Source organism: Dendrobates tinctorius, unplaced genomic scaffold, assembly GCF_039654945.1.
Source record: "Dendrobates tinctorius isolate UK_male_01 unplaced genomic scaffold, ASM3965494v1 ptg000032l, whole genome shotgun sequence".
NCBI classification, from domain to species: Eukaryota; Metazoa; Chordata; class Amphibia; order Anura; family Dendrobatidae; genus Dendrobates; species Dendrobates tinctorius.
In genome coordinates this window covers 41,175,043-41,319,221 of record NW_027361700.1, presented here as the reverse complement: position 1 = coordinate 41,319,221, position 144,179 = coordinate 41,175,043, and the positions used below count along the sequence as shown (strand labels likewise).

Sequence of the window (144,179 nt, the reverse complement as noted above, 5' to 3'; positions counted from 1 at the left end):
GTCCCCAATGGGACTATTCCCAACCTGCACAAACTCCTGCTGATACCCCAATGCTGAGCCACTGCTGCTGTATATGTCCCTATTACTGTACCTGATACCCCAATGCTGAGCCACTGCTGCTGTATGTGTCCCTATTAATGCTCCTGATACCCCAAAGCTGAGCCACTGCTGCTGTATATGTCCCTATTACTGTACCTGATACCCCAATGCTGAGCCACTGCTGCTGTATGTGTCCCTATTACTGCACCTACTGTGTGCCCTCTAAATTCTAAAGCAACCCTCTAGAATATAGTAATGCCGGGTGCAAGTGTCTCAGAAAACAGTGCCCACATTTTGTCCCATAGAAAGTAATAATGCCCTCTGTGTGCCCCTTTGCCAGTCACAGTAACCCAAGTTCCCCTATAACAATAAGAGCCCACTTTACATTAATAATAGCAATAATAATCTTTATTTTTATATAGTGCTAACATATTCCGCAGCGCTTTACAGTTTGCACACATTATCATAGCTGTCACTGATGGGGCTCACAATCTAAATTCCATATTAGTATGTCTTTACATTTAATAATGTCCCGAGTCTCCCCCCTGTACATCTCCCCTATACACAGCATGATATTCTCTTATACACAGTATAATGCCCCCTCACTTTATAGTATCACCCACACAGTATACTGATACCTTAGTAGCCCCCAAACTGTTTGATAGCTCCAACACTGTATGATGGCCTCCTCACTGTAATCTCTACACTGTATGATGGCCCCCTCCTAGATAGTTCTCAATATAGTATAATGCACTCACCATAGGCCTTCATATAGTATAATGTACTCCTCATAGGCCTCCATATAATTTAATGCACTCCTTATAGGCCTCTATAGTATAATGCACCCCCCATAGGCAATTTATATAGTGTTATGCACCCCCATAGGCAGACTCCATAGTACAATGCACTCCCCATAGGCAGACTCTATAGAATAATGCACTCCTTATAGGCCTCTATAGTATAATGCACTCCCCATAGGCAGACTATACAGTATAATGCACCCCCCATAGGCAGACTCTATATAGTATAATGAACCCCAAAGGCACACTCTATAGTATAGTGCACCCCCATAGGCAGATTCTATAGTATAGTGCACCCCCCATAGGCAGACTTTATAGTATAATACACCCACATAGGCAGACTCTATATAGTATAATGTACCCCCCTCAGGCAGACTCTATAGGATAATGCACCCCCCATAGGCAGACTCTCTAGTATAATGCACCCCCATAGGAAGACTCTCTAGTATAATGCACCCCCCATAGGCAGACTCTCTGTATAATGCACCCCCATGGGAGGACTCTATAGTATAATGCACCCCCATAGGCAGACTCTATAGTATAATAGACCCACATAGGCAGACTCTATATAGTATAATGCACCCCCCATAGGTATAATCTATATCACAATGCATCCCCTATAGTGATACTCTATAATATAATGCACCACTCATAGGCAGACTCTCTAGTATAACACACCCCCATAGGGAGACTTTATAGTATAATGCACCCCCATAGGCAGACTCTCTAGTAGAATGCACCACCCATAGGGAGACTCTATAGTATAATGCATCCCCATAGGCAGACGCTATAGTATAATGCAGCCTCATTGACAGACTCTCTAGTATAATGCATTCCCAATAGGCAGTCTCAATATAACATAAAGCACCTCCATAAAAAGAAAAAAAATATAGTACTCACCTCTCCTCCTCGTTCCTCCACTGCTCCGACCGCCTGCACATCTCCGGACAGCAGGCGCCGGGTAGGGACATCATCACGCCCGCTGTCAGTGTTTGCATCAGTGACGTCAGACGCTGAGAGGGGGATGATGGCAGATGGAGCATAACACTCCCTCTCTTATGAATGTGGTCAACTGTATCAGCATCTAGCCGATACAGTTGCACTTGAATGACTGACAGGGGGGCCCCACTGCTGGCACCGAGGCCCCCTCCTGCTCCGGTGCTCCATAGCAGCTGGGTGGCAGAGTTGAGAGATCGATTCTCCCTGCTCTGCTGCAGAATGTAACTGTATCAGCGTGCTGTGCATGCTGATACAGTTACAGTAGCATAGCTCCGGGTGGGCCCCTCAGAGCACAAGGCCTAGGGTAAATGCCCCCTCTGCCCCCCTTGTAGCTACACTACTGACTGGAGCTCCTGATGGTGGAGTCAGACTTGAGTTGCAGGTAGCTGCCAGGTACCACTTCTAAACAGTCCCTGGTACTAAAGATGCTGGCCGCAGCCTTGCAAACATAGACTGGTTTTGGAGTAACTGTGAGGAGAGGGTTTCGGAATCTGTTCAGACTACACAGGTTCTGGATCCTAGCACAGAACGGATACTGAAACACAGAGTCACAGACAGGACTGGATTCGGATACTGGAACAAACTCCAACAGTACAGACTCTGGAACACTAACCAGGACTGACACAGGTGCAGGTTCTAGTAATGACAGAACGGTTACAGGGTTCAGATACCACCACTTCTGCTTCAAGGATCAGGTAACGTCGGTGTGGCTTCAAGATTCAGATACCACCGATGCGGCCTCTCGGTTCAGGTACCATCAGATGCAACTTCAGGCTACAGGGACCTCTAGGTGCAGCTTCAGATTCAAGGGACCGAAAGGTGCGGATTCAGTCTACTGGGACTACAAGGTGCTGTGTCAGGGTTCACGGACCGCCGTTGATGTTAAAGGATGAAGGTTCAGGCCCTGGCCACACAAGGGCCAGAGGTTTGGGTTTAGGCCATGGCCACACAAGGACCAGGGTTTTGGGTTTCGGTTCTGTCCACACAAGGACCAGGAATTCAGGGATAGAGACCTTGCAACTCACTAGTTGCACAAAAACTAGCAAGGGAGAATGCTGCTCAGGCATCTCCCCACTAGGGAGAGAGCCTTTTATAAAATATGCCTCCCAGCTATTAGCTGGGCGCATTTTCAAATTACACATGCTGACCCTTAAAGAACAGGGGAGCATACGCACACTAGGTGTGCTGCTGTTAAGCCTGTGCTGCGTGCACAGGAAGCAGGAGACATGGAGGTCACTGCGTGGCTGGGGCAGTGGGTATGTAGGTATTCCTGCATGGAGGGGGAGAGGAACCATGCAGGGGTGTCAGCATTGGTGTTACAGCAACCCGACATTACACCCCTTCTTTTTCATGGCCATGAGGACTTTTTGTAGAAGAAGTAGAACCTGGCTTTTCTTCATGGCCTTGCACAACTTCTCTTCAGGACCACGTTCTTACCAGTGCACTAGAAAAAAGGTTATTTTTCTCACCTTCTTCATGATTAGGAGGCTTTTCACCTTCAAGACATCCTCAGAGCAGAACAAAGCAGGCGTAGTACCTGGAACCTTGAATTTGTGAAATCTCTCTCTGGCTGGCGACACCAGCTACCGCCTTGGAAGATTCAAAGACAAACGAGTTGTTCCTCCTGGTCGGTGGATGGTAAAGACTTGGAAGATGCCTTGACATTATCATCTGACCACTTGACAACTGGAGACACCTTCACTGGGTCCGTCTTCAAACTGGTGTCCAAAAAAATATGTCCTAGAGGCAAGGAGGCTCCTGGGAAAAGGTCATTTGAACAATTGTCGGGACTGTGTGGAGATAATGCCTCCACTTCTCTTCTTTTGGAGACATCAGCACACATCAAGCCAGCGAATAGCAGACCTGGTTGAGAAGATGGCGACACTAGTGGCCGAAAGGGATGTACAGGGACCAGAAACCTCTCGTGACATGACTATCCCCAGTGAAGTACTTCACCAGACCTCGAGACTAGAACGGGCACTTGATTTCTCAGTCAAGTAAGATCAAAGAGAAGTGGAAGAAATAAACCAAACAGCACGTGGAAGGTGATCTTCTTCGTATGCAATGCTCCTACAGTATGTGGAGCTTTACTTGCTCAGAAATGACCTGGCTGTTTTTGGATAGGGCTTTTTCTTCTCCAAATAATACCCTCATTAGATTCTGGAGATGTTGGATGGGAATCTGATACCGATCCTCCACGACTTGCAGCAGGACATTTCCAGTTGAACCAGAGTCTCCACAGAGTCACAGACATACAGTGGGGAAAAAAAGTATTTAGTCAGCAATAGTGCAAGTTCCACCACTTAAAAAGATGAGATGCGTCTGTAATTTACATCATAGGTAGACCTCAACTATGGGAGACAAACTGAGAAAAAAAATCCAGAAAATCACATTGTCTGTTTTTTTTTTTTCATTTTATTTGCATATTATGGTGGAAAATAAGTATTTGGTCAGAAACAAAATTTCATCTCAATACTTTGTGATATATCCTTTGTTGGCAATGACAGAGGTCAAACGTTTTCTGTAAGTCTTCACAAGGTTGCCACACACTGTTGTTGGTATGTTGGCCCATTCCTCCATGCAGATCTCCTCTAGAGCAGTGATGTTTTTGGCTTTTCGCTTGGCAACACGGACTTTCAACTCCCTCCAAAGGTTTTCTATAGGGTTGAGATCTGGAGACTGGCTAGGCCACTCCAGGACCTTGAAATGCTTCTTACGAAGCCACTCCTTCGTTGCCCTGGTGGTGTGCTTTGGATCATTGTCATGTTGAAAGACCCAGCCACGTTTCATCTTCAATGCCCTTGCTGATGGAGCACTCAAAATCTCACGATACATGGCCCCATTCATTCTTTCATGTACCCGGATCAGTCGTCCTGGCCCCTTTGCAGAGAAACAGCCCCAAAGCATGATGTTTCCACCACCATGCTTTACAGTAGGTATGGTGTTTGATGGATGCAACTCAGTATTCTTTTTCCTCCAAACACGACAAGTTGTGTTTCTACCAAACAGTTCCAGTTTGGTTTCATCAGACCATAGGACATTCTCCCAAAACTCCTCTGGATCATCCAAATGCTCTCTAGCAAACTTCAGACGGGCCCGGACATGAACAGGCTTAAGCAGTGGGACACGTCTGGCACTGCAGGATCTGAGTCCATGGTGGCGTAGTGTGTTACTTATGGTAGGCCTTGTTACATTGGTCCCAGCTCTCTGCAGTTCATTCACTAGGTCCCCCCGCGTGGTTCTGGGATTTTTGCTCACCGTTCTTATGATCATTCTGACCCCACGGGGTGGGATTTTGCGTGGAGCACCAGATCGAGGGAGATTATCAGTGGTCTTGTATGTCTTTCATTTTCTAATTATTGCTCCCACAGTTGATTTCTTCACTCCAAGCTGGTTGGCTATTGCAGATTCAGTCTTCCCAGCCTGGTGCAGGGCTACAATTTTGTTTCTGGTGTCCTTTGACAGCTCTTTGGTCTTCACCATAGTGGAGTTTGGAGTCAGACTGTTTGAGGGTGTGCACAGGTGTCTTTTTATACTGATAACAAGTTTAAACAGGTGCCATTACTACAGGTAATGAGTGGAGGAAATAGGAGACTCTTAAAGAAGAAGTTACAGGTCTGTGAGAGCCAGAAATCTTGATTGCTTGTTTCTGACCAAATACTTATTTTCCACCATAATATGCAAATAAAATGAAAAAAAAACAGACAATGTGATTTTCTGGTATTTTTTTTCTCAGTTTGTCTCCCATAGTTGAGGTCTACCTATGATGTAAATTACAGACGCCTCTCATCTTTTTAAGTGGTGGAACTTGCACTATTGCTGACTGACTAAATACTTTTTTTCCCCACTGTAGGTGAAGAGGGAATACTCTTGCCAAGGGTAGCCTCTCCTACAGACTCAAGGCTTTGGAGTTTTTTCAGATTTCTCAGATTAAAGACAGATGGGATGCTCTACATAACCGCAGTAATAGCGCAATCCCTTATCACGACTGAGTTACGGCTGTTGTTCAGCCAGCCCATCACTGTCGATTTGCATTCAGTACAGACATAGGGGTCTCTGAAAGGATGGAGCCAAATTTGACAGTTTCATCACGTATCACATCTCTGTTCTGCTCCTGGAAGTTGGGAAGGGAAGATGTAGCAGAAGATTCAAGACTTCGTTCATCAAAGAGCTTTTGAAAGCCACCAGGAAGACCTGCAGGTCTGAGGTCACAGGATCCCCTCTCTCCCACAAGGGGTTGAGCCACGCTAGAGCCTCTCCTGCTAAGTAAGACATAAAGTATCCTATTTTAACCCAATCAGAGGGAAACTGATGGCTCTGTAAGGGTCGGGAAGAACCGTAGTCATGGCTGGAGACACCAGGGCACTTGTGTTCTGGCCTTCCCTCACAGAGAAATACTGTTCACTAGTCAGCATACCTGTGTCCTTCGATCCAACTTCTTCTGGATCTCCTCTGCACTGCGGGAGACCCTTTTAGACCGATTTGCATAAATTGATGCACAGTCCATTTCAACTTCAACAAGAATAACTTTACTGGGTTCATTACACAGTACATCCAAAGTCTTCACAGCTTTTACAACAGGCTTCTCAAAATATTGTCCCTTTTCTTTCCCTGCGCTACTCTCATGATTACAGAGCGCGGGCCCGGGTCGGACAATCCCTGATGATTCCTCAGCATCCTCTCTACACAGCTCTGCCACGGTTATGTGTCCCTTGGTCTGTTTCACCCCAGATGCAAGATCACTATTTCCCGGAGTCAGAAGCCATTGGGAGAGCGACCTGCCCTTCTGGGCTGTTCCTGCACGTGCACCACATGCTTTCTGTCCAAACTCACTGCATCTGTAGGTTCATCCAGCTGTTTGGCCCCGGCCATGAGGGTATCTACCCATGCGATGAGTTGCCACATACTGGAACCACTATTGATCTCTCAACTGTATCTGTCCGCTGCTGTGAAGTTCTGATGTTGTGGCTGACTTGGCTTTACTCCTTCAACATTGCGTGGCTGCTGCGGTGTCCGGGGCCTATAGCCCTTGTGGACAGTTCGGGCGTCCCTCGCCCTCTGCCTTAACCTAACACCTACCCTGGCTAACCAAACAGCAGCCCCTCCTACTGTTAACCATGTACTTACTCTATACACTATCTAAGAACTGTGGGCACTGAAATGCCCCCCATCTAGTGGTCAATCCTACAAACTGCACTTTCCCTAACTTCTTACATTGCAGCACATGAATACAGTTAGGTCCATTTATATTTGGACAGAGACAACAGTTTTCTAATTTTGGTTCTAGACAATGAATTTTAAACAAAAAATTCAGATGCAGTTGAAGTTTAGACTTTCAGCTTTCATTTGAGGGTATCCACACTAAAATTGGATGAAGGGTTTAGGAGTTTCAGTTCCTTAACATGTGCCACCCTGTTTTTAAAGGGACCAAAAGTAATTGGACAATTGACTCCAAGGCTATTTCATGGACAGGTGTGGGCAATCCCTTTGTTATGTCATTCTCAATTAAGCTTATAAAAGGCCTGGAGTTGATTTGAGGTATGGTGCTTGCATTTGGAAGGTTTTGCTGTGAAGGAAACAAGCAGTTAAAGGAGCTCTCCGTGCAGGTGAAACAAGCCATCCTTAAGCTGCAAAAACAGAAAAAACCCATTCAAGAAATTGCTACAACATTAGGAGTGGCAAAATCTACAGTTTGGTACATCCTGAGAAAGAAAGAAAGCACTGGTGAACTCATCAATGCAAAAAGACCTGGGCGCCCACGGAAGACAACAGTGGTGGATGATCGCAGAATAGTCTCCATGGTGAAGAGAAACCCCTTCACAACAGCCAACCAGGTGAACAACACTCTCCAGGAGGTAGGCGTATCAATATCCAAATCTACCATAAAGAGAAGACTGCATGAAAGTAAATACAGAGGGTTCACTGCAGGGTGCAAGCCACTCATAAGCATCAAGAATAAAAAGGCTAGACTGGACTTTGCTAAAAAAAACATCTAAAAAAGCCAGCACAGTTCTGGAAGAGCATTCTTTGGACAGATGAAACCAAGATCAACCTCTACCAGAATGATGGAAAGAGAAAAGTATGGTGAAGGCGTGGTACAGTTTATGATCCAAAGCATACCACATCATCTGTAAAACACGGCGGAGGCAGTGTGATGGCTTGGGCATGCATGGCTGCCAGTGGCACTGGGTCACTAGTGTTTATTGATGATGTGACACAAGACAGAAGCAGCCGAATGAATTCTGTGGTATTCAGAGCCATACTGTGCGCCCAGATCCAGCCAAATGCAGCCAAACTGGTCGTCGTTTCATACTACAGATGGACAATGACCCAAAACATAAAGCCAAAGCAACCCAGGAGTTTATTAAAGAAGTGGAATATTCTTGAATGGCCAAGTCAGTCACCTGATCTCAACCCAATTGAGCATGCATTTCACTTGTTAAAGACTAAACTTCAGACAGAAAGGCCCACAAACAAACAGCAACTGAAAACCACCGCAGTGAAGGCCTGGCAGAGCATCAAAAAGGAGGAAACACAGCGTCTGGTGATATCCATGAGTTCAAGACTTCAGGCAGTCATTGCCAACAAAGGGTTTTCAACCAAGTACTAGAAATGAACATTTTATTTACAATTATTTAATCTGTCCAATTACTTTTGGTCCCTTTAAAAACAGGGTGGCACATGTTAAGGAGCTGAAACTCCTAAGCCCTTCATCCAATTTTAATGTGGATACCCTCAAATGAAAGCTGAAAGTCTGAACTTCAACTGCATCTGAATTGTTTTGTTTAAAATTCATTGTGGTAATGTATAGAACCAAAATTAGAAAAATGTTGTCTCTGTCCAAATATATATGGACCTAACTGTATATATTACACTTTTATCCCTTTCGCTAATACAAATAGTTAAATCCCATTACTCTTGATTCTGGCATAGAATGTCAGATAATCCAGCTTTTGGTAAAGAACTTCAATATAATTTGAAATTTAACAAATATATCTGTATATTAGGGTACAGGAAAGTAGAACAAAACATTTAAAGGAATTCACTCCAGGATTGGATCTGAGCATCAGTTGATTAGTTGAGATCATTCTCTGGGCCCTTTTGACTACATACATTCACCATTTAGATTGTTTGAGCCATACTACTGTTATTTAAGTTTCTCTTCTCATCTAACAATGACCTTTGCAGGTCCATAATAAAATTATAAGGAAGAGACGATAGTGGCAAATGATTGGTTCCAAAGTCAACTACAAATGGGCTTGTGTTCTGCTGGACATCAAGTGGCCATTATTGTGTCAGAGCTTGGATCACCCAGAGAATGCTGTGGCACTCTGATATTTTAGTCTGACCACAGGTTGGGGCATTGCACTATGCATTATAATGAGGTTGAATGTTTTTTTACATCTAAAAGCTACAAATGTCAAAATATTTTCATTATTATTCATTACTGGATTGTGTCCTTTAAAAATAGTCCAAGCGAAATACCTTGGGTCCCATAATAAGTTATTCCAGACCTTGTTATACTATGCACCTGCTTCATAGAGACCTACAACAGAGTGATCCCGTGACAATCCACTGAAACGTCAATGGGCAAAGTATGAGTTCCTACCTAGGGAATATTAAGAAGATCAATCATCCATCTGAAGACTTTACTGAGATCAATAAAGCCTAAACTTGGACTGGAGATAAACACATGTTCAGATGTCCCTTGGCTAGATTGAACATAGTCACACTCTTGAAGGCCAAAAGGCTTCATCTCCAAACCCTCAGTACTGAACTCTATGTCTGTGCATCCATGTGCGGAAATATCCACCTCCTGGGCGAAATTCAGGAATGTAATTAATACATTCAGACTCATTCCTGTAGTCACCTCAGGGATGAAATAAATTTTCTGTATTCCACTGATGTTGTCAGATCTGTAACCGCATCACTTCTAAATCCAACTCTTTGAATAACAATATAACATCTGCTGTTCTCTCATCCTCTGAGAGAGAAGATTTGGCAGACGAATTCTGAATAATATCTCGCACCAAACCTCTCCCCCCGGCCCCCACAGCTCCCATCCATCTGGAGCCAAAGACTATTTATCTCAAGATCCCCCTCCCCAGGTAAATTTTTTTTTTATCGCTGCTTCTGTTGTTGTACAAATATTTTCAGAGTGAATTTTGGTTCCAATTTTGTGTTTTTCGCCAGCCTCATATGCTAATATCTTGAATTTATTCCACTCAGCTTCCAGATTGCATACTAAACAGATTTGTTTTTAGCTACCAGTGAAGCCGTGTCAAGGCAATAGTCTCTCTAGATTTCATATTCACACATTTAATTAGCTCCAGAACATTGCCGCCAGACAAACGCAGTAGCCCTGGTGACTGTCATTAGAAAGCAAAAGAGAGACAGTTTATAAAAGTAGATATGCGCAGAGCCATTTGTTATGAAAAATGCCTTACAAAATGGAATTGTCACATATTATTCTAGATATCACGTCAATGTGTGAAGATCGTGGGATAGTTCTGGATTGCCTCTGGGGGCAAAATACTGTTTGTTGGAGCAGGGTTTCACCAACAAGTGGTGATAACAAGAGAATTACACTAGAGGGCAGCAAATCCACACAGTGTAGATAGGATACTGTAGGGACTCCTGAGTAAATACTGTTACATGCAGAAGACAATGAGGGTGCTTAGATGTCACAGCTGGTCGAAGAAGAAGCCTGTAAGCCCTATGATCCACTCTATACTTCTGTTGCAATTATTATTAGAGGTACGTGACAGTGCTGCTGCATATGGTGTTTACTTGGTATTACTGAAGGGGGCAACACTGCTCCTTATATTATGAGATGGAGTCTCAGTAGAGTGTACTGCATAGTGCATCAACCCACCTAAGACTCTTTTTACATATATTGTGGGTCCCAGCTCAGGCTAACCTGTCTCCCTTCCTGCGAATTTGTAGATCTTCCCATATTCGCAACCTGAGCAAAGTTAGTGACCAACTTAGGGGTAAATGATCCAAGGGATATACCCTCTTCAAATTGTGGGAAGTGGTTGAGGACAGTTACCCGTGTCATAGATGAGTGGTTGGTACAGTAAACTAGCAACAAAAGGGAAAACATTTTGGTATGGTAGGTAGTATTAATATTAATTAATATCTTCATCATCCAATTTAAGATTCTCAGATTTCCTTTTTTTTCCTACATATCACCAGAATTTGGTCTTTCCTGCTTTCTTCTAATAACAAAAGTATGCTAAATCTGGACGGGAAAGAATCAAGACAGAAGTAGAATCTACCCCTTCGAACTGTAGTGCTGGAGAAGGATGTTATCAATACCTTGGATGGCAAGAAGAACAAATAAATCAAGGCGGACATGTCACTTGATGCAAGGATCACCAAGCTACTTCTTGCCTACTGTGATGCTAGTCACTGCTTACAGACCCACCGTGAGATGGGGAAGTCAGGGAGTCAGAGGTCAAAAGCCAGGAGGATGCGTCATAAACAGAGTGGTGACCCAAAGGTGTAGTCAGGTCACAGTCAGAAATCCAAGAAGATAGTGGATCAAGTCAGAGGGGTTAGGCAAACGGATGGTCAAAGGCAAATTTCAAGGTCAGTCAACAAAAGATCAAAATGCAGAGCTCGCAGAATCATTCCAAAAAGGAGACACCTGTAGGAAGCCCGTCAAGTCCTGACCCTGATTGGGCAGCTGGATTGTCACTTATCACATTGACAGCTCAGCACCCCCAAGCGTCAGATTGAAAACTCAACCATGACTGTATATTACACAGTTGGTTATTTTCATGTGTTCTGTTGATTTATGTAATGATAAGAGTGGTGGGCTGTACTGTTGTGTTCTTCTCTCTGAAGACCACAATTGCATTTTGCAAGTGATGTTATGCATTTTATATATATATATATATATATATATAGTGTCATGTGAAGTGCGAACTGTGTACGGTTTTAGGTATATACTTTGGTATGGTAATGTTTAATGCATAAGTAATAGGGTAAAACATAGGTTAGGTAATAAGGTAGTGACTATAGGGTAAGATAGACTTTGGTAAGCATTATAGGTGTAACCTGAGTAATGTATCGTATTACTAGTATAATAGGCATAAGGTGCAGTAGGAATATAGGGAATGTGAAGTATAATATAAATTATATATAATACATAGTGTTGTGTTTGTGAGCTGCCCAGTTACATATTGTAGGGACAGACATAGTTAAAGTTGGGACTAGCCCATAGTGGTAAGGGAAAACCCCAGTAAAGGGGACTGCTTCCTGATAGTAGATCAGTTAGAGAAGTACAGTAACCACGGTTCAAGTTCAAGTTTCAGTGGGCAAGCATCTAACATTTTTGGGCAGTGGGAGGCCCTATTGGGATCCTTTATGGACATTACTACAGCATCTGAAGCTCAAGGCTCGATAGAGGTACTACGAAGAGTGCCTTATTATCTGCCGAACAGGGGACAATGGACATGGAACCGCATGAAGAGAAGGTAACGGATCCTGGATTTACTGCTGGACTGGACAGGAAATCCCTTAGGCTGACAGAGCCAATAAACATAGGGATAGTCCAGGAGGAACGAATAGTAATGCTGGAAATGTACTGTATTAAAGAAACAAGGAATAAGTGTTGTAGTGTCACAATCTGATGAACTTGAACTGTCCAGTAAACTTCTGTTGGTTGGAAAGAAATGCATGTCCCTGAGTTATGTGCGGTGTCTTCTGAAGATGAAGGCATGGAGACAGCAGAGGCCTGTGGCCTACAAGTGAGTGTGATGCACCCCACATCTGACAGGTGGGACTGGGACACGATTTTCCTGTAAAGTGTCAGGGTGCTATGGAGCAGTAGTTCATCTTCCATTATCGCCCTCGGTTACTTTATATAACAACATTTAAAACGACTGTTACTCTTTAATTAAGAATGTGGTAGTCATCAGCCATAGGTTCTAGGCCATCTGTCTCACCCTTTTCAGGAAAGAAATGTTTTGTGTTCGTGGCAACTGCAGGATACCAAAACTACTTTTCCTATAATGAATGCCAGTAATCAGAATTATTACCACTGTCGAAGGTCAAACGCTAAAGGGAAACGACCAGTGCCCTAGAGTTTGCTGTATGATATGTAACCATAGGTTTGTTACCAATGGCATTGCTAGGGTTACATGGTGCCAGCAGGCTGCCCGGATGCATCTTCTTCTTTTCCCATGGAGCTTGACTTCCTTTATATAGACACTGTTAAAATTTCCGAAACAAAAATCCATTGATGTTAATCTGACCTGACAGTTGATCAGTTAATAAAAATCCCCGTGTACTCACTTGTCGCTATTGTCAGGAAATTTCTTTTAAAGATCATCTGTCATGATCATAGTAGACCCCATTAACTTTGATTGGGGGTCCCCAATCTGCAGCAGTCCATCTGCTAAGACCCTACAACTCCCAGCTTCCCTGACAGCCAGTCTTCATCCACCAGAGGCAGCATTATGGGGATATGACTGTGTTTTGACTTTGTCTTGAAAGTTATGGTCAATGGAGTCAGTTATTGGTTAAAGGGAACCTGTCAGCAGGATTGTGCACAGTAACCCACACACAGTATCAGGTCGGCGCCGTTATACTGATTAAAATTATACCTTGGGTGATGAAATCTGTCTGTGGTGGTTTAATCTTTATTTTCAGTTTTGAGTTAATGATATGCTCGTGCTCCGGGCGGCTTGTGGGGGGTCTTCATGTGGTGCTCTGATTAGGTATTCATAATGCAGACTGCTGACTGGTCACTAATCCCTCACGGACCTGAATACCTGTACATACTGAAGAAAAAAAAACCTTCTGCAGACGTGGCAGCCATGGTGAGGTGAGGTTCCAAAACTGTACACAGTACTCCATGTGCGGTCCAACCAGGGATTTGTACAGAGGCAGTATAATGCTCTCATCATGTGTATCAAGACCTCTTTTAATGCCCCCCATGATCCTGTTTGCCTTGGCAGCCGCTGCCTGGCACTGGCTGCCCAAGGTAAGTATATCCTTAACTAGGTGTTGGGTTCCTGTCACTGCACAGCAGGAATCCCGAGCCTTGCATCCGGCAGTCTCCCATTCCTCTTCGCCGCAGAGGAGTCTGCTCAGCAGACTCGTCAATCCCGGCGCTCTGCTCAAACAGTTCTGTGGGTTTGGTTGCTGCTGCCACCTCTGGCCCAGATATAGCAATGCATTCTGGTTGGCGGCGAGCTACTCCAGGGACTAAGTCTTCCTTTTGGTCCACTGAGCATGCCCGTGGGACGATCTCTCATAGGAGATCAGAGGTCACATGCTCAGGTCCTTCTCCAGCTCGGATTGGACCATCAGAAAGGTCAGGAAGGTCCCGGAAAGACGCGGCTATAAAAGGTTTGCATGGCCGCTCAGCCATGCGCTAGTATAGACTGCATTATCAGACTATGAGGAGTGAGTGTCGTATGCATGTATGAATGTCTCTGGTGAATGACTCATTTAGAAACCCCTACCCTTGGCACGCATGTGTTGTGCAGCCTAGCCTGTTAAGCGCCCAGGCTTAGGTGTAGGTAGGACAGAGTCTGAGACAGGCATCAGTGTCCATGGTGCACATGCTCAACACTCCATAGTCAGCGTCTATTGTGGCATCCGCAGCTGCGACGCCACACGCTCAGAAGGTCTAGAGGGACTCTGACCCTGTGTCCTTGGGGCAGAGTTCTGTGACCGCTTTCTGTGCGCTACAGTGGCCAGGCTCTGTGAGCTAAACAGGCATCGGCATTTATGTTCTGCGGTAGCGCGGCTCTGTGAGTTAACAGAGTTAGCTTCTGTTCACACTGGGTGACGTTAACCCACGTGTGACCTTTTGTACACCGCTTTATAATTCCGCCATTACTAAGTAGCAGTTTACCACCCCTGCACGGTGGACCCCGGGCTGCGAACGCACCTTACTATTATTTTATTATTTGGTGTGTTCCGCTAGCCCTAACACTAGGATCCCCAAGTCCTTCTCCATGTCAGATTTACCCAGTGGTTTCCCGTTCAGTGTGTAATGGTGTTATTGATTCTTTCTTCCCATGTGTACAACCTTACATTTATCATTGTTAAACCGCATCTGCCACCATTTGGCTCAAGTTTCCAACTTATCCAGCTCCATCTGTAGCAGAATACTATCTTCTCTTGTATTGCCTGCTTTGCATAGCTTTGCATCATCTGCAAATATCAATATTTTACTGTGTAAACATTCTACCAGATCATTAATAAATATGTTGAAAAGAATAGGTCTCAACACCGACCCCTGCGGTACCCCACTGGTCACAGCGATCCAGTTAGATAATATACCATTTATAACCACCCTCTGCTTTCTATCACTAAGCCAGTTACTTACCGATTTACGCACATTTTCCTCCAGACCTAGCATTCTCATTTTGTGTACCAACCTCTTGTGTGGCACGGCATTAAACGCTTTGGAAAAATCAAGATATACCATGTCCAATGACTCACCTTGGTCCAGTCTATAGCTTACCTCTTCATAAAAGCTGATTAGATTGGTTTGACAGGAGCGATTCCTCATAAACCCATGCTGATATGGCGTTACATAGTAAAGGTACCGTTACATTAAGCAATGCACCAGCAATTCCGACCACGATACGACCCGGTCAGGATCGCTGGTGCATCGCTAAATGGTCGCTAGTGAGCTGACAAACAGGCAGATCCCACAGCGACATAGCAGCGGTCGGCGGTCATTACTTACCTGTCAGACGCGGCGATGAAGACGTCCTCCCGCCAGCGTCAACGCGTCGCTCGTCGGCGCCAGCAGGAAGCCCAGCAGGAAGTGGCCGACGAGAAATGGTCCAGGACGTTCTCGCACGAACAGCGATAACCAGCGGGGGAGCCGGTCGTTGGTAAGTATCACACATAGCGATATCGCTAGCAATATCGCTGCTGCGTCACAAAATCGGTGACGCTTTAGCGATATCGCTAGCGATCTCGCTGTGTGTAACGGGGGCTTTATTCTCATTGAGATAATCCAGAATAACATTCCTCAGAAACCCTTCAAATATTTGAACAACAATAGAGGTTACACGACTTACTGGCCTATAATTTCCAGGTTCACTTTTAGAGCCCTTTTGGAATATTGGTACCACATTTGCTATGCGCCAGTCCTGTAGAACAGACATAAACATCTTAAATGTGGTTTTGAGGACTTTGAGGGGTGCAGTTTTTAGAATTGTGTCACTTTTGGGTACACTTTTGGGTATTTTCTCACATATAGGCCCCCAAGGTGACTGCAAACTTGATGTGGTCTCTAAGAAAATGGTTTTGTAAATTTTGTTGGAAAAAAAACATTGCTGATCAACTTTGAACACTTCTAACTTCCTAACAAAATAAATTAGGTGTCAAAAATGATTCAGATGTAGAGTATGGGAAAGGTTATTTATTAATTATTTTGTGGAGTATAGCTAAAGTTTTAAATTGCAAAATTTTCAATTTTATGTCAAATCTTTTCATAAATATACGCAAATCATATCAACCAAAATTTACCACTAATATATGATGTACAATATTTCATAAAAAACAAACTCAGAATCACTGGGATTCGTTGAAACGTTCTAGAGTTATTACCACATAAGGTGACACTGGTCAGATTTCAATAATTTGACCTTGTCACTAGAGTTGAGCGAAACGGGTCGAAAAAATTCAAAAGTCACCGACTTTTGGCAAAGTCGGGTTTCATGAAACGAAACCCGACCCTAGGATGAGGTCGGCCACGAGGTCGGCGACTTACGCGCCAAAGTCGCGTTTCAAACGTTTGTTTTGCGCTCTTTTTCAGCCAATCAGGATCCACGGACACTGTGGGCAACGTGATGACATAGCCACGGGTCACCACCATCTTTCAGAAGGGCATGCAAGTGATTGGCTTGCTTTGGTGGGCGTCACAGGGGGTATAAAAGGGCGTGCACGCCGACCGCCATCTTACTTCTGCCGATCTTAGGATAGGGAGAGGTTGCTGCTGATTCTGTAGGGAGAGCGTTAGGCAGGGAAGAAGACAAAAAAACTGCTTCTGCTGCTAGCGATTTGGCCTGCACAACACACCAGTCACTGTGTGTGCAGTGCAAGGGGAGGCTATATAGTGGTGTATCAGTGGTGTTGGTTGTTGGGCTGCCTTCTAAGGCTTCCTGACAGGCTGGCATTGCTGTTTACCCACTGCTCCGCAAACTGCTTTTTTAAAAGCAATCCAATCTCCCTTATCCTCTAGTCACTTTTGTCACAGCTGTGCCATCGAGCCTGTCACATAGCGCTCAGATATTCATTGGGCCTCACACAATCCAAAAGTGTCCAGTGTCCAAAAGTGTGTGCAGAGATTCAAAATCTCCCTTATCCTCTAGTCACTTTTGTCACAGCTGTGCCATCGAGCCTGTCACATAGCGCTCAGATATCAGTGGGCCTCACACAATCCAAAAGTGTCCACTGTCCACAAGTGTGTGCAGAAATTCAAAATCTACCTTATCCTCTAGTCACTTTTGTCACAGCTGTGCCATCGAGCCTGTCACATAGCGCTCACATATCAGTGGGCCTCACACAATCCAAAAGTGTCCACTGTCCACAAGTGTGTGCAGAAATTCAAAATCTCCCTTATCCTCTAGTCACTTTTGTCACAGCTGTGCCATCGAGCCTGACGCATAGCGCTCAGATATCAGTGGGCCTCACACAATCCAAAAGTGTCCACTGTCCACAAGTGTGTGCAGAAATTCAAAATCTCCGTTATCCTCTAGTCAATTATGTCACAGCAGTGCCATCGAGCCTGTCACATAGCGCTGAGATATCAGTGGGCCTCACACAATCCAAAAGTGTCCAGTGTCCAAAAGTGTGTGCAGATATTCAAAATCTCCCTTATCCTCTAGTCACTTTTGTCACAGCAGTTCCATCGAGCCTGTCACATAGCGCTCAGATATCAGTGGGCCTCACACAATCCAAAAGTGTCCAGTGTCCAAAAGTGTGTGCAGATATTCAAAATCTCCCTTATCCTCTAGTCACTTTTGTCACAGCAGTGCCATCGAGCCTGTCACATAGCGCTCAGATATCAGTGGGCCTCACACAATCCAAAAGTGTCCACTGTCCACAAGTGTGTGCAGAAATTCAAAATCTCCCTTATCCTCTAGTCACTTTTGTCACAGCAGTGCCATCGAGCCTGTCACATAGCGCTGAGATATCAGTGGGCCTCACACAATCCAAAAGTGTCCAGTGTCCACAAGTGTGTGCAGAAATTCAAAATCTCCCTTATCCTCTAGTCACTTTTGTCACAGCAGTGCCATCGAGCCTGTCACATAGCGCTCAGATATCAGTGGGCCTCACACAATCCAAAAGTGTCCACTGTCCACAAGTGTGTGCAGAAATTCAAAATCTCCCTTATCCTCCAGTCACTTTTGTCACAGCAGTGCCATCGAGCCTGTCACATAGCGCTCAGATATCAGTGGGCCTCACACAATCCAAAAGTGTCCACTGTCCACAAGTGTGTGCAGAAATTCAAAATCTCCCTTATCCTCTAGTCACTTTTGTCACAGCAGTGCCATCGAGCCTGTCACATAGCGCTGAGATATCAGTGGGCCTCACACAATCCAAAAGTGTCCAGTGTCCAAAAGTGTGTGCAGAAATTCAAAATCTCCCTTATCCTCTAGTCACTTTTGTCACAGCTGTGCCATCGAGCCTGTCACATAGCGCTCAGATATCAGTGGGCCTCACACAATCCAAAAGTGTCCACTGTCCACAAGTGTGTGCAGAAATTCAAAATCTCCCTTATCCTCTAGTCACTTTTGTCACAGCAGTGCCATCGAGCCTGTCACATAGCGCTGAGATATCAGTGGGCCTCACACAATCCAAAAGTGTCCAGTGTCCAAAAGTGTGTGCAGATATTCAAAATCTCCCTTATCCTCTAGTCACTTTTGTCACAGCAGTGCCATCGAGCCTGTCACATAGCGCTCAGATATCAGTGGGCCTCACACAATCCAAAAGTGTCCAGTGTCCAAAAGTGTGTGCAGATATTCAAAATCTCCCTTATCCTCTAGTCACTTTTGTCACAGCAGTGCCATCGAGCCTGTCACATAGCGCTCAGATATCAGTGGGCCTCACACAATCCAAATGTGTCCACTGTCGACAAGTGTGTGCAGAAATTCAAAGTCTCCCTTATCCTCTAGTCACTTTTGTCACAGCAGTGCCATTGAGCCTGTCACATAGCGCTGAGATATCAGTGGGCCTCACACAATCCAAAAGTGTCCAGTGTCCAAAAGTGTGTACAGAAATTCAAAATCTCCCTTATCCTCTAGTCACTTTTGTCACAGCAGTGCCATCGAGCCTGTCACATAGCGCTCAGATATCAGTGGGCCTCACACAATCCAAAAGTGTCCAGTGTCCAAAAGTGTGTGCAGATATTCAAAATCTCCCTTATCCTCTAGTCACTTTTGTCACAGCTGTGCCATCGAGCCTGTCACATAGCGCTCAGATATCAGTGGGCCTCACACAATCCAAAAGTGTCCACTGTCCACAAGTGTGTGCAGAAATTCAAAATCTCCCTTATCCTCTAGTCACTTTTGTCACAGCAATGCCATCAAGCCTGTCACATAGCGCTCAGATATCAGTGGGCCTCACACAATCCAAAAGTGTCCACTGTCCACAAGTGTGTGCAGAAATTCAAAATCTCCCTTATCCTCTAGTCACTTTTGTCACAGAAGTGCCATCGAGCCTGTCACATAGCGCTGAGATATCAGTGGGCCTCACACAATCCAAAAGTGTCCAGTGTCCAAAAGTGTGTGCAGATATTCAAAATCTCCCTTATCCTCTAGTCACTTTTGTCACAGCAGTGCCATCGAGCCTGTCACATAGCGCTCAGATATCAGTGGGCCTCACACAATCCAAAAGTGTCCAGTGTCCAAAAGTGTGTGCAGATATTCAAAATCTCCCTTATCCTCTAGTCACTTTTGTCACAGCAGTGCCATCGAGCCTGTCACATAGCGCTCAGATATCAGTGGGCCTCACACAATCCAAAAGTGTCCACTGTCCACAAGTGTGTGCAGAAATTCAAAATCTCCCTTATCCTCTAGTCACTTTTGTCACAGCAGTGCCATCGAGCCTGTCACATAGCGCTGAGATATCAGTGGGCCTCACACAATCCAAAAGTGTCCAGTGTCCAAAAGTGTGTGCAGAAATTCAAAATCTCCCTTATCCTCTAGTCACTTTTGTCACAGCAGTGCCATCGAGCCTGTCACATAGCGCTCAGATATCAGTGGGCCTCACACAATCCAAAAGTGTCCACTGTCCACAAGTGTGTGCAGAAATTCAAAATCTCCCTTATCCTCTAGTCACTTTTGTCACAGCTGTGCCATCGAGCCTGTCACATAGCGCTCAGATATCAGTGGGCCTCACACAATCCAAAAGTGTCCACTGTCCACAAGTGTGTGCAGAAATTCAAAATCTCCCTTATCCTCTAGTCACTTTTGTCACAGCAGTGCCATCGAGCCTGTCACATAGCGCTGAGATATCAGTGGGCCTCACACAATCCAAAAGTGTCCAGTGTCCAAAAGTGTGTGCAGATATTCAAAATCTCCCTTATCCTCTTGTCACTTTTGTCACAGCAGTGCCATCGAGCCTGTCACATAGCGCTCAGATATCAGTGGGCCTCACACAATCCAAAAGTGTCCACTGTCCACAAGTGTGTGCAGAAATTCAAAATCTACCTTATCCTCTAGTCACTTTTGTCACAGCTGTGCCATCGAGCCTGTCACATAGCGCTCACATATCAGTGGGCCTCACACAATCCAAAAGTGTCCACTGTCCACAAGTGTGTGCAGAAATTCAAAATCTCCCTTATCCTCTAGTCACTTTTGTCACAGCTGTGCCATCGAGCCTGACGCATAGCGCTCAGATATCAGTGGGCCTCACACAATCCAAAAGTGTCCACTGTCCACAAGTGTGTGCAGAAATTCAAAATCTCCCTTATCCTCTAGTCAATTATGTCACAGCAGTGCCATCGAGCCTGTCACATAGCGCTGAGATATCAGTGGGCCTCACACAATCCAAAAGTGTCCAGTGTCCAAAAGTGTGTGCAGATATTCAAAATCTCCCTTATCCTCTAGTCACTTTTGTCACAGTAGTGCCATCGAGCCTGTCACATAGCGCTCAGATATCAGTGGGCCTCACACAATCCAAAAGTGTCCAGTGTCCAAAAGTGTGTGCAGATATTCAAAATCTCCCTTATCCTCTAGTCACTTTTGTCACAGCAGTGCCATCGAGCCTGTCACATAGCGCTCAGATATCAGTGGGCCTCACACAATCCAAAAGTGTCCACTGTCCACAAGTGTGTGCAGAAATTCAAAATCTCCCTTATCCTCTAGTCACTTTTGTCACAGCAGTGCCATCGAGCCTGTCACATAGCGCTGAGATATCAGTGGGCCTCACACAATCCAAAAGTGTCCAGTGTCCAAAAGTGTGTGCAGAAATTCAAAATCTCCCTTATCCTCTAGTCACTTTTGTCACAGCAGTGCCATCGAGCCTGTCACATAGCGCTCAGATATCAGTGGGCCTCACACAATCCAAAAGTGTCCACTGTCCACAAGTGTGTGCAGAAATTCAAAATCTCCCTTATCCTCTAGTCACTTTTGTCACAGCTGTGCCATCGAGCCTGTCACATAGCGCTCAGATATCAGTGGGCCTCACACAATCCAAAAGTGTCCACTGTCCACAAGTGTGTGCAGAAATTCAAAATCTCCCTTATCCTCTAGTCACTTTTGTCACAGCAGTGCCATAGAGCCTGTCACATAGCGCTGAGATATCAGTGGGCCTCACACAATCCAAAAGTGTCCAGTGTCCAAAAGTGTGTGCAGATATTCAAAATCTCCCTTATCCCCTAGTCACTTTTGTCACAGCAGTGCCATCGAGCCTGTCACATAGCGCTCAGATATCAGTGGGCCTCACACAATCCAAAAGTGTCCACTGTCCACAAGTGTGTGCAGAAATTCAAAATCTCCCTTATCCTCTAGTCACTTTTGTCACAGCAGTGCCATCGAGCCTGTCACATAGCGCTGAGATATCAGTGGGCCTCACACAATCCAAAAGTGTCCAGTGTCCAAAAGTGTGTGCAGAAATTCAAAATCTCCCTTATCCTCTAGTCACTTTTGTCACAGCAGTGCCATCGAGCCTGTCACATAGCGCTCAGATATCAGTGGGCCTCACACAATCCAAAAGTGTCCACTGTCCACAAGTGTGTGCAGAAATTCAAAATCTCCCTTATCCTCTAGTCACTTTTGTCACAGCTGTGCCATCGAGCCTGTCACATAGCGCTCAGATATGAGTGGGCCTCACACAATCCAAAAGTGTCCACTGTCCACAAGTGTGTGCAGAAATTCAAAATCTCCCTTATCCTCTAGTCACTTTTGTCACAGCAGTGCCATCGAGCCTGTCACATAGCGCTCAGATATCAGTGGGCCTCACACAATCCAAAAGTGTCCACTGTCCACAAGTGTGTGCAGAAATTCAAAATCTCCCTTATCCTCTAGTCACTTTTGTCACAGCAGTGCCATCGAGCCTGTCACATAGCGCTGAGATATCAGTGGGCCGCACACAATCCAAAAGTGTCCAGTGTCCAAAAGTGTGTGCAGAAATTCAAAATCTCCCTTATCCTCTAGTCACTTTTGTCACAGCAGTGCCATCGAGCCTGTCACATAGCGCTCAGATATCAGTGGGCCTCACACAATCCAAAAGTGTCCACTGTCCACAAGTGTGTGCAGAAATTCAAAATCTCCCTTATCCTCTAGTCACTTTTGTCACAGCTGTGCCATCGAGCCTGTCACATAGCGCTCAGATATCAGTGGGCCTCACACAATCCAAAAGTGTCCACTGTCCACAAGTGTGTGCAGAAATTCAAAATCTCCCTTATCCTCTAGTCACTTTTGTCACAGCAGTGCCATCGAGCCTGTCACATAGCGCTGAGATATCAGTGGGCCTCACACAATCCAAAAGTGTCCAGTGTCCAAAAGTGTGTGCAGATATTCAAAATCTCCCTTATCCTCTAGTCACTTTTGTCACAGCAGTGCCATCGAGCCTGTCACATAGCGCTGAGATATCAGTGGGCCTCACACAATCCAAAAGTGTCCACTGTCCACAAGTGTGTGCAGAAATTCAAAATCTCCCTTATCCTCTAGTCACTTTTGTCACAGCAGTGCCATCGAGCCTGTCACATAGCGTTGAGATATCAGTGGGCCTCACACAATCCAAAAGTGTCCAGTGTCCACAAGTGTGTGCAGAAATTCAAAATCTCCCTTATCCTCTAGTCACTTTTGTCACAGCAGTGCCATCGAGCCTGTCACATAGCGCTGAGATATCAGTGGGCCTCACACAATCCAAAAGTGTCCAGTGTCCAAAAGTGTGTGCAGATATTCAAAATCTCCCTTATCCTCTAGTCACTTTTGTCACAGCAGTGCCATCGAGCCTGTCACTTAGCGCTCAGATATCAGTGGGCCTCACACAATCCAAAAGTGTCCACTGTCCAAAAGTGTGTGCAGATATTCAAAATCTCCCTTATCCTCTCGTCACTTTGGTCACAGCTGTGCCATCGAGCCTGTCACATAGCGCTCAGATATCAGTGGGCCTCACACAATCCAAAAGTGTCCAGTGTCCAAAAGTGTGTGCAGAAATTCAAAATCTCCCCTGTCCTATAGACACCTTGTACCTTGTTTTACATTACTATATAGTTTGTTGGATTTTGTCTACATTTCTACCAAAAATGAGGAAGGCTGGTGGAAGAGGCCATGGAATTGGGCGGGGGTTGGCAGCTGGTAATGATGGTGTTGGTGGTGGATCTGATGGTAGTGGCAAGAGCAAAATAGGAACGAATGCAGGAGGTGCTGACCCTGCGTCATCGTCTGGCTTCATAAGGCCTCGAACGCTTAGTTTTCTAGGAGTTGGCAAACCGCTTTTAAAGCCAGAGCATCAGGAAAAAGTTTTGTCTTACATTGCTGACTCAGCCTCCAGCTCTATCGCCTCCTCTTCTTCAGTTGTAAAAAGTAAAAGCACTGAGTCGTCATTGGAGGCTCATGTTCATGAACCACACCTTTCCTTATGTCCTTCACCCCAACCAAGATTGAAGGATGACGCAGGCCATACTACTGATTACTCCATGGAGCTGTTTTCACATACCATGCCTGGATTATCAAGTCAAATGGTGAATTACCCAGGCCAAAATGAATCTGACATGGAGTGCACTGATGCACAGCCGCTGATGGATGATTCTGCTGGTACATTCACTCAGAGCACTACATTGTCCTCGCAGTGTACAGAGCCAGATTCTGACCCTGATGAGACTCAGGTGCCCCTTCCCGCACACTATACCACCATACACGGTGACACAGAGGAAGGTGCACATGACATAGAAGAGGAGGTGATGGATGACCCAGTTGTTGACCCAGATTGGCATCCATTGGGGGAAGAGGGTGCTGCTTCCAATAGCTCAGATGAGGAGCATCCACAGCAGACATCGACATCGCAACAGCTGTTATCTGGCAGGCCCGGAGCACTCCAAAGACAGGTTCCAAACATCAAAAGAGTTGCTGGACAGCTTGTCCAGAGGGTCAAAAGATCACAGCGTGCTAGGCCGCAAAATGTCTGCCAAAGTAGGAAGAGTGCAGTGTGGCACTTTTTTGAACAAAATCCTCATGGTCAGGCCAAGGTTATCTGTAAGAAGTGCGCAAAGACCTTTAGTCGAGGGAAAAATCTGAAAAATTTGAATACCAGTTGCATGCTTAGACGTTTAACCAGCATGCACTTGCAAGCGTGGACACAACACCAAACCTCAAGTGCCACATGTGCAACTGATCACAACGAAGGTAGTCAGCAACGCTACATTGTTTCCCCCACTGTAAGCCCACCGGTTAGCACAGCAGCAAATGTTGAGGTGTCGTTGCAAGACCACAGCAGTCAGGGAATCCCACTGTTATATCAACGAAAGACTGATTCTAGGCCATCAGAAAGAACACCAACTCCATCACCATCATCAACCCTCTCTCAGTCCACCCTGTCCACCGCTACTTCCACCATATGCAGCTCTCAAGTCCAGCTCACCCTCCCAGACACTATGAGTAGGTCAAGAAAGTACTCAGTCTCTCATCCGCGTACACTGGGTTTGAACGCCCACATTGCCAAACTAATCTCGTTTGAGATGATGCCCTTTCGGTTGGTGGAAAGCACAGCTTTCCGCGAACTCATGGCCTATGCAGTACCACGCTATGACCTACCCAGTCGCCACTTCTTCTCTCGCAAAGCCATCCCAGCCCTCCACCATCATGTGAAAGACCGCATTGTCCATGCACTCAAGCAGTCAGTGAGCGGAAAGGTGCACCTCACAACTGATGCATGGTCCAGTCGGCATGGCCAGGGCCATTACGTGTCCATCACTGCGCACTGGGTTAATGTGGTGGATGCAGGGTCCACAGGGGACAGCGGTGGTGGGACAGTGCTGCCTAGCCCACGGTATAGGAAACAGTTGGCTGTAGGCGTTCGACCCTCCTCCTCCTCCTCCTCCAGAAGCGAAAGCTCGTCCACAGAGCGCAGTCGTACGAGCACTCCATCTGCAGCTGCCACTGTTGCACACGATGTGTCCCCCTATCGAGCAGCTAGTTGAAAGCGTCAGCAGGTTGTGTTGCAGATGATGTGTTTGGGCGACAGACACACCGCCGAGGTGCTGGCCGAGTACTTGAAGCGACAAACTGAGTCATGGCTGGGCAGTGTACATCTTGAGGCAGGCAAGGTAGTTAGTGATAACGGCCGTAATTTTGTGGCAGCCATAGCCCTTTCAAAACTCAGCCACATACCTTGCTTGGCTCACACCTTGAACCTGGTGGTGCAGTGCTTCCTCAAAAATTATCCGGAGTTAACAGCCCTGCTCCAGAAGGTGCGAAGACTGTGCGCGCACATCCGCCGGTCGCCTGTACACTCCGTTCGTATGCAGAAGCTGCAGCGATTGCTCCACCTTCCCAACCACCGCCTCATTATCGACATTGCAACAAGGTGGAACTCCACCCTGCACATGGTGGAGCGGCTGTGCGAGCAGAGGCAGGCCATAATGCATTTGTGGGAGGATACACGGCCAGGCACTTTGAGAGCAGACATGGAGTTGACAGGTGTGCAGTGGTCGAAGCTGAAAGACCTTTGTAAAGTCCTTCAGTGTTTTGAGGAATGCACACGGCTGGTAAGCGCAGACGATGCCATCCTAAGCATGAGCATCCCACTTATGCGTCTGCTCATGCAAACTTTGACGCACCTTAAGGAGCAGGCGTCTGCAGCCAATGTTGATGAGGAGGAAGAGGAGGAGGGAATCCTTGATGACATTCAGCCATTGTCTGCTCAGGGACCTCTCCTGGACGAGGTGGAGGAAGAAGAGGAGGAGGAGGATGATGATGGGGATGATTACTTAGGGGAGGAGGATGCATCTCGTGGGGCAAGTGAAAATGTTGGCGTGGCAAGGTCTGGTACAGGGTTTGTGCGTGACTGGAGGGATGTGGATTTGCCAGAAAGTGCTCCTCACCCAGCACTCGCAGTGCATCATTGACACCGGGAACATTGGCCCACATGTCAGATTATGCCTTGCGGATCCTAAAAAGGGACCCCCGCATTGCCAAAATGATGAACGATGACGACTACTGGTTGGCCAGCATCCTGGATCCACGCTATAAAGGCAAATTACAAAACATCATGCCACAGGAGAACCTTGACCTAATATTGGCTAATAAACAAGCAACTCTGGTAAATCGGTTGCTTGAGGCATTCCCAGCACACAGCAGCGGTGATGGTTCTCACACGAGCCGTACGGGCCGGGGGCAGCTTGGCAGAGGTGTTCGTGGTGCACACAGCAGAAGTGGCGTTGGAAACAGGGGTTTCATGACAATGTTGTGGACTGATTTTTCAAATACCGCTCACACAACTGGTAATACTGCATCGATGGAAAGTGACAGGAGACAGCAGTTGTCAACTATGGTTACAAACTACTTTTCCTCCCATATCGATGTTCTCCCACACAGGTCATTCCCCTTTGACTATTGGGCCGCTAAACTGGACACCTGGCCTGAATTGGCCCAATATGCCTTACAGGAGCTCGCTTGCCCAGCTGCAAGTGTGCTATCGGAAAGAGTCTTCAGTGCAGCTGGATCAATCCTGACAGAAAAAAGGACCCGTCTGTCAACCCAAAATGTGGATGATCTAACCTTCATTAAAATGAACCACGCATGGGTTTCCAAGGATTTTGTCCCACCTTCCCCTGATGACACATAGGGTGACAGAAAAATGGCTTGCTTTGGTCCACCTCTTCCTGGTACTTCACCTATTTCGCCTTTTGCATCAGCTGAATGTCCAACATCAACATATGCCACTTTCTAAAACTCCCTAACTGTGCTGCATCCCCCCCCATGGCCGGGGTCACCACCTAGCGCACGACACCGTGCGAGTGCCGTTGCCCTGGACAGGTGGGTAGGCCGACTCTTGGGCGCGGGCACTGGCACAGGGTCCCTCATAGTGCAATAAAGTGTCTCTGACGGTGGTGGTGCACACCCGCCGTCAGACACACCGCTGTACTATGAGGGGCCCAGTGCCAGTACCGACGCCCACGCGAGGGCCCCCCTTGCTTGGGCAGGGCCCCAGCATTTGCAATCTTTACCTCTCCCTGCTCCTCCGCTGTGTAATCTGGGCCGTCAAATCCATACTGTGCCTGACACCGTCTGAGCCTGCCTCCTGAGACATATATTTTGAATGTGTACACTATCCATACATGTTATCCAGGGATACGGTACCCTTTCTAACCTTTGTGCAATCACGTGCAATCCATACTGGGCCTAACACCGTCTGAGCCTGCCTCATGCTGTATAGACATATATTTTGAATGTGTACGCTATCCATACATGTTATCCGGTGATACGGTACCCTTTCTAACCTTTGTGCAATCACGTGCAATCCATACTGGGCCTAACACCGTCTGAGCCTGCCTCATGCTGTATAGATATATATTTTGAATGTGTACGCTATCCATACATGTTATCCAGGGATACGGTACCCTTTCTAACCTTTGTGCAATCACGTGCAATCCATACTGGGCCTAACACCGTCTGAGCCTGCCTCATGCTGTATAGACATATATTTTGAATGTGTACGCTATCCATACATGTTATCCGGTGATACGGTACCCTTTCTAACCTTTGTGCAATCACGTGCAATCCATACTGGGCCTAACACCGTCTGAGCCTGCCTCATGCTGTATAGACATATATTTTGAATGTGTACGCTATCCATACATGTTATCCAGGGATACGGTACCCTTTCTAACCTTTGTGCAATCACGTGCAATCCATACTGGGCCTAACACCGTCTGAGCCTGCCTCATGCTGTATAGACATATATTTTGAATGTGTACGCTATCCATACATGTTATCCGGTGATACGGTACCCTTTCTAACCTTTGTGCAATCACGTGCAATCCATACTGGGCCTAACACCGTCTGAGCCTGCCTCATGCTGTATAGACATATATTTTGAATGTGTACGCTATCCATACATGTTATCCAGGGATACGGTACCCTTTCTAACCTTTGTGCAATCACGTGCAATCCATACTGGGCCTAACACCGTCTGACCCTGCCTCATGCTGTATAGACATATATTTTGAATGTGTACGCTATCCATACATGTTATCCGGTGATACGGTACCCTTTCTAACCTTTGTGCAATCACGTGCAATCCATACTGGGCCTAACACCGTCTGAGCCTGCCTCATGCTGTATAGACATATATTTTGAATGTGTACGCTATCCATACATGTTATCCAGGGATACGGTACCCTTTCTAACCTTTGTGCAATCACGTGCAATCCATACTGGGCCTAACACCGTCTGAGCCTGCCTCATGCTGTATAGACATATATTTTGAATGTGTACGCTATCCATACATGTTATCCGGGGATACGGTACCCTTTCTAACCTTTGTGCAATCACGTGCAATCCATACTGGGCCTAACACCGTCTGAGCCTGCCTCCTGAGACATATATTTTGAATGTGTACGCTATCCATACATGTTATCCAGGGATACGGTACCCTTTCTAACCTTTGTGCAATCACGTGCAATCCATACTGGGCCTAACACCGTCTGAGCCTGCCTCATGCTGTATAGACATATATTTTGAATGTGTACGCTATCCATACATGTTATCCAGGGATACGGTACCCTTTCTAACCTTTGTGCAATCACGTGCAATCCATACTGGGCCTAACACCGTCTGAGCCTGCCTCATGCTGTATAGACATATATTTTGTATGTGTACGCTATCCATACATGTTATCCAGGGATACGGTACCCTTTCTAACCTTTGTGCAATCACGTGCAGTCCATACTGGGCCTAACACCGTCTGAGCCTGCCTCCTGAGACATATATTTTGAATGTGTACGCTATCCATACATGTTATCCAGGGATACGGTACCCTTTCTAACCTTTGTGCAATCACGTGCAATCCATACTGGGCCTAACACCGTCTGAGCCTGCCTCCTGAGACATATATTTTGAATGTGTACGCTATCCATACATGTTATCCAGGGATACGGTACCCTTTCTAACCTTTGTGCAATCACGTGCAATCCATACTGGGCCTAACACCGTCTGAGCCTGCCTCATGCTGTATAGACATATATTTTGAATGTGTACGCTATCCATACATGTTATCCGGGGATACGGTACCCTTTCTAACCTTTGTGCAATCACGTGCAATCCATACTGGGCCTAACACCGTCTGAGCCTGCCTCCTGAGACATATATTTTGAATGTGTACGCTATCCATACATGTTATCCAGGGATACGGTACCCTTTCTAACCTTTGTGCAATCACGTGCAATCCATACTGGGCCTAACACCGTCTGAGCCTGCCTCATGCTGTATAGACATATATTTTGAATGTGTACGCTATCCATACATGTTATCCGGTACCTACACCTTCCTTCTGTCGTAGTGACATTCCTTGTGGCTCTTTCACTGGGACTGCCCTAGGCCTATCAACCGCCAGCGCTTCACCAGTCCGAGGTCATCGTCAATTTGGTACCCCCGGGGGCCTCGTCTGTTCTGCAGTTCTTTGTGTTGGGGCCACCCCCCTGACTTCTTTTCTCCTCAGTCCCCTGGTCGAGCTCTCCTCTACTGTTCGCTCTCCTTTACTGTCTCTTCTCCTCCTGAGCTCCTACCAGGAGTGGAACCCTTTCCTGTCCTATTTATCTCCCTCCTCTGGAATTTCCCTCCTTGGCTCCTATCTCCCCGCCCATGACTAAGCGTTTTCGTAGCCCTAAGCTGCTGTAAAGTCCTGTTCTCACGCTCCCCCCTGCTATCTTGTGGTCAAACTTAGGTACTGCACTCCTATTCCATTTTCCCCAGCTGTTTCCCTTCTACTATTACTATCCCCATCTTCAGTGCACCAACCATCCCTTCTCTCCCTACAGGCAAGTCCATCCATCAGGTCACCTTCCCTACATCACTATTGTCAAAATGAGCTCAGACACTAAAGGGTTAAGAAAGTTTATAATACATCTTATCATAGAAATATGCCTTTTTCTGCACTCACACCTTTTCCTTCTCTGCTTCCTTCTTTACGTTTCACTCTGAAAAAAAATGGTAAAATTCACATTGTTCAAAACAAGATGGAATCACCAGCTCACTGAGGGATCAGATCACAGCTGTCTAATCAAGTCTTTACAGGAGGGGAAAGAAAAGATGAGAGTGATGAGAATCAAAGAGGGAGAGAGACATAGAGATTGTACTGCTGCTTTCAAGTTGGTGTATATCTTACCACATAATTGGATTCACAGCCACACAGCTCAGTACTGCTATATAATGTCCTCCATGCTGCTATTTTTGAGGCTGTGTTATAGAGAGACAGGAGAGCAAGGATCAATAATGTGTTTGGGTACTCAGTTTTGGGGCAGTAAGCCTTCATCCACTATATGAGAGATAACTGAAAATTGAAGAAACAACCTGAAAATGGGAAAACTGGTGAAAAATACTGGAAGTCATTTAATGGTCAAAATAGAGCTATACCTCACATGGACATATGACAATTTATTATTAAAAGTCACCTAAAGTTACATATTAGCATGGAGCAATCTCTCACCACATTCATATTTCAACATAAATTTGAGCTAAAGCCACATCAGATTTCCACACAAGTCCTAAAAGTGAATGGAGGGAACCAAATTAAATGAATGAATTACAAATATTTGACTTTGTAATTTTTATAATTGAGTAAAATGATTTCTTATCACAGGTCTGTGACTGGCAAAAGCATGTGATCCTTTGCTCTCAGTATCTGGTCCCACAACCTTGTTCAGCAATAATTGCACAAACGTTTCCGGTAATTGTTGATTGGTCCTGCACGTTGGCTTGGAGAAATTTTAGGCCATTCCTCCCTATAAAACAGCTTCAACTCTATTATGTTGGTGGGTTTTCACCCATGAACTGCTCAATTCAGGTCATTAACAATATTTATATAAGATTAAGTACATGACTTTCACTTTGGCCATTCCAGAACGTTATTCTTCTTTAACTTACCTTTTGTAGACTTGCATGCTAATGGATGTTGTGCTGCTGCACGACCAACATTCTCTTGAGATTCAGATCATGGACAGATGTCCTGAAACGTTCCCTTAGAATTTTAATGCTAAAATTCATTGTTATATCAATGATAGCAATCCGTCTTGGCCCAGATGCAGCAAAACAGACCCCAACTATAATATTACCATCACTATGTTTCATAGATGGTATGAGGATTTTATTCTGTAATTCAGCGTTTTTCTTGGTTGGTAAACATCCAACATGTTCTTTTGCTGCATTTGTTCTGATTGGTACTGGCCTTAACCAGCATATAGTGCAGATTGTTCTCTGCTTCTCAGCAGGACATGTGTTTTTAAAAATCAGAATTAAATTGGACTGGAGGGGATTAACATTAGCTCATTTGAAAGATGCCTTTAGTTGCTTAGAGGAAACCTTAGGTTCCTTTGTGTCCTCATGGACTATTATCAATTTTTTTCTTGGAATGATACTTGTTGGTCCATAACTTCTGGAAAGAGTAAAAATGATCTTGAGTTTATTTAATTTGTGCACTATTGATCTGACTGTAGATTGGTGGAATCCAAACATTTTAGAGATGGATTTTTAACCTTTTCTAGTCTGATGACCATTAACAATTCTTCTCATGAGGTCCTCAGATATTTACCTTGTTGGTGGCATAATATATTTCCACAAATGTGTTGCGAATATCAAGCTTTGATAATTCCCTCTTTATTTAAAACAGGTCACCAACTCATAGATGATTGTCATCCTATTGATTTAAAACACCAGACTCCGATATTATCTTCAAATGATCTACTAATCCTAAAGGTTCACATACTTTTGCCACTCACAGACATGTGATACTGTATAATTTTTTGCAATAAAAAAATGACAAAGTCTAATTTTTTTGTGCGATTTGGTTGTCTTTGCCTAGTTTCTGGACTTGTGTAAAAATCTAAAGTAGTTTTTGGTCAAACATATGAAGAAATATGGAAAATGTGAAGGGTTCACAAGCTTTCAAGTACCTGTAGTGTGAATATAAAAATAGCTATTTTGAGTCCATATTGAAATATGCAGAATGCATTCAGACCATGACAGAGCAGCACTGCTGATCATACATTTACAGACAGACAATGCTCAAAGTGGCACAATCTTGAGAACTGTTTACTTATTGTCTGAAAGTCTTCACCTCACAAACAGTTCTATGTTTGTTTCTTTATGTTGTTTGTTTTTTTAAAACATGAAGGTTTAACATATAGTGCAAATCATTATATAAGGCCAGAGATAAATGACTAAGATAGAAGCAGGAACTTGGCTACCTGTACGTGTTGTTATACCTGCATAAGTGGGGACACCCGTGCAGTGTTGTGAATTTCCCAGGGGTTCTCTGTCTTGATGGTTGCTTCTCTGATATTCCAGACGGATGATGTTTAAAAGCCCCTTGGTGATGATGGATGATGTGAGTATATGTACTTAATCATTTTATTTATTTGATATTTATATGCACATACCCTTTATATGTTAAAGTATATGTTAAAATATACAAAAGTGTGCGCAATCATACTATCCCTTTAATTTTGTACTTTAAAATAAAATTGCGTTATATCGCAAGTAGTCTCCCCTGCTTTGATGAGGACTCCGGCACTAAGCCCGCATCAAAGCCAGCACATGTCAGCTGTTTTGGACAGCTGACATGTGCCCACAATAGGCGCAGGTGGAATCACGATCCACCTGCGCCTATTAACCGGTGGTCAGCGCTCATAGCAATGCAGTAATTCTGCTAAAAATAGGCGATCTGCTCATAGCCTTTATGTAGCAGAGCCAATCAAGTATGGGATGCTTCTAGCCTCCCATGGAGGCTGTTGAAGCATGCCAAAATTTAAAAAAAATGTTTTAAAAAATATGAAAAAAATAAAAAAATATAAAAGTTCAAATCACCCCCCTTTCGCCCCATTCAAAATATAACAATTAAAAAAAATCGCACATACACATATTAGGTATTGCCGCATTCAGAATTGCCCGATCTATCAATAAAAAAAGGATTAACCCGATCGCTAAACAGCGTAGCGAGAAAAAAAATTAAAACCCCAGAATTACTTTTTTTGGTCACTGTGACATTGCATTAAAATGCAATAACGGGTGATTAAAAGAACGTATCTGCACAAAAGTGGTATCATTAAAAACGTCAGCTTGGCACGCAAAAAATAAGCCCCCACCCAACCCCAGATCACGAAAAATGGAGATTGTACGGGTCTTGAAAACTGGCGGTTTTTGTTTTTTTTATCCAAATTTTGGAATTATTTTTCACCACTTAGATAAAAAAGAGCCTAGACATGTTTGATGTCTATGAGCTCGTAATAACCTGGAGAATCATAATGGCAGATCAGTTTTAGCATTTAGTGAACCTAACAAAAAAGCCAAAACAAAAAACAAGTGTGGGATTGCATTTTTTTTTGCAATTTCACCGCACTTGGAATTTTTTTCCCGTTTTGTAGTACACGACATTGTAAAACCAATGGTGTCGTTCAAAAGTACAACTCGTCCCACCAAAAAAAAAAACAAGCCCTCACACGGCCATATTGTGACGGAAAAATAAAAATGTTTATGGCTCTGGAAAGAAGGGGAGCGAAAAACGAAAACGCAAAAACGAAAATACCTCCGGCCCTTAAGGCCTCTTTCACACTTCAGTTTTTTGTGTCAGTTAAAAAAGGCGGAAAAGCGGATCCGTTCCTAACTGATGTGAACGGATGCCACAGGATCCGTTTTTTAACGGATCCGCAGAATGAAGAATTTTAAAGGAACCGCTGGCCGGGGAGAGAGAGTGAGAGAGTTTTTTTCGTCCGCCAGAAATGATTTCAGGGTTAATTTTCTCCCTGACTTCCTTTCTCAGGGCATGCGCACTGGAAAATGCGGATCCAACAACAAAAAAAACGTTGCAAGGTCCGTCCAGGCATGCCAGCGGACGCAAAAAATTTGGCGGATCCTCACAAAAACGGATCCAACGGATGGCCATCCATCAAGATCCGCCAGTAATGCAACTCAATGGGGGTAAAAACGGATCCGCAAAAATAATGGCGGATGCGTTTTTTTCAAAACCTGGCGTATTTTGACTGATGGTCAAAAACGGAGTGTGAAAGAGGCCTAAGAGGTTAAAGTGTTAAAAATTGGCAATAGAGTACCACTGTAGCTACTTATAAGGAGATACCGTTGACTATCCATCAGACGCTAGTTTGAAGTATTGCACTTTTTCACACTCATAAATATGCCTGATTCCGTGGAATAGATATCAGTATATTGTTGTAGAGTGGAAACACAGTTTCTGCCTTAATTGTGGTGAATCCCATTTCTGTTTCAGCCACTATTACTTCTAGTAGGAACATATTCCATGCAATTTACCCTTTCAATAAGCCGCCACATCCAGGCATTATCTGTCACCCGCTATCTTCAGTGCGTGACCTTTCGTTCAGAAACCTCTTGATGAGATATGCTCCTCTCCTCCATTAAATACCTTAGTGGTAGTTTGTAGCATCTCTTTAAAATGAGCAGTTAAAGTTACTTGTATATCAAGAATAGATTAAAGTGCCGAGCTCGATCAAGGTTTACAAATGTAGGTGCCGAGTTTGTTTATGGCACTTAATATGGATATTTTGCAGAGCGATGTAAGGCACTGATGGGTGGTAAACGCACTTTGCGTATGTAGGTAACAATGTTGGGCACTTGGGTAATATAAGATCTGCAATTAAAAAAAATTACCAGCTGTGTTTAAAGGGAAAATCTTGTCCTTCAGGATGGAAGCTGAATAAACTTTGAAAGTTCTGTGAGTGTTGGTGTCATTTTCTAATGCGCTGCCCAACAGATGTCTATACTCTAATATAGATCAAGTAGTGTCAATGACTATAATACAGAAGTGCTAGTTATGAATAATGATGATATAAGCTTTTCTGAGAAGAAGCGTTGAGCTGGTAAATCTTTATTAAAGCAATACAGACCATATATATTATTTCATAGCTCTTAGACTTGATGTGGCTGGTGTATTTACTCTCATTATCAATGTCAGAATGGCTAAATAATCCTGATGATAAAATGAACATTTTATGAATCCTGCTATAGAATTAAATAGTTCATGAGTTGAAGTGTATTCAGTCTCTGCTCACCTAGCCTGACTGACAACTGCAGCTTGTCCTGAGGCAGGAGCAGGGATGAGGGACACTGAAGAGCTCTTAATGGATGGAGATTGTTTCAAACTTTCATAATGGATTATGTCAGCATGCTGACAAGTTTTTTCAGTGTAAATACAGCTGCTTTATCAGGTCAAAGAGATCTATTTAGTAATGCATGCTTATTGTATTCTGGATTTTGGTGACAGATCTGCTATCCGAATAGTTGGCATTATGAAAACTTCTGAGTGGCTGCTATCAGAAAGTCCAGTCACCTAGAAGAATCGCTGGAGGTACCTTTGGTCGAACCCAGGCTGATCAGTATTTATGACCTGTGGTATGATGGCAAAATCTTATTTATTAAAGTCATTTATAAACCTTGCAGAAAGTAACTACAGTGTTCTCCATGCCAAATATACAAAACCTCCACAATATAGAAATATTTGTGCCTATATAATTTACAAGGATGCAGTACTATCTGAGCCTATATTATTTACAGTGAAAGACAGGGATGCAGAACTATCTGTGCCTACATAATTTACAAGGAGAAAGTGTGGCACCGGCGTCCCTGCACGCTTTCTCCCTCCCCTGACATGAATGCCAACTTATTCACCGCCTTGGCACTGTCCCGCACTCCCTTCTCCTTCTGCCCGGGCTCTGCGCACGGCTTTCAGATCCACTGGCACTGTGCTTAGGATGCTCCTACCCTCTTAAAGGGACAGCGCGCACCATCCTAAAGTGTCCCGAGCCAATGGCTGGGAGACAGTTATTATTTAAGGAACCTCCACCTGATGGGAGATGCCTGAGGTACGTGGTTAGTCCGTTAGTCTGCATGTTTGCTAGTTCTCAGGTCCCCTGTTTGTGCGTAACCGCCAGTACCCACTAGTACCTGCCTGAATCCACTTGCTCTGCTCGTTCCTGCTTGTGCCTTCCAGTTACTTGCTTGCACCTGCAATTGCTCATCTGTATACCAGCCATACCTGCCTGCATCTGCCTGTGCCCATCTGTATAACAGCTGTGCTTGCCTGCACATGCCTGTGCCCATCTGTATACCAGCCGTACCTGCCAGCAGCTGCCTATGCCACCTGAGCCTTCCCTACTTGGCCGTTCCAGCTTCCTGTTCCTGGGGGGTCAGCTGCCGTGCGTCCAAGGTCCATCCTGGTGTAGCACCTGGAGCCAAATCTAACCTCACAATCAGGGGCTTTAGCATAGTCAGGTGTTCACCTAGTTATGCCCCTTCAGGGGCTCCTCGTACAGCGACACAGTGGTTCCACCACTCCTGTTACAGAAAGTAGACAATAACATCTGTGACTACATTATTTACAGTAAAAGACAGGAATGCACAACTATTGGTGTCTATATCATTTACAGAGACAGGAAGGCAGATCTATCTGTGACTTCATAATTTGCACAGAGAGACACAGAGACAACAATATATGTGTTTTTGGTCAGATTCAGGGAAAAGAGTACTATCTGTGAATCCATCATGTCTATATATTTTACAGAGAAAAACAGAGGTAACAGTATCTGTGAATGTAACATTTGAAAAGGAAAACTGTCTAACTCATTTATAGAGTGAGACTTTGAGGCAGTATTATCTGTGTCCATTGAACATTTAAGGAAAGAACGGAGACCAGTTTCATCAGTGGCATAGAGGAGAAGGGAGGCAATATAAATCATGTACAAGAATAGACAACGAAGTTGAACTATGTATGTGTGAGCAGGTTGCGGGATGCAGTGATGGACGGGAGGCAGAGCAAGGGTTAACAATTTTTAATGAACAGGGAATACTCCATTCAGTGAGGTAATGGGTTAAACAGGGGAATAAACAGTCTACTGTAATTGCAAAAGGATATGCAGAGTTCAAGAATAAAGGATCAGGTAACGGTGATTCCGGTGAATACGGTTAAGAAGTCGGTAGACCCTCAGACTACGAAGTCAATAGCGCCGACAACGGCAGATACGGGGTCTTTTCTATATAGAGACCTTCATTGTTTCCAAGCATGACATCACCCTCCCTAGGAGGAAGGTAATGCCACTGTGGCGACCATACTCCTGGGGGCACCACATTCCCCTCTAGTGCAATTCAGTACTCCCGGACTGAAGAAAACATGCAAAACATATTAACAAATGAACAATTGTAACTGTTACAAGATTTCAAAAATGAAAATTTACAAAAACCAAAGCTCAAAAATAGTCCTTGCGACGATTGGTCCATGCGTCAATGTCCATGGTCCATTTCCTGAGCAGTTGGTAACTATATACAAGATAGTTTTGGCCACACATAGTCCTGTAGCCCAATTGTCCATCAAAACAAACTGATATTGCTCAAAAGATTCTTACAGAGTCTCTGTAGGCACGTAAGCTTGAAAAGTTGCATATTTACAGTTTACAATTCACATAACTTATTTATATACGAAACCTTAGGGGTGGTATACCTTGGGTACTGCAGACAGACCTACGTAGCACTGGTGTTGTTGGGTACCTTACTGGATGCCTTGTGTTAACTACTACTGGTGTAGTGTGTGTTGTACTGGCTACACTACTGGTGGTTCTGCGTAGCACAGGAATACTAGATTTCCTAGGACCACTTCTACTCACCATGGGCATGATAGATTCACCACTGGCAGGGCAAGGATTCTCTTGCTCCACTGCTGATGTGGCATCCGCTGCCTGTTCTTACTGGTTTTCAGGGTGGTCTTGAGTCACTTCTTCTTGCATTACCAGTTGGTGAAAGGTCAAAACTGGTACCACTATGGCCTGATTCGCTCTCCAATTTGCAGGGAGTTCTCCGAGTACAGTGCTGACCTTTTCTTCTTCTTCTTCCTCTATGGACTGAAGGTTGTTTTGCTCTTCCATCCTGTCCTTTAGTTGGTCAGGGCTCAGTTTCAGATGATCCCTTGATACTGCAGATAAGGTTTCTCCTCCATCCTTACTGATAAGATACACTTTGGTGCTGTCAAAGTTTGATGGTAAGACGGTGTAGGGTTCAGCTTCCCGTTGGTCATCCAAATTATGCATCCTCCCTTTCCTCTTTAGGACTTGTTCTCCTGGTGACAGGGGAACTGCAGGTGCATGTTGATTGTAGTTCTTTTTCTGCTTTTGTCTTGCCTGTGCTGGACTCTTCTCTGCGCACTCTTGTACTCTTCGGTATTGCTGCTGCCGCTCTGTATCCCATTCAGCATCTGGTGATGTCACCTCAAGTGTAAGGACTCCCATATCCAAATCAATAGGCAACTTGCAGGACTCGCTCTCATTAAGTAGGCTGGAGTGCAGTGGGTGTGGGTCGCCCTCCCTGGGCCGTGGGGTACTCGGTACCGGGCCGGTGGTTCTCCAAGAGGGGGTTTTGTCACGGCAGCTTTGACCCAGTCCGTGGCCCTGGGCGCCCATTGTAAATAGCAGAAATGTTCATTGAATGATTCGTGATGCCACCTGTGGTGTTCAGCAAGAAAGGTGTTAAGCTGACGCTGCAGACAGATCCTCTGGGACAGATGTTGTAGTGCAGCAATGATGTTGTGTCCCTCCACAGGTAGGGCAGTAGTCCCAGGGCAGTGTAGGTGAAGAGATAGGGGAGAGACGTAGATGGTGCAGTGTCAGGCGCAGAGATGTAGCAGTGCTGAGGGTGGTGTCGCAGGAATAAGCGGAGGACACCAGGGCATGTAGTTCCAAAGCTTTACTCACAGTCTGTTGACCATACAGGTGCCCGCATCCGTGCCGTGTCCTATCGGTTAGAAGGTCAGCCAACTTCCAGGCAAGATGAAGTACTCCGTTCCAACACTCCGCCAACATATGTGCCTTTTCTGAACGTCTCCCTTTTGCGCCTGTAGTGAAGTAATCTCAGTACTGAGTTACACTGGAGTTCCTCCTGTCAGATGTTCCTATGAACTCTACTTGTACGGCAGACAGCTGTAGCCTGCTTCGGGGACTCCTTGCTACCATGTCCCGGCTCACTCACATCGCTGTTGTGCCCCCAAGTCTTGTGTGGGAATAAAGTGGTGACAACTTCTATTCCTCCGGTGTCTGCTGCAGGACCATTAGTATCCATACAACCTCAGGGACCGGACCCCGACCTTGCGCTGTGAACTTGGGAAGGGTTCTACTCTAACCCTAATCATCAGTCCTCCTTTTCTCCTTATGTTCTGTTCAAATCTATCTTTCTTATGAAGAGTTAGGCTTTCCATCAATGTCTCTTTCCTGTGCCAGCAGACCCAGGTCACTGAGGTCCGCTGCAGCACTTTCCTCGTCCATCTCTCTCCGGGGATCTTCTCTCTCCTTCTGACCCCGTCAGACTGACTAAATCCTAAACTTTTTCCAATCTTTTGGTGCAGACTAAGCTCTACCCACCTCCCAGCACTCTTCGTGTTCCAAGCAGGGATCCACCAAAGGGTGCTTTGCTACACTAATATGGTGTATGGGGTTCAGGTGTTGGAGCGTGGTCAGGTGTCTCCACCTTACCTGAATTAGTGGGGCACCACACCTCAGGAGGAGGTGCAGTACCTCTGTGGCGACTGAACCCTCAGGGGCGCCACAGGTGGAATTCACAGGAATGTGATTGTAGAGGTCTACCAGATCTGGCAACTTCTCTGGCCACAGATTCCTCTCTTCCAAAGGCAAGGTCTTCAGTAGATCGATCACCACCTGATTCATCTTTTCTCACATGCCATTGGTCTGTGGATGGTACGGTGTTGTCCTGATCTTCTTGCAACCGTACAAGTTACATAATTCCTGGAACACTTCTGCCTCAAAGGCTGGACCTTGATCTGTAAGCACTCGCTCTGGATATCTGTGTGGTCAACAAAAGTGCTGTTGGAATGCTCTGGCTGCTGTCCTGGCTGTTTGATCCTTGACAGGCACGACTACCAGGAATCTTGAGTAGTGGTCAACGATGGTAAGAGCATAAACGTAGCCTGAACGGCTTGGGACCAGCTTCACATGGTCCAGGGCTACCAACTCGAGTGGCTGTTTAGTTATTATTGGCTGCAATGGAGCTCGCTGGCTGTTACGGTCCTTCCTGCGCAGGTTACATTGTCCACACTCCCGGCACCAATTTTCAATGGCCTTCCTCATACCAGCCCAATAAAATCTCTCCCGGAGCAAGGCCTCCAACTTCTTCCATCCGAAGTGTCCAGCTCCATTGTGGTATGCTTCCAAGACCATTGATGCCTCCCTCTTTTGGACTACCACCTGCCAGACCAACTCATGAGTGCGGGCATTGATACTCCTCCGACACAGCCTTCCCTCATAGATGAACAGCCTGCCTCTTTCCTACCACAACTGCTGGGTTTCTTCAGGAGCATCTGGACCTGGGCGTGAGTCAGCTTGTGACAGTAGCTCCTTTACCAGGCAGACTGCGGGGTCGCTATCCTGCATTTCTGCCCAGTCTTGATGAGGCAATGGATTTAGGGTAGCCTCTTTCACGATAGATCATCTGTTTCTCACTCCTTGGGCACGTTGGGCTGCAATTGGCCGGTGGAAGGCAGGTAACTCTATTTCTTCAAGTGCCTCAGGGTCTTCTCCCCATCTGGAAAATTGGGCATCCTGGACAGCGCATCAGCATTGGCATTCTTGTGCCCTGCTCGGTACTTGATGGTAAATTCATAGTTAGACAGCCGGGTTATCCATCGCTGCTCCAGTGCACCTAGCTTTGCAGTTTCCAAGTGAATCAGCGGGTTGTTGTCCTTGAAGATGTTAAACTTGGCTGAAGCTAGGTAATGGTTGAATTGTTCAGTTACAGCCCAGACTATGGCAAGGAACTCCAGTTTGAAGGAACTGTAGTTGTCAGGGTTCCTTTCAGTGGGACGAAGCTTCCTCCTGGCAGAGGAGATCACTCTTTCTTTGCCATTCTGTACCTGTGACAGTACTGTTCCCAGTCCCACGTTGCTGGCATCAGTATACAGAACAAATGGTTGGTCGTAATCTGAGTAGGCCAGAACTTCATCTCCTGTGAGAGACATCTTCAGTCGAGTGAAGGACCTCTCCAGTTCCTCATTTCATTCAAATGTAGGACTCTTCTTCCTGGCTTTCTTGGGCTGGCCCACCAGAAGATTTTGCATAGGCGTGGCTATCTCAGTGAAGCCTTTGATGAACCTTCGGTAGTAGCCTACCAACCTGAGGAATTGACGTACCTCATGAAGGTTGTTGGGCTTCTGCCAGTTCCGGATGACAGTGACTTTGTCAGGATCCGGTGCCACACCTTCTGCACTCACTATATGACCGAGGTACTGCACCTTGTGCTTCAGGAGGTGGCATTTGGATGGCTTCACTTTCAGGCCAAAGTTGGACAAGGCTTCAAACATCTCAGCCAGGTGCTCCAAATGATCTTCATAAGTCTTGGAGAAATCAATGACATCATCAAGGTACAACAGAACCGTCTCAAAGTTCTTGTGTCCAAGACAGCACTCCATTAGCCGTTCAAATGTCCCTGGGGCAGTGCAGAGCCCGAACGGCATGTAGTTGAACTCACAGAGACCCATTGGTGTAGTAAATGCTGTTTTCTCCTTGTCTGCCTCTGCCACGGGAACCAGCCAATACCCACTAGTGATATCTAAGGTGGAAAAATAGTTAGCAGTTTTAAGTGCAGCTAATGACTCTTCAATTCTGGGTAATGGGTAGGCATTCTTATGTGTAATGCTGTTAATTTTTCTGTAATCAACACACATTCTCATGGTACCATCTTTCTTTTTCACAAAGACTATTGGGGCTGCCCAGGGGCTACAACTATCTATGATCACCCCAGCTTCCTTCATTTTCCGCAACATACTTTTGGCACATTGATATTGTGTTGGGGTATAGGTCGGTACCTTTCTTTAATGGGTGGATGATCTCCAGTGGGGATATGGTGTTGAACCCCTTTTGCCTTCCCAAAGTCTAGAGGGTGTTTGCTGAATTCCCGCTCATACTCCTGAGCCACTCGGTACACCCCATTCTTTTGGTATGAAAGGGTGGAGTCAGTTCCCACATGCAGCTGCTGACACCACTCCTCCAGCTGCTTTACAGAGCCATTGTCCCCTGCCTGGTTGGATGAGACCAAGAGCTCTGCTGCCTGTATTGTGTTGTTACTGACAGTAAACAGCTTAGCAACTGTGGCATACTGAGGTATTGTGGCCTCCTCCTCCACACAATTCAAGAGGCGTACAGGTACTCTCCCTTTGCGAACAACAACTACCCCTCTGGCTGTCAGGCCGGCAGAGTACACTGGCTCTACCAATGCTTGGTAATCTTTTCCTCTGAGGCCTATGGCTGCCCGACACCAAATTAGCATTTCACATCTGGGGGTATCGCAATGGGGAAAGAATCACTCACTCTGACGCTGCCAATTTCTCCGCCAGACAGTTCTACCTGCTGTCTTTGCATTAGGGCCTTGATCTCCTTCTGCAGGACTCGTTGTTCACTGGAACCAGCAGTCTCGGCTACTTGTTTCAACAAAACAATAACCTCAGCAAGACAATTTTCAATCACATTAGTACCTAAGGTCATCATTGGGTTACATTCTCGTCGATCAATGTCTACAACTATCAGACCTTGAGATTTTAACTCCACTCGCCCCACCTTAATGGTAATCTCTTTACATCCTACTTGCGGCAAAGACTGACCATTGCTGGCAACTACTGTCAGCTCATCACTTGGGCCGCGAGTAAGTTCAGAGTCAGCCCAATGTAAAGGATATATGGCATAGTTGTCACCTGAGAGCCAGTGTCCAGCAAAGCGTTCATGAAGATGCCGTCAATCACCACTGGGAGGACCGGTCGCCCTCCAACATACTTGGTTTGCCAGTTCTTTGGGCCTTGTGGTCCTACTCCTGGGGGTTGGCCCTCTGCCCCAGGGGTTGCTCGTTTAAATAACAGAATCTTGCGATGTGGCCTGCCTTGCGGCAGTGACGACAGATGGGACGTCCGTCCTGATCATAGCGATCGTTGTCTCTCCCTCAGAGTGGCGGGATCCTCTTCTTCCGTAGCCATGGGACATCCTCTGGACTGGAGGCCAGCTGTATCTTTTCCTTTAAGGACACCTGCATGGACTGCATAGTTTTGGCAAGTGCAGCCATATTTTTGGTCAGCTCTTGGACCTGAAGACGCAATTCTGTAATTGATCATTATCCAGAGTCTGTGCATCAGCAGCCACAGGACTTGGGGAGGGGGAGATGCTGCTTCTTGGTGGTATGTGGTCGCTGGACGCCTAGGAGGCGCTGGACGGCTCACATTTGGTTCATGCAGCACCCGGATAGCCCTGTCTTTAAAGTCTGCAAAGTCTAGATCAAGGTTCTGTGGGGCTATGATGCGCAGCTGTGCTCTGTGGGTACAGGATAGGAGTCCCTCAATAAATTGCTCCTTTAACAGTCTGCCTCCATCTTTCACACTGTCTGGGTCAATCTGCTTTATGGCTCGCAGCGCCTCCTGCAGGTTAAGAGCATAGTCCCTTATACTGTCCTTCACTCTTTGCTTACACCCAAAGAATCACATTTTTATTTCAGCTGCAGTGCCGGTGTCAAAGGTGCTTTTTAGCTTAGCCAGAATCTTTTTAACAGTCTCTTTATCAGTGTCCTGCCAGGACTTTACTTCTCTTTGTGCTGTACCAGTTAGCTGTCCAATAAGGATGTTCACTTTTTGGCTTTCAGACAGAGGATACACCTCAATCAAACTGCACAGTCTCTCTTTGAATTCATTCAGGGTATGTGACTCCCCTGAGTACTGCGGTAACCAGGCCGCTCCCGGTATATAGGGCATGGACAGCGGCATTATAGGGACTGCTGCAGTGGGCGCTGGTTCTTGCGGTGCCATTGGAGCCGCAGCTGCGCTTGCCCCTGCATCTTGCGGCGCTGTGGGGGGTGCGGTGGCATTCACCGCTGCATCTTCTCTTGCTTCAGACATTCTCTTCCCCCCTAGTTAACGTTGGCCAGGCTCTGTGTCTCACTGGCTTACCGGTCGCCACTCCGCAGGCTGGATTATCGGGGGGATGCCGGGACTGCAGGCCTCTGCTCCTCACTTCCCGCCTGCTGGTCTCTTGCCGCACAGCACCTCACTTTTTGCGCTTTCTGGCAGGCTCCGCCTATGATGGCGCGCCCCTTTGGCTTCCCGTGCGCACCAAGTGGCGGGGTAATGGCGGCAAATGCACAATAAGTCCACAGCACACAACACAGTCTCTGGCACACAGGACCCGGTGGCACCGGGCTTCATAAATCCTGTTTGTGATGCCAAAATTGACCCGCCCCAGAGGCAGTAGGGTACTTGGTGCCGGGCCTGTTGATTTCAATGGGAGATGTCACAGTGGCAGTGACCCGGTCCGTGGCCTCAGGCTGTCAATGTAAAAGGGGTAGAGTGATGGGAATAAAGTTATTGAGATGATTCGTGACGCCACCTGTGGCTTCTGGTCAGTTTGACCAGCGCTGCAGGGTAGCTTCTCTAGGACAGATGGTGTGGTGCAGCAATGATGTTGGAGCTCCCCACAGGTGGAGCTGTAGTCTGAGGGCAGTAGTAATAGGTGTTGAGGGAGAGGGTGCAGTGTTAGGCACAGAGATGTAGCAGTGCTGAAGGGGTTGTAGGAATAAGGCAATGACACAACAGGGTGCACTTTCCTTTACCTTTACTGTGCTTTGTCAGTGCAGTCTAGGATCCAGATCACAGATGGAACAGGAGTTGATTAGCCTGGTAGCAACTTAGGAATGCCTCCATGCAGATGGGTAGTGTAGTCTCCTTACTAGCACTTATCTGAGGTACTTGCAGTATTGAGTTACACTGAAGTCCCCCTTGCTTGCTCTCTTTAGAACGCCCCTCGTATGGCAGGCAGCCGTAGCCTTCTATCTCTTCTGTCTCACACACGTTACTGCTGTGCCTCCGAGTCTTAGTTCTGAACAGAGCATTTATAGCCTTCTGTTCCTCCGCTTTCTGCTGCAGGACCATCAGCATCCATACAACTTCGGATACCGGATTCCGAACCATGCGCTTGAAGCCAGAAGTGAGCCTGAATTCTCCTCAATCCTCCAGCTCCTCTTTTCCACATCCACACACTTTGCCCTCCTCACAGAACTGACTAACTTCCCCTTCCTGGACCCCAGAGAGCAGCTCCTCCCCCAGTTTGGTACGGAGCTCCCTCTGCTGGCCTGGAGTGGGAAGTGTGCTGTGCGTTGCATTTACTTGATAGAGAGACCCTTCATTGCTTCCAAGCATGACATCACCCTCCCTAGGAGGAAGGTAATGCCACTGTGGCCACCATACTCCTGGGGGCGCCACACCTACAAATAGCAAAATCAACAAAGAGAAAGGCTGAGAAAAGACACACTTTCCAGAAGCTCCATTTTAATTTTGAAGCAACCTGTAGAATATTTGTATTAATTCCGTCTTCCAAAAGCCATTTTCAAAGACAATTCCCCACAGTTTACAATGTCTTGAAATAATTAGGAAAGCATAACAAGATGAAGAGGGACCAGGACAATGAGAAAACCATAGAATGGGTCCCCCGTATACTTAATGCAGAAGGGACAGCCATGGATACATCCATGGCACCGTGCTCAGTACTTTGAGGGTAAGGTTATGTGCTTGTAAACTATCACTCGACAATTATACAGAGTCATTGCTGGGGAGCTAGGGAAAGAAGGACATTGCTTCCCACTGTGCGAGGTGATGTCTGTCCTAGCGGCACAGTGTGCATTGGATAATGTGTGACGTGTTTTATGGGTGATGTGGGTTTTTGGCTGACATTAAACAGATGACAGTTTGCTGTAGCTCAGATTAATACCATAATTAGTTCAGACATTGATGTGTGCAGAGTAGAAAAGGGTACAATGAGTACGATGTCTTAAAGGCAGAGGAAAAGAATGATGAGAATATGCCAGGCTGAAGTAGATTATGAATAACTGGTGTTATTACCCGGACGTATCAGAATGACCTCGGCATGACGGAATGGGAATGAATGGACAATAATCTCTCGCTTTCCTTTGTTTTATCCTTATGTCGCTGTCATTATAACCAATGCATTTTGTTAATTATGGGATGAAAATGAATCACACTGATACATTGTGACACCAAAGAGAAAGTAAATGATGTCATATCAGTACATTTCATGGGGATTGTTCATGGCATTTCCACGCGTCCTGAGTCTTCATTCCATGCGGAAGCATATATAGGGTAGATATGACCCCATGCTTAACATGACAATAGGACCCAATTTGGTGATGGTGCATCTGAAACATGAGCGACCAAGTACTTGATTGCTCCAATGGCATCTCCTATGTTAGAAATAGACAAATGACCATCCAGTTGGTCTTCTACTACAGTGGGGCAAAAAAGTATTTAGTCAGTCAGCAATAGTGCAAGTTCCACCACTTAAAAAGATGAGAGGCGTCTGTAATTTACATCATAGGTAGACCTCAACTATGGGAGACAAACTGAGAAAAAAAATCCAGAAAATCACATTGTCTGTTTTTTTTTCATTTTATTTGCATATTATGGTGGAAAATAAGTATTTGGTCAGAAACAAGCAATCAAGATTTCTGGCTCTCACAGACCTGTAACTTCTTCTTTAATAGTCTCCTCTTTCCTCCACTCATTACCTGTAGTAATGGCACCTGTTTAAACTTGTTATCAGTATAAAAAGACACCTGTGCACACCCTCAAACAGTCTGACTCCAAACTCCACTATGGTGAAGACCAAAGAGCTGTCAAGGGACACCAGAAACAAAATTGTAGCCCTGCACCAGGCTGGGAAGACTGAATCTGCAATAGCCAACCAGCTTGGAGTGAAGAAATCAACTGTGGGAGCAATAATTAGAAAATGGAAGACATACAAGACCACTGATAATCTCCCTCGATCTGGTGCTCCACGCAAAATCCCACCCCGTGGGGTCAGAATGATCACAAGAACGGTGAGCAAAAATCCCAGAACCACGCGGGGGGACCTAGTGAATGAACTGCAGAGAGCTGGGACCAATGTAACAAGGCCTACCATAAGTAACACACTACGCCACCATGGACTCAGATCCTGCAGTGCCAGACGTGTCCCACTGCTTAAGCCTGTTCATGTCCGGGCCCGTCTGAAGTTTGCTAGAGAGCATTTGGATGATCCAGAGGAGTTTTGGGAGAATGTCCTATGGTCTGATGAAACCAAACTGGAACTGTTTGGTAGAAACACAACTTGTCGTGTTTGGAGGAAAAAGAATACTGAGTTGCATCCATCAAACACCATACCTACTGTAAAGCATGGTGGTGGAAACATCATGCTTTGGGGCTGTTTCTCTGCAAAGGGGCCAGGACGACTGATCCGGGTACATGAAAGAATGAATGGGGCCATGTATCATGAGATTTTGAGTGAAAACCTCCTTCCATCAGCAAGGGCATTGAAGATGAAACGTGGCTGGGTCTTTCAACATGACAATGATCCAAAGCACACTGCCAGGGCAACGAAGGAGTGGCTTCGTAAGAAGCATTTCAAGGTCCTGGAGTGGCCTAGCCAGTCTCCAGATCTCAACCCTATAGAAAACCTTTGGAGGGAGTTGAAAGTCCGTGTTGCCAAGCGAAAAGCCAAAAACATCACTGCTCTAGAGGAGATCTGCATGGAGGAATGGGCCAACATACCAACAACAGTGTGTGGCAACCTAGTGAAGACTTACAGAAAACGTTTGACCTCTGTCATTGCCAACAAAGGATATATCACAAAGTATTGAGATGAAATTTTGTTTCTGACCAAATACTTATTTTCCACCATAATATGCAAATAAAATGAGAAAAAAAACAGACAATGTGATTTTCTGGATTTTTTTTTCTCAGTTTGTCTCCCATAGTTGAGGTCTACCTATGATGTAAATTACAGACGCCTCTCATCTTTTTAAGTGGTGGAACTTGCACTATTGCTGACTGACTAAATACTTTTTTGCCCCACTGTATATTTGTTAATATTTTGGAGTCCATGGAGAGCCGACATCTTGCATATATTTTTGAGAGATAGCTCATTTTGAGCTTGGTCTTCTCTCCATCAGTCCCATAGTGGCTACATCATCTGCCTTTATGATAGGCATGTGACTATGCCATTGCTTCTATGCGTAGTTGCTATATAGAGTTAATTTAAAGGAGTAATGTCAGTTCTGTATCTGGAAGTGAGTGATGGCAAGTGATGGAATATGTTTGGTGCAACAACTCCATTCCTGTCTATGAGTGTCAGTTGCTAGATTTGCATTCTGGTTATAAAGTTAAAAAAAAGCTCCCAGAGGCTCACACAGGGAAAGCATGTGACTGTATTTCCTGTTTTTCCTGTGTCTTTGTATGAGAAAAGCAGCCTGCTGTAGATGATGCACAGAGACACACAAATGATTTAGTCCTGATCTATTAAGCTTATCATATATTATTCCTCTTTGTTCCTGAATAAAGAAGCTCTGTTGTCACACGCTTGGAGAGTATCCTGAATAATCTGCTGCCAACAGGTTATGGGCCCAGAGTGGCACAGAACCCCAGAGTAACACAGCAACAGAAGCCCAGAGCAAAGGCAGCACAGAGCAACAGAGATGATGTCCACTAGCAGTAATCCTGACAAGTTCTCAGTGCCAAGCCTCACTAGCCAGAACTACCAGTCCTTGAAATTCAAGGTGAAGATGCTGCTCATAAGAGAAGGTACATGGAAATATACTCAGGAACAAGTGCCTCATCCATTACCAGATGATTGGCTAGAGAATGATCAGAAAGCACAAAGCACAATCTCCCTCACTGTAGATGATAATCAGATTGTGCAAAGTGTGCAACTGCAAAGGAGATGTGGGATAAGTTACAGAAAGTGCATGAAAGATCAAATCTCAGCAATAAGCTTTATCTCATGAGAAAGCTGTACCACTCTAAGCTAAGTGATGGACAGAATATGCAGGACTATATAAGAAACACCCTAGTTATTGTGGAGCATCTCAGGGGTATTGGAGAAGAAATGAAAGGCCCCAGATCCTGCCCCGCAGTGTTTGTGTTATGTATTCACACTGGGGGGCAGGATCTGGGGCCTCCACAACACGCAGGCGTGATCGCCTGATGTCAGTTCATGGGCAGCGCGTACTGCGCATGCCCGAGAACTGTTTTCACAGAGCAGGTACCGACATAGGAGATAGAAGGAGGCCGGGCACAGACGGCAGCACAGGAGCATAATGAACGGCTATGAGAAGTGGGGCACAGACGGCAGCAGAGGAGCATGATGGACGGCTATGGGAGGCGGGGTCCAGACGCTACAGAGACATGATTGACGGCGGGGAGGCAGCTGCTTCAGGGGGACACACCATTCCTATGGGACGCGATACAGGTATGAGGACCTATTTATAAAAGTTAATATTTCTGTGTTACTGGGGGTCAGAAATGGAAGAGTCACCTTCACAGAATGCAGCCTTAGTGCTGCTGAAGGTGGCTCTTTTAGTTAAAAACGCCCAGGGGGGGGTGACAGGTTCCCTTTAATAAACTATCTTGGGGGTCAGGGTCTCCTTAGTTTTTAGGAGTGGTCTATGTCTAGTAATAGGGGTCCCCTTATTCACCTATCTTGAAATGGGAACTCTTTAGTGGCTGTAGGGCATATCTAGGGACCCTAGGGGCAGTTATCATTGGGCGGGGACGCCAATACGCTTTCCCCTAGTGTGCCAACCTCCACAGTCAGGAAGGTGAAAGCATAGGCACCATACTAGGGATTCCTTAGGATTCTCCAAGTGGTTGTGATTTTTCACAGTGTTTTTGATTTTTTTGTAGTGTGAACCACTAGAGTTGAGCGACTTTTGGTTTTTTAGGGTCGCGTTTCGTTTCGTGAAACCCGACTTTTCCAAAAGTCGGGTCGAGCAAGATCGTCCGATTATAGGGAAAAGTCGGGGTCGTCCCAAAACACGAAACCCAATGTAAGTCAATGGGGAATAAAAGTCGGCAGTGAGAGGAGGACAGGAAACACACCAACAGTGCCCATTTGAATGCCAAAAGCATCAATTCTTCTTACTTAAGCTTGTCGACCTTAATTAACTTCATAATACAAGTTACGCACTGAAAAATGGGGGTTATTTGGCTACAGACTGTGGGGGGGAGGGCTGGCTCCAGGTTTTCATGTGCCCTGGGTGAAAGAGCGCCCCTTTAACACATACCACAACTCATCATGCTCCGATACGGCAGAGAAATAGCGGTATAGTACAATGAAAAATACCTCACTTTTTACATCTCATGACGAGGCCCATCTATTTCTCCATACAGAATCATTGGTTCCATATAATGTTTGAAACAGTATATGATGAGCTCCACTTAATGCTACAGTATATGTTGGTCCCCATGGATGAAGCGCTACTGTCTTATGGGCCCAAATAATGCTCCAAACATAATGGGCCCCATTTCTAATGCTCTAGTGTATAATGGGCCCTGTAAATGCTGCTCCAGTGTCTGATGTCCACCTTTGGAATGTTCCAGTGTATGGTGGGCCCCATCTATCATTCTCAGACGGTGTTAGGCCCAGTATGGATAGCACGTGATTGCACAAAGGTTAGAAAGGGTACCATATCCCCGGATAACATGTATGGATAGCGTACACATTCAAAATATATGTCTCAGGAGGCAGGCTCAGACGGTGTTAGGCCCAGTATGGATTGCACGTGATTGCACAAAGGTTAGAAAGGGTACCGTATCCCCAGATAACATGTATGGATAGCGTACACATTCAAAATATATGTCTCAGGAGGCAGGCTCAGACGGTGTTAGGCCCAGTATGGATTGCACGTGATTGCACAAAGGTTAGAAAGGGTACCGTATCCCCAGATAACATGTATAGATAGCGTACACATTCAAAATATATGTCTCAGGAGGCAGGCTCAGACGGTGTTAGGCCCAGTATGGATTGCACGTGATTGCACAAAGGTTAGAAAGGGTACCGTATCCCCATATAACATGTATGGATAGCGTACACATTCAAAATATATGTCTCAGGAGGCAGGCTCAGACGGTGTTAGGCCCAGTATGGATTGCACGTGATTGCACAAAGGTTAGAAAGGGTACCGTATCCCCAGATAACATGTATGGATAGCGTACACATTCAATATATATGTCTCAGGAGGCAGGCTCAGACGGTGTTAGGCCCAGTATGGATTGCACGTGATTGCACAAAGGTTAGAAAGGGTACCGTATCCCCGGATAACATGTATGGATAGCGTACACATTCAAAATATATGTCTATACATCAGGAGGCAGGCTCAGACGGTGTCAGGCACAGTATGGATTTGACGGCCCAGATTACACAGCGGAGGAGCAGGGAGAGGTAAAGATTGCAAATGCTGGGGCCCTGCCCAAGCAAGGGGGGCCCACTCGTGGGCGTCGGTACTGGCACTGGGCCCCTCATAGTACAGCAGTGTGTCTGACGGCGGGTGTGCACCACCACCGTCAGAGACACTTGATTGCACTATGAGGGACCCTGTGCCAGTGCCTGCGCCCAAGAGTCGGCCTACCCACCTGTCCAGGGCAATGGCTCTCGCACGGTGTCGTGCGCTAGGTGGTGACCCCGGCCATGGGGGGGGAGGCAGCACAGTTAGGGAGTTTTAGAAAGTGGCATATGTTGATGTTGGATATTCAGCTGATGCAAAAGGCGAAATAGGTGAAGTACCAGGAAGAGGTGGACCAAAGCAAGCCATTTTTCTGTCACCCTATGTGTCATCAGGGGAAGGTGGGACAAAATCCTTGGAAACCCATGCGTGGTTCATTTTAATGAAGGTTAGATCATCCACATTTTGGGTTGACAGACGGGTCCTTTTTTCTGTCAGGATTGATCCAGCTGCACTGAAGACTCTTTCCGATAGCACACTTGCAGCTGGGCAAGCAAGCTCCTGTAAGGCATATTGGGCCAATTCAGGCCAGGTGTCCAGTTTAGCGGCCCAATAGTCAAAGGGGAATGACCTGTGTGGGAGAACATCGATATGGGAGGAAAAGTAGTTTGTAACCATAGTTGACAACTGCTGTCTCCTGTCACTTTCCATCGATGCAGTATTACCAGTTGTGTGAGCGGTATTTGAAAAATCAGTCCACAACATTGTCATGAAACCCCTGTCTCCAACGCCACTTCTGCTGTGTGCACCACGAACACCTCTGCCAAGCTGCCCCCGGCCCGTACGGCTCGTGTGAGAACCATCACCGCTGCTGTGTGCTGGGAATGCCTCAAGCAACCGATTTACCAGAGTTGCTTGTTTATTAGCCAATATTAGGTCAAGGTTCTCCTGTGGCATGATGTTTTGTAATTTGCCTTTATAGCGTGGATCCAGGATGCTGGCCAACCAGTAGTCGTCATCGTTCATCATTTTGGCAATGCGGGGGTCCCTTTTTAGGATCCGCAAGGCATAATCTGACATGTGGGCCAATGTTCCCGGTGTCAATGATGCACTGCGAGTGCTGGGTGGAGGAGCACTTTCTGGCAAATCCACATCCCTCCAGTCACGCACAAACCCTGTACCAGACCTTGCCCCGCCAACATTTTCACTTGCCCCACGAGATGCATCCTCCTCCCCTAAGTAATCATCCCCATCATCATCCTCCTCCTCCTCTTCTTCCTCCACCTCGTCCAGGAGAGGTCCCTGAGCAGACAATGGCTGAATGTCATCAAGGATTCCCTCCTCCTCTTCCTCCTCATCAACATTGGCTGCAGACGCCTGCTCCTTAAGGTGCGTCAAAGTTTGCATGAGCAGACGCATAAGTGAGATGCTCATGCTTAGGATGGCGTCGTCTGCGCTTACCAGCCGTGTGCATTCCTCAAAACACTGAAGGACTTTAAAAAGGTCTTTCAGCTTCGACCACTGCACACCTGTCAACTCCATGTCTGCTCTCAAAGTGCCTGGCCGTGTATCCTCCCACAAATGCATTATGGCCTGCCTCTGCTCGCACAGCCGCTCCACCATGTGCAGGGTGGAGTTCCACCTTGTTGCTATGTCGATAATGAGGCGGTGGTTGGGAAGGTGGAGCAATCGCTGCAGCTTCTGCATAAGAACGGAGTGTACAGGCGACCGGCGGGTGTGCGCGCACAGTCTTCGCACCTTCTGGAGCAGGGCTGTTAACTCCGGATAATTTTTGAGGAAGCACTGCACCACCAGGTTCAAGGTGTGAGCCAAGCAAGATATGTGGCTGAGTTTTGAAAGGGCTATGGCTGCCACAAAATTACGGCCGTTATCACTAACTACCTTGCCTGCCTCAAGATGTACACTGCCCAGCCATGAGTTTGTCGCTTCAAGTACTCGGCCAGCACCTCGGCGGTGTGTCTGTCGCCCAAACACATCATCTGCAACACAGCCTGCTGACGCTTTCCACTAGCTGCTCAATAGGGGGACACATCGTGTGCAACAGTGGCAGCTGCAGATGGAGTGCTCGTACGACTGCGCTCTGTGGACGAGCTTTCGCTTCTGGCGGAGGAGGAGGAGGGTCGAACGCCTACAGCCAACTGTTTCCTATACCGTGGGCTAGGCAGCACTGTCCCACCACCGCTGTCCCCTGTGGACCCTGCATCCACCACATTAACCCAGTGCGCAGTGATGGACACGTAACGGCCCTGGCCATGCCGACTGGACCATGTATCAGTTGTGAGGTGCACCTTTCCGCTCACTGACTGCTTGAGTGCATGGACAATGCGGTCTTTCACATGATGGTGGAGGGCTGGGATGGCTTTGCGAGAGAAGAAGTGGCGACTGGGTACGTCATAGCGTGGTACTGCATAGGCCATGAGTTCGCGGAAAGCTGTGCTTTCCACCAACCGAAAGGGCATCATCTCAAACGAGATTAGTTTGGCAATGTGGGCGTTCAAACCCAGTGTACGCGGATGAGAGACTGAGTACTTTCTTGACCTACTCATAGTGTCTGGGAGGGTGAGCTGGACTTGAGAGCTGCATATGGTGGAAGTAGCGGTGGACAGGGCGGACTGAGAGAGGGTTGATGATGGTGATGGAGTTGGTGTTCTTTCTGATGGCCTAGAATCAGTCTTTCGTTGATATAACAGTGGGATTCCCTGACTGCTGTGGTCTTGCAACGACACCTCAACATTTGCTGCTGTGCTAACCGGTGGGCTTACAGTGGGGGAAACAATGTAGCGTTGCTGACTACCTTCGTTGTGATCAGTTGCACATGTGGCACTTGAGGTTTGGTGTTGTGTCCACGCTTGCAAGTGCATGCTGGTTAAATGTCTAAGCATGCAACTGGTATTCAAATTTTTCAGATTTTTCCCTCGGCTAAAGGTCTTTGCGCACTTCTTACAGATAACCTTGGCCTGATCATGAGGATTTTGTTCAAAAAAGTGCCACACTGCACTCTTCCTACTTTGGCAGACATTTTGCGGCCTAGCACGCTGTGATCTTTTGACCCTCTGGACAAGCTGTCCAGCAACTCTTTTGATGTTTGGAACCTGTCTTTGGAGTGCTCCGGGCCTGCCAGATAACAGCTGTTGCGATGTCGATGTCTGCTGTGGATGCTCCTCATCTGAGCTATTGGAAGCAGCACCCTCTTCCCCCAATGGATGCCAATCTGGGTCAACAACTGGGTCATCCATCACTTCCTCTTCTATGTCATGTGCACCTTCCTCTGTGTCACCGTGTATGGTGGTATAGTGTGCGGGAAGGGGCACCTGAGTCTCATCAGGGTCAGAATCTGGCTCTGTACACTGCGAGGACAATGTAGTGCTCTGAGTGAATGTACCAGCAGAATCATCCATCAGCGGCTGTGCATCAGTGCACTCCATGTCAGATTCATCTTGGCCTGGGTAATTCACCATTTGACTTGATAATCCAGGCATGGTATGTGAAAACAGCTCCATGGAGTAATCAGTAGTATGGCCTGCGTCATCCTTCAATCTTGGTTGGGGTGAAGGACACAAGGAAAGGTGTGGTTCATGAACATGAGCCTCCAATGACGACTCAGTGCTTTTACTTTTTACAACTGAAGAAGAGGAGGCGATAGAGCTGGAGGCTGAGTCAGCAATGTAAGACAAAACTTTTTCCTGATGCTCTGGCTTTAAAAGCGGTTTGCCAACTCCTAGAAAACTAAGCGTTCGAGGCCTTATGTAGCCAGACGATGACGCAGGGTCAGCACCTCCTGCATTCGGTCCTATTTTGCTCTTGCCACTACCATCAGATCCACCACCAACACCATCATTACCAGCTGCCAACCCCCGCCCAATTCCACGGCCTCTTCCACCAGCCTTCCTCATTTTTGGTAGAAATGTAGACAAAATCCAACAAACTATATAGTAATGTAAAACAAGGTACAAGGTGTCTATAGGACAGGGGAGATTTTGAATTTCTGCAGACACTTGTGGACACTGGACACTTTTGGATTGTGTGAGGCCCACTGATATCTGAGCGCTATGTGACAGGCTCGATGGCACAGCTGTGACCAAAGTGACTAGAGGATAAGGGAGATTTTGAATCTCTGCACACACTTTTGGACACTGGATGGACACTTTTGGATTGTGTGAGGCCCACTGAAATCTGAGCGCTATGTGACAGGCTCGATGGCACAGCTGTGACCAAAGTGACTAGAGGATAAGGGAGATTTTGAATCTCTGCACACACTTTTGGACACTGGACACTTTTGGATTGTGTGAGGCCCACTGATATCTGAGCGCTATGTGACAGGCTCGATGGCACAGCTGTGACCAAAGTGACTAGAGGATAAGGGAGATTTTGAATCTCTGCACACACTTTTAGACACTGGACACTTTTGGATTGTGTGAGGCCCAATGAATATCTGAGCGCTATGTGACAGGCTCGATGGCACAGCTGTGACAAATGTGACTAGAGGATAAGGGAGATTTTGAATCTCTGCACACACTTTTGGACACTGGATGGACACTTTTGGATTGTGTGAGGCCCACTGATATCTGAGCGCTATGTGACAGGCTCGATGGCACAGCTGTGACCAAAGTGACTAGAGGATAAGGGAGATATTGAATCTCTGCACACACTTTTGGACACTGGATGGACACTTTTGGATTGTGTGAGGCCCACTGATATCTGAGCGCTATGTGACAGGCTCGATGGCACAGCTGTGACCAAAGTGACTACAGGATAAGGGAGATTTTGAATCTCTGCACACACTTTTGGACACTGGACACTTTTGGATTGTGTGAGGCCCACTGATATCTGAGCGCTATGTGACAGGCTCGATGGCACAGCTGTGACCAAAGTGACTAGAGGATAAGGGAGATTTTGAATCTCTGCACACACTTTTGGACACTGGATGGACACTTTTGGATTGTGTGAGGCCCACTGATATCTGAGCGCTATGTGACAGGCTCGATGGCACAGCTGTGACCAAAGTGACTAGAGGATAAGGGAGATTTTGAATCTCTGCACACACTTTTGGACACTGGATGGACACTTTTGGATTGTGTGAGGCCCACTGATATCTGAGCGCTATGTGACAGGCTCGATGGCACAGCTGTGACCAAAGTGACTAGAGGATAAGGGAGATTTTGAATCTCTGCACACACTTTTGGACACTGGACACTTTTGGATTGTGTGAGGCCCAATGAATATCTGAGCGCTATGTGACAGGCTCGATGGCACAGCTGTGACAAAAGTGACTAGAGTATAAGGGAGATTGGATTGCTTTTAAAAAAGCAGTTTGCGGAGCAGTGGGTAAACAGCAATGCAGGAATGTCAGGAAGCCTTAGAAGGCAGCCCAACAACCAACACCACTGATACACCACTATATAGCCTCCCCTTGCACTGCACACACAGTGACTGGTGTGTTGTGCAGGCCAAATCGCTAGCAGCAGAAGCAGTTTTTTTGTCTTCTTCCCTGCCTAACGCTCTCCCTACAGAATCAGCAGCAACCTCTCCCTATACTAAGATCGGCAGAAGTAAGATGGCGGTCGGCGTGCACGCCCTTTTATACCCCCTGTGACGCCCACCAAAGCAAGCCAATCACTTGCATGCCCTTCTGAAAGATGGTGGTGACCCGTGCCTATGTCATCACGTTGCCCACAGTGTCCGTTGATCCTGATTGGCTGAAAAAGAGCGCAAAACAAACTTTGGAAACGCGACTTTGGCGCGTAAGTCGCCGACCTCGTGGCCGACCTCATCCTAGGGTCGGGTTTCGTTTCATGAAACCCGACTTTGCCAAAAGTCGGCGACTTTTGAATATTTTCGACTCGTTTCGCTCAACTCTATGAACCACTAGTTTTGTGGTGTTTTAAAGGTTTAATAATAAAATGTATATCTTTTATGGGGTTTCATTACGATTTTTGTACTTGATTTGATACCCTGGATTGTTATATTTGATGAAACGCCTAAAATGTTGACAAAATAAATATAACACTTTATAAATTGTGCTGACTTAAAGCAGTATATAAGAGAAGTGTTATTTATTAATGTTTTGCTATGGTGTGACTATCTGGATTAAAGGGATAATCATTCAAAGTTTGAAAATTGCATTTTTTTTTTACATCTTTGTCAAATTTCTGGTATTTATTAAAAATAAATAAAACATAATAACCTAAATTTACCATTATTATAACGTGTCATGAAAAAATAATCTCCAAACCAATGGGATATGTCGGAGGGTTCTAGAGTTATTATCACATAAAGTGATACTGGTCGGAATTCAAAAATTTGGCCCGGTCACTCAGAGGCTACACTAATAAATAGGAAATGATGACACTGGCCCTGCTCACCTCGTAATACTGAAGTAAACGGAGTCAGATTTCCCCTTTAATGGCCTCACTAGTGTGTGAGGACCCAGTGGTAAAAATAAATATGTCCCCCGTTATGGTGCTGGGTCTTGCCTTTTAATATAGGAGATTCCTATGCTTGTTTCCATCTCCAGCCATTTCCCTTGACCTTTGGGTCCATTCTTCACCCTCTTGTGTCCAAAAATTAATCTCAGCTATAGAGGAAAGTGTTGCAAATGTCCACATCATCCTATAGATTAAAGGGTAAGAGCAAACAGAGTACAAATTCTTTCCAAGGACATTACGGGAGTTGCCTGGTCTGCCTGTATGGTTGACACGCTCTTCTTTGCAGCAAAAGTTCCCGGGAAAGGAATTGTCCAGGTTTAAGACAACAGTCTATAGTCACTTTATTTGATTGCAGACTACCAAATCATGATGGAGTGCGGTGCGAGGCGGTGGTCACATGACCGCATGCATGCGATATGCTTGCTTGCAGTCACGTGCAGATTAGTCTTATCTGGCACCTTTCCATAAACGTGAATGGAGAGAATCCATGCGTGTGTAATACAAGAAATTTGCGCGAGTCTCTCGCATCAATACCTGGCACTGCAGCTTCACACTCCGGTCCCGAGTACCGGGTATTGATGCAAGAGACTCGCGTGAGTTTCTCGCATCACACTCACAAGTGTAAAGCGTAGTATTTTTGTCCCAAGCTTGGACAACCTGTTTAGACCTTTTGCCTGCTTCTTTAGAGCATTAGAAAAGGGCTTCTCTAAACTAGAAATTCACCTTTACTATCAGAAACCTCTAGATAACGTTTTATGGGAGAGTAATAATGTATACAAAGCTGGCAATTCTTCTACAGATTATACTGCTAATATACATTAATCAGTCAAAGTATGAAGTGCAGCTCTGAAGCACAAATTGGTACTCTAAGAAATGAAATACCATGCAATACAATAGAGAAATTCATGAATCTATCAAACTTTATATAACTATACAGTCTCTGCAGAATGCAGTGTAAGAACATTTACAGCTATGTAATTAATTATAGGTAACATTTAAACATTTAGTATATTTTTTTGTTTTTGCTGCATGAAAAAAAGCGTTCACAGCCTACTGCATTTGGTCAGTCCATACAGGGTATATGAAAAAAATAGTCAAGTGTAGGAGGGTGGACTAGTCTGGTTGCAAATAGTTAAAATGTACATATGCTATATGACATGTATCTCTGTAACTATCACATGTATATATTTATGTTTGGTGTACAATGTGCAGCTAGGGACAGTGGAGTTCAGAAAGTGGTCACTAGGGGGAGACATAGTACAAGGAAAGGCTAAGTCTGAGAACAGTCTGGATGGTGGGCGGAGTTAGTGGGACAACAAGAAGGGGATTTCCAGGTCTGGAAGATAAAAGGAAGAGATTTCCAGACTAGACAGGACAGTTGGGGGGGAAGACAGCTGCAGGAGAGAAGAGCCTGGGGTACCAGACAGTTGGGGAGCTGTGCACTGAGAGGAAGTAGGTGTGGCAGCGGGTGGACGAGCTTGATGAGTTGACCGCTGTGGCCTAGAGCCTATGGCAGGCGCAGTACCGAAGAGCCGTCGCACGAGGAAAGTGGAAGGAGTTCAGGAGAAAGGAGGAGACATGTTACAGGTACCCAGGCAGGTGTGCAGGAGCTGTCTGATTATGGTTGCGCTGGAGAAGAGACCTCATAAAAGGAATCTGTTTGAAGTTCTACGGGCTCCAGTCTCCAGTCATTGGGAACAACGGGAAACACTTCGGCTGTTGCAGAGGTGCGGAGTGTGCGGAAGGGACCACCCCCCTGATCAGCACACGTTCTACACAAGGACAATATAACTGATACTGTTAGGGTACATCTCCACGGTCTGGATTGTCGGTGGGTCGCCCTCCCAGGGCAATGGGGTACTCGGTACCGGGCCGGTCTCTCAGAGGGGATTGTCACAGCAGCGGTGACCCGGTCCGTGGCCCTGGGCACCCATGTAAAAGGGGTTGAGTTGGGAATAAAGTTTATAAGTGATTCGTGATGCCACCTGTGGTGTGCAGCAAGGGAGGTGTTAAGCCGACGCTGCAGACAGATCCTCTGGGACAGATGGTGTAGTGCAGCAATGATGTTGTAGCCCTCCACAGGTAGGGCTGTTGGTCCCAGGGCAGTGTAGCGGAATGTTTAGGAAGAGGGTGCAGTGTTTTGCACAGAGATGTAGCAGTGCTGAGGATGTTGCAGGAAGGAGGCAAGGACACAACAGGGTGCAGTTTCTTTACCTTTACTTGGCAAACGCAGTCCAGGGTCCTGGTTACAGATGGCACAGGAGCAGGCTAGCCTGGAAGCAACTCTGGGATCTCTCTATCAGATGGGTTGTGTAGTCTCCTTCCTAGCGCTGGCTTAAGGTACATCCAGTACAGTGTTACACTGAAGTTCCTCCTTCTTATCTTCTCTTAGAACTACCTCGTACGGCAGACACCTGTAGCCCTCTATCTCTCTTGGCTCACCCGTTGCTGATGTGCCTCCGAGTCTTAGTTGGGAATAGAGCATTTACAGCTTCCCATTCCTCTGGTTTCTGTTGCAGGACCTTCAGTATCCATACAACCGTGGAGACCAGGCTCCAGATCATGCGCTATCACTGGGAGGGAGCTCTCTGTCCTCAGCTCAACCTCCAGCTTCTCTCCACATGTCTACACTTGTTGCCCTCCTCACACTAACTAACTATTTCCCTTCCTGGCCCTTAGAGCGTGCTCCTCCCCCAATCCTGGTTCAGAGCTCCCTCTGGTGGTCTGGAGTGGGAACGTGCTGCATGTAAATGATTAACTGTCAGAGAGACCCTTCCTTGCTTCCAAGCATGACATCACCCTCCCTGGAGGAAGGCAATGCCATTGTGATGACCATACTCCTGGGGGCGCCACATTGGTGCTTGGGACGGAGCGGAAACTCCACTCCGCCCAAAGCGCCGCCCCCTTCAGTATGCGCGGTGGTCCGGATGTGTTCATTGAACACATCCAGAATCGCCGCACCCTATACATAGGACTGTGTTATTTACCTTGCGGAGACGGAGCGTCGCCACAAGGTAAACAGACATGCTGCGTTCTAAAAAGATGTTCTGCATGTCCACTGTATGTAGCATTCAATCTGCAGCTAATCCGGATGTAATCCAGCCCATGGAAATATACCCTAAGCCCTCCACAACCTCAGCCACCCACTCCGCCCAATAACAACGTAATAACAACGTTATAGGGCTCCATAGTATAAACCCCTTTATCTCCCGGGCCATTTTCCTCCCCTTGGTCCAAAAGCCATGTCTTTTTTTATTTTTCTGTCAATAGAGCCATATGAAATCTTATTTTTTGTGCCCTGAGCATACATTTTTACTGATACTATTTTGTGGTCGATACAATGCTTTTATCGCCTCTCATAAGTCTTTGGCTTTACCCAGAAACAAACGAGATAAGAAGATGAAACGTTACATTTATTCCACATACTCTCCACTGATGTCAATGTAGGAGGATGGTCCAGGCTAGGGCAGCTTGCGTGCCCGGGCTGGAAATATCGGGGCTGTCACCAGTGTTGCCAGAGGAAGAGCTACCTGTGGGACCAACGCAGACCTTTGCACCTGACTGTAGGGGGCTGGTTGTAAATACAGTCATGGCCAAAAGTATTGACACCCCTGCAATTCTGTCAGATAATATTCAGTTTCTTCCTGAAAATGATTGCAAACACAAATTCTTTGGTATTATTATCTTCATTTAATTTGTTTTAAATGAAAAAACACAAAAGAGAATGAAGCAAAAAGCAAAACATTGATCATTTCACACAAAACTCCAAAAATGGGCCGGACAAAAGTATTGGCACCCTCAGCCTAATACTTGGTTGCACAACCTTTAGCCAAAATAACTGCGACCAACCGCTTCCGGTAACCATCAATGAGTTTCTTACAATGCTCTGCTGGAATTTTAGATCATTCTTCTTTGGCAAACTACTCCAGGTCCCTGATATTTGAAGGGTGCCTTCTCCAAACTGCCATTTTTAGATCTCTCCACAGGTGTTCTATGGGATTCAGGTCTGGACTCATTGCTGGCCACCTTAGAAGTCTCCAGTGCTTTCTCTCAAACCATTTTCTAGTGCTTTTTGAAGTGTGTTTTGGGTTATTGTCCTGCTGGAAGACCCATGACCTCTGAGGTAGACCCAGCTTTCTCACACTGGGCCCTAAATTATGCTGCAAAATTTGTTGGTAGTCTTCTGACTTCATAATGCCATGCATACGGTCAAGCAGTCCAGTGCCAGAGGCAGCAAAGCAACCCCAAAACATCAGGGAACCTCCTCCATGTTTGACTGTAGGGACCATGTACTTTTCTTTGAATGCCTCTTTTTTCTCCTGTAAACTCTATGTTGATGCTTTTGCCCTAAAAGTTCTACTTTTGTCTCATCTGACTAAAGAACATTCTTCCAAAATGTTTTAGGCTTTTTCAGGTAAGTTTTGGCAAACTCCAGCCTGGCTTTTTTATGTCTCGGGGTAAGAAGTGGAGTCTTCCTGGGTCTCCTACCATACAGTCCCTTTTCATTCAGATGCCGACGGATAGTACGGGTTGACACCGTTGTACCCTCGGACTGCAGGGCAGCTTGAACTTGTTTGGATGTTAGTGGAGGTTCTTTATCCAACATCCGCACAATCTTGCGTTGAAATCTCTTGTCAATTTTTCTTTTCCGGCCACATCTAGGGAGGTTAGCCACAGTGCCATGGGCTTTAAGCTTCTTGATGACACTGCGCACGGTAGACACAGGAACATTCAGGTCTTTGGAGATGGACTTGTAGCCTTGAGATTGCTCATGCTTCCTCACAATTTGGTTTCTCAAGTCCTCAGACAGTTCTTTGGTCTTCTTTCTTTTCTCCATGCTCAATGTGGTACACACAAGGACACAAGACAGAGGTTGAGTCAACTTTAATCCATGTCAACTGGCTGCAAGTGTGATTTAGTTATTGCCAACACCTGTTAGGTGCCACTGGTAAGTTATAGGTGCTGTTAATTACACAAATTAGAGAAGCATCACATGATTTTTCGAAAGGTGCCAATACTTTTGTCCACCCTCTTTGTTATGTTTGGTGTGGAATTATATCCAATTTGGCTTTAGGAATTAGGACAATTCTTTTTGTGTTTTTTCATTTAAGACAAATTAAATGAAGATAATAATACCAAAGAATTTGTGTTTGCAATCATTTTCAGGAAGAAACTGAGTATTATCTGACAGAATTGCAGGGGTGTCAATACTTTTGGCCATGACTGTAAAAGGAGCGGAGCATGTGAAAACGGGGCTTCTGGTGGGAAGACAGGGCGCACGCAAGGAGGTTGACTCTGTCTCCGCTGCTTCTGACCGACCAGCTAGCTCACTCTGCAGTCTGTCTGCTTCTGCGTGCACAACTCGTGCACACTCAAAGCTGAATACCCCACTAGCTCCGTTCCCCGAGAGCCCTGACTGGTCAGCACCCCTGACAGTAACTGACGATCTGGACCGTGTTGACCGTACAGGGCACGTGGCCTTCACCCCGGGACTTTGTATCACACTTGCTGAGCCGACTCCTACCTGCCGCATAACACCGTGTTCCAGGACCGAGGGATTATGCCGGGACAAGCCGGGCTCCACCGTTTCAGTACAGAGACAGTGCATAAACTTCATCCAGGACTGCTTCAGGGACATCTTGCAGCACTTGTGCCAGCATCGTGGGATTTTTCAACCTTGTCCGACCAGAAGCTTCAGACTGAAAAGTTGAATTGTTCTGTGCTATTTGTTGTTAACATTTTTGTCTTCACTGTTCCCCTCTCCTGCATCTGTTTTCAATCATTTCTGCAGTCTCCCTGTGTGGAGTACTAACTGTGTCATTACTTTGCATAAAATGCCCATTAACTCTTGCTCTGCCTCCTGCTCGTCACTGCATTCCGCGTTCCTGCTAGTACCTTACATCAACACACTTTTTACATCGATATTCCAAGTTCTGTAAGCCTGGCAAAAAAGAAGGATTTTGGTTGCGCCTCAAACCAGGCATCCTTAACAGCCATGGCATCAGAAATGGTGTGAAATTTGGTACCCTTGAGGTGTTTTTTCAGGTTTGTAAACAGATGATAGTCGGAAGGAGCTAGATCTGGTGAATAAGGTGGATGGTCAACCAGCTGGAAGCCCAGCTCCGCCAGTTTTGCCTTGGTCACTTGTGCAGTGTGAGCAAAGGCGCTGTCTGAAGGAACAAGATTCCTTTGGACAGCTTGCCACACCTTTTGGCCTTAAGAGCTGCCTTCAATTGGTCCAAAAGTTCAGTGTAATACCTTGCATTGATGATGGAACCATTTTGAAGGTAGTCCGCTAGCAGCACGCCCTCCTTATCCCAGAACACAGACGCCATCACCTTAGAGGCTGATTTTTGCACACTGAACTTTGGACGAGGAGAACCACTGTGCCTCCACTCTTTTGACTGCTCCTTAGTTTCACGGTCATGCAAATAAATCTAGATCTTGCCCATAGTGACCAGTCAATGCAGGAAGTTCTTATCAGTCTGGAAATGCTGGCAAATAGACTGAGAAGTTTTCACTTGCATGCTTTTCTGTTGTCAAACATTTGGGGACCCATTTTGCAGATAGCGTCTTCATGTCCAAGTGTTCATGGATAATTACACAAACATGTTCACGGGAAATCCCCATGATGTCTGCTATTGCTTTAGCTGAAATTCGGCGATTGTATGAGGTTGTGCACAGCAATGACGATCTCCGAAACAACAACCACTCTCAGTCATCCAGGATGTTCCTCATCGTTGGTGCTGAAGTGGCCCGTTTTGATTTTGGCAACACAGTTATTAACTGTAGTATATGAAGGGCATTGATCCCCCAATGTCTGCAACATATCACCATGAATATCCTTTGCTGATTTTCCTTGCAGAAACAAGAATGTTATCACTCCTCTGCTCTCATTTGCTGTGAATATCACATTAGACTCCGCCATTTTGTTTTCCCACATGCGTAGAACACTGTTGCCATAAGCTAAAAACACAAAATTTTGAAAACATATATTAAACACATAAGGCTATCATGTGATGCAACATTCGTTACCACAGAAAGAAAAAAATATTAAATCAGCCATCATTTGCCCGGAAAGATGCAGACTCTGTGTGCGAGCCCATATCGAAGTCAAGGAGACTGCTTACGACATACCAGTACATCATGTCAGTAAGGGGTTAAATAGGATCTGTCACTAGGTCAAAAGTGGTACATTCTTGCTCCTAATTTATTCCTGCTGCTCCCCTGAGTATTCAGATTTCTTCTTTTTTAAAATCCGCCCTATGGTTCTAAGAGATATGGTTCGTTTTGCTTGGTGCTAATTTTTTGTGGTCTTTACAAAGGGGCATGGCTCACATGATTATCTGAGGACGTCTTTAGCTTCATTTGCATGAATTACTCTGTAAACCACGCCTTCTTAATAAAAAAACATAAAAATTAGCACAAAATAAAAAGGCCTATATCTCTGGAATCGTAAGGTGGATCCTAAAAAAGAAAAAAAAATCAGGACTCAGGGGAATAATAGGAATAAAATAAGAGTATATGGATCGCCCTCTGGTCAGGGCCGTGAAGTACTCGGTACCGGGCCCGTAGATTTCAATGGGAGTTGTCACAGTGGCATTGACCCGGTCCGTGGCCCTGGGCATCCATTGTAAAAGGGGAATGTCGAGCTTGTGAGTGATGATAAAGTTTATGAGTGTTTTGTGACGCCACCTGTGGTGTTCGGCAATGAAGGTGTTAAGCCGACGCTGCAGACAGATCCTCTGGGAGAGATGATGTGGTGCAGCAAAGATGTTATAGCCCTCCACAGGCAGGGCTGCAGTCCCAGGGCAGTGTAGGGGAAGTGACACGTAGATGGGGCAGTGTCAGGCGCGGGAGAGGTAGCGGTGCTGAGTAGGTTGACGCAGGAATAAGTGGAGGACACCAGGGCATGTAGTTCCAAAGCTTTGCTCACAGTCCGTTGTGGTACAAGGACCCGCATCCATGCCGTGTCCTCCAGGTCAGAGGCTCAGCCAACTTCCAAGCAAGATGAAGTCTTCCCTTCCAACACTCCGCCAACATATGTGCCTTTTCTGAACGTCTCCCTCAGCGCCTAGAGGGAAGTACTCACAGTACTGAGTTACACTGGAGTTCCTCCTGTCAGATGTTCCTATGAATTCTACTTGTACGGCAGACAGCTGTAGCCTGCTTCGAGGACTCCTTGCTACTAAGTCCCGGCTCATTCACGATGCTGTTGTGCCTCCAAGTCTGGTGTGGGAATAAAGTGGTGACAACTTCTATTCCTCCGGTGTCTGCTGCAGGACCATTAGTATCCATACAACCTCGGGGACCGGACCCCTTGCGCTGTGAACTTGGGAAGGGTTCTACTCTAACCCTAGTCCTTAGTTCCTTTCTTCTCCTCACATTCCGTACAAATCCTCTCCTTCTTATGGAGAGAGTCAGGTTTTCTATCAATGTCCCTTTCTTGTGCCAGCGGACCCAGGTCACTGAGGTCGCCTGCAGCACTTCATTCATCCATCCCAATCCGGGGATCTTCTCTCTCCAACTGCCCTAGTCAGACTCTCCAATCCTAAACTCTTCCCACTCTTTTTGTGCAAACTAAACTCCGCCTGCCTCCCAGCACGCTTAATGTTCCAAGCAGGGAGCTACCAAAGGGTGCTTTGCTACACGACTGTGTTGTGTGGGATGCAGGTGTTGGAGTGTGATCAGGTGTCTCCACCTTACCAGAATGGTGTTGTACCACACCTCAGGAGGAGGTGCAGTACCTCTGTGGCGACTGAACCCTCAGGGGCGCCACATAGAAGCTGGCCGGTTTTGATCTGGATATACATCCGCTTTAAACACTCTAAAGCCTTGTCCAACCTGAGATGGTGTTAAAGGGGTTTTCCCATGAACAAAAGCACATTTTAATCAATAGATCTTGGAATAATAATAATTTCCACAATTGGATGTAATTAAATAAAATGTTCCTGTGCTGAGATAATCTTATAAATGTGCCCCTGCTGTGTACTGTGTAATAGCTGTGTCTGATCACATATAATTCTTTCTTTGAAGTAAAACATTGTTTAAAAACAGGTAGTAAAATGTTTGCCTCACAAAGAGAATCAGCTGTGATCCCCATTCTGTCCTGTCTGTATCCTCTTTTGCTTCCTCCCCTGCCCAGGAGCTGGGGTATGATCAGATCATGTTCTTGCATGGTCAGACACAGCCATTACACAGTACAAAGCAGGGGCACATTTATAAGATTATCTATCTTAGGACAGGAACATTTTATTTAAACACATCCAATTGTGGAAATTATTATTATTCCAAGATTTATTGATTAAAATGAGCTTTTGTTTGTGGGAAAACCCCTTTTAAAGAATTGCATCAATATGCTGGCTCAGTGTCTTATCTAGGGGTGCATGTATCTAGGAACTGGAGTTATTATATCTTCTAATTACATAATAACCCCGTACAGTGATACTTACTCAGTCCTATTCTTTTCCTTACATTATATAAAGATTTGTATACCATTCTGGAGCACATGTTGTTGTGCTTTACCATCTTATTCTGCATATGGTATCGACTGAAATGTGACTCTGCATTTGGCCATCAATCCTAACCAGCTGTAAGGGAACGGAGGACAGGCGAAACAGGGATGTGGCACTGAATCTAAGCCCTTGTTAATCCTTATTTATTACATTATTAACGACATTGCCAGACAACGCATAGACTTCAGGGGATGGGATCCTTCATCCATCATCCATACTGCCAGCCTGCATATGTCTGTTTCTGTTACAGTCCTGTCAACTGTCAGGAACAGAGCCTGATTCCCGAACATTGTGTATTGGTCTCACGCTCATATGCAAATGTAGACCTCTTCTATCTGGGATACATGAATCTTCTCTTGGATTGGCGCCCACATGCTGACTAACAGACAGTCCTCTATCCCCTGAACTGGAGTCAACAATGGCCAGGCTTTAATTTTGTATTGCTCAGTGGAGAGCCACCTACATAAAGGCGGCATGAGATGAAGATGGTAATCAATCATGGAAAATTAAAATTGCCCTCACTGGCATGGCAGAATATTACCAGGTGGAGAAAAGGATAAAGAAACAACGATAGCAATACAGAAAGATGAAGCCATAAAAACATTGGCTCTGATAAAATCCTTGTACTCAGTGGTTAAGTAATGCATGGCTGTCTATGTGTGGCAGGGTGCAAGGATTTAGGCTGTGTGCACACGCTGCGGATTTTGCTGCGGTTCCGCAGCGGTTTTGGCCGCTGCGGACCCGCAGCAGTTTCTACTGCGGTGTACAGTACCATGATTCCCTATGGGAATCAAAAACCGCAGTGCAGACGGTGCGGATTTTTCCGCGCGGATTATCTGCGGTTTTCAATCCGCAGAAAGAATTGACATGTCAATTCTTTCTGCGGATTCCACTGCGGTTTGCCATCTCCTCCATTGAGGAGATGAAAAACCGCATGGCAAAACCGCAGAGCAATCCGCAGGTAAAACCGCAGGTCTTTTGACCTGCGGTTTCACCTGCGGATTGTACAAAATCCGCGCGGATGAATCCGCACCTTTTCCGCAGCGTGTGCACACAGCCTTAAAGGAAAAATGTTACCTCCAGAAACTCTCTTTACCTCCAGATATACTGGTAATTTTCCAGTAACTAGCGTTTACTCTCAATTTGTGCAAAAAATCTGTATTCAGTAAGGACAGATTTTCCCACTACTGAGATGGGAAATGACAGTTGGTGCATTTAAAATTCTATGGAGAGGAGGGAGGAGCTGTAGATAGACAAAGACATTCAGCTGCAAGTTCTGAAACTACAGTTAAAGTTATCCATAGAACGTTATGAGCATCAACTGTCATCTCCTATCTAAGTAATTGGGAAATCTGTATTCACTGAAGACAAGTTTTACCTGTAAATTTAAAATTTTAAGAATGAATGATGAGTCCAGGAGGTGAAGCCGACATCTCTAATGAGATATATTACAACATTTCTTATTCTCACATGTACTATTGATATATAAAAGAACAAAAAATGCCTGCCTGCCTCAATGGGGCAGCGGATACAGGGAGAAAATTAAGGCTGGAGTCACACACAAGGTAGAAAAATACGGACCGTATTTTACGTCCGTAATACGCATAAATGGTCCCTAAATAGTGCTCCGTATGTCATCCGTTGTCAGAGTGTGGCCGTGTATTTTTCTCATGTAAGCATCCGTATGTAATCCGTATGGCATCCGTATACCATTTTTTTCTCGCAACCTTAAAAAATGGACATTTAATGGTTTTGAGGCCTGCACATAATTTAAATCATCAGCACCAACCCTATTTATTGCCTCAACATCAGGTGGCAGCCTCCAATCTGCCCATTTTGGTGCTCTGCTTGTGTGGGTGTTTTGCTGGTTGTTAGCAAACATGTCAGACACACTTCAGTTCACCCCAACTGACCGTGTTCTCTTCAACTGGGTTTTGCCCCGACCCTTTGGCCAGCCATACCCCGTGATTGTGGATCCGAGGAGAAGGAGACGAATGTGGGTGCATCCGCATTTGAGACAACGCCTCAATAATGGCCATTTTCACAGGCTTTATGCAGCTCTGAGGACACATCCTGACAAGTTTTTCCTCTATTGTCGGATGACCGTTTCTACCTTTTGATGTTTTGTTGGAGACAGTGCGCCCATGGATCACCTTCCAGGACACCCGGATGCGCAAATGTATCTCTGCGGAGGAGCGCCTTCTCCTTACGTTACGGTATGTATTTCTCAGCTCCAGAATGTATGTAGATGATTAGTTTCCCAAAGAATTCTCTTACTCAGTAACCCCTTTTTGGCCAAGAAACATTAGGTATTGGTACCAAATATATGTTGTGAAACTTAGAACACTTTGATGTGTTATTCCACATTACCTAGCCGTGGTACATGTGTATATGTATTGCTCGCCTAGCTTCTTTCTTACACTGTTCTGGTGATCTATATGTAATGTGTGCATCCTTGAGCATGTATTTTAATGTATATATTTTCTACATTTGTTTAATTGTAGGTTCCTCTCAACTGGCCTTTCTTATGCAGCACTTCATCTGGAGTTTTTGATTGGGAGATCGACAATATCCGGCATCGTTCGTGCTACATGTTTGGAAATCTGGTCCAGAGTTCATCATCTGGTGATTAGAGTTGAGCGACTTTTGGTTTTTTAGGGTCGCGTTTCGTTTCGTGAAACCCGACTTTTCCAAAAGTTGGGTCGAGCAAGATCGTCCGATTATAGGGAAAAGTCGGGGTCGTCCCGAAACACGAAACCCAATGTAAGTCAATGGGGAATAAAAGTCGGCAGTGAGAGGAGGACAGGAAATACACCTACAGTGCCCATTTGAATGCCAAAAGCATCAATTCTTCTTACTTAAGCTTGTCAACCTTAATTAACTTCATAATATAAGTTACGCACTGAAAAATGGGGGTTATTTGGCTAAAGTTGTGGGGGGGGGGCTGGCTGCAGGTTTTCATGTGCCCTGGGCGAAAGAGCGCCCCTTTAACACATACCACAACTCATCATGCTCCGATACGGCAGATAAATAGCGGTATAGTACAATGAAAAATACCTCACTTTTTACATCTCATGACGAGGCCCATCTATTTCTCCATACAGAATCATTGGTCCCATATAATGTTTGAAACAGTATATGATGAGCTCCACATAATGCTACAGTATATGTTGGTCCCCATGGATGAAGCTCCACTGTCTTATGGGCCCAAATAATGTTCCAAACATAATGGGCCCCATTTCTAATGCTCTAGTGTATAATGGGCCCTGTAAATGCTGCTCCAGTGTCTGATGTCCACCTTTGGAATGTTCCAGTGTATGGTGGGCCCCATCTATCATTCTCCAGAGTATAGTGCTCCCCAAAAATTGTTGTCCCAACATTGAAAACAATCAAATAAGTCTCCTCGCTAGGGAATCCCTGTACTTGTCTGGACAGGTGCTGTAGCTTGCTTAACAGCTCGCCAGCCGTTCTCACGCCCAGTATGGATTGCACGTGATTGCACAAAGGTTAGAAAGGGTACCGTATCCCTGGATAACATGTATGGATAGCGTACACATTCAAAATATATGTCTATACAGCATGAGGCAGGCTCAGACGGTGTTAGGCCCAGTATGGATTGCACGTCATTGCACAAAGGTTAGAAAGGGTACCGTATCCCTGGATAACATGTATGGATAGCGTACACATTCAAAATATATGTCTATACAGCATGAGGCAGGCTCAGACGGTGTTAGGCCCAGTATGGATTGCACGTGATTGCACAAAGGTTAGAAAGGGTACCGTATCCCCGGATAACATGTATGGATAGCGTACACATTCAAAATATATGTCTATACAGCATGAGGCAGGCTCAGACGGTGTTAGGCCCAGTATGGATAGCACGTCATTGCACAAAGGTTAGAAAGGGTACCGTATCCCTGGATAACATGTATGGATAGCGTACACATTCAAAATATATGTCTATACAGCATGAGGCAGGCTCAGACGGTGTTAGGCCCAGTATGGATTGCACGTCATTGCACAAAGGTTAGAAAGGGTACCGTATCCCCGGATAACATGTATGGATAGCGTACACATTCAAAATATATGTCTATACAGCATGAGGCAGGCTCAGACGGTGTTAGGCCCAGTATGGATTGCACGTGATTGCACAAAGGTTAGAAAGGGTACCATATCCCCGGATAACATGTATGGATAGCGTACACATTCAAAATATATGTCTATACAGCATGAGGCAGGCTCAGACGGTGTTAGGCCCAGTATGGATTGCACGTGATTGCACAAAGGTTAGAAAGGGTACCGTATCCCTGGATAACATGTATGGATAGCGTACACATTCAAAATATATGTCTATACAGCATGAGGCAGGCTCAGACGGTGTTAGGCCCAGTATGGATTGCACGTGATTGCACAAAGGTTAGAAAGGGTACCGTATCCCCGGATAACATGTATGGATAGCGTACACATTCAAAATATATGTCTATACAGCATGAGGCAGGCTCAGACGGTGTTAGGCCCAGTATGGATTGCACGTGATTGCACAGAGGTTAGAAAGGGTACCTTATCCCTGGATAACATGTATGGATAGCGTACACATTCAAAATATATGTCTATACAGCATGAGGCAGGCTCAGACGGTGTTAGGCCCAGTATGGATTGCACGTCATTGCACAAAGGTTAGAAAGGGTACCGTATCCCTGGATAACATGTATGGATAGCGTACACATTCAAAATATATGTCTATACAGCATGAGGCAGGCTCAGACGGTGTTAGGCCCAGTATGGATTGCACGTCATTGCACAAAGGTTAGAAAGGGTACCGTATCCCTGGATAACATGTATGGATAGCGTACACATTCAAAATATATGTCTATACAGCATGAGGCAGGCTCAGACGGTGTTAGGCCCAGTATGGATTGCACGTCATTGCACAAAGGTTAGAAAGGGTACCGTATCCCTGGATAACATGTATGGATAGCGTACACATTCAAAATATATGTCTATACAGCATGAGGCAGGCTCAGACGGTGTTAGGCCCAGTATGGATTGCACGTGATTGCACAAAGGTTAGAAAGGGTACCGTATCCCTGGATAACATGTATGGATAGCGTACACATTCAAAATATATGTCTATACAGCATGAGGCAGGCTCAGACGGTGTTAGGCCCAGTATGGATTGCACGTCATTGCACAAAGGTTAGAAAGGGTACCGTATCCCTGGATAACATGTATGGATAGCGTACACATTCAAAATATATGTCTATACAGCATGAGGCAGGCTCAGACGGTGTTAGGCCCAGTATGGATTGCACGTGATTGCACAAAGGTTAGAAAGGGTACCGTATCCCTGGATAACATGTATGGATAGCGTACACATTCAAAATATATGTCTATACAGCATGAGGCAGGCTCAGACGGTGTTAGGCCCAGTATGGATTGCACGTCATTGCACAAAGGTTAGAAAGGGTACCGTATCCCCGGATAACATGTATGGATAGCGTACACATTCAAAATATATGTCTATACAGCATGAGGCAGGCTCAGACGGTGTTAGGCCCAGTATGGATTGCACGTGATTGCACAAAGGTTAGAAAGGGTACCGTATCCCCGGATAACATGTATGGATAGCGTACACATTCAAAATATATGTCTATACAGCATGAGGCAGGCTCAGACGGTGTTAGGCCCAGTATGGATTGCACGTCATTGCACAAAGGTTAGAAAGGGTACCGTATCCCTGGATAACATGTATGGATAGCGTACACATTCAAAATATATGTCTATACAGCATGAGGCAGGCTCAGACGGTGTTAGGCCCAGTATGGATTGCACGTCATTGCACAAAGGTTAGAAAGGGTACCGTATCCCCGGATAACATGTATGGATAGCGTACACATTCAAAATATATGTCTATACAGCATGAGGCAGGCTCAGACGGTGTTAGGCCCAGTATGGATTGCACGTGATTGCACAAAGGTTAGAAAGGGTACCGTATCCCCGGATAACATGTATGGATAGCGTACACATTCAAAATATATGTCTATACAGCATGAGGCAGGCTCAGACGGTGTTAGGCCCAGTATGGATTGCACGTCATTGCACAAAGGTTAGAAAGGGTACCGTATCCCCGGATAACATGTATGGATAGCGTACACATTCAAAATATATGTCTATACAGCATGAGGCAGGCTCAGACGGTGTTAGGCCCAGTATGGATTGCACGTGATTGCACAAAGGTTAGAAAGGGTACCGTATCCCCGGATAACATGTATGGATAGCGTACACATTCAAAATATATGTCTATACAGCATGAGGCAGGCTCAGACGGTGTTAGGCCCAGTATGGATTGCACGTGATTGCACAAAGGTTAGAAAGGGTACCGTATCCCTGGATAACATGTATGGATAGCGTACACATTCAAAATATATGTCTATACAGCATGAGGCAGGCTCAGACGGTGTTAGGCCCAGTATGGATTGCACGTGATTGCACAAAGGTTAGAAAGGGTACCGTATCCCCGGATGACATGTATGGATAGCGTACACATTCAAAATATATGTCTATACAGCATGAGGCAGGCTCAGACGGTGTTAGGCCCAGTATGGATTGCACATGATTGCACAAAGGTTGGAAAGGGTACCGTATCCCTGGATAACATGTATGGATAGCGTACACATTCAAAATATATGTCTCAGGAGGCAGGCTCAGACGGTGTCAGGCACAGTATGGATTTGACGGCCCAGATTACACAGCGGAGGAGCAGGGAGAGGTAAAGATTGCAAATGCTGGGGCCCTGCCCAAGCAAGGGGGGCCCACTCGTGGGCGTCGGTACTGGCACTGGGCCCCTCATAGTACAGCGGTGTGTCTGACGGCGGGTGTGCACCACCACCGTCAGAGACACTTGATTGCACTGTGAGGGACCCTGTGCCAGTGCCCGCGCCCAAGAGTCGGCCTACCCACCTGTCCAGGGCAACGGCACTCGCACGGTGTCGTGCGCTAGGTGGTTACCCTGGCCATGGGGGGGAGGCAGCACAGTTAGGGAGTTTTAGAAAGTGGCATATGTTGATGTTGGACATTCAGCTGATGCAAAAGGCGAAATAGGTGAAGTACCAGGAAGAGGTGGACCAAAGCAAGCCATTTTTCTGTCACCCTATGTGTCATCAGGGGAAGGTGGGACAAAATCCTTGGAAACCCATGTGTGGTTCATTTTAATGAAGGTTAGATCATCCACATTTTGGGTTGACAGACGGGTCCTTTTTTCTGTCAGGATTGATCCAGCTGCACTGAAGACTCTTTCCGATAGCACACTTGCAGCTGGGCAAGCAAGCTCCTGTAAGGCATATTGGGCCAATTCAGGCCAGGTGTCCAGTTTAGCGGCCCAATAGTCAAAGGGGAATGACCTGTGTGGGAGAACATCGATATGGGAGGAAAAGTAGTTTGTAACCATAGTTGACAACTGCTGTCTCCTGTCACTTTCCATCGATGCAGTATTACCAGTTGTGTGAGCGGTATTTGAAAAATCAGTCCACAACATTGTCATGAAACCCCTGTCTCCAATGCCACTTCTGCTGTGTGCACCACGAACACCTCTGCCAAGCTGCCCCCGGCCCGTACGGCTCGTGTGAGAACCATCACCGCTGCTGTGTGCTGGGAATGCCTCAAGCAACCGATTTACCAGAGTTGCTTGTTTATTAGCCAATATTAGGTCAAGGTTCTCCTGTGGCATGATGTTTTGTAATTTGCCTTTATAGCGTGGATCCAGGATGCTGGCCAACCAGTAGTCGTCATCGTTCATCATTTTGGCAATGCGGGGGTCCCTTTTTAGGATCCGCAAGGCATAATCTGACATGTGGGCCAATGTTCCCGGTGTCAATGATGCACTGCGAGTGCTGGGTGGAGGAGCACTTTCTGGCAAATCCACATCCCTCCAGTCACGCACAAACCCTGTACCAGACCTTGCCCCGCCAACATTTTCACTTGCCCCACGAGATGCATCCTCCTCCCCTAAGTAATCATCCCCATCATCATCCTCCTCCTCCTCTTCTTCCTCCACCTCGTCCAGGAGAGGTCCCTGAGCAGACAATGGCTGAATGTCATCAAGGATTCCCTCCTCCTCTTCCTCCTCATCAACATTGGCTGCAGACGCCTGCTCCTTAAGGTGCGTCAAAGTTTGCATGAGCAGACGCATAAGTGGGATGCTCATGCTTAGGATGGCGTTGTCTGCGCTTACCAGCCGTGTGCATTCCTCAAAACACTGAAGGACTTTACAAAGGTCTTTCAGCTTCGACCACTGCACGCCTGTCAACTCCATGTCTGCTCCCAAAGTGCCTGGCCGTGTATCCTCCCACAAATGCATTATGGCCTGCCTCTGCTCGCACAGCCGCTCCACCATGTGCAGGGTGGAGTTCCACCTTGTTGCAATGTCGATAATGAGGCGGTGGTTGGGAAGGTGGAGCAATCGCTGCAGCTTCTGCATACAAACGGAGTGTACAGGTGACTGGCGGATGTGCGCGCACAGTCTTCGCACCTTCTGGAGCAGGGCTGTTAACTCCGGATAATTTTTGAGGAAGCACTGCACCACGAGGTTCAAGGTGTGAGCCAAGCAAGGTATGTGGCTGAGTTTTGAAAGGGCTATGGCTGCCACAAAATTACGGCCGTTATCACTAACTACCTTGCCTGCCTCAAGATGTACACTGCCCAGCCATGAGTTTGTCGCTTCAAGTACTCGGCCAGCACCTCGGCGGTGTGTCTGTCGCCCAAACACATCATCTGCAACACAGCCTGCTGACGCTTTCCACTAGCTGCTCGATAGGGGGACACATCGCGTGCAACAGTGGCAGCTGCAGATGGAGTGCTCGTACGACTGCGCTCTGTGGACGAGCTTTCGCTTCTGGAAGAGGAGGAGGAGGAGGGTCGAACGCCTACAGCCAACTGTTTCCTATACCGTGGGCTAGGCAGCACTGTCCCACCACCGCTATCCCCTGTGGACCCTGCATCCACCACATTAACCCAGTGCGCAGTGATGGACACGTAACGGCCCTGGCCATGCCGACTGGACCATGCATCAGTTGTGAGGTGCACCTTTCCGCTCACTGACTGCTTGAGTGCATGGACAATGCGGTCTTTCACATGATGGTGGAGGGCTGGGATGGCTTTGCGAGAGAAGAAGTGGCGACTGGGTAGGTCATAGCGTGGTACTGCATAGGCCATGAGTTCGCGGAAAGCTGTGCTTTCCACCAACCGAAAGGGCATCATCTCAAACGAGATTAGTTTGGCAATGTGGGCGTTCAAACCCAGTGTACGCGGATGAGAGACTGAGTACTTTCTTGACCTACTCATAGTGTCTGGGAGGGTGAGCTGGACTTGAGAGCTGCATATGGTGGAAGTAGCGGTGGACAGGGCGGACTGAGAGAGGGTTGATGATGGTGATGGAGTTGGTGTTCTTTCTGATGGCCTAGAATCAGTCTTTCGTTGATATAACAGTGGGATTCCCTGACTGCTGTGGCCTTGCAACGACACCTCAACATTTGTTGCTGTGCTAACCGGTGGGCTTACAGTGGGGGAAACAATGTAGCGTTGCTGACTACCTTCGTTGTGATCAGTTGCACATGTGGTTTGGTGTTGTGTCCACGCTTGCAAGTGCATGCTGGTTAAATGTCTAAGCATGCAACTGGTATTCAAATTTTTCAGATTTTTCCCTCGGCTAAAGGTCTTTGCGCACTTCTTACAGATAACCTTGGCCTGATCATGAGGATTTTGTTCAAAAAAGTGACACACTGCACTCTTCCTACTTTGGCAGACATTTTGCTGCCTAGCACGCTGTGATCTTTTGACCCTCTGGACAAGCTGTCCAGCAACTCTTTTGATGTTTGGAACCTGTCTTTGGAGTGCTCCGGGCCTGCCAGATAACAGCTGTTGCGATGTCGATGTCTGCTGTGGATGCTCCTCATCTGAGCTATTGGAAGCAGCACCCTCTTCCCCCAATGGATGCCAATCTGGGTCAACAACTGGGTCATCCATCACCTCCTCTTCTATGTCATGTGCACCTTTCTCTGTGTCACCGTGTATGGTGGTATAGTGTGCGGGAAGGGGCACCTGAGTCTCATCAGGGTCAAAATCTGGCTCTGTACACTGCGAGGACAATGTAGTGCTCTGAGTGAATGTACCAGCAGAATCATCCATCAGCGGCTGTGCATCAGTGCACTCCATGTCAGATTCATCTTGGCCTGGGTAATTCACCATTTGACTTGATAATCCAGGCATGGTATGTGAAAACAGCTCCATGGAGTAATCAGTAGTATGGCCTGCGTCATCCTTCAATCTTGGTTGGGGTGAAGGACACAAGGAAAGGTGTGGTTCATGAACATGAGCCTCCAATGACGACTCAGTGCTTTTACTTTTTACAACTGAAGAAGAGGAGGCGATAGAGCTGGAGGCTGAGTCAGCAATGTAAGACAAAACTTTTTCCTGATGCTCTGCCTTTAAAAGCGGTTTGCCAACTCCTAGAAAACTAAGCGTTCGAGGCCTTATGTAGCCAGACGATGACACAGGGTCAGCACCTCCTGCATTCGGTCCTATTTTGCTCTTGCCACTACCATCAGATCCACCACCAACACCATCATTACCAGCTGCCAACCCCCGCCCAATTCCACGGCCTCTTCCACCAGCCTTCCTCATTTTTGGTAGAAATGTAGACAAAATCCAACAAACTATATAGTAATGTAAAACAAGGTACAAGGTGTCTATAGGACAGGGGAGATTTAGAATTTCTGCACACACTTGTGGACAGTGGACACTTTTGGATTGTGTGAGGCCCACTGATATCTGAGCGCTATGTGACACGCTCGATGGCACAGCTGCCTGTGACCAAAGTGACGAGAGGATAATGGAGATTTTGAATCTCTGCGTACACTTTTGGACACTGGACACTTGTGGATTGTGTGAGGCCCACTGATATCTGAGCGCTATGTGACACGCTCGATGGCACAGCTGCCTGTGACCAAAGTGACGAGAGGATAATGGAGATTTTGAATCTCTGCGTACACTTTTGGACACTGGACACTTGTGGATTGTGTGAGGCCCACTGATATCTGAGCGCTATGTGACACGCTCGATGGCACAGCTGCCTGTGACCAAAGTGACGAGAGGATAATGGAGATTTTGAATCTCTGCGTACACTTTTGGACACTGGACACTTGTGGATTGTGTGAGGCCCACTGATATCTGAGCGCTATGTGACACGCTCGATGGCACAGCTGCCTGTGACCAAATTGACGAGAGGATAATGGAGATTTTGAATCTCTGCGTACACTTTTGGACACTGGACACTTTTGGATTGTGTGAGGCCCACTGATATCTGAGCGCTATGTGACACGCTCGATGGCACAGCTGCCTGTGACCAAAGTGACGAGAGGATAATGGAGATTTTGAATCTCTGCGTACACTTTTGGACACTGGACACTTGTGGATTGTGTGAGGCCCACTGATATCTGAGCGCTATGTGACACACTCGATGGCACAGCTGCCTGTGACCAAAGTGACGAGAGGATAATGGAGATTTTGAATCTCTGCGTACACTTTTGGACACTGGACACTTGTGGATTGTGTGAGGCCCACTGATATCTGAGCGCTATGTGACACGCTCGATGGCACAGCTGCCTGTGACCAAAGTGACGAGAGGATAATGGAGATTTTGAATCTCTGCGTACACTTTTGGACACTGGACACTTGTGGATTGTGTGAGGCCCACTGATATCTGAGCGCTATGTGACACGCTCGATGGCACAGCTGCCTGTGACCAAAGTGACGAGAGGATAATGGAGATTTTGAATCTCTGCATACACTTTTGGACACTGGACACTTGTAGATTGTGTGAGGCCCACTGATATCTGAGCGCTATGTGACACGCTCGATGGCACAGCTGCCTGTGACCAAAGTGACGAGAGGATAATGGAGATTTTGAATCTCTGCGTACACTTTTGGACACTGGACACTTGTGGATTGTGTGAGGCCCACTGATATCTGAGCGCTATGTGACACGCTCGATGGCACAGCTGCCTGTGACCAAAGTGACGAGAGGATAATGGAGATTTTGAATCTCTGCGTACACTTTTGGACACTGGACACTTGTGAATTGTGTGAGGCCCACTGATATCTGAGCGCTATGTGACACGCTCGATGGCACAGCTGCCTGTGACCAAAGTGACGAGAGGATAATGGAGATTTTGAATCTCTGCGTACACTTTTGGACACTGGACACTTGTGGATTGTGTGAGGCCCACTGATATCTGAGCGCTATGTGACACGCTCGATGGCACAGCTGCCTGTGACCAAAGTGACGAGAGGATAATGGAGATTTTGAATCTCTGCGTACACTTTTGGACACTGGACACTTGTGGATTGTGTGAGGCCCACTGATATCTGAGCGCTATGTGACACGCTCGATGGCACAGCTGCCTGTGACCAAAGTGACGAGAGGATAATGGAGATTTTGAATCTCTGCGTACACTTTTGGACACTGGACACTTGTGAATTGTGTGAGGCCCACTGATATCTGAGCGCTATGTGACACGCTCGATGGCACAGCTGCCTGTGACCAAAGTGACGAGAGGATAATGGAGGTTTTGAATCTCTGCGTACACTTTTGGACACTGGACACTTGTGGATTGTGTGAGGCCCACTGATATCTGAGCGCTATGTGACACGCTCGATGGCACAGCTGCCTGTGACCAAAGTGACGAGAGGATAATGGAGATTTTGAATCTCTGCGTACACTTTTGGACACTGGACACTTGTGGATTGTGTGAGGCCCACTGATATCTGAGCGCTATGTGACACGCTCGATGGCACAGCTGCCTGTGACCAAAGTGACGAGAGGATAATGGAGATTTTGAATCTCTGCGTACACTTTTGGACACTGGACACTTGTGGATTGTGTGAGGCCCACTGATATCTGAGCGCTATGTGACACGCTCGATGGCACAGCTGCCTGTGACCAAAGTGACGAGAGGATAATGGAGATTTTGAATCTCTGCGTACACTTTTGGACACTGGACACTTGTGGATTGTGTGAGGCCCACTGATATCTGAGCGCTATGTGACACGCTCGATGGCACAGCTGTGACAAAAGTGACGAGAGGATAAGGGAGATTGGATTGCTTTTAAGAAAGCAGTTTGCGGAGCAGTGGGTAAACAGCAATGCCAGCGTGTCAGGAAGCCTTAAAAGGCAGCCCAACAACCAACACCACTGATACACCACAATATAGCCTCCCCTTGCACTGCACACACAGTGACTTGTGTGTTGTGCAGGCCAAATCGCTAGCAGCAGAAGCAGTTTTTTTGTCTTCTTCCCTGCCTAACGCTCTCCCTACAGAATCAGCAGCAACCTCTCCCTATGCTAAGATCGGCAGAAGTAAGATGGCGGTCGGCGTGCACGCCCTTTTATACCCCCTGTGACGCCCACCAAAGCAAGCCAATCACTTGCATGCCCTTCTGAAAGATGGTGGTGACCCGTGCCTAGGTCATCACGTTGCCCACAGTGTCCGTGGATCCTGATTGGCTGAAAAAGAGCGCAAAACAAACTTTTGAAATGCGACTTTGGAGCGTAAGTCGCCGACCTCGTGGCCGACCTCATCCTAGGGTCGGGTTTCGTTTCATGAAACCCGACTTTGCCAAAAGTCGGCGACTTTTGAATTTTTTCGACCCGTTTCGCTCAACTCTACTGGTGATGCCAGAGCCCAAGATGGTAGACTGGTTTAGGATTGCCAGGGGATTTGAGTTGCACTCCCAATTCCCCAATTGTATTGGAGCCCTGAATGGGAAGCACATCCGTGTGCGTAAGCCGCCGAACTCAGGGTCCCAATTCTATAATTATAAACAATATTTTTCTGTAGTTTTGTTGGCTCTGGTTGACAGCAAGTACAGGTTTATAATTGTAGACATTGGGGCTTATGGAAGAATTGGAGACTCTAGAGTCTTCAGTTCTTCCATTATGGGTCAGCGGCTGCGCAATAACCTGTTGGACCTACCACCACGTCAGCTGCCAGGCTCAAATCAAGAAGCGGTGCCTTATGTCCTAGTGGGTGATGAAGCCTTCCATTTGACCAGGCATGTCATGAGGTCATACCCGCAGGAGTTTTAATGTGCGCCTTTCACGTGCCCGAAGACTGGTGGAGTGCGCCTTCGGCATTCTTTGTGCCAAATGGCGTGTCCTCCAGTCTGCCATTCAGTTGAGTGAAGCCATCGTCAATGAGGTCATCAAAGCTTGTGTGATCCTCCATAACTTCACTAGACTGCATGATTGCTCCTCATCTGATGTGACTGAAGGTGTGGTGGACAATGGGGATAAGCCTACGCCACATTTACTCCCTTTATGGCGTCCTCTCTCAGGACTCAAAGTACATGATGTGTTCACCCAGTATTTTGTTTCACCTCATGGTTCTACTACCTGGCAAGATCAGGCTGTATCTATGTTGTGATGTTCTTATGTGTGTGTATATAATTTTTTTTGTTTTGTCTTCTCTGATTTGTGTTGTCTGTTTATATGTGATAAAGTTGACTTACTTATTCGAATGCCTAAAATAATTCATGAAGAAGGCCAAAGATGCATTTTCAAAGGTTTTATAAATTAAAAAAATAGCTTACAATACGGTGTACCATATTTTTGTCATATGGCAGATATTGCCCAGGCCATTTAGCCTTTTCTGTATATAACGTTGTCATTTTTTGACACACAAAGAGGTAACAAGAAATTATAAATACCAACAAAAAAAATTTACAAAACAATTAGCTATTTTATAACTGCTGGTAGCTTGGCGGAGGTGATGGCGGGAGGCCTTCATCTCTTTGTTGGGGGTTGGGGTGCCCAGTTTGACCATCACCCTGTTGGGGTGGATGATCTTGGCCCTGTGGGAAAATGTGGCCATGTTCCTGCAGCTGCGCACCAAAGAGACCATAATGATACTGTGGCTGATTGGATGATTATAACCCTGTGGCTGATTGTAGCCACGTCCATCATACCCCCCAATATGATCATGTCGTCCAAACCCAGGTTGGGGCCAGCCTCCAACACCAGGTCTGTACAAGTAGCCATATTGGGCAGGTTGGTTATAGGCTGCCATTTGGCCCTGTTGTGGCCAAGGTTGGTTTGGGGGGGAATGGGTGGAGGTGTAGGCACACGTGCAGGCGGACACTCAGATCCTAATTGAGCATGCACGGCTGGTTGTCGGTCAAGGCGGAGACGGTTACGGGTTGAGAGCTGCCACCTCTCAAGATACTCAAACAACTCATATGGGTCATTGGGGTGTGTGCATGCATCAATTAGGATCTGAATGGATCCGCGCACACGTAGCCTCACCTCACGGGGTAGGGGACGGAGGTACCGGGCCGGGCTTCGGGAATATGCCTCTTCACCCTCATCCTGGGCAGCCCTGGACAGGTAATTTAGGACACCTGTGTCTACATGCCTCCAGGTATCAGAGGCAGTGTTGTCCCTTCTCTGTCTCCCACAGCGGCCTACGGCTGCAGGCTGGGGGGACCCCTCAACGCGGCCAGTAGGGCTGCTGCTATTGCCAGGGTCTTCTAAGTTTCTGGCTGCTGGTGGCTCTGCTGGGTCTGGACCAGGTGCAGAACCTGATGCTGGGCCTGATGCTGATGGAGCTTGGGGGTTGCAAAAGCTCTGGTCAGAAGATGGGCCAGCCACCTCTTCACATCCCCCGTCCGGGTCTATAATGGGCTCAATATCCGACCCTGTCTCCCTCTCTGTGAGGTTGGACTGAGTTCTGTTAGGAAATGTACAAAAAAACAAATGTAGCTCTGACCCTAAAAAGCATATGTGTCATGTGGTGTGATGTCTGTACTTACGGTCTGAGATCCATACTGGGTGCCAAAAATACCAAGCGGTCAAAATAGATGTATTTCCGCTTGGTCAGTGCTGCTGCCCCACTTCTGGCCCTCTGCTGTCTTTCCCGCCGGTACTGGTCGCGGATGCCAGCGTCTCATCACATCCTCAACTGCAATGTGAAGTGAAAAGGGACTGTAATCTTTGGGAATTGTGCCAAGCAATATTCCTAACATTTCACATAGTCACGTGGCCTAAAATAGTAGGGGATGGTTTTGATGTAAATTTTTCTTTAGCAAACAGGGATACCTACATACACAGTCTAGGATTGTAGTGGCTAGATTTAAAAAAGCTCACTTCTGGCCTTTAAGCTCCTCACGTGGCCGTCGGGCATAGTCTGGGAACATGTGCACACAGATGCGCCTCCATGCTGCCTCTTTGTGGCCCCAGTCAGAATAATGGGCATCCCGTTGGTCCCAAAGTTCGGGCCTTTCCTGTTCCAACACAATTAGGAGCTCCTCATTAATGTGGCCAGACATGACGCTGCAGGACTCCGTGAAGGCATACTTCCTGGATGTTTGGAGCGCTATTTGAGCTAATTTGCATGTCCAAGCTTCCTGATAATGGATTGGCCTATTTCCTGTGACCAGGAAAAGTCTAGCGTACTTCTCGAAAGTCACACGGGTGGTCCGTGTGTAATGCGATTTTTTTGCGCACCCATAGACTTGCATTGGCGTACTACGGTCGTAATAAGCTGACAATCGCAGCATGCTGCAATTGGCACGGATCGTAGAAAATACGAGAGAAAAATACGGCTGATGGGAGCTACCCCATAGAGAATCATTGGTCCGTGGGCAATGCGTTTTTTTATCGCCTCTCACTCGTATTCCTCTCTAGTGTGACGCCGTCCTTAGTTTTATTCTCCCTGCCACCCCTGCAAAGCTCAGTATACTGTTGGGCTATGTGCACACGTTGCGGATTTTGATGCGTCTCCGCAGGGTTTTTGGACAAGCGGAATTGCATCAAATCCGCAGTGTAGTGCACTACCAATGTAAGTCAATGGGAAATTAAGAATGGGTGTGCTCATGCTGCGGAAAAATAGGCTCGGATTTGCAGCGTTTTATTTTCCGCAGCATGTCAATTCTTTTTGTGGCTCTGCAGCCTTTCTGCACCCATTGACTACCACTGAGTCAGGCAAATCCGCAGCAAAACCGCAGATTTAAAAAGATCTACGGTTTTGCTGCGGAGTTGCGTGCGAGAAACGCTGTAGATCGGGAGGAGGAAGAGTGTGTGGATGCAGACTATGTGTGTGCGGAGAATGTGTGTGGGACTGTGTGCGGGTGTTTGTGTGTATGTGTGTGTGTGCGGGTGTCTGCATGGCTGTGTGTGTGTGCGGGTCTGTATGTAGGTAGACATCGTCCGATGGGACAACTAGTAATGGATAGGTATCTTATTGACGCCTCTCCATTACTAAGCCGGGCTTGATGTCACCTTACAATACAAAGGTGACATCAACCCCACAAAAATTACCCTATATGCCACCGCTACAGGGCAGTGGGCTAAGTGCTGGAATTGTCGCATCTTAAGGATGCATCACTTCTAGGGTGGCTGTGAACTGGTGTTTGTAGCCAGAGCGGGCCAGTATCCATGGCCCCTTCCTAGGTTATTAGCATAAGCCCGCAGCTGTCTGCATAGCCTTTTATGGCTATTAATTATAGGGGGACCCCACGTTGTTTTTTTGGGGGGTCCCCCTATTTTTTATAGCCAGTAAATGCTGAAAGAAGTGACATGCTCTATGTCCAAACAAACATGGAAATAACAAAATATTGATGACAAAAAAAAACAAGCTGTGTGCATGAGATTTCTGAAATCTCATAGACTTTGCTGGTACTGTAAAATGCAGCTGAAAATTAGCATACAAAACATCAAAAATGCCCAGTGTGAACCTACGTAACTGGCTAAGCTGGAGACATTAAAATGAAAATATAATGTGGACATTTTTTGTATTAGGTCGGAGTCACACTAACCGACGCAAAATACGGTCCATAGTTTACATGCGTAATACGGATGAATGACCCCTAAATAGTGCTCCGTATGTCGTATGTAAGCAAGGTGTGGTCGCGTATTTTGCGCATGTCAGCATCCGTATGTAATCCGTATGGAATCCGTATTGCGAGATTTTCTCGCAGGCTTGCAAAATGGACATTTAACGGTTTTGAGGCCTGCTAACTATTTAAATCATTAGCCTGCACCCTATTTATTGCCTTGGGAACAGGTGGCTGCCTCCATTCTGTCCATTTGTAACCTTGCCTTCACTAGGTGTATTGGTGTTGTATGTGCAACATGGCAGACAGTCTGAGTTTCAACACAACTGAGCAGGTTCTCTTCAACTGGCTTTTGTCACGCCGCTTTGGTCAACCATACCCAGTGATAGTGGATCCGCGGGGGAGGAGACGTATGTGGCTACATCCACTTTTGAGGCAACGACTCACAAGAGGTCATTTTCACCGCCTCTATTCTTCTCTGCGGGAGCATACTGCAAAATTCTACCAATACTGTCGCATGAGCCTTGCAACACTTCATCGACTCTTGGAGACAGTGCGCCCTGGGATAACCTTTCAGGACACAAGGATACCCAAAGCTATATCTACAGAGGAGCAAATTATACTCACATTACGGTATGTACTACACAACCACATTCTCTATGTTCATGATGTGTTGCCCAAAGTATGTATTTATTGCTTCATGGACTAATTTTAATGCCCTCATCTTATTCCAGATATGTTGAAACTTACAGACCAGAATGTTATGTGTAATATGTACTGAATATCACTTAGTCATTGTGTGACCAAATATGTGTGTGTTAGTAGATCTGAAATCCTAACAAGTTTGGTATGTATGTACCTGTTTTTTTGGTTAATTTGTGCATTCTAAAATGTTCCTTTTCTGTTGTTCTTCAGCTTCCTGTCCATTGGCCTGTCTTATGCCGCCCTCCACCATGAGTTTCTGATTGGAAGATCTACTATTTCTGGCATAGTCAGGTCGACATGTAGTCAAATATGGTCAAGACTACATCAACTCGTCATGCCCGAGTTCAGGATGGAAGACTGGTTGAGTATATCAAGGGACTTTGAGGAGGAATGCCAGTTTCCTAATTGTATTGGGGCCCTTGATGGCAAACATATCCGGGTGCGTAAGCCGCCGAACTCTGGCTCCCAATTCTTCAATTATAAACAATACTTTTCTGTTGTATTGTTGGCTCTGGTCGACTCTCAATACAAGTTTATAATTGTTGACATTGGGGCCTAAGGAAGGATGGGAGACTCTCGAGTCTTCAATACTTCCATTATGGTTCGGCGGCTACGCACCAACCAGTTGGATCTACCACCACCACACCAGCTACCAGGCTCCACTCAAGAATCTGTCCCTTATGTCCTTGTGGCAGATGAGGCGTTTCAGTTAACGTGCAATGTCATGAGGCCATATCCCCGGCGCAACCTTGACCACCGGCGCTGAATTTTTAACTTGCGCCTATCACGTGCTCGACGACTGGTGGAGTGTTCCTTTGGCATTCTTTGTGCAAAATGGTGGGTACTCCAGTCTGCCATTCAGCTGAGTGAACAAAATGTTAATGAAGTAGTTAAAGCCTGTGTGGTTCTTCATAACTTCACCAAGATACATGATTGTTCCTCCTCTGCTGGTGTTGTGCGTGGGTTGGACAATGTGCGTAGGGCGAGACCACCTATCAACCCTCAATGTAGACCGCTCTCTGGCCTCAAAGTGCGTGATATTTTCGCAAATTACTTTATGTCACCTGAGGGTGAAACTTCTTGGCAAGAGCATGCTGTGTCTATGTTATAATATTTTGGTTTCTGTGTGTCTAAATATATATATTTCTTCCCCTTCTGATTCTATGACTGTTGAATTGCATTGGTAAGCGTATGTTAGTATGCTGACACGGTTTTTTAGAATTGAGACAGAAATGTAAAATGTAGTAGACAAATGTTTACTTTTGCCTTTTTTTTTTTTTAAAGCAAGACATATTCTTTCCATATCAGAAATGTGGCAATGGGCCAAATTGACCTTTTTGCAGATGTGAACATTGTGTGACAATAAAATTTTCACACATAGAAAACAACAAAAATAACATTAGCCAATAAAAAAATGGAAATATTATACATTTTGGTACGTTGGGGGAGGAGAAGGCGGAAGACCAGCCTGTGTTTGCTGCTGGCTACTGTGCCCAACTTGCCCATTGCCCTGTGTGGGGGCATACTGTTGCCCATGATGTGGGTAGTGTACTGCCTCCTGGGATTGGGCTTGGTACTGGCCAGAGTGATAATGAACAGGGGCATCTTGTTGGGTCTGGTAGGCCCGTGTCTCATACCCACCAATATAGCCATGTCGTCCCCAACCAGGTTGGGACCAGCCTCCAACACTGGGTGGGAAAAAGTGGCCATATTGGTGAGGTTGGCTAGAGCCAGACATATGTGGCTGCTGTTGTAAAGGTTGGGTAGGGGGAGGAAGGGGATGAGGTGTAGGCCCACGTATTTGAGGATCCTCAGAGCCTGCTTGAGCAAACATGTGTGTGGGTGGTCTAAGGCGCATTAGATTTCTGGGTGAAAGCTGCCACCTCTCCAGATATTCAAATAACTCATATGGGGTATTGGGGTGTGTGCTTGTATCAAGCAAGATCTGAAAACATCCTCGAATACGGAGCCTCACCTCACGGGAAAGGGAACAAGATAAAGGGCCAGGCTGCGTGAGTATGCCTCCTCGCCATCATCATTATTGACTCTAGACAGATAGTTGAGGACCCCTGTGTCCACATTGGTACAGGTATCTTGGGCAGGGATATGGCGCCTTCTTCTTCCTCGCTGGGATGGTCCAGCAGGCTGTGGGGAGCCCCGGATCTGGGCAGTTGGGCTGCTGCTCATGTTGCCCTGCTCCTCCTGTATGGCTGATGGTGCAGCAGCAGACGGTCCTGGTTGTGGATGTGGTCCTGGTGGTGGGGTTTGTGGCGCAGGCACTGGGGTTTCCTGAGAGGATTCTTCACCCATGCTTCTTGTAGGGGGAGAAGATGGGCCAGCCACCTCATCCCCTACAGGATCAATGATGGGCTCTGTATCTGAGCCAGTTCCTGTCTCCGTAAGGTTGGACAGAGTTCTGTTATGAAATAGAACAGAGCCAAAAAAAAAATCAATATTTTTGGCCCTGTAAAGTATCTGTGTAATGTGGTGTGAGGTATCTACTTACGGTCTCAGATCCAGAATAGGGGCGAGGAAGGAGAGGCGGTCATAATATATGTATTTCCTCTTTATGTGGACCGCATCACCACTCCTGGACCGCTGCTGACGTTCCCGCCTGTATTGGTCGCGGATGCTGCGCCAGCGTCTCATCACATCTTCCACTGCAATGTGACTGGAAATATTCTCAATTTCACATATTTGATAGGTCAACTTTGCTACCAGTTGCCTAGGCATGTGGCCTTCTGGGGTGTGCTTTCTACCCAGGGTGGCATATATAATTGGGGCATCCAGGCCAGTTACACAGGGTCACAGTAGTTCATGTATAAAGTAACTACACTTACTAACTTGGTTGGCTAGGAGGATGAGGGACTTGTGGCCTGGGCCAAATTATGGCAGTGGAAAACCATGGGTCACATGAAAATCGACCCGCCTCATGAGGAAAAAAGTCCAAGCACAGGAAGGGGGGGGGGCTGATTCTATATGCATTTTTTGATGTGAGGAAATTTTAAACAGTTTTTGGGTTGTACTTACTCAGTTGCTGCTGCTCCTCACGTGGCCGATCACCAAAATCGTGGAACATCTGGCGACATATGCGCCTCCATGACGCCTCTTTTCTTGCCCGGTTGGCATAATGGGCATCACGTTGGTCCCAGATTTCTGGCCGCTCCTGCACTAACACAATAAGCATCTCCACATTAAGAAAATATGGCGCCATGATGCTGCTGTTCTCCGTGGAGGCGTACTTCATGGATGTCTGGAGCGCTTTTTGTGCTCATTTGCATGTCTAAGCTTCCTGATGATGGATTGGCCCATTTCCTGTCACCTGCCAAAAGACCTGCGTATTTCTCGCAAGTCACACGTGTGGTCCGTGTGTAATCCATATTTTTTGCTCACCCATAGACTTGCATTGGCATACTACGGGCGTAGTACGCTGACAATCGCAGCATGCTGTGATTGGCACGGAGCGTAGGATACGGACGAGAAATATACGGCTGTTGGGAGCAAACCCATAGAGAATCATTTGTCCGTGTGTAATGCATGCTTTTAACGCCTCACACTCGGCCGTATTCCTCGCCAGTGTGACCCCGGCCTTAGGGTTAACCACACTATTTTGCTGCCTTCATAGAGAAAATAAGTGCTAAATTGTGTTTTACCGATTGAATAGATCCATACTCTATATCTGGAGTATGGATCTCCCAACTTTGAGAGTGGGGGGGAGAGTGTGTGCACAGTTTGTGCAGTGTCTTTGTACATTAGTCACATTGACAGGAGTGCAGTAGCTGGGTCCGCACTGCACTCTCAGCACAGGCCACATACTGTATTTGGCCAGTAGACCACGTACATGCAGCACAGATGTCTGAATGAGGCCTTACAGATCCGGCTCACTCTGTGTGTGATAACTGAGGCTGCTTCGGGCACATCTCTAGGACTGAAAACGGAGGAGGCGTAAAACGAATTTTCTTCTTTTAGCCACACTTTCAGTAAGGCATTGGAATACTATTAACCTGCAAATTATCTCTATAACTGATGGTTCATAGCGCTTGGGGACATGACAGGATCCCCTTAAATGGTTAATGTGTTTTCTGAAAATTTAGTCATATTTGTCTATTTATTATGTTATCTATCAATCTGCAATTGAATTTATTTAACAAATTCAAGACCAAGCCATTTTCCCCTGTCCATGTACAAAAACATCCCAAAATGTTCCTGGTCTCGCTTGGATTTTGTAATAATTTTTTAATCAAATTTTTCTTATGTGTCAGGCATGTTTTTTGTTTGTTTTTGTGGGGGTTGAGGCTAATGATGAACAGCAATTCAGATTTTAGTTTTGATTTATTTTTCTGGATTTATTATATTTTAATTTATTTCACATATGCCCCCCCATAAGGTCTTAAAAGATTTAAATGGGTTTGACTAGTGACTACAAGTTATGACCTATCCACAGGAAAGGTGATAACTTAGTACCCAGTGGGGGTCCGACTGCTGGTGCCAGAACCATTCATCAGAATAGGGAACTTTTATCCCCATTAGAATGAATCAGAAGTGCGTATGCTTGACCACTGCTCCCTGGGTCTACCAAGCCCTGAAATCGGCTATCCCATGTGTGCTAGATACAGAGGCGGAAGAGCAGTTAGCGTTTCCTATGCTCTATACGCCGCTCTTGTTCAGTGATATATGACATGTACGGCAAACAGAAAGACAGAGATGGTAATAAACCGTCTTTGCCTTCTCTATGGGGAGTCCGGCTGTGTCTGACAGCCAGTTCTCCATTCTTGCAGCTGCTTGCTCTGCAATGCCACAAACAACCTGAAAGAAGGTGTGGCACTGTTTTATGAATGCTTATTACAGCGGTTTTATAGCTGCTGGAGAATTGGAGATCACCGGCCAGGAGAGGAGAAGCAGAGATAAAGCCACTCTCCACTTACTGTATTCAATCTCAGCTCTCGCTGCTAGACATGGATTACAACTGAGAACAGGCAGTCAGCAGCAGATATACAGAAGGATGAAACCTGCTGATTACTGGAGGTGAGACTTTAATCATTTTTAATTACTTCCGGACCACTTATAGAATTCAAATGTCCAGGAGGTCCGCATATAATTCTCCAATGATGTTTTTGAATTTGATTGCTGGTTTTCTTTATTTATTTCAATGGATCTAAGCTACAATACCAAACATAACCCATGTACGGGTGAGGCACTGTTTCAGGAAGACACTTCCATTTTGTTAAGTTTAGAGGAACACACCAGTCAGAATGGAATCTCAGTATTCGACCACATTCACACGCTCAGTATTTGGTCAGTTTTTACCTCAGTATTTGTAAGCCAAAACCAGGAGTGTGTGATAAATCCAGAAGTGGTGACGTGTTTCTATTATACTTTTCCTCCGAATGTTCCACTCCTGGTTTTGGCCTACACATACTGAGGTAAAATACTGACCAAATACTGATGTAAAATACTGACGGTGTGAACGTGGCCTTAATCCTAGTAACGGACATCAGAGGTGATTAAAAGAACCCTAAGGCTGTGTGCCCATGTAGTTTTTTTTAAGCATTTTTGATGCATTTTTCGGGATCAAACCGCATCAAAAACGCATCCCATTCATTTAAATGCATTTTGGCCTTTTTGTGCCAATGGATGCATTTTTTACCACTAAGGAAACGCTTAGCGGTAAAAAGCGCAGCATGTTCATTAATTTCCGCTTAGGTCCGCGTTTTTGGCTATTTCCTATAGTCCAAAAGACGTACGGGAAAAAAACGCATCAAAAACATGCGTTTTTTGCGCAAAAAACGAGGCAAAAACGTGCGTTTTCTGGGAAGGAGAACCCGTTTCCTGAGCGTTTAAAAAACGCTACGTGGGCACATAGCCTAAAGGCAGGATCTCGGTGTCATGCTCCTCCCTCTCAGGTTCTACCCTTAGCATAGCGCATCGTATGAGTTCAGTCGGAGTGTTCCTTTAAACACCAGTAGTGATTTATATTAATATTTCCTGAGCAGGATCCGAAATAAATTATCCATGCCGACTGTAGGTTTCAATCAGATCTAATAGAACGGAGAGGGATTTGTTGCAGAGAGGAGAGAAATTTCGAATAAGGAGGCAGATGACAGAGCAATCTTTATGACTCAATTTAATCGTTGAATGTGAATTAGCAGATGTGAATTAAACCGCTGTTTTCCCCACATTCTCCTATTTATTAAAGCGAGATTCTCTAATAAGTCACAGAAAATATCAATTTGAATGTCAGAAAATAGGTTAAAAGCACAAGTAAAATGCCTCATTATTATGAAGCCGTTCTACACGGGATTACTCCATCAGAGCAAGGCTATAAATTGTTAACAAGTAAGATTTATTTTTATTGGGGTGTTCTATGAATATTTGGCGCATGTGGATATAAATTATTTCTCCACACAGTACCTTTATTCATAGCAATAGCAATGTGGGGAATGCATAATTCAAAGAAAAATACAACCAGACAGTGACACCTGGTGGTCAAATGGTCATGAAAAATAATACAAAATCACTCTCATGAGTGTGCTGAACTTTAGGCTTGTCAAATTACTGGAAGTTTTTTTAACCCCTCCTATCATGGCTATGTTTCATTTGTTTCTTTTTTTTTTTCCGCTCCTTATTCCAAGGGATTAAACATCTTTATTTTTAGTCAGCCTAGCCATATGAGGACTTGTTTTCTAACAAGTTGCAAATTTGAATGACACCAATCAGTTTACCATGTAATGTTTTGGAAAAATTCATAGCACATTTCAATTTTTTTATAACATTTTTCCAAATTTTTGGGGGAGAAAAGGTGACCAGAAACCAGCAATTCTGGCATTTTCTGTTTTGTTTTTTCTTTTCTTCGACAGTATTCACGCTGGACATATACATTAAAATAATTGTCCAGCCTTGGGCTACAAGTCTACTATCAATCTATGTGAGGTGACCGCAAGTATGAGATTTGTGTACATGATGCCACGATCTGACTAGATGTGTGCTGCCTCACTCGATATGGCCTCTTTCACACATCAGTATTTTTGATCAGTATTGCATCAGTATTTGTATGCCAAAACCAGGAATGTCTCCAAAACAAAGACCAGGAGTCAGTCTTTCAATTATATTTTTTCTCAATAAGTTCCATTCCTGGTTTTGGCATACAAACACTGATGCAAAATACTGACCAAATGCTAATATGTGAATGAGCCTTACAAGTGTATTAAGCGAGGCCAGACTAGTCTAGTCAGAATGTGGCCTGAAGTATGCAAAAACTGCCCGTCCCCAGTGCCAACACCGGGTAATCCTCACAGCATGCAGTGCACATGATCTGAGGACTCACAAGTCTGCAGTCTCCTGGGGTGACTACTGACTTGTAGACTAAGGGTACCGTTACACCTAGCGATGTACCAGCGATCCCGACTAGCGATATGACGCGGTCAGGATCACTGGTGCATCGCTAAGTGGTCGCTAGTGAGCTGCCACACAGGCAGATCTCACCAGCGAGATCGCTGGGGTCAGGGATCGCTTACCTGTTAGACGCGGCGATCCTGCGTCCTCCCGTCCGCGTCCACGCGTCGCTCGTCGGCGCCACAGGAAGCCCAGCAGGAATGGTCCAGGAGCTTCTCGCGCGATCAGCGATAACCAGCGGGGGAGCCGGTCGGAGGTAAATATCACATGCAGCGATATCGCTAGCAATATCCCTGCTACGTCACAAAATCGGTGACTTTACAGCGATATTGCTAGCGATATCGCAGTGTGTAACGGGGGCTTAAGGCTATGTGCACACGTCCAGAATTCCTGCGGAAATTTCCGCGGCAATTCCGCAACTCCTTGCTGCGAGAAATACGCAAGAAATCTGCATGCGTGATTCCCGTGTATTTCTCGCAAGAAACTAGCGTTTTGCAAGCGTAATTAGCTTGCAGAAAACTAGTGTTTTCCAAGTGATCTGTAGCATCACTTGGAAAATTGATTGACAGGTTGGTCACACTCGTCAAACATAGTGTTTGACGAGTGTGACCAACTTTTTACTATTGAGGCTGCCTATACGGCATCAGTAGTAAAAAGATATAAAGTTAAAAATAATTTTAAAAAATCATGATATTCTCACCTTCAGCGTCCCCAGGCCTCAGCGATGCTCCCTGCAAGTCCCGTTCCCAGGGATTCCTTGCGACAATGACTTTTGATGATGTAGCGCGAGACTGCTATTCAGAAAATAAAAATGAAGGATCTGATTTATTTGAAGGTGATGGGTGCTTTGAAGGTAAATATAGGCTAGAAATTGGCAACACCGTGCAGCCTACCAGATTACCTACAAGCAGAGTGCCTGTAGCTTTAATGCAACCGCTGAAAGTAGAACTGCAAGATTTACAGAGAAGAGGCATGATAGCGCCAGTCCATAAGAGCACAGATTGGATCAGCAGTTTGGTCATAGTGCAGAAACCATCAGGCAAGTTAAGCATATGCATTGATCCTAAGCCACTCAACAAGGCGCTGAAAAGAAATCATTACCCCATGCCGACATTAGATGATGTTCTACCAGATCTATCAAAAGCTAAAATATTTTCTGTATGTGATGTGAAAAATGGATTTTGGCATGTGGTATTGACTGAAGAATCAAGTTTATTGACAACATTTTCTTCACCATTTGGACGTTTTAAATGGCTGAGAATACCCATGGGAATAAAACCTGTTCCAGAGGTGTTCCAGCAGACATTAATGCAGGCTTTGGAAGGACTTCCTGGAGTGAAGACAATAGCAGATGATATACTAATAGTGGGAGAGGGTGAAGATATGGAATCTGCAATCAAGGATCACGATCAGAAGATGATACAATTTTTGGACAGTTGCAGAGCAAAACACATAAAGCTGAACTTGGACAAATTCAAACTGAAAATGACAGAAGTGGCTTATATTGGACATCGTCTGACTTGAAACGGTGTAAAAGTGGATCCTGAAAAGGTGAGAGCAATACAAGGTTTGCCTACCCCTACTGATGTTTGTGGAGTACAACGATCTTTGGGCATGGTAAATTATCTCTCCAAATTTTGCAGTCATCTGTCAGACATGCCTTCCAATCAGTAAAGAAAGCTATTGCAGATGCAGCAACCCTAAAGTATTTCGATCCAGATCAAGAAGTAGTGGTACAATATGATGCTTCAGAAAAAGGCCTTGGAGCTACATTAATGCAGAACAAACAGCCACTCACATTTGCACGCAGAGCCCTTACAACAACAGAGCAGGGATATATATGCTCTGATTGAGAAGGAACTACTGGCTGTGGTATTTGGGTTGGAGAAGTTTCACCAATACACCTATGGTCGACGGGTAAGGCTACTTTCACACATCAGGTTTTCGGCGTCAGGCGCGATCCGGCGTCGTGCCGGAACGCCGGATCCGGCAAATGTTTTGTAAAACCGGATGTGACGGATCCGGTTTTCTGCCGGATCCGTCTTGTTCTTGACAGACAAAACCGGATCCGTCTCATCCGGTTCATCCGTTTTTCTATCCGTTTTTCGACGGATTACGCCGGATCCGGTTTTTAAAAACACCCCTTGTGGCCTTCCGAACGGGATTGGCTACTGGAAAACTATATATAGCGTGTTCCTACAGCCCTTCTTTGACAGGTTGTAGAGGAGAAAGTGCAGGTTGGAGAGAAGAGCAAGTTACTGGCGAAGATGGATGATGTCATTGGAAATATTTTGAAGAATTTGGCGGATTTTACAGCGGAGGCGAATCGTTTGAGGGTGATTGTTCTGGAGAAGGAGAGAGCGAGACAGCAGCGCATCAGGCATCGTAGACGACGTTTGTGGATCCACCCCATCACAGCCAAGAGAATGACGCGTGGGGTCTATTCTACACTCTGCATGGACCTTCGACGAAACCCGGATAAATTTTTTGGATATGTTCGGATGAAAATGGAGAATTTTGATTACTTGGTGGAGCGCATTGCACACCTCATAAGAAAAGCAGACACCTATTGCCACTTCTCTGTTTCACCCGCAGAGCGTCTGATGGTGACTTTAAGGTAAGCCACATTTATTGGATATGCTCGCATCAGAGCACACTTTCACTGCAATCTTGTTGGTGGTAGTTTGTATCTCCAAGTGTTATAGCTCAGTTTTGGTATGTAATGCTGTGATTTAAAACTAATTGATTGTTTTTTAATTCCCCACAGATTTCTTGCAACTGGAGAATCCCTTTCGTCACTGCATTTCCAGTACAGACTCGGGATTTCCACCATATCTGGAATAGTGAAGTACACATGCCGTGCACTGTGGGACTCCTAAGCTGAAGAGTTTTTACCAGAGCCCACAACAGAGAGGTGGATTGAAATTTCAGAAAAGTTTCAACAGATATGTCAGTTTCCCAACTGCTTGGGCGCTGTGGACGGGAAACATATCCGCATTGTAAAGCCAGCCGGATCGGGATCGGAATATTTCAATTGCAAGAAATATTTTTCAATTGTCCTCATGGCCATCGCTGACGCGGAATACAAATTTATTGCTGTTGATATTGGGGCCTATGGCCGCTCCAATGACTCTCAAGTTTTCAAACTGTCTGCCATGGGGCGTAAACTGTATGGAAACACCTTCCAGTTCCCACCACCTAGACCGCTGCCGCAAACATCTGGTCCACCTATGCCATTTGTCTGTGTAGGGGATGAAGCCTTCCAGCTGTCAGAACTCCTTTTGAAACCGTACTCTAGCAGAGGATTGACAAGAACAAAACGCATTTTTAATTACCGCCTCACAAGAGCAAGAAGAATGGTTGAATGTACCTTTGGTATTCTGACAAATGGCGGGTCCTATTGACTGCGATCAACCTCAAGACAGAAACTGTGGACGAGGTGATCAAAGCTTGCGTGGTACTCCACAATTTTGTTATCTGCAAGGAACCCATTTCCATTGAGGACACCTCTGAAGAAACCACCTTGCAAGATTACCCTGACATTACCACTAGAAGTTCTGTGACGGTTTCAGTAATGAGGGACAATTTTGCACTATACTTTATGTCACCTCAAGGCAGAGTACACTGGCAGGATGACAGAGTGTGAAAGATTTGTGCCCAACCAAACTTGTGTACCTTCTGTACCAACAGTATATACCTTTGCCAACCAAAGTTGGCTATCTTGTCATGGTCTTACTATTTTTAGCTTTAGGCCACAGGTGTGTACCTGGTTGTGTTTTATGCAAAGTATTTCACCTTTTAACAAAAGTTGTGTACATTGTTAGGAAATCACCAACAATAAACACAACTTTTTAGGTGAAATACTTTGCTTCAAACACAACCAGGAACACAACTGTGGCAAAAAGCTAAAATTTACCCACAGTTATATACCTGGTTTTGAATACCTTTTAAATACCCTGTATTTAACCTTTTTTTAAACATATTTCACCGCAGAAAGAAATGACAGACAACCAGTGTAAACAATAATTTAACTTTTATTTAAAATATTTTTTTTTTGTAAACTGTTTTTAAAGTTAAAAAAACTTTTTTAATAAAGGTTTGAAACCAACTGGGCATTTTTATTACAAAACACATCATAAATCTGTGTAGTGTGGGGTGGAAATACTGCTGGAGGGGCTGCGGGACACTTCGACACTGGGAGTGTGGAGAGAGGATTGGGATCGTGGTGGGGAAGGAACAGTTAGAGGTGATGGTGTGGAAAAAGCTACAGAATGGGTGGACATGTGGGAGGCAGAAGAGGTGGTGGGCGGTGGAGTGGAGGGTTGGGCAGGGACTGTAGGAGCAGATGATGTTGATGGCAAGTTGTATGGGGAAGGAGTTTGGTACGGGGAAGGAGTTTGGTACGGGGCAGGTTGCTGGAAGTGGGGAGGTTGCTGGTACTGGCGAGGTTGCTGGTACTGGGGAGGTTGCTGGTACTGGGGAGGTGGATGGTATGTAATAGGAGGGGGAGGATGGGAAGTGGCTGGAGGGGGTGCAGATGTAATAGGAGGGGGAGGATGGAAAGTGGCTGGAGGGGATGCAGGTGGAGGAACTACTGTGGTGGGAGGAGGAGGTTGGGAGGTAACTTGCTGGAGAGCACAGTGGCATGAATGCATTACATGCATCTGCTGGGTAGGAGAGAGCGTTTCCATGCGCTCCACAACAGACCTGAAAAAGGTGTGGTTTGGCGAAGATCTTGCTTCTGAATGCATGGTTTGCAGAAGTGTCTTCACCTCCAGAATGCTGGAGTTGATCTGCTGAAAGCCTGCGGAGATTTGCTCTGACAAGACTTTTAGACAGTTCTGGAAAGATGCATTCAGATGCAAGAACTCTGGCGCATAAGTCTTTTCCTGACCCCTCTGCCGCTGCTGCCCAGTACCCGCAGGTGTACTAGAGGTGGCAGGGGCAGAAGGGTGGGGTAAAGGGAAAGCGATCTCCTCACCAGCAGCTTCATGTAGTGTAGGCAGCCACGATGCTCCTGTGCTGGTGGATGGGACAGATGGGTCGAATGTGTGGGAAGGCTGGGAAGGTGCAGATGTACCGGGGCGGTCGAAGTGTCCCTCGGTGCCGGTCTCCTCAGGGATCGCCTCAGAAGGGTCCAATCGTGCAGGCTCCCGAGTGCTGCTCACCGTGCTGTGGAATAAAGAGAAAAAAAAACAATTAAAATAGTGACATGGTATGGCCCTGGCTGAAAAAAAAAAGTTACATCTAACATTTTTTTTCACATGTGGTGTGTAATATTTACCTTCTAGTGACCATTGTTTCCCGGAGGAACGACAGGGCTTGTGCGTACTTGTACTTGCTCCTGCGTCCTCCAGATCCACTCGGGGCCCGCATCTCTTTATTGAACTCCTTCTTGAAACGATCCCTCACAGACCGCCACCGATTCACAATTCTGTTCCCTGAAACGAGAAAGGAGTGGTTAGTATACAACATCAGTGTTTCACAAACTCCAGTCCTCATGGTCCCCAGGGGTCATGTTTTCAGGATTTCCATAGTAAATAGAAATCCTGAACACATGATCCGTGGGGACCACGAGGACTGGAGTTCGGGAAACACTGGTTTACATCAAGCAACCGGTACTGTATATACTTACGCTCTTTAATCTGGGCCCGAGCATCGAGGTCCTCCCAGCGGCCCACAAGGAGCGAACAGATTTCCTCCCAGAGTCGTCGGGTAACGATCAGGTCAGCGTGGCGGCGGTCAGCCATATTCCAGAGCGGCTCCCTTTCTCTGACGAGATCGATGAGGTGGTCCACATCGATTCCTCCATCCTCACCGTCAGAGTCGGGAGCACGCTGTGAAGGCTGTTAAAGAAAAAGACAAAAATAACATAATTAGCCTCCACAAAAGAAATGAAATAAAAAGTGCAAAAAAAAAAGCAAAAATATTTATACTTACACGCTGGTGACCGCCGCGTTGCTGTCGCCGACGACCCTGGGAGGCACTGCGAGGACCTCTTGGCCGAGCACCAGATTGGGAAGACTAGAGAAGAAAACAAAAAATGTTATGTCTTTGGATGTAGGCATTTGTTTGCTGTGTGTGGTCTGCAGAACATTGTTTTCTATGTGTTGTGTGTAGTGTGATGTTGTGTTTCTGCGTTTGATGCCAAAAACTTACCAGTTGTGAGCCCACTCCAGGTGTCTGTCCACCCCTTCCTTCTTCTTCTGGGAGCTCCTCTTCATCTTGTGATTCCTGTTTTGAAATAAAAGGCAATGAATAGACATATATAACAGAGATGATGGATTTTGGAAATAAAAACTTACCGTCAAACGCTGACGATGCGAGGGAGGGCTCCCAGAAGATGTGCTGTCCTGTTGATGGCCAGACTCCATGGCTGTGGGTATTGCTGCTGCTGCTGTTGCTGCTGCCAGTGATGCCATTTCTGCTGCTGCTGCTGCATCTCTTGGGCGGCTGTTGAATAAAGAGAAACAAAGGGCCAATGAATATCTTGATATTCCATGGCCCTAGTTTGGAGGAATGGGGGATTTGATAATTACCGTCTCTCATCTGCTGCTGGACTCCCCTCCTCAGCATGTTCCATTTGCTGCTCCATTTGGCGTGGTGGTGGTGCTGATGGTGCTGCAGTGGTCTCCTGCCTTCTCCTGCGCCTGGTTGCTGTCTTGGGTGGCATGTTGGGTGTGGCTGAGGGTCCCACTGTCTTGCTTTTATATATGTGTCTTGTGGGCAGAGCTACTGAGCATGCTGAGACCAAAAATACCGGATCCGGCGCATTGCGGCGCTCATAGGCTTTCATTGTGTGAAAAAGCCGGACGCGCCGGATCCGGCGTGTCCGGCTTTTTCGCCGGAGACAAAAAACGTTACAGTAGCCGTTTTTTCCAGACGCCGGATTGAGACAAAATGCCGGATCCGGCGAAAACCGGATGAAACGCATGGCCATCCGGCACGATCCGGCGCAAATGCAAGTCAATGGGGGGGAAAACCGGATCCGGCATTGCATTTCGCCGGATCCGATTTTTGTCAAAAGCGCCGGATCGCGCCTGACGGCGAAAACCTGATGTGTGAAAGAGGCCTTAGAGTACAGTCAGATCACAAACCTTTGGAGAGCATTACAAAGAAACCACTACTGAATGCCCCAAAGAGACTACAGCGCATGCTTTTACGACTTCAGAAATATGATTTTGACATCGGGTACTGTACAGGAAGAGACTTACTGATTGCAGATACGCTAAGCAGAGCTTACCTTCCTATCATAAATGATGAGGAGAAAGACATTGAAACCATCAATATGTGTAACTATCTTGCAGTGTCAAAAGAAAAGTTGAAGAAAATCCAGACTTTCACAGGGAAGGATAAAAGTCTCCAGAGTTTAAAGACTGTCATCTTGCAGGGCTGGCTAAAACACAAGCAACATGCTCCAAGGGAAGTTTCACCATTCTTCCACATAAGAGATGAATTGTCAGTGCAGCAAGGAATCATCTTTAAAGGAGACAGGGCGGTTATACCAGAAGTTCTCAGAAGAGACATACTGTACTGAAAACATTGCACTCTTCCCACTTAGGCATGGAAGGATGTCTACGTCGAGCGCGAGAATCTGTTTATTGGCCAGGTATGAATGATGACCACATTAAAAATTATATAGCACAGTGTGAAATATGCGCATCCTGCAGTGATAAACAACCAAAGGAGACATTGCAACCACATGAAATTCCACATAGGCCATGGTCAAAAATAGGAACGGACTTGTTCACATGGAATGACAAAGAATACCTGATTACAGTGGACTATTTCTCTAACATCTGGGAGGTTGATTTGCTGCAGGACACAAGGGCGGGAACAGTGATTAAAAAACTCAAGGCCCATTTTGCCAGGTATGGCATTCCAGATGTTGTTTTCTCGGACAATACGGCGCAGTTTACTTCGGAAGAGTTCAAAACCTTCAGCAAGAAATGGGAATTTGAGTACCAGATGTCTTCTCCCAGATATCCTCAGAGTACTGGGAAAGCAGAGTCAGCAGTAAAAACAGCCAAAAGACTCATGCAGAAAGCAAAACAAGCAGGTACTGATGTATATCTGTCTATACTGGATCATAGAAACACACCCACTCAAGGCCTAGACAGCAGTCCAGCACAGAGGCTCATGAGTAGGCGTACAAAGACACTCCTACCAACTGCTAGTCATCTGTTAAAGCCAAAGTTGCTGGGAAACATCAAAGCTAAATTACAGAAGAATCAAGATAGGCAAGCTTTCTATTACAATAAATCTGTAAAGGATCTGCCTGCGCTCCAGAGAAATGACAACATTCGGCTGCAGCCAAGCAGCTCGTTTGACAAACACAGGCAAAAGGCAAAAGTTGTCTAGAAACTAGGACCTCGGTCCTACGAAATTCTTACAGAGGAAGGAAGAAGACTAAGGAGAAATCGGAGATACCTGAGGAAATCACAAGAAAGAGATAATTCATTTTCATGGCCTTTTGAGCAGTATCCTGACACCCAAGACAACGAGGCAGCATAGAATCATAGAATCATAGAATCGTAGAGTTGGAAGGGACCTCCTGGGCCATCTGGTCCAACCCCCTGCTCAAAGCAGGATTCGCTAAATCATCCCAGTCAGATGTCTGTCCAGCCTCTGTTTGAAGACTTCCATTGAAGGAGAACTCACCACTTCTCGTGGCAGCCTGTTCCACTCATTGATCACTCTAACTGTCAAAAAGTTTTTTCTAATATCTAATCTGTGTCTCTTCCCATTCAGTTTCATCCCATTGCTTCTAGTCTTTCCTTGTGCAAATGAGAATAAAGTTGATCCTTCTACAATGTGACAGCCCTTTAGATATTTGTAGACAGCTATTAAGTCTCCTCTCAGTCTTCTCTTTTGCAAACTAAACATTCCCAAATCCTGCAACCTTTCCTCATAAGACAGGGATTGCAGACCGGTCACCATTCTGGTCGCTCTTTTCTGAACTTGCTCCAGTTTGTTGATGTCTTTTTTAAAATGTGGTGCCCAAAACTGGACACAATATTCCAGATGAGGTCTGACCAAAGAGGAGTAGAGGGAAATAATGACTTCACGTGATCTAGACTGTATGCTTCTGTTAATACATCCTAGAATTGCATTTGCCTTTTTTGCTGCTGCATCACACTGTTGACTCATATTCAGTCTGTGATCTATTAGTATACCCAAGTCTTTTTCACATGTGCTGTCACTTAGCCCTATTCCTCCCATTCTATATATGCTTTTTTCATTTTTATTGCCCAGATGTAGTACTTTGCATTTCTCCCTGTTAAAAACCATTCTGTTAGTTGCTGCCCACTTCTCCAGTTTATTTAAATCTTTTTGAATCCTCTCTCTCTCTTCTCTAGTATTAGCTATCCCTCCTAGCTTTGTGTCATCAGCAAATTTAATCAGTTTACCCTCAATTCCTTCATCTAAATCGTTGATAAAGATGTTGAACAATACAGGGCCCAGGACAGAGCCCTGTGGTACCCCACTTGAGACATTCTTCCAACTGGATGTGCAGCCATTTACGACCACTCTTTGGGTCCGATCACTAAGCCAGTTATGAATCCACCTAACAGTTGCCTTGTCCATTCCATACTTAGTCATTTTTTCAATAAGGATTGTATGAGAGACTTTGTCAAATGCTTTGCTGAAGTCAAGATATACTATATCTACAGCATTTCCTTGATCCACCCAATCAGTGATACCGTCATAGAAGGAAATTAAGTTAGTCTGACATGACTTATTAGTTACAAACCCATGCTGACTCTGTTTAATCACTTCATTCTTATCCAGGTATTGACATACATGTTGTTTAATAATTTGTTCAAAGATCTTTCCTGGTATAGAAGTCAGACTCACCGGCCTATAGTTGCCTGGGTCCACCTTCTTCCCCTTTTTGAAGATAGGAACAACATTTGCTCTTCTCCAGTCTTCTGGCACTTCTCCTGTTCTCCAAGAATTTTCAAAGATTATGGAGAGGGGTTCAAAAATTTCTTCTGCTATCTCCTTCAGTACTCTGGGGTGTAATTCATCTGGACCTGGAGACTTGAATTCATTTAGGTTAGCTAAGTGTTTCCTCACTATCTTTCTGTTTATAGATATCCTGGATTCTTCTATTCCCTTAATAGGACAGTGAATAACAGTTGATGTTACATTTCCTTTCTGAGAGAAAACAGATGCAAAATAGGAATTTAAAAGTTCAGCCTTCTCAACATCCTGTCTTACCATTTCATCATTTTCATCCTGTAAAAATCCTATAGCATCTTTGACTTTTCTTTTACTTTTGACATATCCCCAAAATCCTTTATTATTGCTTTTGACATCTCTTGCAAGCCTCAGTTCATTTTCAGCTTTAGCTAATCTGATTTGTGCCCTGCAGGTTCTGCAGACAGCATTATATTCTTCTTTAGATATGCCTCCCTCTTTCCATTTTATAAACATGTTTTTCTTCCTTTTTAGCATGTGCTTAAGTTCTGTGTTCATCCATCCTGGTTTCCTTAAATGCTTCCTATTCTTCCCTCTTTTCGGAATTGTTAACAACTGTGCTTTGAGAATTTCATTTTTCAAGATTTCCCATCCTTCCTTGACATTTTTGTCTTTAAGGATATCCAGCCATTGGATCCCTCCAATTCTCTTTCTGAATCCCTTAAAATCTGCCTTTCTGAAATCTAACCTTGACATCTGAGTCTTCACAGGTCTTCCACCTGTGTAAGTATAAGTCAAGTACCAACAGTGACAGCTGACCATCAGGGTGAGGATTCTGGCCAGAGACAGATAATATCAGAAGGCATATTACCAGAATCAGAAGAACTACCAGATGTAGGCAGTGACACATCTTATGTTACTAGAGCTGGCAGAATTATCAGAAAGCCGGCGCTCCTCAAGGATTATATCTAACTGGACTTATTATGTTATAGCTCTAACTTGGCCATGGTATACATTGTTATTAATTTTATTGTTCTTTCAGTTAAAAGAGAAAGGATGTAGCAATATGTTATATGTTGATGTGACCTCTAGGGGTCTCACTACTTTGATGTGTGTTCTATAGAGTGTAAGAACTTGTTGGTTAGTTGTTGTTAGCAGACATCTTGTAATGGAGGAATGTATCACAAGTCTCATGTAATAAACAAGCCTGGAGATATCCAAGGAGTGTGATCCTTGACCGGAAATACATAACAGAACACAAATTCATACTTAAAATAGAATGTCGTGGTACATGTGGTCCCCTCTGAAGTGCTGGTTTCAACAAGTCATGTTTTTTTTTTTTGTTTTAAGTGCCCCTACACCTCCTTTTCCTTCCAATTCGTTCTCTTTCCACCCTCCTTTCTTCTTTACATGCGTCTAGCACACACATAATTATTTGGTTCATATAAAAGCTTATATTAATACCTCATCAAGTTTGTTATACTTGCCGTATTTTTAGAACCATAAGACACACCCCAAATTTTGGGGAGGAAAATATGAAAAAGTGTTTTTTAATAAAATGGGGGTCCATCTTATAGTCTGAATTGACAGTAGCTTACAGCAGCAGCCGCAGAGTGGGGTCACAGGAGACAGGGTAGCTGCTGCAGGAAGCCAATGGCAGCAGGTGTGGGGTGATGCTGTGGGCCCCGGGCTAGGAGAAAGGGGATGTCCCGACGGTGTGAGGCTACAGACACTGGGCTTCAACAAAATGGCGGTGAGGCAGCAGCAGAATCCCCGCTCTTCCCATTGATTTCTCAGTGGTGGGCTTCAGGAAAATGGCCACCGGAGGCGGCGCATGCACAGATTGAGATCTGGTCTTGTCATTGACATTTTCTATTTTATTGTGAGTGGAATTGTATTGGAGCTTGTTTTTAGACATTTTTATTCATACCATTCAGGGGTACGTATAACATTTTGATCTCTTATTATTACATTTTTTAAGGAGGTGCTGTAGGGGGTGTGCAGGCGGCTGATTTTGCCCCTGCGCCTCGGTGCATATCTGCTGGATGAAACTGGGTGCGTTTGTGTGTGGGCGCGGCAAAGAAAGAAAAAGCTACACCTCCTGTATTGGATCCCTGAGGAGGAGGCAAAGTCCGAGGATGCGAAGGTGGAGCTGTCGGAGCTAGCGCCACCCTGGCCCGGCAGGGGCCAGGAAGGAGAAACCCACGTGGCGGGCTGGACGGCGCCATTGCAGGAGCAGACGGCGGTGGACAAGTCCCACTCCTGTGTTCGGGCCTGCGGCAGAGTCGGCCGCATTGAATGGCAATGGAGGAAGGCGCAGGAACGGTCCCATCCCAGACAACTATGGGGAGTCTGTGAGTTTGGGGAGCCGTACGAGTTGGACCCGGAAGAGGGTTACAGCGCATGGACGGAGAGAGGCGCGGGGTTGGAGGATTCGTCCCTGCGTGACCTGTCCTTCGAGGACCCGGAGCGGCCTGAAAAGATCGCGGAAGCTGCGGTGAGTGCTACTGTACCGTGCACCCCCGAGCCCACCGAAGCGAACCTTTCCTGCTCCCGGTCCCTCTGCCTCAGAGCCACGAGATTCAGGCGTAGATGTCCACTCCCGTGAGCCTCGGCACCAGCTCACTCGTGCCATTCCCCCGGAGCCTTGTTACTCACCAGCGGACGTGCGGTCCCGCCATCCCCCGATCCCCTCTTGACAGCAACTGCAGGGTGAGGGGCCCTTCCCATTGTCTGGGTGGCAGAGGTAGAAGAGGCGAAGAAGCGGTGGGAGCGGGAAATGTGGAGAGAGCTGCGGCAACCAGGAGGAGGAGCCATGGCCGGTAAGGAGACGGATGGCATCCTAGTATATACCAATCAGGCTGCAGGATATGGCTTCATTAGAGAGTCTCGGACCTTCAACAAGGTCTTTGTCAGTGCCAGCTCCGTAAGATACCAACGGCCACTACAGGAAGGCAATAGAGTGGCGTTTTATAAGGAAAAAGGGGCCCGGGGCTACTTTGCCGTTGCTGTAGATGTGCTGCCACCGGGGGATGACGAAGAATTGCGGGCCTACCAGGAGTGGGATGGGGTATGGGAGGCCCTACATCTGAGGCTTTCAGAGCACATGAGACCTATAGGCAACCGCTTTGACACCTCAGAGGATGAGGATCCAACCAGAATCTTTGGAGCTAGGGCACAGAGCCCTGCTGATGATGAATGGGACCAGGAGGAGGATGGAGCTGCAGCTGCTGATAGACGCTCCTCCGGTACCCACTTTGATACTAAGGGACAGTGACTGAAACTCGCCCCTATGTGAAATTAAGTTGTGCTAGTTGCACCTGATATGTGTGTAATGAGACTGTTCCATGTCCCTGTGGGCAGGAGCCCTGAAGACAGCGCGGTCGGAGTGGCCGCAGTTTGAAAAGGTTTTTGTATTCCCCTGCCAAGTTTTTTTGCACCTGTTGCATATGTAGGGACGGTGACCTGACGGACGGACGGACTAGTCAGAGAGAAGGAAAGGTTTGCACAGTGTAGGTAGGTGTCAGTTATTACAGTGGGGAAACAGCTAGGAAAGTGTAGTGGACGTGCAGTACCTTGGGTTGACCATTAGATGGCAGGGAGGAGTGTGAGCAAAGGACTTGACATCAGCTTAGGGCTTTAGAAACCGTTGGTCATGGGGGGCGTGGTGACAGTGACAGTTTCAAGGAACCGGGTTAGCTATAAATACTGAGGGAGGGTTCCAGAAAGTTCCAGTCCCCAGGGGGAGCTCCAGTGACAGGAGGACTGCGACAGTCTGTGCGCTGTGAGGTGAATCCAGACCAGGGGGACCGAGGAGAGAGAACAACAGGGGGGTGGTCCTGTCAGATACACCGCCACAGAGACGAGTTAAAGGGAATAAGCACACCGTGTAGAGTACGACGTCTGACCAGTGAACAGACTGTTGGTGATTTGGCTTAGGGCAGCCACAGTGTCGGAAGCTGTAACTACGTCAGGAAAGGAGAAAGGACAGGACGTATATATACGTCCCCGGCGAGAAACACGGTGTGTGAAGCGGCTCTGGATATAGAGGGCCATGAGTGAGGTACTGTGCTGTGTTGTGAAGCGGCTCTGGATGCGGAGGGCCGAGAGAGAGCGATATGGCGATGTGTTGCGAGGGCCGTCAGACGGACGGCGCGCAGAAATAAACTTGGACCTGTTGTACCCAGTACCTGCCTCCATCTTGTCTCTGTTTCATCTCTGCGCGGTAAGAAGAGGGACCACCCCCCCAGCTCCCCCTACCAACCCTACACGTATCCCCTGCTGGATTACAGGACTCAGACCGTATTGAAGAAACGGTGCCCTATGGACTGTTGCTGGACTGTGTGTGGCTGCTTGAAAGACTGTTTTAAAGATGTGTATTGTCTTTGCTTGACCTGAATTTTAATTACAGGAGGTTAACTGCAGCACACGTTTTAAAGGGGCCATGATATAAAACAAGGGAGGAGGAGGGGGGGAAACATGTACAACCCATTTGAAATGGAAGGACCTGGTGAGAGTTAGGTCAGAAGAGAAAAGATTGCGTGCTCCTGGACTGGAGGAGCTGAAGTGAATTTGGCCATGCGGGCCATGATAATAGTGTGGACACATGAGACAGGCAAAATAATTGGTCAATGCACCTTAAAAGTCCTGGGGTGAACTGTCTGTGTGTCCGGATCTCAAGAGGTGGAGACCGGGGTCAAGGGGACCCGTTGGGTGTAATTGGACATTCAAGACAGGTTAAAGGGCTGGTCAGTGGACCTGGGAAGTCCTATGGAGAACTGTGACCGTCATCTCAGTTAGCTGTGGTACTGGGTACCTGGGAACCAGATTTTGGGCCAGAAGACAGTTCTAGGGAGAGTTTAGAGAAGAAAGTTTCTGTGTCATGTGGAGAATACTGGATTGTAACTGCTGTAGGTGTGAGCGAATTAAGTAAAGTTTTGCAGAAAATGAATAGAGACTCTGATAATGTTTGTGTGTGTGTGGCGCCCCTGAGGCTCAGTCGCCACAGAGGTACTGCATCTCCTCCTGAGGTATGGTGCCTCACCATCCAGGTAAGTTGGAGGCTCCTGACCACGCTCCAACACCTGCATTCCACACAACACGGTAGTTCAGCAAAGCCACATTGCAGCTCCCTGCTTGGAGTGTAGCAGAGCACCTTTGGTTGCTCCCTGCTTGGAACACGAAACGTGCTGGGAGGCGGGTGGAGTTAGAATACATAAAAGAGTGGGAAGGGTTAGGATTTTAGAGTCAGTCCGAGAGTCACTCAGAGAGGAGTGAGGAAAGAAGATCCCTGGGAGAGGGATGGAGGAAGGAGGTGCTGTAGCAGATCTCAGTGACCTGGGTCTGCTGGCATGGGAAAGGAAAGAAGGAGAAAGACATTGAACTGAAACCTGATCTTCCATAAGAAGGAGAGATTAGTACAGAACATAGGAGTAAAAGGGAACAGAGGACATGGGTTAGAAGAGAATCCTGCCTAGAAGTTCTAAGCGGAAGGCCGGGGCCCGATCCCCGAGGTTGTATGGATGCTAATGGTCCTGCAGCAGACACCGGTGGAGTAGTGGGCTGTAAATGCACTACTCCCATCTAAGACTTGGGGGCACAACAGCAACCTTGATAGTGAGCCGGGACTCAGGAGTAAGGAGTCATCGAAGCAGGCTACAGCTGTCTGTAAGTAGAGTTCTTAGGAGTACTTCACACTTAAAGGCGCTATAAGAGGAGACGTTCAGAAAGGCACATGTTGGCGGAGCGTTGGAAGGGAGCATTCCATCTCGCTTGGAGGTTGATTGAGTCTCTGACCCAGAGGACACAGCACGGAGGCAGGCACCTGTGTGTACTGCAGACTGTGAGTAAAGCTTTGGAACTACAAGCCCTGGTGTCCTCCATTGATTCTTGCGCCAACACACCCAGCACTGCTACATCTTGGTACCAGCTTCTACACCGCTTGTGCCTCTCCTCTACCCCTACATCTACACTGCCCTGGGGCTACAGCTTCACCTGTGGGGAGCGTCACCATCTTGGCTGCAACACACCACCAGCCCCAGAGGATCTGCACGCAGCGTCGGCTGAACATCTCACTTGCCGAACACCACAGGTGGTGTCACGAACAATTCCATTAATTACATTCCACCATTCAAACTTCCCCTGTTAATTGGGCGCCCAGGGCCACGGACCGGGTCACCACTGCTGTGACACATCCCGCCGACGCCGGCCCGGTACCAAGGGGAAGAGTCTTGAGGAGATCATTTGCATATTCCCAGTGCCTTCTGGGATAGGTGAAGAGTCTCCGCGAGCTCAACGATCACTGGGTTTTGGCCATTGCAGGTGAAAAGAGGAAGTCGGAAAACCAGGGGAAGAGTCTTGAGGAGATCATTTGCATATTCCCAGTGCCTTCTGGGATAGGTGAAGAGTCTCCGCGAGCTCAACGATCACTGGGTTTTGGCCGTTGCAGCTGAAAAGAGGAAATCGGAAAACCAGGGGAAGAGTCTTGAGGAGATCATTTGCATATTCCCAGTGCCTTCTGGGATAGGTGAAGAGTCTCCGCGAGCTCAACGATCACTGGGTTTTGGCCATTGCATCTGAAAAGAGGAAATCGGAAAACCTCATTTTTTATCGTTTTTAAGAAATCTCAAGATGGAAGAGGCCAGGAGCCATTTGGTGAGCTGCATTTCTTGCTACATGTTCACAGACTTACCAGTGGAAAAGCCAAACTTCACATGCCACAAATGCAAGCTTGTGTCCCTGTTGGAGGAAAAGTTGCAAAATCTCGAAGAGAGGTTAGCTACGTTAAAGATCATTAAGGAAGGTGAAGAGTTCTTGGACAGAGCAGAATTATCTCTTCATGTTACAGAAAGAGAAGAAATTCAAAGTGCACCTGAAGAAACAGAGGAATGGAGACATGTGACCCAGAGAAGCAGGAGGATCAGGAGGCAGTCAGCACCCATACTGCTCAGAAACCAGTACCAGGCTCTCATGCAGGAAAACGAAGAAATACATCAGGATAAGACTTTGCCAACAAACAGCAACCTTGTACGCCCTCAGAGTCCTCCTGGATGGAGAAAGAAAAATGTTGTGAAGAAGAAACGGAGAGTGGTGGTCATGGGGGATTCCCTGTTGAGAGGAACAGAGGCCGCTATAACTTCAAGAGGATATAACTTCAAGAGAAATGTGCTGTCTTCCAGGTGCAAAAATTAAAGATGTGTCTGACAGGATATCAGGACTCTTCAGACCTACAGATGACTACCCATTCCTGCTACTACATGTGGGGACAAATGACACCGCAAGAAATGACCAGGAAACCATCTGCAGAGACTTTGAAGACTTAGGCAAGAAAGTGAAAGAACTGGGAGCACAGGTGGTCTTCTCTTCCATCCTCCCAGTGGATGGCCATGGAACAAGGAGGTGGAATAAGATTCTGCAGGTGAACAACTGGCTACGTCGATGGTGCCGTCAGCAACGATTTGGATTTCTGGATTACGGAGTGAATTACTTATACGATGGACTACTTGCTAGAGATGGGGTGCACCTTACGAAGACTGGAAAGCAGGTATTTGGAAGTCGCCTTGCTACACTTGTAAGGAGAGCTTTAAACTAGAACAACATGGGAAGGGAAGCAAAAGACCAGAAAAAGCCATACACCTGACAAATGCTATTGAGAACTCTGCTATTAGAAGTGGAAGGCAAGAACAAAGACAAAAGAATCTAATTAATAAAAATATTGGAGAAAGAGAAACCAATCACAATCTAAAATGTTTCTATACTAATGCACAAAGCATGGGCAACAAACAAGGAGAATTGGAACTACTAACACAGGAAAAGAAATATGATGTCATTGGAATCACTGAAACTTGGTGGGACAATACACATGATTGGAATATAAGACTAGAAGGATACAACTTATTTGCAAGAAACAGACTTGATAAACGAGGAGGAGGTGTCGCATTGTATGTTAGAAACGCGTATATCTGCACAGAGATTGAAGCTTCAGAGACTGGAAGTTCTGTGGAAACTGTTTGGGTAAGAATACAAGGACAGAACAATGGAAAGGACACCATTGTAGGCATTTACTACAGGCCGCCTGTGCAAGCTGAAGATATGGATGAACTCTTTATGCATCAAATGGCCAAGTTCTCCAAAAAATATGACATAGTTGTCATGGGAGATTTCAACTATCCAGACATTTGTTGGAAATCTCTCTCAGGCAAAACTAACAGGTCAAGGAAATTCTTATCCTCTCTTGCTGACAACTTTATCTTCCAAAAGGTAGGGGAGAAAACAAGGGGAACTGCTACCTTGGATCTAATCCTTATAAACAGGGAGGAAATGGTTGAGGAGGTAAAAGTGGCTGGGACCCTAGGAGGTAGCGACCATGCTATTTTAGAATTTTGGATAACTAGAGGCGGAAGACCTGTGAAGACTCAGACGTCAAGGTTAGATTTCAGAAAGGCAGATTTTAAGGGTTTCAGAAAGAGAATTGGAGGGATCCAATGGCTGGATATCCTTAAAGACAAAAATGTCCAGGAAGGATGGGAAATCTTGAAAAATGAAATTCTCAAAGCACAGTTGTTAACAATTCCAAAAAGAGGGAAGAATAGGAAGCATTTAAGGAAACCAGGATGGATGAACACAGAACTTAAGCACATGCTAAAAAGGAAGAAAAACATGTTTATAAAATGGAAAGAGGGAGGCATATCTAAAGAAGAATATAATGCTGTTTGCAGAACTTGCAGGGCACAAATCAGATTAGCTAAAGCTGAAAATGAATTGAGGCTTGCAAGAGATGTCAAAAGCAATAATAAAGGATTTTGGGGATATGTCAAAAGTAAAAGAAAAGTCAAAGATGCTATAGGATTTTTACAGGATGAAAATGATGAAATGGTAAGACAGGATGTTGAGAAGGCTGAACTTTTAAATTCCTATTTTGCATCTGTTTTCTCTGAGAAAGGAAATGTAACATCAACTGTTATTCACTGTCCTATTAAGGGAATAGAAGAATCCAGGATATCTATAAACAGAAAGATAGTAAGGAAACACTTAGCTAACCTAAATGAATTCAAGTCTCCAGGACCAGATGAATTACACCCCAGAGTACTGAAGGAGATAGCAGAAGAAATTTTTGAACCCCTCTCCATAATCTTTGAAAATTCTTGGAGAACAGGAGAAGTGCCAGAAGACTGGAGAAGAGCAAATGTTGTTCCTATCTTCAAAAAGGGGAAGAAGGTGGACCCAGGCAACTATAGGCCGGTGAGTCTGACTTCTATACCAGGAAAGATCTTTGAACAAATTATTAAACAACATGTATGTCAATACCTGGATAAGAATGAAGTGATTAAACAGAGTCAGCATGGGTTTGTAACTAATAAGTCATGTCAGACTAACTTAATTTCCTTCTATGACGGTATCACTGATTGGGTGGATCAAGGAAATGCTGTAGATATAGTATATCTTGACTTCAGCAAAGCATTTGACAAAGTCTCTCATAAAATCCTTATTGAAAAAATGACTAAGTATGGAATGGACAAGGCAACTGTTAGGTGGATTCATAACTGGCTTAGTGATCGGACCCAAAGAGTGGTCGTAAATGGCTGCACATCCAGTTGGAAGAATGTCTCAAGTGGGGTACCACAGGGCTCTGTCCTGGGCCCTGTATTGTTCAACATCTTTATCAACGATTTAGATGAAGGAATTGAGGGTAATCTGATTAAATTTGCTGATGACACAAAGCTAGGACGGATAGCTAATACAAGAGAAGAGAGAGAGAGGATTCAAAAAGATTTAAATAAACTGGAGAAGTGGGCAGCAACTAACAGAATGATTTTTAACAGGGAGAAATGCAAAGTACTACATCTGGGCAATAAAAATGAAAAAAGCATATACAGAATGGGAGGAATAAGGCTAAGTGACAGCACATGTGAAAAAGACTTGGGTATACTAATAGATCACAGACTGAATATGAGTCAACAGTGTGATGCAGCAGCAAAAAAGGCAAATGCAATTCTAGGATGTATTAACAGAAGCATACAGTCTAGATCACGTGAAGTAATTATTTCCCTCTACTCCTCTTTGGTCAGACCTCATCTGGAATATTGTGTCCAGTTTTGGGCACCACATTTTAAAAAAGACATCAACAAACTGGAGCAAGTTCAGAAAAGAGCGACCAGAATGGTGACCGGTCTGCAAACCCTGTCTTATGAGGAAAGGTTGCAGGATTTGGGAATGTTTAGTTTGCAAAAGAGAAGACTGAGAGGAGACTTAATAGCTGTCTACAAATATCTAAAGGGCTGTCACATTGTAGAAGGATCAACTTTATTCTCATTTGCACAAGGAAAGACTAGAAGCAATGGGATGAAACTGAAGCGGAGGAGACACAGATTAGATATTAGAAAAAACTTTTTGACAGTTAGAGTGATCAATGAGTGGAACAGGCTGCCACGAGAAGTGGTGAGTTCTCCTTCAATGGAAGTCTTCAAACAGAGGCTGGACAGACATCTGACTGGGATGATTTAGCGAATCCTACTTTGAGCAGGGGGTTGGACCAGATGGCCCAGGAGGTCCCTTCCAACTCTACGATTCTATGATTCTAAGTACCCCACAGCCCTGGGAGGGCGACCCATGTGCGTGAGAAGAAAAATGTCAGGATATCTAGAACTGACATCAGTCAGTGTCTGGACCCTGCGAATTCCGTGCTGCTGCAGGGGCTTACTGGGGTCCCTAAGTAGAGCAGCTCACCCCAGCGAGGCTGAGCACTAGCAGGACCTGCACCACGTGACTACCAAGGGGCGGAGTCAGCCGCAGGTCTCCCAGAGGGAGCAGGAGCAGAGAGAGATGCTGGCCTGAAAATAAAGACTCTACCAGCAGGTATAGCAGAAACAGAAGCGCCAATGAGCGCTAGACAGGAGGGATTTCAGGGACAGGCTAATGGTCACAACCATATGGACAGCAGAAGTACCAGGGACGTAGATGGGTCGCCCCTGCGGGCTTCACCCAGGGCAGCGGGGTACTCGGTACCGGGACGGTGTCAAGGCGGGAATGTGTCACAGCAGTGGTGACCCGGTCCGTGGCCCTGGGCGCCCAATATCAATGGCGGTGATGTTAATGGTGATAGAGTTTATATAAAGTTTGTGACGCCACCCGTGGTGTTTGGCAAGTAAGGTGGTAAGCCAACGCTGCATGCAGATCCGCTAGGACTGATGGTGTCGTGCAGCAGAGATGGTATGGCTGTTGTGTCCCAAGTCTATGATGGGAGCAAGGCGTTAGCGGCTCACTACTCCTCCGGTGTCTGTTGCCGGACATAAGGTTCCAATCAACCTCGGGGACCAGGCCCCGACCTTTGCGCTCTGTGGACTGGAAGGGTTCTCTCTCTTACTCAACCTGCTTCCCACCGTCCTTCTCTTTTCCTTCGTTCCGATCTGTTCTATCTCTCTTATGGAAGGTTAGGTTATCAGTCTTATCAGTCTCTTTCTCTGGTCTTTCTCATGCCAGCAGCCCAGATCACTAGGACCTGCTGCAGCACGTCCCTCAGACACCCATCTTCTCTCTTCTCTCTCCTCTACCCAACTACTCTCTAATCCTTCACCTTCCCTCTCTTTTATATCTAACTCCATCCGCCTCCCCAGCACCTCTCGTGTTACGAAGCCAGGGACCACAAAAGGCACCCTATGACCTTTCCGGCATAAAGCATGGATGGGTCCCTGCTGAACTATCCTGTGTGTGGGGTCAGGAGTTCCCACCTTACCTGGATGGTGAGGCACTACACCTTAGGAGAAGGTACAGTACCATTGTGGCGACTGAAGCCTCAGGGGCGCCACATAGACAGGAGAATAACCAGAGACGTAGCCAAAGTCAGAAACCAGAAGAATAGACACACAGTACCGAATCAGCAGACAAGCGCACAACGGGGACAGACTGGGTCAGAAGCCAAGATATCAAACACAGAAGCAAGCACACTGCACAAGGCACAAATACACAGGGATCATTTAAACTAAGCCAAGGGAAAAGGTATAGCTGACAGAGAAGCCTGGTAAAGAGTGAGTATAAATACCCCTCCCAGATCCAGAAAGAGGCCATATACACTTACCCCTGCGAGTGCAGGGTAAGAACCCTGTCCAAACCATGACAAAAAGGACCCTTACACTCGGAGGAGAATGCTGACCCACAAGTGGGTGAGGCACCGCACACACACAGCAAATTACAAAATGGACATTCTGATTTTACAGTATCGGAGCTTCAGGGTTTGGAAGAGTTAAAGCCCCTCGCCACGACTGACACCCTGGACCCCATTCTGTAAGCGTTAAGATGTATGCGAACTGTAAAGTTGGAGAAGACAATCAAACGCTCAATCTGATTGATGACAAAAATTTATTTTGTAGGTGACCTGATTTATATGTTTTTATCAGGAGTGACAGGATTAACTGTGAGTGCCAGGCAGTTGGGAGGAGTTACAAGTTAATTGGGGAAATGAGTTCCTGATTTTAGGCTATGTGCCCACGTATGCAGAAAATTTCTGCTTCAAAAACGAACTCCTTCCCAGAAAACGCACGTTTTATTTCCGCGAGTTTTTTTGCGCGTTTTCCGCACGTTTTTTGCTCAAAAAAACACGCGTTTTTTTTCTGCGCGTCTTCTGACTCATAGGAAATAGCCAAAAACGCGGACTTTTCCGCAAAAATGAATGAGCATGCTGCGTTTTTAACCGCTAATCGTTTCCTTTGCGGGAAAAAAACGCATCAATTGGCACAAAAAGAGCAAAATGCATTAAAATGAATGGGATGCTTATTTTAAGCGTTTGTGGAGTGTTTTGGAAAAACGCTTCAAAAATTCTTACGTGGGCACACAGCCTTAGACTCTCAGTCAGTTTAGCCATATCGGGTGTGTGTAGAACAGCAGACTTGCAAGAAGGTGGCAAGTTCAGACCACAAGCAAATTGGGGCATCTTTAGAGAGATTGCAGAAAGAAGCATAAGTGTTTGCTAGTTCTGAAGGACTCAGGGAAAAAAAAAATATGGTCAGGATGGATCACTTCTATATGAAAAAAAATCACAGCGCTACACATTGGCCCAGGTGTCATTGTAAAATCTATAATCCATTTCATAGTTGATAGTTAATATTGAGGAAAAGCTATGCTTTATTCAGATTGTAAGGGCAATAGGAGGGAGCAAGAACTCAACAGTGTATATAGATATAAGGGAATAAGATAGTTGAAGGGATGTACTGTATAAGCAGTTGTATGGAGAAGCACAGCTAAGGATGATTTTATCACCATGAGTTATTCCAGATGTCAAATTCAGCTCTACTGCACTGTTCAGCTCTGCTCAGCATACATATGTAATTTCAGCTAACATGACTGGTAATATAGATAGATGCTTTATCGCTTGAAGAGATCATGCTGTCCCCTCCTTACCTGCAATTATAGTTTTATGTACGAGCATGAGCAATCATACGGATTATAAATGAGGATGTGGACCATGATATCATCACACTGCATACTGATCTGCTAACTACAAACATACAAGAGTTCTCCATTCCAAATGCAGCTCAAACCTTTAAAGGGAACTTGTCACTAAGTTTTTCCACATGGAAGAAGTGGTGTGGCTGTGTAGGTGCATATTCCTCAATAAATTTAATACCTTTTTTGTAGATATCTGATGTGCCTATCATGAGAAATAATGTGGCGCCCCTGAGGCTTCAGTCGCCACAGAGGTAATGCACCTTCTCCTAAGGTGTGGTACCCCACCATCCAGGTAGGCTGGGAACTCCCTTTCGCATTCCAACACCTGCACCCCACACACAGGATAGTTCAGCAGGGACCCATCCATGCTTTATGCTGGAAAGGTCATAGGGTGCCTTTTATGGTCCCTGGCTTCGTAACACGGGAGGTGCTGGGGAGGCGGGTGGAGTTAGCTATAAAAGAGGGAAGGTGTAGGATTTCAAGTCAGTCAGAGGTCAGTCTCACAGGAGGTCAGTCAGTCAGTGAGCCACTCGGTGAGGAGTGGGAATCCCTGGAAGAAGGGATGGAGGAAGGAGTGCTGCAGCTGCCTCAGTGACCTGAGCCAGCTGGCACGGGAAAGGAACAGAAGGAAGGAAACGTAGACTGGAGACTACAGATTCCATAAGAGAGATAGAACAGGTCAGAACGAAGGAGAATAGAAGGACGGTGGGAAGCAGGTTGAGAAAGAGAGAGAACCCTTCCAGTCCAGAGCGCAAAGGCCGGGGCCCGGTCCCCGAGGTTGAATGGATCTTTATGTCCGGCAACAGACACCGGAGGAGTAGTGAGCCACTAACGCCTTACTCCCATCATAGACTTGGGACACAACAGCAACTGAATAGAGAGCCGGGACGCAGTGAGGAGTCCCCGAAGCAGGCTACAGCTGTCTGTCATACAAATAGAGACTAGGAACACCTAGAGAGAGGCATTCCAGGGTAACTAAGTACTGGAGTGCTTCGCACCTAAAGGCGCATTGGAGGAGTCGTTCAGTAAGGTACATATTGGCGGAGTGTGGAGGGGAGAATCCTATGCTGCCTGGAGGTTGGCTGGGGCCCTGACCTGAAGAACACAGTGCGGAGGCAGGCAGTTGTGTGAACTGCAAACAGTGAGTAAAGCTTTGGAACCGCATACTCTGGTGTCCTCCAGTTATTCCAGCACCGCTACACCTGGGTACCAGCATCTATACCATTCTGCGCCTCTCCTCATCCATTGCACCTACACTTCCCTGGGACTACAGCTCCACCTGTGGGGAGCTACACCATCTTTGCTGCACCACACCATCAGTCCCAGTGGATCTGCATGCAGCGTTGACTCAACATCTCACTTGCCAAACACCACGGGTGGCGTCACGAACTATCCAAATAAACTATTACACCATTAACATCACCGCCATTGATAATGGGCACCCAGGGCCACGGACCGGGTCACCGCTGCTGTGACACACATTCCCCTTGACACCGGCCCGGTACCGAGTACCCCACTGCCCTGGGTGTGAGGGGCGACCCACTAATGCATGGAAGCCATATATGCAAATTAGGCAGTATGTTTACTGGGGGCGGGTCAGTGCGCTGGGGGGTATCAATGTTAGGCTATGTACAAACGTATGCAGAAAATTCCTGACTGAAAACCGGACTCCTTCCCAGAAAACGCGCGTTTTTACGTGCGTTTTCCGTGCATTTTTTGTGCAAAAAATGCGTGTTATGCTTTTTTTCCGGAGCGTCCCCAGTCTCATAGAAAATAGTTACAAAAGCAGATTTTTCCGCGAAATTAATGAGCATGCTGCGTTTTTTACCGCGATGTGTTTTTTTTCACGGAAAAAAACGCATCAATATGCACAAAAAGTGCAGAATTCATTAAAATGAATGGGATGCTTCTTGTAAGCGTTTAAGCGTTTTTGCTGGTAAAAACGCTTAAAAAAGTGAAAATGCTTACATGTGCATACACGCTTACAGATGCATTGTCATGCCCAGAGTGCATTTCCAGTAACACCACTACTTCTATATGTGCTAACAGGTTCCTTTTAAATTAATGTCCACCACAAATATGGGGTTCTTTTATCAAAATAAGTTCTAAAATGTGTCAATACATTTCCTAATAATAATCTTTATGATGGGCAGATCTCTATTTCGACAGTATAGGCAATTCTGTTCTGACATCTCTTGCATAGGCATGAAATCATAGAATTAAAGGGGTTACTTGACCCGATGTCAGGGAAGCATATTTATTTTGCAATAAAGATTTTTCCTATTTTTTCAACTATGTGTCACTACTCTATTATGACCTTATGTTCAGTGTTTCCTCTTTTGTTTATCCATTCTCTATGGTGCATTATATAGGGCCCATTCTCTGTAAAGCATTATATGGGGCCCATTCTCTGTGGAGCATTATATGGGGCCTATTATTCTGTATGGAGTACTATGTAATGCCCATAATGGTATGTGGAGGACTATGTAGTGCCATAATACTGTAAGGAGGACTATACTGTACGGTCTAAAATGCAAACTTTTGAATCCCCCCAGGGAACGCACTGTGCACTGCGAGGATTCCCTAGTTTCTGAGCTATTGTAGAATTTACAATAGAGATCACTCATGTAATGTAAGAAGTAAGTGAAATTTTTGGCATTGTACTATATCTATATTTCACTGCCGTATCTGTGTATTATGCACAAGTGTTTCTCACTAAATTATGTACAATATCATCAATAAGTTAATTTATTTCAGTTCTTCAATACAAAAAGTGAAGCTCATTATATAGAGTCATTACAAACAGAGTGATCTATTTCAGGTTTTTATTTCTGTTTATGTTGATGAGTATGGCTTTTTTTCTTCTTTGCCTGCATTTACAAGTGGACTCCAGCCACATTGAACCTGGCACCCATGGTCCTGTAATACTCTGGTGAGCACTGACTAAATCCTTTCCCCTTTTTACTATGTTAACCTACAGACAATGTCAGGTCAGCGGCGTTATACTGATTAAAATGATATCTTGGTTGATGAAATCTGTCTTGTGGTTGTTTAATCTTTATTTTCAGTTTTGAGACAATGATATGCTCATTTTCCACTGCGTCCTGGGGGAGGTCTTCATGTGGTGCTCTGATTAGGTATTTATACTGATGGCTTATGACAGGTCACTAATCCCTCAGTGACCTCACCCCTATTTTACAAACTGAATATAAAATGTCTTGGGGGAAAAAAATGTCATATTCAGCAGGCAGGTGGCGGTGCCTGCGCTGTAGCATGATCGCATCTGTAATATCCATGTAATTATTTTATTTGGTGATATTAACATGTTCAGAAAAAAAATATATCACAAACTGGCTCCGGCAGAAATCCGATAGATGCTACTGCGCAGGCGCCATCTTGGTAGAGACAATTTTTTTTCCTCTAGCAAAATGGCATGGGTGCCATTCTGAGAGAGAGATTTTTTTTTCTGAATACACTTCTATCACCAAATAAAATAGCTATATGGATATTATGGATGCAATCATGCTACAGAACAGGCGCTGTCGTCGGCGCCTGCTTGCTGAATGTGATGTTTTTTTAAACATATTATATTCAGTATGTAAAATAGGGGGCATGTCACTGAGGGATCAGTGACGTGTCAGAAGCCATAAAGATGAATATCTAAGTAGAGCACCACATGAAGACCCCCCCACAGGCCGCCCCGAAGCACGAGCATATCATTAACTCAAAACTGAATATAAAGATTAAACAACAACCACAAGACAGATTTCATCAACCAAGGTATCATTTTAATCAATATAACGGCGCCAACCTGACACTGTCTGTAGTTTACTGAGCACAATCCTGCGGACAAGTTCCCTTTAAGGCTGTGTTCACACACAGCGTTTTTTTAGCTGTATTTTTAGCGGTTTTGCCAATAAAACCGCTAAAAATAAGCTTCCCATTAATTTCTATGCATTTTGCACTTTTTTGTGCATATTGATGCGTTTTTTACCTCAAAAAAAACGCATCGCGGTAAAAACCGCAGCATGCTCATTAATTTCGCGGATTTTTCCGCGTTTCTGGCTAGTTCAATGCATTTAGAAAACGCGCCGGAAAAAAACGCATCAAAACCGCGCAAAAAGCGCACAAAAAACGCAACGAAAACACGAAGACAAAAAAGGCACGGTTTCTGGGAAGGGAGTCAGGTTTTTGAGCAGAAATTTTCTGCTACGTGTGCTCTTAGCCTTAAAGTAATAAAATTCTGGTTTTCTGCAGCTGCCAATAGGTAGGGGCTTAGACGCTTACTGCCCTGCACTTGTACATTATTTCTAAGCACCTCCTAGAAGTGAATGCAAGCAACCAAAATTTAAAACTATATTAATTGGGGGGTTGGATCACTAAATATAAAAAAGCGTTGAGTATTATAAAGATATAGTAAGAATTTAAGCTGCACATTGTGATGGACTTATAATCTAAAGGGCAGTGTAAACGGGACATTCACTTTACGCCCCACAGGTTGTAAATATGTATTATTTTATTCAAATTGCAAAAACTCTAATACCACAGCTCATCTCCACTGGGGCAGGTATTGATGTGTATAATCCGGCGCCTGTAAAGTGCTGTATAACATAATGATAATTATAAAAAAAAACTAATCCGTATTTCAAATGAAGAGATAAAACCCAATCTAAATGTAACACGTTATTTCAATGCAGAAATCATTCGTACCTTCCTCTCCATTCAGCCAGGATTTATGAGATAACAACTTCATAGGAAAAGATACATATAAACTGGTTATACTAAAGAGAATACGGTAATCACTTTTGATCTCTTCATTTGCATATCCTCTTGTGTGCTTATGCCCTCCTGTATAAAATTTAATAATGCACAGCATGTCACACCACAGATAAATCATCACAGGAAAATACCAGGGATGAAGGATAACCAACCAAGCCCCCTTATGTCTGCACACCACGGGTAGGAAGAAAATGAAAAGCCTGTATGGCACTGACTGCCGAATACATATATATAAGAAATCTGCGTGAGGTTTAGATTTCATTAAGGAAGATGTTTTGGATTTTAGACCTTTATTGTGTTGTTTTTTTTTAACTCTCAATCACCAATTGTAATGCTGTGAACCTTGATATGAATGGTTTTCTAAGCTAGAAACAATGGACGTAGTATACCCAAGGGGCCCGTAACAGATGATGGTGTGCACTCAGTTGAAAGAACAGGGTTTTTTTTTATCTTTATGTGTAGTAAAACGTACAGTGGTGGCTTTCTCTTATGGAGCATAAACTGTAGAATCTTAGGCAAGGAACCTATATGTAACAGGTGGTTCTAATGATATCTCATAACATTCATAGTAATAGGCACCAATAGGAACTTCGTTTTAGTGATGAAGGACACCACTGAAGGTCCTTCTTTATGTATGGATGTTGATGGTGGTGTGTGGTGGAGATGGAGAGCCAAACAGCCTTCACCCAGAACCCAAATTTTACCAGATTCAATGATGGTCAATTAAGGAAGGCCCAACTCTGGATTATCCATTGTTGTAGGACCATTCCAAATGAATGGAATAATAGAAGTGGAAGTAGCCATAGTAGCTGATGTGGGGTTGTAGAGAGCGAAAGGGCTCAATCAAGTGCAGAAAGTATTTTTTTTTGTGATAGCAAAAATTCGGTAGTGTCTTTCTGTTACCCAGCACCATATGAAGGAGTATAATGGAAGTCAATGAGAACTGAGAATTTTTACAGCCTCACCCCTCCCCTGAGGTTTGGAGGGGGTGAATACTATGTAAACAGCGCTGAAATGGCATTGGAACAGCAAGGGGAAGACCCCTGGAAGCATCTCAGAATCTCAGGTCAGAGTATTACGCTAGTTTTACGGACTGATAATAAAATATACAAAACCGCACTTAAATTGGATTTGACTGGAAAAATGTTAAGAAACATTCTTTCCAGGATAATTACTTGCATATAAAGCAAAATAAACAAGAGAAACAAAATGCTCCTCCACACCTTGGGCTATATCCACACGTAGTTTTTTTTCACTTTCGCATTGCCTTCAGTAGTGAAAAAAAACACTCAGCAGGAAATGTAATTTTATCATTTTCCTACCTTATCTGGCCATATGGTGTGTGAGACATGATCAGACACATTGAAAGTCACAATTTTTTTTTTTTAGGGGGCCATCACTATTTGTAGAGGGCCATCAGACAGCCCTTTCTATTGTTGGAGGGCCAGAAGGTGTCTTGTGGACAGATGAGTCCAATATAGAGTTTTTTAGTAAAGCACATAATTCTACGGCTTACTGTAAAAGGAATGAGGCCTACAAATAAAGGAACACAGTAGTTACTTTTATATATGGTGGAGGTTCAAAGATATTTAGCCCTGGGTGCCTTGACTGTGTTCAAGGCATCATGAAATTTGAAGATTCCCAAAGGATTTTGGGTCCCAGTGTAGTGCTCGGGGTCAGAAAGCTGGGTTTGCATCCTAGGTCATGGGTCTTCCAGCAGGACAATGACTCCAAACATACTTCAAGAAGCAGCCAGAAATAGTTGGAAAAAAGCATTGGAGAGTTCAGAAGTGGCAATTCCAGCTCCAGTAGCGTAAAGTTTCCCACCACTACTTCTTACATACAGATGCTACAGAGAAACTGTGAATGGACACATAAAATCAGTAAAATTGTCCTGCTTTCATGAATATCGAAGTACAGATGACTATAAAAAACATGAATCGGTCATTGAGTGCATGGAAAAAAATTGCAGCAAGGCTTACAATTTATAATGCAATAATCCCTGACTAGATGTCTGTCATATGCTATTCCTACTGCCATACTCACTGTTGACGAATTGCAGATAAGAGTGGTATTAGTGTAGAATATAGGAGGGATTGGAATCGGCCCTGAAAAAATTTTTTCTTGTAGCTCAGGAGAGGGTGGCCACACCCCGGCTTGCCCAGAATGCAAAATACAAAGAAAAACACAAAAATTGAGCTTGGTTAAAGTTGATATACATGCAGCACATAAACGCATGTTCACATTGGATATAAAGCATGCACAACCTACAAGAGACAAAATGAGCAAAAACCCTGCTGTAACTAAAAAAGTAAAAAGCAAAAGTGCATTTAAATAACACAGGGTTCTTAGTAATACTGTTTTTGATCAAAGATAGCATAAAAGCCATCCCACCATCGACAAGGTGATCCTGATCGAGACCTGGTCATTTTGTCTGCCCTTATTCACACACCAAGGTCAACTCTGACACATGGTAAGGTTTTTAATATTAGACAGCGTATGACCGTCCGGATCAGGGTCACCTTGTCGACGGTAGGATGGCTTTTATGCTATTTTTGATCAAAAACAGTATTACTAAGAACCCAGTGTGTTATTTAAATGCACTTTTGCTTTTAACAAATTTAGTTACAGCAGTTTTTCCTCATTTTGTCTCTTGTAGGTTACATGTGGTAGACAGGGTGGTGCTGACAAAGTGATGTGAAGCATTATCTGCTATCCATCCAACAACCTTTTTACACTGGTGATGTTCTGAACCACACCTACAAAATGGGACAGGAAGCTAGATAGACATGATGTGTATGTTTGTTGTGCTCCTATTGCAGGCACAGTTTCACCTTGCTCACATCCTTGGCCTCTGCGCTCACCATCAGCATCACGTCCACTTCCCTGTCCCTTACCACACATCTTTTCCATTTTAAATTACGTACCATATACCCCTGGTGAGAAAATGTTGCAGAGAGTATTACAATGCAAGCAAAATGTGCCCGCTTCATGTGGACGTATAAGACTGTAGTATCAATGTAGCAATGCTATTTGTAACCAAAGTTTTTTTGTGTGTATGTTTTGTCTAACAGGATGCCATATAAAATTTCACTGCTCAAAAAAATTGCAGCATTACAAAGCCGTTAAATTTGCACACCTCAGATGGAGGTATAAGACTGCAGTATCAATATAGCAATGCAATTTTTTTTAACAAACAATTTTGTTTTTGGGGGTTTTGAGGCTGAATTGTTGCACAACAAATGCCGTATAAAATTTCACTGCTCAAAAAAAGTAGCAGCATTACAATGCCAGACAAATTTGAACCATTCAGATGGACATATCAGACTGCATTGTCAATATATCAATGCTATTGAGTTCCAAGTCTGGCTGTATGCTTTTGATGCACAACTGCACAGTAAAAATGGTGTATAATATTTCCCTGCTCAAAACAATTTACAGGATTTAGAGCAAAAAGAATATTATTAGCCATGAGAAGGGGTTTTGGTATCAGTTGCAGGCTGCAGCATAAAGGACATGCAATTCACCCTATCCTGTCCTACATGATCCCTTCAGCACAATCTCTCCCTAAGTGCTGCTAACAGCATTATTGCTATTGATTATCATTGGTCCTAAGAAGGGCTGTTGTTGTACTTCACAGTAATATAAATGTGGTTGAATCCCTGGCTAATACGCAGCTACAATTCTGTCCCTCTCTCACCAGCACCTCTCCCTATGCTGCCTCTATCTGGGGTATAGTGTGCCGAGCATGGCATCACAGGTCTTATATAGACCTGATGATGCTATGCAGCCAGCCAATCACAGTAATGCCACCATCAAGAAGGCTACGGCATTATAGTGACTGTCAGGCAATCCCTACATGTTCATTGGCTGTCTACAAAGCGCTAAACATGCAGGGCAGGGGACTCGAGCTCCCACTCAAACTTTCAAAAAATACTTGCCGAGTAACGAGTATCCTGAGCACACGATGCTCCAGCGAGTCACGAGTAGTGACGAGCACACTCGCTCATCACTAGATATGACTATGCTCAACTGGTCACTTTATGAAGAAACATTACTTCACTCATGCTTCCTTAAGTGCACAGTGCTAGACAGAATCTGATGTATACTGATGAGGGGCAATCACCCAGAAACAGCAGTCTATGGATGTGTTTTTGACTTAGTATTTATCCATGGTAGTTTTGCAAGACAACATAAAGAGTTGACTTCTAGGGTACCCACCTTTGCTAGATGGTACTTACGAGATAACTTCATTCTGTGAGAAATCTGATTTGCAAGATGGTAAAAGTTTCGTGGACTGGGTCTTGATTTTGCTAAGTTCACTATTAACTTGTCAGAAGGAACTCCCTTACTTTCCACATTGCATGGTAAGGACATTAAAAGGTGGGTATATGCTGGACAAGAAGACACAAAATTTCCTTCCTGGATCATATTTAACCAAATTTGATAATGATTACTGAATAAGGAATGGTTCAATTCTGGGTGGCTGTTCTGTACAGGGTAAACCAAACAAATGAACCAGTGCTAGAAGAAAGAACTACATTTTTACTGTTGTGTCTTATGCTAGGATGGTGATGTGGACAGAGCCAGTACAGATTCTGCAGAAACAAGTCAACTGTATTGCAGACATGTGAAATGGTGGTCACTTGGCTCTGGATGGAGAACTGGCCATGTGTTTAGGGGCTGCAGATGAAGTCAGTGGTAAGGAAGGAATATACGGTAAATGGGGCAATTAAACTATGGTAATAATTGTCAATCCACCAATCATTACTACAAACTTAGTGATTAAGGGTGGGAGGTTGATACTACATTCTTTATCTTAGGAACCAAAAGAATTTGTACAACCCCTAAACATATCAGACACTCGATATCTCCTTGAGTTTTCCCAAAGACTTTAATCCATGTAATCTAATTTAAAAAAAAACAAAACACTAAGATAGAGAAGTCCTTCTTGCAAAGTATGCTATAGACATTCTGAGGGTTATGGATCCTTAACTATATCTCAAATTGAGATTTCCGAACTAATTTACATGGAGAGATTATACACTAAGGTCTGGCATCGGGACACAATTGTTCTCATCATAGGTATGGAGATGTAGTTGTCAGAACATAGTGGTTGTAGGTTATCTATACCTACTGAAATCTGTTTATGGATATTCTCATTAATTATCAGTAGATTGTATGAATATGGGCTTCATTTTATTTTTACTTGACATCTTCAGATTCAGAAGCCAATTATCTTGTGGTCCTGTCAACCGTCTAAAAACAGGAGAAATTACTTTCTGCAATGGTGATGGAACATATTCCCCATTACCCGCAGCAGGTATGTGTCACGTGTGCCTGGTCGCAGCGAGTACCGCAAGGCGAACCCATATGACACACGTGACCCTGGATACACTGCCTCCAGTTGGGCGAATTTAAATAATAAGACATGCAGCTGGATACACCGCCTCCAACTGGCGAATTTAGGTATTACACGTATTTATACAATAGTCTGGAAACCTCGCCTCCAGTAAGGCGAATTTAAATAATAAAGGGGAACCAGGGTATCATTAACAATGGTGGGCCCTGCGATAGGGAATAGGGACGTGGAGACAACCTGCACTCCCCTGAGCCAGAGTCCCTGCACTCCTAACGTTCCCTATGCCGGTTCCGCACCGGGCGACGCACAGGAACCTTAAAACCCTGACTCGCCCTGACACTAAACCCTCACTAGGGAATTGGTCGGTGCGGAAACTAATCCCACCACTGCACTAAACACACACAAGGGAAAATGACAATACAGGGGGAACACCACTTAGCTTTGCTCTGTTGTGTACGCTCCTAGCAACAGAGCCCACCACCTGCGTGCATCTTCTCCTCCACCCGGATCCATCACCATAACCAGATCCAACACCATAGTGCAGCCTTGGAGCAGAGTCCACCACCAGTTGCAGCTGCCCAGTAAACAGAGTCCCAAAGATGAATCCAGCTTCTGCCAAAAAGTCCAGCATGCTTGAGTCCAGTTTTCAGCAACCAAGTCCAGCATGCTGAGTGCAACTCTCACCATCATCGCCACTCCACCAAGCCATGCAAGCACCTCCTGCTGACACCATAAACTGCGACTCCACCACGCCATGCCAGCCCTCCATGCAGACTCCATAGCTGACTCAACCCCTCTGGCTGGGCTGCCCAGGACTCTCATTCAGCTCCTTCTTTCACCCAGGCTTCCTTGAGAATGACTAACTCACAATATCACCCACAGTGATTGAACACACCTGACTCTTTTATAGAGCCTCACACCTGATTTATAATTACGTGCACATTAAACTAAAGAAGCTAAAGTGCACTACCGCTCACCACCACCAGGGCAACTTAGAATGAACGACACCACGTGTAATAATTCTAATGGCCACCGGGGGCAATAACACCACTTTGGCACCAAGCCAAAGGAAAAAAGTTCACTTTGTCCATTTACTTGTCAGATCCACCTTGGATCATGACAGCATGCATTCATATTTGGAAATATCTTCATATTTTATAGTTACATATAAAATGACAAATGTTCTGAAGCCAAACAAACCAAAATTCATTTTAAGTTGTTTTTATTCTAAAAATATAACCGTGCTACTAAGGAAACTAGATTACTATTCTCTGACTATTGTTTAAATCCACATTTTATGGTTTCTTTTGTGTTTTGTAATTCATTTGTTCATACCATGCCAACTAGTATTTCCAGCAGTATTACATACAAAAGATGACCTTGGATGTTTTGGATAGTCTTGGTGAAGACTGCCGGGAATCTCATAATAACCTTGGACGGATACGAACAGTGAATTCTGATTACATACCAAAGTAGTGCATAAAGCGAGCCATAAATGTCTACTTGTTCTTCCATGAGACCCCCATAATCCTTAGACAGCTGATGGCAATGTTTCAGCTGATCGTTCGTTGGCAGCTGTCACGGTTGTCCCTCCATACACAGGAGCGCTCACTCAGCTGGCCAGTACTGTGTTCTCTATAAGAGAGCTGTTTCCAGACATCTCTGGTGGTGGCTTTTTTGGGGGGGGAGAACAAAAGGATCCTTAGTCTGAAATCACACATGCCAAATTCTTATCTTTACCAACAATCAATTTCCTGGAGCTCCTATACATATTAGACAGCGTGCAGAATCCGTTGATATTGGCCGGTTCGGCCAACATCAGTACAATGTACAGTATATGGGGGACTTTGGGTAGATCGATTGGGATGAGTCACATGCACGAATTTGAGACTACACCAAAAAATTATTCCAAAGAGGCAAAAAAAGACCATTGGTAAGACCATTTGCCAGATTAAAGATTAATTTTTGGCAAACGTTAACAAATTTAAAAGGTGCTATGTCTGCTGGTATATTACACAGTGATATATTATTATTATTATTATTATTATTATTATTATGCATTTATATAGCGCCATTTATTCCATGGCGCTTTACATGTGAAAAGGGGAAATATAGACAAGTGTAATATATACAAGAGTAATATACAAGTGTAAGACAAGGGACAAGAGACACACAAGTACATAAGGAGAGGGGACCCTGACCACGAGGGCTCACAGTCTACAAGGATGGGTGAGGATACAGCAGGAGAGGGTAGAGCAGGTCGTGCGGTGGTTCAGTAGACCGAGTATCATTGCAGGCTGTAGGCTTGTCGGAACAGGTGGGTCTTCAGGTTCTTCTTGAAGGTTTCCGTTGATGGTGAGAGTCTGATGTGTTGCGGTAGGGAGTTCCAGAGTATGGGGGAAGCACGGGAGAAGTCTTGTATGCGGTTGTGGGAAGAAGAGATAAGGGGGGAGTAGAGAAGGAGATCTTGGGACGATCGAAGGTGGCATGCGGGTAAGTACCTAGAGACCATGTCACAGATGTATGGAGGAGACAGGTTGTGGATGGCTTTGTATGTCATGTTAGGGTTTTGAATTGGATCCTCTGGGCAATAGGAAGCCAGTGAAGGGCCTCGCATAGGGGGGAGGCTGGGGAATAGTGGGGAGACAGGTGGATTAGTCGGGCGCAGAGTGTAGGATGGACTGGAGCGGTGCTAGAGTGCTAGAGGGGAGGCCAGGGAGTAGGAGGTTGCAGTAGTTGAGGCGGGAGATGATAAGAGCGTGCACTAGTGTTTTTGTGGTTTCATGGTTGAGGAATGAGCGGATCCGCGAAATATTTTTGAGTTTGAGGCGGCAGGAGGAGGCGAGGGCTTGGATATGTGGTTTGAAAGAGAGCGCAGAGTCGAGGATCACACCAAGGCACCGGGCATGCGGGACTGGGGAAAGAGAACAGCCGTTGACGTTGATGGATAGGTCTGGTGGAGGGGTAGACTGAGATGGGGGAAAGATGATGAATTCTGTTTTGTCCATGTTCAGTTTGAGAAAGCGAGCAGAGAAGAAGGCTGAGATAGCAGACAGACATTGTGGGATGTCAGTCAGTAAGGAGGCGAGGTCGGGTCCAGATAGGTAGATCTGCGTGTCATCGGCATAGAGGTGATACTGCAAACCATGGGATTCTATGAGCTGTCCGGGTGCCGGACAAAACAAGAAAAAAAATTCTCTCTCTCTCTCTCTCTCTCTCCCCTCGGCCAGCAGTTCCTGTATTATTATTTCCTCATTTTCAGGATCCGTCTAAAAACGGATCCTGTGCCATCCGTTCACATCAGTTGAGAACGGATTTGAACTGATGCAAAAAACTGAAGTGTGAAAGAGGCCTTAGGGATGAGGTGGGACGGGAGTGGGTTGAGGGCACAAGTGGTGAGGTGTGATCTTGACAGAAGGGTGGAGAGCTGATCTGTCATGGTGGAGAAGCTGGCTTTTTCAGAACAGGGCTGAGCGGTTAAGAGGGGCATTGGGGGCCGCGGGCCAAAGTTTTGTCTGATCGTGTCGATCTTCTGCTTAAAGGAGGCAAAGTCTTCAGCAGAGATGAGAGGAGGGGGAGGAGGTGTTGTGGAGTGGAGTAGAGTATTGAAAGTGTTGACAAGCTGTTTAGGGTTATGAGACAGGGAGGATATGCGAGATGCAAAGTAAGTTTGCTTTGCGGCAGAGAGCGTGGACTTAAAGCTGGCAAGGGACTGCTTGTATGCGTTGAAGTGCTCAGTAGAATGGGTTCTCTTCCATCTCCGCTCAGCGGCCCTGGAAACCTGTCTCAGTTCTTTGGTCAGGCTGGTCAGCCAGGGCTGCCTGTTGATCGTTCGAGTTTTGCTCAGCGTGAGGGGGGCAGCCGAATCAAGTGTTGCTGTTATTGTGGTGTTATAAAAAGTGGCAGCAGCATCTGTGTCGTGAAGGGAAGCTATGTCTGTAAGGGGGAGAAGGGATTCAGAGAGTGATTGTAAATTGAGGTGTTTGAGATTCCTGCAAGGGTGAGCGAGTTTATGGAGCGGGGGTTGCTCAGTGGGAGAGGAGAGGGAAGAGAATGTCAGTAGGTTGTGGTCAGACAGGGTGAGGGGTGAGTTATTGAGATTAGTGAGGGAACAGAGACGGGTGAAGATAAGGTCCAGCGTGTGACCATCTTTGTGAGTGGCCGCAGAGGACCATTGAGTGAGGCCAAGGGAAGCCATAAGCGATAGAAGTTTAGAGGCAGCTGAGCAAAGTCAGAATCCTTGTGTTGAACACCACCCCTTCAAGACATGCATTATCTCTAAAGGTACTGTCACACTTAGCGATGTACCAGTGATCCCGACCAGCGATATGACACGGTCAGGATCGCTGGTACATCGCTAAGTGGTCGTTAGTGAGCTGCCACACAGGCAGATCTCACTAGCGACATCGCTGGGGACGGGGGTCGCTACTTACCTGTCACACCAGGCAATCCTGCGTCCTCCCGCCCGCGTCCACGCGCCGCAGGAAGCTGACGACGAGAAACAGTCCTGGACGTTCTCGCGCGATCAGCGATAACCAGCGGGGGAGCGGGTCGTAGGTAAGTATCAGACACAGCGATATCGCTAGCAATATCGCTATAACGTCACAAGTTATAGCGATATTGCTAGCGATATCTTAGTGTGACATGCCCTTAACAATGGAGCATTGACAAATTTGTCCACCAAGCTGTAACGTTTACTCAGGGTGTTTGAGGGTATTTCAAAACCCAAGTGCATGGTTCTAGGTTGGCAACAACTTTTTAACAAAGAAGTATACCATTCATAGCGAATCCACAGTAGTGTATTCAAAATGTAGTAGCTACTTGGCCAAGGTGATTTCACCATTGCCGGTCAGGCAGAGGCTACAGAGGGCAATAACTGGAATATCCCTAGGCAGCATTGTGTTTAGCTTTCCTTACATCTCAATCTGAGACCCCAAATCTGGTCAGCCTTTAAACAAGTCTACTCAACCAACTCTACACTAGGACTGCTTAAAGGGGAATATTATCTCCTATTTATCTACCCCCATTTACTGATATTAGCTCTTCCGGTGGCCATGTAGTAAATAACAGATGATCGGTGAAGAAGCCAGGCATTGGATCCTGCAATCAGATATTGATGATCCATAGGGTCATCAGATCACCAAAGAACCGCTTGAACCTATATTTTCTGTGGACACGGCCTGAGCCCAAAATTCTGTACAGTTCTTTCCATGGCATCCTGCACATGAAGTATGCAGTGTTAAGTTCTCTGGCTGCAGCGGCTGGAATATCCCGGCTTTGGTCAGATGATGTAAGTGATTCAGCAGAAACCTCCCACCACCTCCATGTGTCCAGAGGCCCAGACAGCTGAATACACAAAATGCAAATGCACCTATTATACATCTGTGTTTTATGCCCTGCAAATATAAACTATATATCTCTCAGTAAATCATGTGTGGGCCTTCACTATGTGCGTGGGCAGCTTCTGGCCTCTGAAAATGATTCAGTGACACATTAATGTATCATCCCCCCCTGACGGAAACAAAAATGTCCAATATAAAAAAAAGGTTCAGGCACATAATTACAAAGTTCTCAACTAAGCCAGTTTATGCCAATACTGGGCAGATGTGCTTCTCGGTAAGTGGCTGTTGCCCACTGATAATGGGATATCATATGTCTGTCACCTTGTTCTGGAGACATACCTACTGTGCCCATCTGTTGCAGATAACCTTCATCACCAGAGACATATAGCTTAATGATCACACACTTGGGTGATACTAACATCTGATGTTATTTGATGTTCTCATTCTGCATTCGGATACTAGGGCTGTCAGTCATTGCCAATTCACATTGCATTGTAATGCTGCTATGTCATCTGGTGCCACCATATGCTGCACTGGAATCTGTTACTCTGTGTTAATAAATAATGCACAGATACTGTATATAATATTATGCTCTATGTTCAGTACCAGACTTGATATACTGTAAACGACCGATTTCCCTGCCCTTTGGTGGTATGTCTTGGCTTGGAGTTGGGAACCTGTTGACCCGCTGTTAGGATGGCTGTGTCTGGGGCAGAACTGTAAAGCCAAGTGGTACACTGCCAATAAAGTAGGTGGAAAGTTCATTTTAGTTTTATCAGCAGCAGGAGACAAGACGAGGGAGCTGTGATTGAAGCCGATAGTATCCAGTTTAGACAGAAGATTGTCACGCTTGAGAGTTGCGATAAGGATCATAATGCTGTGTTGCAATCCTTCAAGAGGTGCTGTGTTTCAGTCCCCATACCAATGAAGCTAAGTACCATAAGAGAAATGCTATGAAATACCCAAGGAATCACAAGTGTCACAGGCCGAACGGTTACCTCTAAAAAAATTATTTTGCTGATACTGTAACGTTCAAGTGACTATGCCTCTCATCTGAGACATGTTAGTTTTATTGCCCGGAAAATAAAGCTGTTCCTGAGTTTTGTCTGCTGAGTCTGTACCAGAATTTGTCCTCTTCTCTATCCCAACGTATCCTGCATGATAAGTCGTGTTACTTTACAAGTTCATTAATTTCAATGCAGTGTAATATTTCATATCATCTGTGGTCACGCTGCAGAGGAATGGAACACTTGCTGCCAGATTCCCCCACTGATTGTTGATGATATTTAAGAATCCCACCACTTGGATACTTTGTGATCTTTACAGAGATTGCTGAAAGTACAGGATCTAGATCCAGCTTGTAAGGAAGCCATAGCACCTGGAATAAGGGAAAATTAAAAAAAAACTCCGTTGACACATTTTTGCTGTAAAGCTATAATGATGTTTGAACACGATTAAAGGTCAAATATCTGATTTCAGCCCTCATTATTGTGATTGACAATGGTTCCTTTAGAACATCACACCTTATTGTGTAGGAATCTGCGCTATTCTTTTACGCTTCATAATAAGCCTGACACTTTTCACATACTCTGGTTCTTACAGATATAGGATTCAGTATTTACATCAAAGAAAGGCGATGACAACTTCTAAAGTCAGTTACTCTTGGAAACCAATCTGCAATATGAAACACTGCAACTTGTACTGTTGGATGCTCCAGTGGTTCCCCTTTAAAGAAACAGTCACATATTGAAAAAATCAGAACCATCAATTTAGATAATTTTTTTCTTAACAATACATTGGCACGATAAGTTTTGACAGTTATAATTCTTGGGGCACTTGGTGGTTGCAGTTCACTGTAGGCATCCGACTTGCTTAAATATTCCAGAACACCCTTAAACAGCCTTTAAAGAGGTATTCCTATCTCCTATAGTTTTGCTGATTCGCTATGTCTCTTTTCTCATGTGCAGGCATTGCAGGACCTTAAGTATCCATGGTTGCGACCACTATCAGTGGTCATAACCATGGATACCCAAGGATCTGCAATTCCTGCACATGAGGAAAGAGACATAGCGAATCAGTAAAACTATACATTTCTAATTGGAGGCATTTGGTAATGTTATTATTAAACTTACTACATATTGGGATAGGGTCTTGGTCCACTTTGGAGGTATTTGTTAGTAGTGTTATTACACCTACTACATATTGGGATAGGGTCTTGGTCCACTTTAAATCTTTGAGTATTTATTTACTAAATTTACACTACCGTTCAAAAGTTTAGGGTATCCAAGAAGTATCATTTCTCCATGCGGAGAATGACATGCTAAGCATGTCGAGGTGAGGAGACTTAAAGCCGCAATGCTCCTCTGGGAAATATGCTAATTATGCAAATTGTCTCTTCAGAGAGGAAGAGGACTAGAACTCTAATGCCACCTATTGGAGGTAGCAATCCTAAAAGTCAATGTTGACCCTTTAATGAGCCTAGTTACATGACTTAGGATAAAAGCCAAGCCAGAATCTCCATTTGCAGACACTGTGTTTCGGGGTACTGCCCCTCATCAGTGCAAAGTGGGAGATCTGAGACAATTTGCATAATTAGCATATTTCCCAGAGGAGCATTGCGGCTTTAAGTCTCCTCACCTCGACATGCTTAGCATGTCATCCTCTGCAAGGAGAAATGATACTTCTTGGATATCGGTCAGACGCCTCTCTCACAGCCAAACCAGATCTCCCACTTTGCACTGATGAGGGGCAGTACCCCGAAACACAGTGTCTGCAAATGGAGATTCTGGCCTGGCTTTTATCCTAAGTCATGTAACTAGGCTTGTTAAAGGGTCAACATTGACTTTTAGGATTGCTACCTCCAATAGGTGGCACTAGAGTTCTAGTCCTCTTCCTCTCTGAAGAGACAATTTGCATAATTAAAGTTTAGGGTCACTTAGAATTTCCTTGCTTTTGAAAGAAAAGCACAGTTTTTTCCAATGAAGCTAACATGAAATGATTCAGAAATACACTCTATACATTGTTAATGTGGTAATTGACTATTCTAGCTGCAAACGTCTGGTTTGTAATGCAATATCTTTATAGCTGTATAGAGGCCCATTTCCAACAACCATCACTCCAGTGTTCTTATGATACTTTGTGTTTGCTAACTGTGTAAGAAGGCTAATGGATGGTTAGAATACCCTTGAAAACCCTTGTGCAAGTATGTTAGCACAGCTGAAAACAGTTTGGTTGAATAGAGAAGCTATAAACCTAAACCTGACCTTCCTTTGAGCTAGATGAGAATCTGGAACATTACATTTGTTGGTTTCATTAAACTCTCAAAATGGGCAGAAAAAAAGAACTTTCATGTGAAACTCAACAGTTTATTCTTGCTCTTAGAAATGAAGGCTATTCCATGTGAGAAATTGCCAAGAAACTTAAGATTTCTTACAACGCTGTGTACTACTCCCTTCAGAGGAGAGCACAAACAGGCTCTAACCAGAGTAGAAAGAGAAGTGGGAGGCCCCGCTGCACAACTGAGCAACAAGACAAGTACATTAGAGTCTGTAGTTTGAGAAGTCGAAGCTTCACAGGTCCTCAACTGGCAACTTCATCAAACAGCACACGCAAAACACCAGTGTCAACGTCTACAGTGAAGAGGCGACTCTGGGATGCTGGCCTTTAGGGCAGAGTGGCAAAGGGAAAGCCATATCTGAGACTGGCTAATAAAAGGAAAAGATTAATATGGGCAAAAGAACACAGACATTGGACAGAGGAAGACTGGAAAAAAGTGTTGTGGACAGACAAATCTAAGTTTGAGGTGTTTGGATCACACAGAAGAACATTTGTGAGACGCAGAACAACTGAAAAGATGCTGGAAAAGTGCTTGACGTCATCTGTCAAGCATGGTGGAGGTAATGTGATGGTCTGGGGTTGCTTTGGTGCTGGTAAAGTGGGAGATTTGTACAAGGTAAAAAGGATTTTGAGTAAGGAAGGCTATCACTCCATTTTGCAACGCCATGCCAAACCCTGTGGACAGCGCTTGATTGGAGCCAATTTCACCCTACAACAGGACAATGACCCACAGCACACCTCCAAATTATGTAAGAACTATTTAGGGAAGACGCAGGCAGCTGGTATTCTATATGTAATGGAGTGGCCAGCACAGTCACCAGATCTCATCCCCATTGAGCTGTTGTGGGAGCAGCTTGACCATATGGTATGCAAAAAGTGCCCATCAAGCTAAACCAACTTGTGGGAGGGGCTCCTGGAAGCATGGGGTGAAATTTCTCCAGATTACCTCAGAAAATTAACTGCTAGAATGCCAAAAGTCTGCAATGCTGGAATTGCTGCAAAGGGAGCATTCTTTGACGAAAGCAAAGTATGAAGGAGAAAATTATTATTTCAAATAAAAATATTTTTTTCGAACCTTGTCAATGTCTGGACTAGATTTTAAATTCATTTGGCAACTCATTTGATTAATAAAAGTATGAGTTTTCATGGAAAACACAAAATTGTCTGGGTGACCCCAAACTTTTGAATGGTAGTGTATCTCTGAGAACTAAAGCCCTGAAGGAGGCTACACACCCCAATATGTACTACAAAAAAGAAAAAAAGAGGGCTTGCAAATATTGGGGATTGTAGCCGCCTCCAGTGCTCAGCACCCTTATCCACTCATCTTTCCCACACAAGGTTCTAATTGCGAGCTACGCCTGGCTTACTTTCACTCCCCATTCACATGAGGCTGATTTGGCACATTGAGAGGTAGAATATTAGTGTTTAGGGACCACCCATAATTCGGCACACCTTGCCGTGGTTGGATTGCTTTTAAGCTTTTTGATCAAAAACCGCTAAGTACATTATGTTAAGTTCATGTACTCATCAGTCGCCGTGTACGGACGCACCGTGTATACATATGGTCGTATATTGGATACAGAGTTTTTGTGCACATGTACATTAATTTAATACTAAAGATGTGTGGGCCCTATTTCTTTCTTTTATGTTTTTCTTTTTTGTAAAGTAGGATGTTGCCCAAAAGGAAAAGGTACAGGATTACGAAGAAGCAAATATTTCTCTTTTAAATCTAATTAGGCAGACTGGCACTTTAAGATGGGGAACCCTTAGGGCTCATTCATAAGACCATATCTAGGGTCCGAGTGCTATTCATGAAAAAAACAGGCAGCACTCGGACCAGTGATATTTAATGGGGCAGTGCAGATTAGCTAATTTTTTCACGATTAACTTGGCATGTGAAAGAAGAAAAAAAAGTGCAGCACGCACTAGCCGTTTCCATAAATCGGATGAGGCTCACCCATTCAAGTCTTTGGGTGCGCAAAAAAAAAAAAAAAATCGGATGTCATACAAAGCCACAGTATAGTATCCAATTTTTACAAATACAATGCAATTCTGTAACACAGGAACCTGTGAATGGTCCTGGAAATGATTAATAGCTGCTGCTGTAAAAAAAAAACAGATTGTATACTGACTGCACATGGATGACTAGTGAGAAAAAAATCATCTGAATAAAACTCTGAACGATTTTTATAAACTTATGAGAGCCTACCCTTACTGTCAGCTCCATGGGGTAATTGTCATGGCCACACTATCATGGGACCACAGTGTCATAGTGGATCTGTCCTAAACACACTGTTGTGGCGACACTGTCACTGAAATAGGAACATTATTAGGAGGGCGCTATTAGAGGGCTTTCTGGCTGGCACTAGTCACTATCTGAGGGTTTGGTTATATATATTTTTTACAAGCTGACCAACAGTCTTACGTGAAATGCGCACTCCGTATATAATAATCTTCATGTACCCAGTCTGTTCTGTTGGTGCAATAGGTTGTATATTTTCTAATTTTTCTACGGTATGCATCCTCACCACCCCAGCAGGGAGAGACAATTCCATGGATCTATCACCCCATCTGCAGAAACACAGAATTAATTAATTTTCCCTCCATCTTCAGTAGCTGGAAGAAAACATTCAGCCAGTCCTGTCATTACATAGTAATCACTCCTTGTCTCCTGAGTGCATGACTGAACTGCTGCACCGAGCACTCAATCTGAATGAGGCGCAATAGACATTTACAGAGAAATCCCAAGTTTCGTTTTCAAGTGGCTATCATTTTTGTCATGGAAATTTGGAGAAATTTTGGCTTTAAAGCAAAAAGTAATGTTTAATATATGAATATTTTTATTATTATTATTATTTTGTAGTAGTGACCCTATCTAAGAGCAGCATGATTTCAGTTATGTATGACTTACTGGGCTGCTTGCTGCAGTTTTCATAAATTCACTGTTTTATCTTCTGCCTGTCTATTAGTTCTCGGAATGCTGAACACTGTATGGAGGACTACATAGCAGCAGGTTTACTAGTCCTCTAGTGATAGTATATTCTTTATAATACAGTGATTTTATAAAAACTCTGGCAAGTAGCCAAGTTAGTGACACATAGCTGGAATCAGGGTCTCTGCCTTTACATTATGCTGCTCTCAGATTAGGTGGCAAAAACCTGGTGACAAATTCCCTTTAAGGGAGCATAGGCTAAAATTTATTATTTGATTAATATACTGTATGGCATTTTTTATGTAATGAACCTGGCGTATGGTATTAGTTACTTTAAGGGGCACTGTGTACAAAATTATTTATTTCAAGGAGTAGTGTATATTGTCATATTACTGTTGGGCGACGTATGCCATGTATCTTTTTTTTAACAGTGCGCCTTTTTGGATGCTTACCATGCTTTTTAGAATTCCATTAAAATTACATTTCTCCCAAGGAGCATTGCCTTTTGGACTTCATAGTCAAAACCAGGACTTTCCTCAAAGTGTATCAAGGGCACACAACCAACCAGACTCTTTTCTACACTAATGAGGGGGCATGCATCCCCGAAACAGACTGTAGATTAGTTTCTGACTTAGCATTTCTTCCTGGTCGTGTAGAAAGCCTCATTAGAGGGTCCGACATTGACTTATAGGGTTGCTACCTTTACTTTGTGTAATATAGGCTATTTTTCGAGTTACTTTGCATACTTTTCTCCCATAGAGAATTGTCGTTAAGTCTTCTTACTCAGCTGTTCTTTTTAAAGAGAACCAGTACTTCTGTCACACTGTTATTTTATGCAATTAGGGAAAGGGACCCTGCACTGTGCCTAGAACTGGGACCCCAACAACACCTGCTCCCAAACGTACATTTGAAGGTGAGGAGGCTTGAGCCACCAGCCTTCTTTTTCTCCTCTTATACCCTAAGCTGTCCCCTCCCCCAAGAGACCTAGGACAGAAATGCTAGTGTATTAAAACATAAATCAGACAGAGATACCAGAAAGCAATAAACATACAAAAGGAGTCACCAAAACATAGGTGTCACACGGCGGCTGCCGCGGACTTCTCCGCTTACCTCCTCCCGCTCCCGGCTCACCCGCTCTCCTGGGGTCTCCTCGCTGCCGCGCCGGCCGCTGCAGGCCTCGGCGCGGTCTCTCCCGGTCTCCCGTCCACGGCCCACGGCCGCCTCGGTCCAGCCCCCTGGTGCGCGCTCCTGCTCCTCCTCCTCGGCGGGCGCGTTTCCTCGCTATGGCCAGGCACGCGCCCTCCCCCACCTGAGGACGCGCGTCCCCTCCTCCAGCTGGAGGTCATGACCTGGAAGCCCTTCTGTCTCCTATATCACTATATCTCCTTCTGGAGGCGATGCCTGACTATCACTAGAACTTGCTAGTGACTCTGGTCGCTCTCCTAGTGCTCCCTAGCCTTCCTCCGTGCATTTACCCAGTTCCTCTTGTGCTCTCTTTCCTAGGTTCTGTGGCTTCAGTCCTCGTCCGTCCCTCCTGTGTCTTCAAGCCGTGCCATCCCTCCTGTCTCGCCAAGCCGTGCCATCCCTCCTGTCTCGCCAAGACGTGCCGTCTCTCCTGTGTCTCCGAGCCGTGTCGTCTAGCCAGTGCCTGCTATTTGGATCTACCCATCTGTCCGCTCCTACTTCCCCGGGTACCGGCTACCGTGGTGATAGTTACCCGTGGGCTTGCCCCATACACTCCCTGTATAGGGGGAGGTCCACCTGGTCAGCTCGCCCTCGGGAGGTTCGTTGCCACGGTCTAGTGGGTCCACCCCAGGAGTACCTTACAGGATAGTCAGGCCATGGATCCCGCTGGTACCTCGACCCCAACCCAAAAGGAACTTTTGTTCCTTCGTGAGAACCAGGCGAGGATCATGTCGTTCCTCAAATCGATGGAGTCCCGACTTTCCTCTTTGCAGACCTCCGATCCGGGAATTGCCTCCCAGATCTCCGGCCTGCAGCAGGAACTGGCCCAGCAGCGCGACACCCAGGCCCATATTTTGAACTACATTGCCTCTGTAGATAACCGCTTACTAGCCCTACAGACGGCAGCCGCAGTCCCGGCACCTGTGGCAGTCCCACACTCCTCTCCCCGGTTGGCCAAACCCCCACGTTATAGCGGAGATCCCAAACTCTGTCGGGGGTTCATCAACCAGTGCCAGTTGCATTTCGAGTTGGCTTCCCTACAGTATCCCTCCGACCGGGCCAAAGTGGCTTTTATGATTTCCCACTTTGAGGGTGAGGCACTGGCCTGGGTGAATCCCTTGTGGGAACGCGATGACCCGATAGTCTCCCAGCTCGCGACCTTCTTGGAGACCTTTCGTAAGGTCTTCGATGAGCCCGGTCGCCTGGTCTCTTCTACCGAGGCTTTATTTTGCCTTCGCCAGGGTACTCTCTCGGTAGGACAGTACGCCATCCAGTTCCGTACGTTATCCTCGGAGCTGGGGTGGAACAATGAGGCCCTGGTTGGGGCTGTTTGGCGAGGCTTATCGTCCCGAATCAAGGACGAGCTGGCAGGTCGGGATACACCCACGTCTTTGGAGGACCTCATCTCGCTGGCAACACGAGTTGATCTACGTTTCCGGGAGCGTTCCCGCGAGATGGCCAGGGAGAGAAGGCCCAATCGTTTTTCTCCTCCGACACACAGCCCACCACGCTCGCGGTCCTCCGCCGCGGCCGCAGCTCCCGAACCCATGCAAGTGGACCGACTCAGGCCCGCGGAGCTTCGCCGCCAGGACAGACTCGCTCATGGCCTTTGTCTCTATTGTGGCAGCGCCTCCCATCTCCTGCGTTCCTGTCCTGTGAGGCCGGGAAACTCCTCCGCCTAGGACAGGTAAGAGAGGCCTCCCTAGGTGTCACTGACACCTCTCTACACTTGACCCTTTCTGTTGTGTTTTTCCTGGGCTCCAAACGTTTTTCGGAATTAGCCTATATTGATTCTGGGGCTGCGGGAAACTTCATCCAACTCGAGGCGGTGAAGAGATTAGGGATACCTGTCAGGTCCTTGGAGGTTCCCCGGCAGTTAGCCTCTGTCGACGGTGTTCCCTTGCGCGAAGCCGTTACACTGGTCACTGAAGAGCTGGAGTTACAGATCGGGGTCTTGCACCGTGAAAAGATAACCTTCTTCGTGCTGCCATCTTTGTCCCACACCGTGCTCCTGGGTCTTCCGTGGTTGCGGATGCATGAACCTGTTCTGGATTGGCGGTCCGGAGACATTCTTCGCTGGGGCCGCTTCTGCCAAACCAGATGTCTCCGCCCAGTACGACCCCTCAAATGCTCGTCTCCTGTCTCGGGTCCGGCGGAGTTGCCTTCGGCTTACTGGTCCTTCGCGGACGTCTTCGATAAAAAGGAAACGGAGGTCCTCCCTCCGCACCGGCAATATGATTGTCCCATCGAGCTTGTTCCTGGCTCGACTCCGCCTCGAGTGCGGATCTATCCGTTGAGTCCACTCGAGTCCCAGGCCATGACCGAATATGTACAGGAGAATTTGGCCAGGGGCTTCATCCGAAAGTCTTCTTCCCCTGCTGGAGCTGGCTTCTTTTTTGTCAAGAAGAAAGACGGGTCCCTGCGCCCCTGTATTGACTATCGTGGTCTCAACGAGATTACCGTTAAGAATAGATATCCGCTACCTCTCATCCCCGAGTTGTTCGACCGGCTACGTGGGGCACGAATCTTTTCCAAATTGGATCTCCGTGGAGCCTACAATCTCATCCGTATTCGCTCCGGAGATGAGTGGAAGACCGCCTTCAACACCAGAGCTGGACACTATGAGTATCTCGTCATGCCCTTTGGGTTATGCAACGCTCCCGCAGTCTTTCAGGAATTTGTGAATGACGTCTTCCGAGACCTTCTGTATTCCTGTGTGGTGGTGTACCTCGACGATATCCTGGTCTTCTCTCCTGATCTGTCCACCCATAGAAGAGATGTCCGCCGCGTACTGCTCCGTTTGAGGGAGAATCGTCTGTACGCCAAGTTGGAGAAGTGTGCCTTTGAACAGTCCTCTCTTCCATTTCTGGGCTATATCATCTCCGACTCTGGTCTGCGTATGGATCCTGAGAAGGTTTCGGCCGTGCTTAACTGGCCACGTCCTCTTGGGGTGAAAGCCATTCAGCGCTTTCTCGGCTTCGCAAACTACTACCGGCAGTTCATCCCCCATTTCTCCTCTCTGACTGGCGCTATTTTGTCTTTGATCCGTAAGGGAGCCAACCCACACGTCTGGACCCCTGAAGCAGAAGAAGCCTTTCTATCTCTGAAACGTGCCTTTGCCACGGCTCCCGTACTCCGTCGCCCTGAGGTCAACAAACCATTCGTCCTTGAGGTGGATGCATCCGCAACTGGAGCCGGAGCTGTTTTGTCTCAGAAGTCCTCCTCCGGCAGGCTCGTTACACGCGGTTTCTTTTCAAAATCATTTTCCACTCCAGAGCGGAATTATTCCATCGGAGACCGAGAACTGCTTGCCATCAAGTTAGCCCTAGAGGAGTGGAGGTACTTGTTGGAGGGCGCCGCACATCCCTTCACAATCTACACAGACCATAAGAATCTTGCGTACCTGCGGTCTGCACAAAGACTTAACCCTCGGCAGGCCAGGTGGTCTCTGTTCTTCGGCCGATTCGATTTTGACCTGCATTTTCGTCCAGGCAACAAGAACCTCAAAGCCGACGCCTTGTCCAGGTCCTCTCTTTCCACCGATGTCGAGGAGGAACCTGCACATATCTTGGACCCATCCAGGTTCATCACCGTGGCACCGCTTTCTCTCCTCGCTACCCCACCTGGCAAGACTTTTGTCTCTGAGAGGGACCGAAGACGAATCCTCCACTGGGGTCATGCTTCTAAACTGGCGGGTCATCTCGGCCATAAAAAGACACTTCTTTTGGTGTCCCGCTATTACTGGTGGCCGACCCTTTCCCAAGATGTCCGGGATTTCGTCGCCTCCTGTCTCTCGTGTGCCAAGATCAAGGTGCCTCGGCAGCTGCCTTCTGGTCTTCTACATCCGCTTCCAGTACCCTCGTCACCTTGGCAACACATCGCCATGGACTTTATTACGGACCTACCCTCCTCTGCCAAGTGTACTGTCGTCTTAGTGGTAGTAGATAGATTCTCTAAAATGGCACACTTCATCCCTTTGCCTGGCTTGCCATCGGCTTCCGCCTTGGCGAAGATTTTCGTCCAGCACATCTTTCGTCTCCATGGACTGCCCCAACATATTGTTTCGGACAGAGGAGTCCAATTTACCTCTCGCTTCTGGAGAGCTCTATGCAAATCAATGGATGTCACTCTTG

At 45.8% G+C, this 144,179-nt stretch overlaps 1 long non-coding RNA gene across 1 annotated transcript; it reads left to right on the top strand.

Moving 5' to 3' along the window:
- Positions 1–10,493: 10,493 nt before the first annotated feature.
- Positions 10,494–13,144, top strand: LOC141086616 (uncharacterized). The gene is made up of 2 exons (XR_012231623.1): positions 10,494–10,595; positions 11,037–13,144. It is a non-coding gene; the product is annotated as an uncharacterized lncRNA (long non-coding RNA).
- The last annotated feature ends 131,035 nt before the right edge of the window (positions 13,145–144,179 follow it).